The following is a 116,773-nucleotide window of genomic DNA, read 5'->3' on the forward strand; positions in this document are numbered from 1 at the left end:
AAAGGGCCTTCATCAATCTGTTGCAATAAAAGTTGGAAGCTTTTGTCCGAAATATCATTGCATGTTTACAGGAATAGTTTGGCATTGTGGGAGATGCACTCACTTTTGGCCAACTGCTGGCTAACTTAGCTTAGCACAGCAATTTGAAACCGGGGGAAGCAGATGGCCCGCTGATGGTCCAGAAAGCTCACATAACACATTATAGGTTATCTTGTTTATTTTGTACCAAACCAGACCGAACTGTAAGTATGACAATTCAACTTTTCACTGGGTTATGTTCCAAACTGTTTCATTCTTGGAGTCTCTGCTGGCTGCCTGCAAGCTGGTCCTGGTTGCGATATGAGCAGTGTGCAGTTTATCTCTTCATATGTTTTTTGTGTTACAGCTTGTGGCCTTGAGTCTCTATTATTCCAGTTGACTGTGATTTAACGTCATTGCCTTTGCTTTCATCTTAAAATCAGCTTAGCACATTTTATTGTATGTCACCAAATCACAATATTTTCTTTGAGGTCTTCACAATCTGTTCAGTAGACGACATCCATATTCAGACTCTGACTCGGATCAGGATGAATTCCACCAGAGTGTCTTGCATGACATTCAAAAAGCAATCATTTTTATTCTAGGCGACCCCCCAACTGCGTCTGAAATCTCGCCTTGGCACAGTGGAGCCAACATAGTTTGTTTCTGTGCATTGTGCGGTATTTAACACAGTGTAATGAATGTATTGAAGTTCTGAAAGTACAAGGTGCAGCCATTTCAGCGTGTATGTGCCAGCTTGAAGCTCAATTACAGTATGTGTCACTAGAGGAGTTGAAAAGGGGATTTCAAAACCTCTCCAAAGGCCATAACTCAGGTACGAATTTCCTGAATGGAACGGACAGAGCTCTGAGTCTGGGCTTCAGAAGTAAAAATTCTCATCGCTGCAAGATAAATTGGAGTGAATTAAAGTGTTGTAAAGGGGTCGAAAGATGCAGCCTGGGTTCTCAGCTTGCTACAGCTCATCCGCTCCCAACAGAGAGAGAGAGAGAGAGAGAGAGAGAGAGAGAGAGAGATTGTTTGTGTGCTGAACATAAGGATCATGTTTTCTGCTGAGATCCCATTGCCCACAGTCCTTTTATTAAAGCATTTATGTCATACTCCTTATTTTGGGTAATATGAGAACGTGTCATGAATAATAAAGAAAGAAAAAAATCCTCATTGGTTTTCTTTTAATTCCTCGGTAAAAGTTATGAGTCATGGGGAATATTATTTCCTGAAGTGTATGACCCTCCAGGAAATTACTTGCAATTTCAATTCCGTAGTGCCTGACGACTCTACTGTTATCAGACGGAAGGACGCGCCCACACGCGCACGCTCACAACTTCAGCCCTACAACTTGATGAAGTGTTCCTCTTAACTTTACATTCAGCGCGGACCAGCGCCACATGAACAATAGCATGACTCTCTCCAACAAGTGGTGGATTTTGTGCGCCCTTTCGCTCTCCTTTGTCGCCCGCTTTGGGTCTTGCAGAAGCCACATAGAAGGTAAGATGATTGAAGGAAACAGACGTGTGTGTAGATACACTATTTCAACTGTGTTCAACGTGTTTACAGTTCGTCTGAGCTGTTGCAAGACAGCGCAAGAGAACGTTGTAGTCACGAAAGTCGTGCGTAAAGTGGAGCTGAGTCTAAAGTGTGTTTACACGTTGTGTAGTATGTCCTGGCTTCGCTTCATTCTTGTTTGGGCTTTGCATTTAGTGTGTTTTCTTGTAGTACGTGTTGTCCTCGATATAATGTTGCTTTAATATGTATTGTTTATATGATGTTTGCCTTTCAAAATTGAAGCGCAATCTCGATTTCAAACGGAATATGTGTGCCTCAAAATGACTCGTTAAACTGGCTAACGCTTGTAAAATAACATCTGATCGACTGTGCCAGCGTTGTGGTCAACCTTACACACACACACACACACACACACACACACACACACACACACACACACACACGTTCCACAATCTCTGCTTTGACTGAAATCCTGCTGCGTATCGACACCGCCGTTGACGCACCCCTGCGTTTGTTTTGGTCTGTTGGAGGCCTTTCTAAGTCCTTACTAGCGAGGGGAGAGATGTGGCGTCAGGCTAGGCCAAAGTCCACACCGACAGCGGTTCTCACACCGGCCACGACCCACACCTGAACCACCTGGCACCTCCTCACGTCCTGTCATGTCGCAACAGCCTTCCAGGCGGTAATGAGGCTGTTGGGATTGGATGTCAGACACCCAACAAGCTGAGAAAGGTCTGAGCGGAGGCAGGTCTGATCCAAAGTGGAAGGGAAAGTGCACTCCTCCATCCCTGAGAGCAAATGTTGAGCTGGCCTGGCTTCACTAATTAATGCCATGCAGTTTACAGAAAAGTCCAGAAAGGTCATTCCAGCTGCGGTAGGTCAAACATGTCCGTCTGCAGTTAAGAGGTTTGGGGATGAACTTCACTGTATCGCCTTAATGTCAATGTCTGCCTTTCTTATCTTTCAGTGACATACTGTACAGGCGGTTCTATGAGTCATTTCCAACATTTACAGTCTATGAGCAGCATTTGCAGCAAAGCATGAAGCCTATGAACCTTCTTATGGAAAGAACATGTGACATGTTGTTCTATTTAGAAACATTTTACAAATTCAACAATTCTTGCTTGTGAAATACTCACACTCCCCAATGTACAAGCCTTTTCTTATATTTATGTCAAATCGCCTTAGTTGTTACAAATAATATTTTAGTGATAGCAAGTCCATTAACTTTTTGTTTTTTTAAGGTGCATAACAAACTAATAAAGATTGAATAGCCCTTCATGCTGTTACGTTGGGGGTCATTTTAGCCAGGGCTGGATTAACCCTCTAGTGGGCCTTGGGGCAAAATTGAGCAGTTGGCCCCCTTTCGCTCCCCTAGTTCTTTTCACTAACTTTGCATTTTGTATGTATCCTTTTTTTTGTATAAATATTAATGTCCGTTACATTCAAGCCCTTGCAAATCAAGTTCACACATTGCTGATTAAGCCTATCGCCGCCAGGGAAAGCTCTCCATAATTGGCTGTGTACGGAAGTTGTGGTGTCTGGCGACTGTGTCGACATTCCCCCACTGGCGCACGTTTGCTTGCAGGTGAGATCGCCATATCTCCCCCGCCCCAAAAGAGCTCTCTTTTAGTCTTCCTGTGCCTTTTTTAAAAACTTAAATCTAGTCTAGAAACTTAACTTCTGCCATACTCCTACCTGCTGCTCTGTCGCTATGGTCTCTCCCACAAGGTAATTACTTAAACTGCCAGAGGGGGGGAGACAAAAGATCCGTACCCAGGTATACACTTTGTCCAGAATCACAAAAACTAACCACTTCTTATGGAATATTGGAGTATCTAGTATAGTCATCAAAGCACCACAGAATGATTGCCACACAGTGATATACGCAGACAACACAAAGCCTTGTATGTGTTTGATAGTACTTTAAAGTGACATCTAAAAGAGATTGGAAGCCAGTGCAGTGAAGGCGAATTTGGTGGGATGTGTTAGAAACACGTTGTTCGTGTCAGTAGTTTGGCTGCTGGATTTTGAACAATTTGGAGCACTTCTGTAGTGTTCAACAAGGCACTGCTATAGTCGCGGTGGGAGGATATAAAAGCAAGTAATTTTCTCTGTTACTAAGTAAAAAATATGATCTAATGCTGAAGACATTCCTTAGCTGATAACAACATGACTGGACTTTGTATTTTGCTTAAGGCTCAAAGCAAAAAAAGTAACACTCAGAGTTTTGGGTGTTGTTAATGTTAGGCCCAAAGGGGGCAAAGATTGACTATATTTAGTTGGAAATGTGTTGAGGGCCAATAACATGGACCTCTGTTGATTCAAAATGACTTGCCTTCATAAAGAACAACAATATATGTTGGGCTTTCTTCCTGCTGGGGGACATTATTTTGTCGATGTTGTGTTGGTGACAAATGATGTATTATGCTTGTACGCCATACCATAATAACATAGTCAGGAGTCAGTAAATTCTAAATCTTAATAAAGAGTAACAACAAATATATCTATGCTGGACTTTTTTTTAGCCCGATACTAATATATTTAAGTAAGTGTATGTGCAGAACCGGTTTGGGCCACAAAACTACTCGGTATGGTTAAAGAAAAGATCTGGGTTTGGGTTAAATTAACTACGTAAGTGGCGCTACTCAAGTACAAAACCTCTGTAACAAATAAGTTAGCAAAGAGCAGTCTCCTGGGTGAAAGTCTAGTGCATCCACCCTGACCTCCTCCCTATGCAGGATTTGTTGTTTTTTATAGTACACCACGAATTATAGTGCATTACTGAGGACAGCCTTATTGGCCAAACAATTAACATAAACAGCTGCGTTTTTGATAGTTGTGCCCAGTGGTCGACTTCAAAATCTGATCATGACAAGAATAGCAACAAATTGATTGTTGTTATTGATTGTTTTGTCCATTAGTCCCTTAAGCATCAGTTGATTTTCCATTATAAAAGACAACTGGATGGGGTGTGCTTATCCTATATGGAACAGCAAATTAATGGTTTTGCAGATATAATTTTTACTGCACTGTTATAAGAGCAAGCATCACATGTTTTGCATAATATGTATCTTATATGCGTATATTTTAATTTAAATGTATTTGAGCTATATTCATAACAGGATTTAATAATCTCATAGCCTTTGACCAAGCATTTCATATACAGCTGACATTTATTGATAGTTGACATTTGCAAACAACTCATGTTTACTGTTTTAAACATTAAAGCACAAAAGGACAAATATGTGTTTAAATATTCCAAAATAAAAATTGGGCCTCCAGGAAGTACAACACAAATGCATTACCATTTGGCAATCATCATCAGAGATACGACAATACAAGCCCTAGGTAAATACAGAGAGGCAATCTGAGCTACTTACATTACAGGGGCCTTCAACAAGGTTTTGTCCATCGGGGAACATTAGCTTTTACTATTTGCATATCATTTAGTTGCTCTTGAGAGGTGGAACAATAAGGGACTCACCGAGCCCCTTTGAAACTAAACATCAGTATCATGAGCGCACAGTCTTAGTAGCTTCACTAATCGTCTCACGGAGGAGTAAACATTGTGTCTCATTAATTCGTGGATAAATTTAATTAGATGCTCACTTGCTGTTTGAAGTGGCCCTTTTATTAGGACGCCTCAGGCCATAGGATGAGAGGAAACTGTGTTGCATGTGCCATCTTAATTAACATCGCAGTAAGGAGTAGACTTCAGAAAAGTGCTCGCCTAAACTGTCACTAAAAACTATTTTGAGTCCATTAGATGAATACACCTATAACTGGAAAGTGAAGACACTTCTCCGCTTAGCCAATTAGGCGTTAGCTAATGTGTTCTGCACTTACTAGTACACAGGCCTTTAGTTGTTGTTTTTTTAATGAGAAAAAGTCTGTTTTGTCTCAACATGAATCTCACCTTTAAACTATTTTACTGCAGCGAAAGCAGCAGCTCTTTCAGAGGGTGACACCAGCATTATAATGCGGACTATTAATAAACCAAACGGTATAAAATCTTCTCTGAATCATGCGGTTCATTACTCTCTGTCTGTTTTCTGGTTCTACACGAACGCACCCACTTCCACTTTCTATTTAAGTTCAATCTTGAGCTTCAGTGAGCGATATTTGTTCAGTCTTTTTTCCATTTTTTATTTATATTTATGTATTGTTTTATATTTATATATTTTTTGTCATGGCAACTTATTCAATAATTTCTTAGTTGGAAATGACTTGGACTTGCTCTTTCAAGACCTGAGACTTGACTTGGACTTGCACCATGAATACTAAAAGACATGACTTAGACTTGCTCTCTAAAGACTCGAAACTTGACCTGGACCTGTCCTCTAAAGACTCTAGACATGATTCAGACTTGCCTTCTTTAGACCTTGTGACTTGGACTTGATCCAAAAAACAGCCCAGCATTCAATCTCTTAAAGGACCTCTTGTAGACTTCTGTATTTTCTTCATACACTAAATAGTCAGAGCACGTCTGTTTTGTCAGAATAATTTTAAGGATCCCTGCTTTTTGTGGTGCTTTTAGTTGGCTGCGTGGATTAAGTAATGATGGCCAATAGTGGAAATGAGTAGTGCAAGTCATAATAACAGTAAGAAACATGTCATCTTTGCTTCACCAAAGCACATCCTGTGACCATTAATGACAGTCTTTTCAAATGTTTCGTCTGCTTCCTGACCATTACTGCCCACGTCTAAGTAGACTATCAAGTTTGTGACATTGAAATGGAAAAACAGACTTTATTATATTCCATTTTGCATGTGGCCCAGCATTGACATTTCCAGTTTGTCCCTACACAGCGTCGCTGTAGGTTACCATACTTCTCAGTGACGAAGGGTTGAATTCCTCTCGCTTTTACGCCTCCAGCTACACTGCTTGTCTGGTTATTTCTTGTTTTTGTTGTCTCTGTCTTTGCCTCTCACTGTCTCAGTAAATTGCAGTGAATATATAGCGTATATTCCCATGTAGTTGATGCAGAATATATGCACTGATACTGTATATGAGTACCCACCTCAATAAGGATGCCCCACAGCTGAGTGGTGCAATTATGGAATCTAATTGACAGGGAACACCTAGTTCATTTTAAACAACAAGAGACACACAGAGTGTAGAGTTCAAAAGTATTTACTGAGTCATTTTGGACACCTTGTTGACATGACAACAGGAATGCTAGTTTAGAGCGCTAGTTGACTGTGTTTTCTGGCTGTAAGTGGATGTAATGTAACCTGACGCGCCACTTGGTTTGTTACGAAAGAACCATCTGAGAATTGTCATTGAAAACCGTTCGGAAATGGGCAGGCACTTTTGAAAAATACTTGACTGGTGATTGGTTGAACACCAGCCGCACACACCTAAACCACTCCCCTAGCTGCCGGTAGCTCCTCACAGGTCCGCTGATTGGTCAGAATCATTGTGGTTTCGGAGACAAACGCATTACTTGAAGCCTGACAAGATGGACGTTCGTGTAATCTCGTGACCCGGCGATTCTCGCGTAATCTTGTGATGTTGGGAGAATCCTGCCGTAATGCAACAAAGACAAGAATACAAATGCTGAGTTAGTGTACTGTCAGCAACTTTTTGACGACTACGAAGTAAAAAAAATAGACGATAACACAACACACAGTATTCGCACATGTGATTTATCAGATGCTCGACCAAAAGACTTTGCTCCAGCAAAATTAGTTTTGAGTGTCTAACCTATGAATCATTAGTATCGTACTTCCATATAAATGGCTGACTTCATTGCAATATGGTGAAGATGTGTATTCCTGTGTGAGAAAATGCCTGTCCTCTCGAGGTTGACGCCACAGTTTCGATAACAAATACACTCGAAGGAGCATGGGCCGCACTTTAATCTGTGTGTCCCGTGCACTGTCGCCTGTATAAATTGCCAAAGGATACTTCCTTGGCTCTATATTTAGAGAGAAGATACTGTCTACTTGGTCATTTCTCCACTAACTTGACAGGATGGTTAAGTTAGCTTTGCCTTTGGCAGCTACAGCAGGGCAGCCTCAGAACTGAGGGCAGATTCATTTCCAAAACCAACAACCGAGAAATCTCTCCGTCATCTTATTTGCTTCACCGGCAGAAGAAGATAGGACAGCTCACAGGCAATCCGCTGATCATGATATACTGGACCAATATGGATAAAAAATAGTTTTATCATGTAATGTTTGTGTTGGAATCAAACCAAACCGATGGTTGTTATTTATCTGGGAAGTGTCAGGTGGGATCATTCAGCATTTCCATAACTATCTTCCATTATTTGTAGTACACGGGATGTCCTCTGTATTGGAATGTGAGTTGTGTGTTTGCTTTAGTGTGCTGAGGCGTAATTTACTAGCCTGACATGGTCACACCAAATCTCAGAGGAAAATTGGTCTGGAGCCTCGGTTTCCAATTTCCAAGGGGCTTTACCAACGAGTCATCAAAAATGGGACGTAGCACTGAGCGACCAGTGACCTCGTCTGCCTTGGACATGGTCAATCACGGCACCTAAAGGGGGGACCGGGCGAAAAGCAGGTGGGGAAAGTCTGAGTGACGGAAAAATGTAAACAGACTGCACCGTGTAGAGATGAGCTGGTAGTTTATCAGTTGGTATGTTGGAAGTACGACAAACACATCTTTCTTCTAAAGAAAAGCTTTAAAGCGGAACACCACCTACATAAAGAATTACAATATGTTATTTCCATGTCCTTGGAAAGTTCAACCAATAAGTGAACATGAGCTACTTTCTCTCAAAGCCAGAATTCCAGAGAAGTAAGATATAAACTTGGGATGTCATCAAGGATAAAGTCTGGAGCTGCTCCAAAGAACGGGAGTCTGATTTCGTTGACCCACAGAATGCTTCCTTTCTTTTTTGAACCCACGTGAGCTTTATTCTGTTGTCGTGTTCTCAGTTCTAAAACCATATACTCAACATTCCCCCGGACGCTCTTAGCAACATCTGTAAGATCGTTCCCAATGCCTTGTCTACGGAGCGGTTCCACACTTTATACTTGATGACATCACAGATTTCAGTTTTAACACTTTAGATTTTGGATTTGGGAGAGAGTTCTTCATGTTTACTCATATTTTTGGACAATCCTAGACCATTGGAATAACATGTATGAAATTAAGGGCTTAGTTTGCCTTTAAGTGCATGTAATTGAACTTCTTGCAAGAAAATATATCGTCCAGTTTGTTCAGCTCTGTTCCATACCAGCTGGAGCCATCTTGGTTGTTTTCGAAATTGCCTCAACAGCTCCTGTCTTTACGGTCTTAATCTCAAACGCGCCCGATGTTAGGTAATTGGTTGTGATTGACCCGGCCTGTCTCAGGTCAATGGAAACTTGTCCAAAGCAGAGAGACACATCTGCCAGAGCAAACAAGCTCCCTCGCAGATTCATCTGGTTCCCAGGCAAGTCATTTTCAGCTTCAAATTGAAAGTTTCCCATGACAGGTATTTAAACAGACTCCTGCAATGTCTCTGAAACTCCTTTCTTGCTCACTCAATGGATATTCCCGACATAAAGACACTAGAAATTTGGGCCAACTATGAACACTCTCTGGTCTCAGCTTCTCCAATGTGAGAATGTGCTGTTTTTTTTCTGTTTTATATCATTGTGATTTTAATATCTTTTGGCTTTTTGATTTTGTTTTGGTCAAAACAAGACATTTCAAAACCACCTTATGGTTGTGGTAGTTGTTTAAAAATCAGCTCGTGGTGTTCAACTTCCATACTTTCTGGTTTTGGTGATGCAGAATATCTGTGTAAATGTCCCTTGATCTGTCTTGATCAGTGTTTTGTCTGTCAGGGCAGTGTGTGGAGAAAGGAGTCTACAGCTGGGGACACATTATTAGTGTCTCTCTGTAGCTCACAGGAAGGTTTAATCTGTTGAATGTCGACACATAATTGGATACATATTTCGCATATTGGGCGGGGGGTGAATGACACCTACACTGACCCTTATTAAGGATGCAGTCTTGTCCTATTCATGCCCTCATGACTCATTTTGGTTTGTCTACAAAGAAAGTGATATCTTTTCTGAGCCTGGAAAAATGTTTTGCAACTGGCCATCTGCAGACTGATAAGGCTATACTAACATTTCCTGTATGAGTCGTACTGATGATAATTGCAAGCTTTATTTAAGGTAGAGAGTTCCAGAAAGTGATGCATCGCACAGGATACTGAACTTGTCCGAGATAGCAATAGTTCTACACTAAATCACTTGGAAATGATGTGCGGATGCCATAAATGCAAACGGAATATTTAATATGTGACATTTAATGGTGTGCGATTGCTTGTGTTATTGTGTCATTTTATTTAAAATATGTTTTGCAAGGCATAAAACAAATGGCAAAGCAATGTTTCTAGTCAATAGTTCGAACCAGTCAAGTCTAAGTCAGAAATTCAGCCCAATATTTCTTGATATTCCAACAAAGAAAGAGCCTACCGCTCTTCATGAGAAGGTGTGGAGACTAATTGCAAGCTTTGCACTCAACCATAGCAACTGGTGTCAGTGGCGTGAACAAAAGGTTTAGAGAATAAAAGAAAGAGGTTAAGTCTGAACTTGTTAAGGTAGCACTCAGATAGACTACACGATGAAAGAGTGATCACTTCGCCTTCGCTCTGTGCCAGTTCAGACAAGGTGGGCGTCTTTTTTCTTTATTGCAGTTGAGATGACTTTTGCATTCCAAAGCTGCTCAGCAAAAGTGTAGTTGAAGTTGAATCAATATCAACTTGCAAAGTGAAGATCGAGATGTCTGCTGTCAGAGCTGTGTGTAGTTGCATCATGTGTTTGGATCTGCCTCTGTTTACTTTCAGCCCCAAGTTTTTCTAACTTTGAGAATGTGCAGGTGCAGAGCAGTGTGTCAGGTTCAATGCAAATCCTTCGAAATTAAAACAGGTTGCGCAACTCCAGCACACCATGTCTTATTCACTAAATGTTTTTCAGCTGTCTTGCCTTTGTCATGGTGATCAGCCGCACAACGAGACCTTTAAACAGATGAACACAAACAGGGTTCAACAAAGCAAAAGATAGGAGGACAAATGAAAACCATGTCAACAAGTTCTTTCTTGTACAGTTTTCCACCATTTACAGAAAAAGATAGTTATGAGTCTAAAATTGTGTGACTCAACTGTTATAGTGGTAATATATTCTGTGTGAATACTAATAAGAGCAGGATATGGCCATATCTGTGTGTCTCAGCAAGTGGAATATTTAGTATCCCAGATAATAGCAGAAGTCCAATGTTTGCATTACATCTGGACCATATTACAGAATGTGCTAAATAAAGTCCCCAAATATGGTGACGTTTAGAACTGGAGGAGAAGGGATTTGTGTACACAGAAGATCAGTGCAGATCAAATTTTTTTTTTATATGGTCCGCTTTAATTTGTGCAACGTGAAAATGTACCAGACTAAATAGAAAACAAACCGAAACTATTACTTTGCAGTCGTGCTGCAGTGTGTTCTGCTTATATTTTGTTGTTGAGACAAGACGGGGACAAAGTGGCCACATCAGACAGAACAGAATAAAGGTGCTGTTGATTTGTACACAATGCAGGCTTAATCCCTCTCAGGAAAGCATGCATTGAAACTAAAGTTTCAGTTTCACTAAAGCTCACCAATTACCAACACAGAAACATCCCCTTTTTTCTCATTTGTACTGTTTGAACGATTACCTGCATTGCAGAAAAGGACCGCTGAATCGATCCTCTCATCTAATCAAAGAGTGAATCTACGGTACAATCAGTCGAGGATGACATTTGCATAGAAGGGGAATGAGCCACTTGCTCTTGCCTTCTGTCCGCCCTATTGATTCATCTGCGTAATCGCATCCGCATCAAAGGAGAGTTGAGTTAGACACAAATGTTCATTGCTGCAGCCTGTAGAGTCCTCAAAGGTCAATTCAATACCCGACGAATAACAGCTTCATTGTGTGTGGGGGTATTGAAGATGCGTTTCGAAAAATGGGTTTTAGCTTGTCTACTCAGGCTGGACTAAATAGTAAATTGCTGACTTGTGATGTCCAATACAAGAAGTTATTATTCCCATGTGTCAAACGATCTCAGTGGTTGTTCAGAAACCTGCGGTGTGGTGTTCTGCTGTGGGAATTATTCACTCGCTAAAGTGTTTACTTCTCTTTTAAAATTTTCTGACAGCAAATAACTCAGATTGCAAGGGTGGCATACAGCAGATAGGGAGTAGTTTGTATTCATGATATTGCAATGGGATAACACAATATCACAATATTGCAAAGACAGCAATATGGATGTTAAAATTCATGTTTTGATGATCGAATGAAACCTCGAAGAAAGCAATGAGATTTTCTGGCGGACGTGCCTCTTTCGAAGGCCAAAAACAATTACATTGCACCTTCCTTGTACATTATGTCTTTTGTGGGTCAATCCTACTATAGCCAATTTGAATGAGAGATAAAAAGGTGGATTGTGTAGGTAATGATAAAGATTACAGCCACACAAACCACAGACCAATATTCATATATACAGTAGCTATGGTAGTCAAGCTACATTAAACCAAAATATAATGTGCTTTTGGCCTCAGGGGTTGTGCAGTATGTCTTTACTGCCACTTGAGAATGTACTTGAGGGTGTCTTTATAGGCTCATATACTTATTCATTGTGTAAATGTTGTATATTTACTTGCAGGGCTTCTAATTAGAGCTCATCTTGAGTCGCATGGTGCCCAATGTAAGTTTTCCCCGAGGGGACAATAAATAACATCAGAATCAGAACGGAACGGAGCACACGTTTACAGTGTGTACAACGTACCAACAATTTAGCCTTTAAAGACAATTACTTTCTGTTTCACACAAGCTTCACTGTCTAATAGGCTCTTGCAGCAGCTGAGATATATAAACAAAAAAACAATAAGGAGCCATTCACATTCATTTACATTAAATACTCAGGAGATGTGACTGGTTGCCAGTTACATTTGTTATGTGGCTGCCTGTTTTGCAAACAAACCTGTGTGTTCCCACCTCATCTTATGTCTGATCTCTTGAATCAGAGTGCGTGACCGTTCTGGTAGCTCCTGATGGCACGACAGGGAGCTACCTGCAATGCTTGGCTGGTCCCCCATTTTGGGAGCCTGCATGTTCCTTCACTTTATGCTCTGATTACATGCAGGAAATCGGCACGTGAGATCGTCTGCGCATCTCTGGTTGTTCTAAACTGAGCTATTTCAATTCACAAGGAACTTAAATTAAGGCTCACATATTTAAAGGTCTGAAAGAAGTAAATTATCTGGTACAGTTTGTGAGCACGGCACAGAAACCTGAGCAGCTGCCGGTACATCATTAAATACCCCAATATATTCACCAGCAGAAGCTTCATAGACGAGAAAACACAAAAGACACATTTCAGAAACCATCATAGATTTTATTGTCGATGTGTTTAAAGAAATGGTTAAAAATTCTGCCCCCCTTTACTGTGCAACCTCCCCGGTCAGGGACTGAATCCCATTGTGGCTTTTCTCTCTGCTCTTTCTTCTCTCCTTTGTGTCATTTCAAATGGATCTGGCTTTCGTGGGACCGGCATTATGATAGAACGTTCTACTGGCCTACTTTGCAAAATGTGTCCCCTATTAGTTTTACCAACAAAATGTACATTTCCTATTTAAAAATGATACTACGCTGACAGAACATGTATCTGGTGTGTTGAAGTTTAACTTAAATCCTAATATCAAATTTGGGAAATGTATCAACTTTACAGCGATTCCCTTACAAATAAGCAGCTCACACATTGCTACTTTCACCATTTTTAAATATGTAGGGAGATTTGATGTTATATTACAATCCTCTTAAACAAAGTCACAGTTGTTCTTGGTCTCTGTTTCACTTCAGGCAGTTACATACATGCTAATGTATTCACATTTGAATATGTCTTTGCTCTTTGTATTGAAAACCTTTGATTGTTTCCTGTCTTGAACATTTTCTATCACTGGTTTGAACACCTCCATTCTCATGAATCTTGTGTTTTTTGGTGTGCAAGCGATGTGATAAATAATTCACTGAGTGTTTTGTAATTGGGACTGCCTCAATTTGGCAGATGGTGCCTTGGTAGTATCTACCCTACAGGCTTGTGCAACGTATGGCAAACTTATGCCCACATCATTGTTTGCCATATGCTCCTTCTGGACTGAGAAGTGGCCACACACCATTTTCTCCTAGGCATGCTTGATTTTTTTTTTTTTTACCAAGGGCATGACCTGGTGAAGGATATATGTCACCAACCTGCAGTTCATCTAATTATACACCCCCCCACTAGAGTGCTGCCCAGGTAACACACTTTGTCGCATTGATTGGCTGAGAACCAGACGAGACAAACTCTAATTGGCATTGAGTGGGATTGTTCAGTTCGCCGGCGCTCAGACTTTGCAAATGTCAGAGCGTGGATTTGGCGGAATCACCGAAGGGAGACGGATTTCTGGTTCCCATTATTGTTGCGTTATCGAGACCAACGGCAGGTAGGGGCTCAACTTGGATTTTGCCAGGAAAAGATAATGCCATTGCTGAGGGAGAGCGTGGAGATTCCGCCACTGAGCTGACATCGGAGAAAAGTCGCTTGATTAAAACAGCTGCTATATAGAGGGAAGGGAGTTAAAGCCTTGAAAAGGCAGACAGAAAGTTTGATTTTTGTTTTGTTTATCCGTCCGGAGTCTCCCGTTTGAAAGAGCGAGACAAAAGAAAATCTGAGACTGAGGGTGGAAAAGCTGAGATGAATGTTAAATCTGGCTTGGCAGGAACAAATGGGCCTACAAAAGCTATCGAATTACGGAGCGACAATTAACTTGCTCATTGCATCCCTCCTCCCTCAACACCTGCCATACCAACACAGGCTCTGATTAAAAATGCAGGGCTCTCACAAGCCTTTTAGATTATTCAGCAGGTTTCCTTGCTGTGCTACTAGTTAGAACAAGAGGGTTGGTTTCAATCTTTTCAGCAACACCACATTAAATTTGTATAGTAAGGCTCGCACATGGATCTGTGGACTAAAAGACATCGCATTGACATTGATCTTAACGCCCAAGTGCAAAGATTTTTCCAACTGGGCGTCTCCGGCAACAATCAAACCTGGCAGAGTTCGTGCTATGCTCTGTGTACTGAGCTATACAGGACCAGGCCTGTTGCTGCCCAAACACAAATAGGTTCAGTACTCACTCAGCCTTCAGGGTAGCCCCCAGTCTTATTTCCCAACCACACAACGTGAGCTCTCACAGATGTTGCTGTTTGTCGAAATGGCAACCGATTTCTCCTGGAGGCACATACGTGTCCGTGTTTCAGTGGGATTCCTTTGATCTGCAAGAGAAAGTGCTTTAGAAGGTGCTTGAAGCCCACTTTGATCTCTCAACATGAAACACTGTAGGAAGTGCTCTGCCTGTTTGCAAGATTGCTGCTGGAATGGGGTCATCTCTCTATGGCTGCTGAAAGGCCAAAGTATATTGCCTTAATGAGCTGCATTTGAGATGATCTGCAGAATCATTGCGATTGTTTCTTTTTCGATTTCCTGCCCACCATCTTTTTCAGGTTGGCTGTTATCGAGCTGATCCACCCCTTTTTTTTGCTGATGGTAGCCTTGGAGGCATTTCCATTAAATATATATCTTCTCACTTGATTCAAGTGTTGTGAAGGAGCACCGGTCTTCTTGCGTTTCATACTGTTTGACAGAGCCTCTTATTATAATAGCAATACGTCGTCAAGTAGGCCGTCACAATGATTACTATATCAACCTATCGTACTAATATATATGTGTGTGACCTCAATCATTTTTATGTTAAATTATTGTACAGTATATGGACATGACCTCAATCATTTTTAAGTGGAATTATCGTACAATATAGGGACATGCCCTTGATATTGCCTTTTCTGTTTACATGTTTTTTTGTTTACATGGGAATGTCACAAACACACCAACATGATGGCAGAATAAACAGTAGTTTCCCACCCATTATAGCACTACAGACATTGTGCATTTTTGTTGACAGTGCCTAAGCGTCAATTTTGTGGTTTTATTTGATTTGCGTTTAATTTATATAGGACATATATTTTTTTAATATTCTAATTCTAATCTCGGAATATCTTTAAGAATTAAAAGTGTATTGCTCTTTTCAATGGTGTTTTCGCATCCTAATGCTATTTTATTATCATTATATCAGCGGCATAAAATGGTCATAAAATAATAATAACATTGTTTATTGCAATTATTTCTGGGACAAAATAGCATCCAACAAGATTAGTTATTGTGACAGGGTTATGGTCCAGACTCCACATGGAGAGTTAATGTGACTCTTTAAAATGACAAAGAAATGTAAGTTTCAATTTTAAAATTTAAATACATATTTTGTGCAGGAAGCCAATAAAAAATAACCAAACAAATTATAATAATATTGATCCTTCTTTACTCACCAACTCTTATAAATTCTGCATTAGTAGTGCTGAAATCACAATTTCAAAGAGTGCAATTTCCTACATTTTCAAGAGCCACAACCTTGATTAGAAGTTACGACTGTAATGAGTGTTAACAAGCTGTAAGAAATGAGAAGATTTCACTTTGATGACAACTGTTGCTAGGAAATTTACTCAGCTGTATCTGATTAGCTTTAATTATGTGAGCGTGAAAAAGCACCACAGAAGAATGTATTGGTTCCTGCCTGGTTTACCTGCTATCTAACAGATAGAGCTGCCAACATTAAGGCTTTTAAAATGATAAGCCCACTCTAGACTCTATGGCATTGTATTTTCTCAATTCAAAGAGAGCATCTGCGGTTTTAAACATACAGATATCTAGTCCTTGAATTTACTAAAAGCCCCCTGCTTTTTTCACATTTTCCATGAAGAACCAAGCAAAAATGTTGTGTTCTCAGGCCCATTATGAGAGAAACACACATAAATTTAATGAGGGTAGCCTCATTTGTTCAGGGTTCAACTGTAAAATCTTGGGACGGGCTGTGACTCACCCTCAGCCCTTTGTCCACTGGCCTCAGGGCACGGCTCCGATAAACACTGACTGCATTTCTTACATTGCAGGCCTATCTACTCCACAGTTGATGCGCCCTTTTGGTTCTTTCACCAAAGCACACGCATACTGCACTGACCAAAGTGTTGCAACCCAACATCACTTCTGTTTAATTAATGGAATTTGTAACCCATCGCTTCATGACCCATTCAGCCAAGTGAGTCACTAAAGACAATACCTTCAACAGTGGTGACTAACTTGGAATAAGGAATAAGTGAGTTCACTCTAGGTACAGTATGTGCCTGTGTATGTGGAATTCTAGTTAAGTCATTCCCAGCCAAGTAACAACAATAAAACAAAATGATTAACAGTTCCAGTTCCTTATTACCTTCATTGTTGAGGTTATGCTTTCACTTTGAAGCAAGTTAGTTTCTCTTGGATTTGCTTGGTCCTACACATATTTATACATATAGGCCCCACCCCATTAACACCTCCACAATATTTACGTACAAATTTGGAGCATAACAAAATGCATCTATTTGTTTTCCATAACCATTGATAGATTCATGATGTCAAGTCAGTTATATATATATATACAGTATATACAAATATGCCTCAGAGGGCTTTACAATCTGTGTAACATTCCTTTGTCATTTTACCTTTGATTGTAGACAATTATTCAACAAATTTAGATTAGGATTTGAGGTGGCACCTGGTGGACATGACCATTTTAAAAGCCTTAATTTAATGTTTGCATTTATACGTTGTTATTGTACAGAAATATTTCCAAAATCACCATCATCATCATCATGTGGATTGGGACTCAGCTGCACATGAAAAATGTCTAAAAGAGTTGGTTTTTTTTAAATCAAAGTCACAGATTTGTTAGTGCTGTTGTCTGCCTTTTGTGGTTTAGAAATTGCACTATTTCCACAATTATTTTAAGAGAAATTAAAAATATTTTTCTGTAATTATCGCGCTGTGTATAAGCACCTAATCAGACACAATGAATACCTATAAATACTATAGGTAGCATTCTGTGAATTACTGAATTGTATCCCAGAAATTATGTTTTGTACTTTAATAATGAGTACATGTTTGAATGTATTCTTGTCACATGCACTATTTTCTTCTCACTTCCCACCACTGTTGTCATTATTTTTATTTTATTTGTTTATTTATATTAAAGTATCTGAGCAAAGTTTGATATTGTTTCAACTCTTGAGTTTTATGCATACCTTTTTACTTTTTCGACTATTTCCTTCTCAATTACACAGCATGGGGAAATGATGAGAAGCATTCCCCTTTGAAAGCATACTTAACAATTGTCTCTGATGGAGTGTTATGTCATATAGTTAAAGCTGCAGATGCCAGAACCAGTGGGAGCTGTCAACACTGTGCCATTCTCTGTGTCTCTGTCTACATCTGTCTGACTTTCTCCAGCTGTTTCATTAGTACATCGTACCTTACTGTCATCCTGGTAACAGCAAGTGTGCTTTCTGGTGTTTTTGTTTTTCGCTGAGTCATCGCTGCGTTTTGTTGTTCTGCTCCATGGCTGCTGTACAGTTTGTACTTTAGTCCACTTTGCCTAAAGACCTAGAAATGGAGGTGCAGGATAATCATCTGGTAGATTAAACAAGCTCGGACTGGGCTTCAAACCGACTCAACCTGCCCATCTCTGGCATTACAGAGGTGCTTGGCACAGTGCATGTTGAGCAACTCAGATCTTTATCCAAACGTGTGAGTATGTGTGCAAATCTTGGCCGCACTGAGCCCGTCAGCGATACTCGGGAGACTAGCTGCCAATGGAAATGTGATGCATCTAAAATCTGCCTTCCTTTTCAGCGTGGTCTCTATTTACGGAGATGGCTGATTTGTTGGTTGAGTTCCAAGGGTTTTGTTGAAGCATTGTGTTAGGAGGACTATATTTATTTACCTTTTGTTCAGCAACATTAAGGATTCCTGATGACAGATTTGGAGCTTTGCACGGATTTGTGGATTGCTCAGAAAAGTTTGCATTCAGAGCCGTTGTAACGCGTGTGAAAATCTATTGTTTTGTTTTTGTAACCCAGTTTGATATCAATCTCTAGTCTGCAAAATCCATTATAAACTATATGCCTCATATGAACAAAACAGTTATACAATTCATTATTTAAAGTCAAGCGTGATTGGGATGTATTGGGAACAAAAAAGACTCAGATTGTGCTGTTCATTCCTTTTTGTTTTAATGTTTAATCACCTTGTAGCCCATAGCTCTTCTGTGTTAGTATGATACTGTAACTTAAACTAAGAGTAGAGCTGCGTGTTATTAAGCCTATAATAGCTGTGGTGGGGCCCACACAAACAAGTAAAAGTTGTCACTCATCAAGGCCAGGTGAAACATATTGAAATGACTTGCAGTTTACTCAAGCAGCTCACATGGTACATTTAGTATAAAACTGCAATTTCTCTCTTTTAACAGATTCTTTTTGCAAACTCAATAACTACAAATTAATTTCAGACACTTCTTCTTTGACGTAGCCCTGATCGATATTCCTGCTGTTCATTTCTTGGTGTTTTTCACATTAATAGCCTTCCTTTAAATGCCTGAATGAGAGACCTTTAATGCAATTTGATAGAAGTCTCTGAGAAAATGACCCGACTTCTCACTTGATTGATTACCTCAGTAATAAACATTGCAAAAATGAGTTTATGGTCTCAATTGCTATTTTCAAGTCTTCTTCAATACCGCATGCTGTTTATTTACCAAATTATGGTCTCATTTAGAGTAAATTAGAAGATAAAGCAGGTGGCGGTTAGAGGAATAAATGCAAAATGGTTTTCATTGTACCCTCTAGGCTACAGAAAACATCAAAAAACACACATTTAGGAAAAGTTGTGGGCTGAAAGGCATGTAGTTTTTAGTTAAACAGTGTAATTTGCATTATAAAAACCCAAACAGTCTGTGAGACCGTCTTGGTGGTGTTAGTGTTAAGCACAGACACTCTTATGCAGCTACCAATAAGGGTCACTGATTGCAGGTGTCGACTGACTGGTGGTGCTGGTGACTGATCACTGCGAGTCTTAACATATTTAATTAAAACACATTTCATTCTAAAGCTCTGGTCGTCAATGGACACAATGCGATTCATTTTGTAAGTTATTGTGCACTTTTTTGTGTTCATTATCGGCTGCAGTTCAAAACGTAATACAAAATAAAGTACTGTATCAAAAGCTCAAAGTTAGAACTCTTAACATGTTGTTTATTGCTCCATTTATCTTCAATGGACAATGTTACAATTCACGGCATGGTTCTCCCATGGGTGCTTACGATTGCCCATGGGTGCCTGAACTCCCGATCGTCCACGCAATTGGTACCAATGTGTTGTGCTGTGGTTCATGCGATGGCTTCATTTGAATGTGTACGTTACAGTCAAAGAAGTGTTTTGGGCCCATTGTATGTTTATCTATCATAAGCTGCGGTCTGCATTCTCTCATAAAAATGAACTTAACAATATTGTGTCTATGTGGGTGTGTACGTTTGCTGCGTGTTTCCTTTCAGAGAAAAAGTTTAAGTTGGCTCTCAACATTTTGTTTGGATGGGTTTCTTTTCCTCTGTCTGGATATTGGACATGAGTGATTGAAGATCACACTGCGTATTGTACTTTGGTCTGTCTCAGACAAGGGAACCACCACTCAATAGGAGGAAGCTGTTTTCTTCCCTCTCCTTGGGCGGCCACAGTCTGGCATAATGAACATTCTTAGTTACTAGATTTACAAAACAGCAGTCTGCACCATGTTTGTACTTTTTTTTCTTCTCCCAAAAGAACAAATCTGATAGCTTGAGGCATCCAATGACAAAGAAGAAAGCAAAAAATATCAATTTCTCTGTAAAGTTTGTGGAATGAGGTTTAGCAGTGCAGTGCTATGCTTACATAGCCTAAATGGGGTTGGGTACAAGACGGAGACCCAGATTGTGTGGCACTGTGTAATTTCTCCCCTGCTAGATGGCCTTATCTTCTACTGCTTATCAGAAACAACAACAAGAACGCAAATAAAAAACACCACAAGTCTCTGCAGGGAAGACAACCTCCCACATGCAATAGCATTACCACAGGTCAGGAGGAGGGAGGGAGTATTTGATCAGTGTCCCAAATAAATTAAATTTGGACAGGGTTTTATGGAGGGCAGGTTGTAGTGCTGAGCTGCTGCCCTCATTACCTCGCCTGGCAGAGGGACTGTTTGTTTACTGCTGTGCTGATAGGACAGGCAGGGTGGTTCCCATCACATGGTGTGTTTTGATAGAACTTTGTACCTTACTGGAAAGAGAATTTTATATAATTTCCAGTCACACCAGAGAACAAATATATATAATTGGATGAAAATTAAACTACCTACAAAACCAAACTAAACATGTGTTATCAGCTTTGCGTTTAAAAAAAGCAAAAAACTTAAATCCAAATACACCAAGAGTCTTCAGCCATGCTAGCAGGTCTGTGGGGCTGTACTTAGGCAAAGAGGTGCTTTGAGCTAAATGCTAATGCCAACATGCTAACAATGACTATTTTCATCATGTTCACCATCCTGGTTAAGCGTCTTACCATGCTAACTTAATATGCCATCAAATATGGCCACTGGAGTGTTTTTAACAGCAAATGGCATTACAGCTTATGCTAACATTAGTGCTAGCTTGGTTGGTAGTAAGTCAAGTAAAGACTACATATTTTCAGAACTTTTTTCAGAACTACGTAGTCCTATTTCTTCGCTCACTTTTCTCCAATCCCTCTACTTGTCTCTGTACTGCACTGACGTGGAGTCGCAGGGCTATGTCCTCCATTTCTGATCCTCTGTGACATCAGGAGGAAGTTAATGCTAATAGGCTTTCGCAACACAACGTTGCACGAATTTTCCTCTCAAGTTTAAACACTTCAACTCGTGCAGACGAGTCGCCTGGTGCAAATTTGCATCTTTGCAATAACCCTGCATGTAATCTTGCAGCAAAAAAATATTGTGTTTGGCCTGAACACACCTTTACGGTTCATCTTGTGGGGGACATGAACATCTGTACCAAATTTCATTGCAATCCATCCAATAGTTGTTGAAACATTTATCTCAAAACCACAAATGTCAACCTCATAACAGTGCCAGAGGAAACATTTAATCCAAAAGTCAATAGGATTCATCCTCCGGGGAACATGCATATATGCATAAATTCTATGACAATCCATGCAGTGGTTGTTGAGAGATTTCAGTCTGAGCAGAATTGGTGTATCTATTGACTGACAGAGCACTACTACAATCCATAGAGCCACTCCACAGGCCTGGCTAGAAACCTCACCACATTGATTTTTCAACTTATTTCATAATTTCCGACCTTTCCCTTTTCGTCCCTTTTATGTCGCTCTCCACTCTGTGCTTGTATCGTGAACAATTCAGTCCCCCAGCCTTAGCCAGCTGCAAATCCCTTTGGACAGAGATTCCTCTTTTCTCTGTGGGTTCTGAAGTAACTGCAACTCTACAGGCAGGCATAACAGAGACCTGTTTTAAAATCAGCAGGGATGAAGGTCGAGAAAGACATTTCTCAACAGCACACAGAGAGATAGTGATTTGACATCGGCAACGGTGGTTAGTAGAGCTCTAATGTCACCTCTTTCCCGGATCGGACCAGGCTAGCTTTTATGAACAATAATGACAGTAGAGAAGTCGATTCAGAGCTAATTCAGTTTGCAACTGTATTTGTTATTGACAATTATGGACAATGGTGCCCATGTCTTTGTCCAGCAGAATATTCACCATACAGCTCTGCAACACACTGCCCGATCTACTGCAGTGCAAACTGTTGCTGTGTGCTGCATCCTGTGAAATTTCTGCTGCTTTCACTCACTGTTCTCCCACCAGCTGCCACCTGCCTGGATCTGCCTTTATGTACTGGGGATTTAGATTCACCCTGGTGGTTCCTTAGTCTCAGTTCAAAAAAACTAAAAAAAACACCCACCTGTAAGCTTGTGTCTACACCATAAGTTGTATTTTGAGTTTTCTAAAAAATAAAAAAGTGTTAAGTGGCTCTCCTGGCTTTACAATATTAATTATTAATTTGTCAGTCTAAATGTTAGGTGAGGTCACATAGCTCACGATTTGCCGTTAACAAATCCCTCACACAGCTTCCATCTGCCACAGAGTATCTAAAAACAGTAAGCTGTTAAACCACACACTGGAGTCTTTTAGAAATTATACAGTCATGCAACTTTACCTTATCTCGAAGCCCGAGGTTAGAGTTTGATGTTGTGACCTAATTTCTTCCCACACACACACACACACACACAAATCCTTTTCACAAAGCGCCACAGGAAGCAGAGTACTAAGTGTTGTCTTTCTATCCCACCTCCACAGATGGAGCTCAACCCGAGCTCTTCATCTTCAATGAGCTGTGCGCCCTGAAGGACGAGCCAGGGCCTTGCAAGGCCATTAAGGAACGTTTCTTCTTCAACGTCGACACGGGCCGCTGCGAGCTGTTTGAATATGGAGGCTGCGGGGGAAACGCCAATAATTTCGTGACCTTGGAGGCATGTGAGGAAACGTGCGTCGTCTCAGGTGGGTATGACCCTTTAGCTGACAATTTCAACTACTTTATTAATCGATTTCTGACATGTTTCCAATGATTCGCCTTGATGTTAACAGTGTTGAACAGTGAATACAGACCCTGACATCATTGATACAAAGTATTTTGTACTATCACAGTACATGGGATGAATATGTATTATAGCTTTGCATTGTTATGTTGTTAGCAAATGAAGAGTTTTGTTTTTCTGGAACTGTTGTTCCTCATTAGATTTTATTGCCACCTTGGGCATAAAATCCTATTACAAAGTCATTTTTTTGGTATGTGGCTAAAATGGAACATTGCCAGCACATTAATTCTGAACAGTTTTCCTCGAGCCATCTGGTTAATGAAAAATATGGGTAGCCAGTTTTGTATTATTTATAACACTTATGAAGAATTTGAAGTTAAATTAATTGATAAGATGCCCTGATCAAGTTATTTATTTTTTGCCTGTGTTTGTGATCCAACTCATTTAATATTGAATATACCGAGTTCTGATCCAATACTTACATTTTCCTACATAATACAGCTGCAGAGTGCACACTTTAAGTACATTAAAGTTATTACATCAATCCAATGTATATGTTTGACAATTGACTAGCTCTGCATTGCATTGAGAAAAATGCCTGCATCCAAGTTGTTCCTTAATGTTATTTATTCGTATTCTTTAAAATAAAACTTCCCTGTAATCTTATTGGCCTCGTCGCCGTGTCGAGGGAATCTCTGTTTTTCCTTTAAAGGTGGCCTCCAGTGTTTGCTGCTTCGGTGCAGCCTTTTGCATGAGTTACCAGAAGGAACTGTATTCCGTTAAGTGTTTAATTCCGTCATCTCTACACATTTTGCGAGGAATACATTAATAAATGACTTGCGCAAATGAATATCCGCCTTCAGCGGACTATCTTACGTTATTACACATAACAAGCATAAACACACAGGACACAAACAGCGGCCTCTGGGTGAAAGTTCTGTTTGTTTGATGCCAAACACAGGCGCTTGGTGTAATCGTTATACCATGTAACTTTCAATAACGGCAATAACTTTATATAATACGTCACTTGCTCTGTGCGTTGCTTGTTTTAATATCATTGCTGACATCGCATTTTCATTGCTCCGTCAGAATGCAAATAGCAACATTGACATTCAACGCATCCATGGTCTGCAGGAATGTACAGTGCAACCTTTTCCCTGGAGACTTCATAATTCCTATAGTGTTACATTGCTTTGCTTCACCTTCATGCAGATGCATGCCACAGTTCGGTTCAAGCACGCTATGTGCCAGCTGTTAAACCTTTTCTGTGGTGTTAAGTGACTCAGGTAAATGGATACACGCACACAAAAGCTGAATCCTGGATTGCACACAATATTGAATTTAGACGTTTTATAACTATGCGAGAGAGCCTGACGATGACTGAAAGTAGAGGGTTGAAGGTCACTGCCAGTGCGTCTGAATATGACTAATAAGTGGACTAAAAGTTGCCGTGACAGAATGCACTCGTTAGTCTTTGCTGCACCTTCACTAATCAATCGCTGGTTGGGCGATACCTGCTAAGTGCAGTCTTCACAGTGCAGGGATAAATTGTGTCACTCCTCACGCCGCACTTAGCTTTTGTGAGATGTCAGTAATGACACTGCTGCTCTTGAAAAGCAATCGATAGAGACACAATTAGACCTTTCACCCGTGGGAGTTGAATTCATCCACAGCAAGACGAGCTGGTTTGGTTTCAAAAGCACTTCAGGTTGATGGGTTATTATTGTAAAACGCTACGTCCACAACAGGAAACACCTTTCTCTCTTATTTAGCTATGTGCAGTAAGCAATGATAACTGTCAGGAAAACAATACACCTTTTAAAACTCAAGCTTGACTGCTCAACATGAAATATGCCCTTGCGTGAAAGCAATGGCACATATATCGGATTATTTAGATGGCATGTTATTCTGTGGTGTGACAAAGTGCTTTCTCCCACTGGCAAAGAATAACCTTCACCTTCGTGATGCGTGCCATGACATACTTCAGACAAGAGGACCGTAAATTAATTAGCGTCTTGCAGGCATTGTCATAATGCAGTAGGTTCCTGGGTTTTGTGTTCCATCATCAGTCTCCACCCAAACAAATCTGGGCTGTAAAGACTAATGTGGAGGTGTGGAGTTTCTGGCTCCAGCTGAGGTGATATTGAATAAAACTGCTCAGACGGAAATATGAAGGTGACTGTCAGATATTAAAAGCTGGTCTGGAGTGTACAGTTTTATCATAAAGAAAATTACATTGCATTAAACAGAGCTATAAAACTTGCATTTGTTCCATGGCATTTAAAGGGCAGTTGCAGGAAAGCATAACACCTAGGAGTGGTCGCTTTTATCTAAATTGACCCCGCTTCCATGTGTGCATCCACTTATACTGGGCTCGGTGGTGACTTTGTCTCAACGACCAAAGTCAAAACTAGAACGGAAAGATAAACACTGTCCGATTCAGTCATTCTGAGCAAGGTTTGGCTCCAGTGAGTTCACACTGAAAAAGTGCTTTTTATGAGTCTGTCCCTTTGTTTGTATATCTCACACACACACACACACACACACACACACACACACACACACACACACACACACACACACACACACACACACACACACGTGAAAACACAGGAGCATGCGGGCGACGCCCACGCACATTCCTGCAACAGGTTTCTTGTGATTCTGCTGATGACAATCAGTAGTAATACGCAAAAGACAGAGACGAGAAGACTGCGAGCCTTCAAACACAGATGTATACAACGCAGGACGCCGTTATCAGCTGCAGTCAGGCACACACACATGCATTGAAGTGATTTTGGCCTATAGCGTCCACACATGTATTTGCAACTTCTTGGATCATCATGTGATGCAGACTAGCCGAAAAAAAAACTTCTTCCCATCCACAATAATTGAAAAGGAGCAGCTGATATATTTTTCTGAGCGTAACAAATCCCCCCCAATTTGTTTTAATCGCATACGCCCGGTCAGCTTTCAAAGGAATGAATGTGGTGCCATCTCTGTGCACCGTATCCACTTCTCCTAAATGCATCCATGGTGATTTAGCTACAGAAAGATCTGGGAAAACCAAAAAGTCATAAATCTTTATAAATACACTTAGCTTCCTTTTTGTTAAGTTTGATTGACATGTCTTTCCAAAGTCACATATTTTATCATTGCCTATCGGTACCCAAGTACATGTTTCTTGGGCAAAAGCAGTCGCCTATACTACAAAGATTGGCATGTGGCACATAGCAAACACAATCAGTATGCGGTGTGGACACAGCTGTATTTAACAAACAACAGACATGATGGAGCTCGCTGCAAACAAGCCATTAGTGAGAATATTAGTTAGCCTTGAGCTCCATTGCAGTGAAATTAATGTCTCACTGATCTTGTCTGGCCTTTTAGATCTGATTAATTTGTAAGTTGATTAAAAATTGAACTAAATCTTTGTAAAACCTTTCCCATACAATATGATGTTGAATGTTTCTTTATAAATGGTAAATTTATGCAATAGATTCTTACCTCTAGGAATACTTCATTACCTGCATTCTGGTGATTTATTGTATGCACCAAAGTATGTTGGAAATGTCTATATTTATGTAAAGGAAAACACAAAGTTCAGGCGCCAGGTGACAAATCAAAACATGAAAATATAATGGAATAAAATGCAGTAAGGCTCTCAGGCCTACGGATATCGCTTTCAAACATTTATTCTCCTCTCATTTAATGATATCTCTGCTGAGTCAAACCTCATGTCGGCATGATTCATACTTTTCTCCTCTTTCATGTCTTTTGTTTGGGGAAAACAACTCTTAAAAGTGCATGTGCCTCTTGTTAAGATCAATGATGCATTAATCAATTCATTTATTAACCCCTGGACTTAAATGACTCGGATCAGGGGAAACCTGAGCGCAGCATAACAATGAGTCTCCCTCTCAATAATGACCAGCGCTGCTGCCACAGCGCCACACTGTACAGTCCACAATATGTAACAGTTCGCAGCAGCAGTAAGCGTCAGGGTGAGCCTGGCCCAAAACAATAAACAAATCTATCTTTATGACTATTATAATTTACCTATTCCCAAAATAAACAAAAGAAAATGCAGGCAGCTTACCTACCTCCCCAACAGATAAACAGGAGGAAACAAGATTGAAAAAAGGGCTTCTCACCTTTACAACTACCCAGACTACATTTTACGCAAAGCCAATCTGATCGGTACCCACCCCACCCTAAGGACCAGCGACCCCCTCGGCAGTGCAGCTGGGCCTGGTTGGGAGCTGGAGAGAAAAGATAGAGATCAACAGCCTCCACAGGTTCCTTCTTAAATCAGTCCTAATCAGTCCCTCAGTCCAATCACCTGCAACGCAACAGGTCAACAACGCAGACACAATGTAAACAGCACCGCCCTCAGGCAGGGAGGTAAACAGCATTCCTGTTCATTATCTTATCTTATGACGCTCTAAGTCATGAACAGATGTATTTCAGAAAGAATGCATCAAATGTAATGTTATTCTAATATTTCATATACACAAAAAAAAAATGTGGACAGGCAATACTGCCCCCACCACCTCGTGCCGCCAGCGCCTCACATGATGACACGGCCACTTAACAAGAACACTCCTCTAAAGGTCACACACCTATGTGAGCGACATTCTCTGGTACTGTGGGAAACCTTTTCCTCCTATCTCTGCAAAGGTTTTTGCTCTCCAGCCCTGATGCTTCACTGAAACCCCAATGAGTCACAGCCATTGTGTCCCACATTCTCCCTTTGGTCCTCTGTCCCTTTTACAGCTCTGCTTGAAGAGGTCAGAGACAGGAACACAGTGTTTCTCTGTGACAGTTGCACATTTTTTATTTTTTTTTGTCCTTAGCTCAGGGCTTATGCTCAGTCTGTGAGCCCAGATATTGTTTAAAAAAAAGAATAATAATAGAAAAAGAAAGGTTAGGGAAGGAAAAAAGGGAATAAAAACACAAACAACCAAATGTTGCTGGAGGTGACAGGACTTGGCAGATTGTTAAGTATAAAATGTGAGTCTGCTTTGTAGAGCTGAAACATCTAGTTGATTAACGGATTAGTCAATTGACAGAAAATGAATCAAATTAATTATTAATCGTTAAAGTCGAACAAAAATACCAAAGTTTTGCTTTTATGGTTCCAGCTTCTTAATGTTTTTCATTACCAAAGGCCGTGGTTCTCAACCGTTGCAAAGACATTTATAGCTCATAACCTGTCATCATGTCAAAATCTCCCACAGATATGCTCTGATGAATAAATGTGAATAAATAAGGCTTTTTTCATGGTGACAGTTTAGTTTCAATGTGCTCCAGACTCTGGATTTTAGATGTGTTCCGTGACCTTTTTCTCTTCCCCCTGACGTGCTGGAAATTCCCCGTCAGAAATAATGTTATTTTATCCTGTTGTTTTATTTTTTTCTCCGCAACCACCTGGAGAACCACTGGCCTAATGTAAAGTATAGCGACAATTTAGGGGCTTTGGGATCTGAAAAAAGAAGCTTTTCGAAGAGTAACTCTCACTCTCCTTAGAGCTAACCCTGCAAGCATGGACCTTTAACACTCTGCTACAGTGGTGCTTTGTGCGATATCCAAACAATAGCACTGTGATGAAGTAATCAGGAATAGATTTTGTAAATCTGGATAGGCTGATTTTGCTGCTGAGGACAGTGTCTTCCTATGTGATTGGATTACGTCTGTCTCCATCCAGTGGCGACTGTTATTTTTACGCCCGGTTATATTTATTTTGCTTAAATATCTATTCCATTGGAGATTTTCTTCTTCTTATTTTCACAGGAGGCCTGGTAAAGATTGTGTCAGTGAAAACATTTCAAAATATGAAGGAATAAATCAAGCATTGATAAATCAATTGGGCGAGTGAAGAGATAAGAAAGGGATGGGGTGACAAAAAGTGCAGTCTAAACATTGTTAGTTTGCAATAGATCCGTGGTGCATTGTCGTGAAATAGCATCTTTCTCATCTCAAAGGGGCCAAAATAGGAGGACAAACATGAACATATGCGATTTCATTTCATATGCTCACAATCATCTGAGCCTGAAAAAAAAAAGGTTTTCCCTGAAGAGAGGCCAAAACTCTCTGGAACGATGGCCCGTCTATTTTACACCCAGCATTTGAAAAAAGAACTGACCGATAATTCTCCTCAAAACACAAATCACCTTCACAACTCTCATAGAGAATTGTGTTTCTGAATTATTCATTACTGCATTCCTCCACGGAGAGCGCCAGAATACTCTTTGACACGTCTCTTTGCACACGCTTTTAAGTCAAAGTCACCTCGTAAAATGCATTTAGATGTTACAATGATAGTCTTTTTAACCACCCCTCAGTAGTGTGTTTTTCATTGACTTAAAGGATAAACCAGATAGTGAGCGTTTAGCATGGTGTAACACATCCTCTGGCAGCTGTTGGGACACGTTGCGTTTAGTCAGAAGTCTCAGTAGAATTTTAATTTGGCTACTAACAAAGGTGATTGATTTTGTTGTCAGCTTGTTAGCCAATATATCATGAACATCTGGTCAGTGGAAGTTCTTGTTGCAAACTGCATGTCTTAAAGAAGTTATGAGAGCCGTTATCAATGCTGTCTTCAAAGCCACAGGTCTCCTTTGACAAAAACAGTAAGGAGCTGTTGGAATACACTGACTATGGAGCCTACCTTATACAACCCCACTTAAAAAAACAAAAAACTGTTGCTTTAAAGCTGAAATTTTATAATGTAAATGCTACGTAAATAGAAGATTATAGTGGCATTATAGCGGTGTTGAAGACAGATATTATGTAAACAATCTACAGTGTGGCAGTCCCCTCAAATCTCAGAATTATTCATTTGTTTTGTATATTGTATTTGAAAATGTAGTGTAATCTATTCATATTTTAATTCCTTAAAATACCTGCCTCTTTATGTCCCTTCAACTCTTGGGCCTCACTTTAAAAAAGTTGCTCTGATGACATTAGAGGACAAAAAGTCTGTATAAAAAAACGTCCTTGATATTATTATATATTGATAATATTTTCCACATTCACAGAGTTACATATTTTAATCAACTTCGGCAGTGATCAAAACTACCAAATATGCATTCATTTTCAGAATTTTAACCTCTCAAACGCCACCGCCATCCATTTCACGGTCGGTTGTCCGGTCTGGGAGTTGTCTGTGTTTTTGTCTTAGAACTTTAACACTTTCAAAGTGTTTTTGCAGTTCATGGAAAATATTGCAACATTTTCGCTTGTCTTATTCAGCTTTCGGTTGTATTTAGATCCACCCTCTCCTGTCAGTTCTGGTTGCAAAAAAACAAGACAGTGAAAGTCAAAAACCAAGATGGCAACGGCCAAAATGCCTAACCCGAGGCTTCAAAACCGAAATCCAAAACCCAATGGATGACGTCACAAGGACTACGTCCACTTCTTGAATACAGTCTATGATTCAAACCCCAAATTCTACTGCTCTATATGCACTCATTTTAGACACATCCCTCCAAAATACAGCCTGGCATATTTGGTACTTTTGGTGGATTTGATCAAAGTTTGGGTTCACAGCATGAGGTTGTAGAGGTTTACTTATTTATTTGATCGCCTCAACAACCTTTGGATTACACACGTATAGAAGAAAATGCCTCATCGTTGTCATTTTACATGTGATGTAATCATTAAGCACTACATTCACAAACCTTCCACATCACTGACATGTAAATAATCGTGTAAGTATCAGGAGATAGAACTGCGCTATTTTTTGATAAATAAATCATTATCCATCTCTGCGGGTGGACGCCAGTACACATGCCATGGTGGGATGCACACTCTGCTGCTCAGCTAGTCACACCTTGTCAGGTTGCACCTGTCTTGGCTGATAATGACATGAATAAAGTCAGTTTGAAACAATAAACTGGAAGTGATGCGCTTTACACTGTGGTTGCCATCATGTTACAGACTCAAATCAAGCATCAGCCTGTCACTAGCTTGAACAAGTTTTTTTTTTTAGGTTCCGTGACGGCTTATTCAAAGAAGAGGGCCTGACAACCCTCCACAACAACTCTGCTGTCGAGTGCTCCACGCTGCTACAGGTGGTGATAACATTTAAAGCTCCAGATTTCAGATTGAAGAGAATCTGACAGCAGTTTGAGTGACGGATTCGAAGTACGAATAATCTCTAACTTTTACATTTCCCTTCCAAACGTAAAAAGGTTGGCAAGTAATAATAATTGCTATCAAGGAAACAAACATGCACTATTACAGCAACCTTACGTCAACTCTGCACGATGCAAGAGGCAGGATTTAGATGCTCAGAGCTGCAATACTCCAAGACCCGAGGGTTATAATGTATGCAACGAGCGCTAACAAATGAACATGGGGAGTTAGAGCTGAGGTAAGAAGTAGAAGAGATATGCCAGAAAAGAAAGCAGAGAAAAAAGACAGAGGAGGTGATGTGGTTCACTGGGGAACACAAGGAAGTTCTTGCTGTGAGTGTTTAAAGATTGTGAGTGGGTCTGAAAACTGAAGAAAATGTTACAGCTGTGGGGACAGGAAGTGGGCCAGCTGTGACCCCAGAGGTCAGTGATTGCAAACTGTTGATTTCAGATTTCAGTCATCGGAGCTTTATGTTCAGAACAAAAATGACACTGGTCCATGCCGAGGCACTTGAAGCATGCCTTGTGAATTTCCACACCCCGCAATGAGGCCAGGACATGTCGAGCACTGATGTGGTTCTTGAAGCGGCGACTCCAAGCGGGGAGTCCGGTAGGCAGTCAGCGGGGTTCGCCGAAGAGGAAAAGGATGGCACTTGATTAGCTGGCTACACTTCTGCAGATTGTCAGTGGGCGATGGCGTGCTTGTGATTGGAGGAGTCCAGTAGAGGGGCGGGGCCTGTGGGAGTAAGAACTGTGGACTGCTGGGGAATTTGACGTGTGAAGAAAAACAAATACATTTAACACATTTGCTCTTAATTTATTGAGCAGCAGACTCAATAATTGATGGAATATTTTTTGGTTTCTAACAATTGTTCTCTCTCTCTCTCTTTCCTAGATGACAAGAACCCGTGTCACCTAGCCGAAGCTCCTGGTCTCTGTCGAGGGCTGGTGACTCGCTACTTCTTTGACAGCAAAAGTCAGCATTGCAAACATTTCTTTTACGGCGGCTGCTTTGGCAATGCCAACAATTTCAGGAGCATGTCCGAGTGCCAGGCGAAATGTCAGAGCCCAGGTAGGCCAGCTTGAACAATTGTTTGCTGTCGTCATTTGATGGGAAATTAACTGTATCTTTTTTTTTTTTTTTTAAAAGAAACGTGTTCTCAGGTCATACACCTCAGCCTTACAAGTCAGTTGTTACAGAAGTAATTACTTTTTCTGCCTCTACCTCAGAGTGTACTGCTCTGGGTTCACGGACAGCCAAGGCACAGCAGATCACAGCTGCTGCACAACAAATGCAAACTCATTTCAGAGCGGTTACATAACCAAAATAGTTCTACCTCAGAAAATTAACTTTTGGATGAATTATTTAGCTGACCATGAAATCACATTTCACCTTGATTTTGCATTTAAATCCTTTGAAAGTGACCAAAGCACACCCAATTATGCTAGACTTAGGCCCGACTTAAAAGTCATTTAGAGATTGAAATTATCAAAGAATATAACGAGAGAGTCGCTCGACTGTGACCAATTCCGTAGACAGACCCTTTTATTTTTTTTATGGATAACAATTTCAGATAGAGGCTCTGTCTGGTTTCATTAGTTTTTCTAGACCAACACCCTTTCTGGTCTGATACTAATGAAATTAAACTTATTTGAATTATGATTGATCGCTGGGATTTAATGCAATCTGTTCTAAATATAGGCATTAATTCATTGGATTTACGTTGGCCATGGAGACACACCGTCTCAGTTGGTACTTTTTTTTCTTTTGTCAATATAGCAAAGCCCACCAAGGCACCAGAACTGCACACACTGTCTGCCAGAAGAGCCAGTGTTGTGCAGCCAACCATGTTAACTGGTAAGATTAATACATCACACTTGAAGTAAAATGTGTTGAAGTTTCGTTGCTTGTTGTCATTTTCCAATCACGATCGTCTTGGGCAGCGCTAAGCCCAGGAGGCAGAAATGTTGTATTTGCAAAATAGCAAGAAGGGGAGAATGGCAGACTTATACACACAGTCAATTAGTTAACAAGACTCAAGCTCAAAGCACAAATTATCATTTCATTATTACCGTTTGTGTATTGATCAAACAAATCAGGTAAAACATGTTGATTAGCGAGCCTCAGAGGCGCTGTTTGGCAGATTTTTGAGCTTCAGAGAGAGCCTGACTAGCTTCTTTCCCCTTCTTCCAGTCTTTAAGCTAAGATAAGCTAGTCAACCCCCGGTTCTACTTCTGTCCTGAAGACATGAGAGTCGTAGCGATCCCAAAATCAAATGACTGATCTCTCGATGTGTGTTTTTAATTTCTCAGGGGAATTGAGTGAACCTCAGGTGCAAGCAAATGACACTAATCAAGAGCCAAAAGGTAAGAAAGTATGACTCCAAATGTCAATATAATGTTAATGGAACCAACCCCTAACACGGTTGGTGCATGCGTTACAAGCTAGTTTACAGCTAATGGCGGTACAATTGCTACATTGCTAATTGTGAAATTGCGCTAATTAAGCGCAAACTGTTCTGCGTCAGGGCGTGAGGCAAACGTTTAATTTTCTTTTTCTGAACACACGTTAAGGAGGAACTTTTTTCAGAGATTAGCCGATTGTGTTGTTGATTACAGTTTTTAGTCCAGTGACCTTTTTAGTGCAGACACCGAGGCCCAAAGCCACAGTGCAGTGTTTATTTATTACAGAAATCCCAGTGCACCAGACATTTAGGATAGATTAACTTTTGTTAGTTAGAAACACATCAATCATCCTGTCTTGAGAGTAGCAACCAGTCCATGCTGAATTCTGAGTTATGCTTAAACCTCAATGTAAGCAAATCTATTTCATTCATTAAACCCTTGTGGGATGCCAATAACTTCACTGTCGTAAAATGAAATAAAAACTCAAGGTGCAGCGATGCATAGATGCTAGACAGCTTGCAAAATTGCTTCTGCTGTGCAAGGCAAAGGGCAGAAACAGAGTGCATCGTTGTCTCCCTCCCACAGCCCATTTGTCATGTATTCCCACTTACTAATTTTCTGTGTATTAGGATTGAGGGAGCATACATCACGGTTGTCGTGTTCCAATGCTCTTTTGTGCCACAGCAGGAGACCCTGGCCTGCTTCCCTCAGCTCATTCAAAGAGTTATCATTATAAGAATCCAATTTCCCTCTTGTCAGAAAATGTTGAGAGGGAAAGATTCAGGTTGACTTAGCCTCAATAGCATCGCCTCCTTATCAATCAATTTTCGTTATTCCTGCGATGAGATCACAAAACGATCACTCAGAAACAATGCTGGCATGAAAGTAAATCCCCTTAAAGTAACAATGAATTATTCAGATCTTAAATCAGACAGATTTAGAGGATAATCTTTGCTAATGATTCATGTCAGAGTGACGTTTGTGCTTTTACTACATTGAAATGGAGCCTTTGAATTTCATAAAAGTCATAAAGGTTGCACAATTAGCATTATGAAATTGGCATACATCTTGAGTATGGTGTCATTCTGCCAAGCATATACTGCGATGTTGAAACCACAGACTGACATCTTGTGGTTGTAAAGTGATGTACACCTTAAGTGTCATTGGGAGAAGTGGTGTTGTAGACTTTTGTGTCTGAATAAAATAAAATAAAAATGGATTGATTCAACCATGCAATGTGGGCAAAAGAGGGACGTACGAGTTGGCTGCTTTAAGCTTGCAGCTCTCTGTCTCTCTCTTACAGAATTCCAAAAATAGTATATCAGACTCCAAAGGTTAACCGGGTCACGGCCCCTCTGGGCCCCGCTTCCACGGTGCTACGACTGAACCAAATAACGGGGCTATCTTTTGCAGTTTGTCAATGTGTGTATATTTTTTCTTTTAGTTCAAGATTTTAGTTTTCTTATTTAATAACTCTTAAACTGAATAAAAGAGCAATATAAGGAGATTTCTTCTTATATTGCATATGTCATAATGTCTCATGCTTTGCTACTATTGATGATAATAATATAAAAAATGTTGGACAACTTGGTCACGTTTTTCCAGTCCTCAAAAGCTCTAATTTTTCCAATTGACCCCAGTTGAACCCCGACAAATGAAGTCATAATGATTAGATAGTTGGACTTTTGAAGTTGTAGTGTTTGCCTATGGAAACCGGTGTCCTTTCAGTTGAGGTAAAGACCTCTCATGGTTGCTGGAAGAACATTCCTGTGTTTCTCACCATGAAGAAAGCTGGAGAAGAGATCAGAGAATAGCTTACACAGCACTGTGGAGTCAATATATTCAAACGTTTTCAAATCTGTCCATTTAAGGATGAGAACTTGCAGACACTGGACACAATGATTAAGTCAAACTGAAGTGGATGAGGATTTGAACACATTTGGACTTTGGAGTGGAGTTAAATAAATGTTAACATTGTACCTTTCTCCAAACCCAAGAATACATTGACTTTCGACGTTTTTGAACCCAAAATACTTTTCATAATGTTTGTTGCGTTACAACAGCTGTAAACTCAATGTTTGCTTTTGGTTTCACACGGGACACCAACAGCTGTCTCCTGGGTGAAAGTCCTGCGTTTGTACAATGCCAATTAAGAGCAGTTAAAAGCTACGAGAAGGAGCTCCACCCTCCTTACCTGAGCCTGTACTACTACTGGGATGGATCCAAGAGATCCAAATACACCATGATATAACACTTAATGGACAATATACAGGATAATATGTATAATTTGAAAAATGAAAATAATAGTTCGTTATAGCCCCAATGTACTCTCTGGCTCTCACTTGTGATCCACAGCCTTGAACCCCTCCGAGCCGTGCTTCAGTCCCGTGGACAGGGGGACGTGTCACGGTGCAGAGAAGAGGTTTGCGTTCAACCCCAAGACCAAGAGATGCCAGATGTTTCACTACAGCGGCTGCGGGGGAAACGAGAACAACTTCACACAGCGGAAGGACTGCATCAACAAGTGCAAGCGTAGGATTATTTTATTTCTTTTCATTTTAAAAATGCCTCAAAATACTTTGAATTCATTACTTTATTGTTTCATTGTAGAAAGTACATGTACTGGCTGTAAGCATTTTAAGTGTAGGCTTTTCATTGTGAGATATTCACAATACTTAACGATGAAATTAATATTGTATAATGTCGCCATGTTTTGTTGCAGCTCATGGGAAGAGGATGATCCGAATAAGGAAGAAAAACATAAACAACATTGCCAACCGCTCGGTCTAAACATCCTGCATCACATCCTGCACTACTGTGGAGCCACCTTTATTTATGTCCATATGTTATGTTCAGCTATATACTCATATCTATTGTTTTGTAGTGCTGCGATACTTGTATAAATGGGATTTAGTGTACGTGATTTACTTTTGTAGTGACTGGATGCAATTATCATCCTTATCCACATTATTATTCAATAGCTCATTGACAAAAAAACACATTTGTTTTGCTGATAGTAGCAGCTCTCCACACACCAGTGTCGATGTTTTTGTATAAACAATATATTATGCTTTTTGTTTTTTTACAGTTTCAGGGCTCTGTTATCATCACACTGATATAAACATTTCACTGTAACTTTTATGGGGAAACACCAAAGCAATATTCTTTTTTAATAACACAATGAATGCTTCTAGTGCTATACAGCAACTGATGCTTTTCCCCAAGAGTTTTGGTATAGCTCCACTTTTGTTAATCAATGTGAACAACAGCATTAGCAGATTGAACTGGTGGCAATCCTGATCAACTACAACAGTACACAGAATGATCTTGAGAAACCACATTAATCAAGATGACCATGTCACAGCCATAAATCAATGTGAACAAGGTAATGACACCTTTTGTTTTATATTCTTTTTAATCAATGTTATGCAGTTCAGTAAATCACTGTTGCAGTCCTGCTGCCGTTGTTGGTAAGGAGAACCACAGAGGGGCAGTGTTGTGTAAAGTACGTTTTCAAAGAGGTCGTTGGATGCATAGCGTTCTCTTTACTGTATCCTTTTATAACCGTGGTTGTAAAGAATTGGACTGTACGAGTTTGAATAATAAACTTTGACGATCTTCTCTTTCCTCTGGTTCTTTGTCTGATTTATTGCCCATCTGTCTGTTTATATGTAAGTACAGAATGTTTAACATTACAAACAAAAAGCTAAACTAAACATTAAAATAGTATGCTAATATAGATCCCATAGCTTTTTTCACATGAGAAAAAATAGTGTATGAAAATGCAACAACTCTATACTCTTCCGATTTGGAGGAAAATAATGTGTTTGATTTTTTTTGATAATTGAAAAAAAGATTCTGCAATAATTTTTTTATCAGTTTCAAACAATACCTTGAAAGTAAATGTAAAGTCATGAAATGAAACCTGATCTTTAAACTTAACTTTGTTGGCCTCCCTTCTGGGCTGTAGTTACCACTGAGGTCACATCCTGTGTATTTTTTGTCAGGGAATCTGAGAGGTTAAACTCATACAATCAACACTTCTTCATTTTAAAAGCTGATTCTAGTTGGTTTTTTTTGTTTTTTTTAACTATTGCCATCAGTCCTTCCAAACAATTCTTTACGTCTCAGTCTATTGCACATTGTCCTTTTTTATATAAATTAAATGAATGAATGAAAAAATACTTCAAACCTAACCAAACTCCAAAAAAGTTAGCAGTGAGGACATTGAGGTCTTATGTATTTGTTTCCAGTGAATTTGAGCGGTTAAACACATTAACACGTAAGTCTTTTATTTTATGGACTGATTCCATTATTTTTGATCCTCAATGTATTGAATTACTTCTGTCCAACACATACATGTAAAAAGTAATCGATTCAGTGATTCGCCATCATTCAATTCCAATGCCCTTCAGTTTGTAATGTTCGGAAATAACATTCACAACTGACACACAATATTATTGGAACGGTGAAGTTAAAGCTGCACACTCCACTCGCAGGTCTGCGATAGCTCCTGCACTGCGCTCCTCTCGCCACAGCTCCCAGGTCCTCGGCTGCAGGCTCCGGTGTGATGTAACAGGAAGTGGTGGGTTAGCCTTCCAACGTCAACCTGACAGCCGCCTCGGCTGCGCTCATTGAGCGCCGGAGATCCGCAGCGTCTGGTGCTCTGCGCCCAAGACAGAAGACCCAAGCCTTGAGAGAGTCTATTCCAGCTCGAACACCCCACAACCACCACCACCACCACCTTTGCGCTGCTGTTGGATTTTTAATTCTCCGGTAGGACTCGCCGAAATGGGAACTGTGAATTGTGTGCGATGCGCTGTGTTAACTTCCATGTTTACTGGGCAATTTGAGCTCGGCGGTAACGTCGGAGCGGATTTAACGCAGAGTTGACAGTGCAATTTGTTAATCGCTGTGTGTGTGTGTGTGTGTGTGTGTGTGTGTGTGTGTGTGTGTGTGTGTGTGTGTGTGTGTGTGTGTACGGAGGTCATTTAACTGTATATCTGCATGGATTAGGCTCGGGGCATGTGCATTAACAGGAATATTGCTGCGGTGTCCTCAATCCATTAGAAACGTCGGGACAGCAGCGCGAGCGTCAGTAACCGGGTCCAGTTAAGCTTCGTTGCCCTTTTGTCAAGAGCTGCGCGTGAGAACCGTAGATGTGATGGGAGAATATAGTGAAACAGCGGTCATTTCTTTTATAGGGGTTGTGGACGCCATCCAAGCGCGTCGTGCGTGATCACGCGTATATGAAATATATAATGCATAGTGCCATTAAGATAAAATCAGATATTCCAAGCTACCCTTACCTGCATTATGGAGCTTTTTTATGCACAACGTGTCTGATTGTACGTCGAGTGATGTATAGGGGGTTTACGCACGCGGACACTGTAGCCTACAGTAGTTTATATGGAAACGCGTAAAAGCTGTTTAAAGTCTAACCGCTCTGATTCTATTGGCACATAAACTCAAAGGATCAGTTTGAATATCGGCTTGCATGCATGCATGCATGCCTGGCTCGGCCATATACAGCCACGGATTGCTCCTGTACAATATACTCGAATTATCCATTCAGTAGATTAAGTAATCAATATCAAGGGATGACACACACATATACACACACACACACACACACACACACACACACACACACACACACACACACACACACACACACACACACACACACACGCACGCAGGCCTTTTCAGATTGTTTGAACAGGAATGCAACGGTGATTCAGCTCCATTCATCAACGGGGAGCTTTGATGTCAGCGGTGGCCACTGGTTGCTATATCATCTGCATGGTTACATAAGCAGCAGATTTGGACATGCTGGAAGTTTGTGGGCTGGACAGTAAAAAAAAAAAAAAAAAAAAAGAAGATGTGTAGGAAGAGGAGGATATGATGACGGTGGTCACCACTGCGCTGATGAAAGATGCACTGGAGTCACTACAAGGGAGGTGGCAGAGCATGCAGGGGCAGCGCTCAGAGCAGAAGCAGATTGGTTGTTCACAGCCAAGTTTGTGGAGCCAGTGAACTTTTTTCTTTTTTTTCTTTCTGTCAACAGGTCAAATGTGATACTGCTGCAAGCTGACCTGCAGACTTCTCATGGGTTTTGCAATGACATATGGGCAGTGTTCCCAAATGGTGTCGTTTGATTAAGCGCTTCTGTTTTGATGAATGGGAGAACGGCAATTATCAAAAATCTGATTATTCCAGTCAACATGTGCTGCTTTTATACGCTGCTTTGCCTTTTTAAAAGTTTAAAGTTTTCAAAATGTTAACCCAACAATAAGTAACCTCAAAGTCCTGGGAGCACTAACATAAGCAAAGATTGTGTTCATTGTAAAATATTGAGAAAGAAAACTGTTGGGCTCTTGAAACTTAGGTTTTCATTGGAAATATTTATAAAATAAACAACCATCAAAGTAAAAGTCACTGTCAATTTTTAAGAGTATAACTCTTAAAAACCTCCAGTGTGCTCGTCTGCTTCATCGAGATTGTGTGGGTGTGGGTCGGATTTGATTGACAGGAGCCTGGCTTCAAAGCAGGCGGCCACACAAATGTCATTGCATCTTGATTCAATTTTGATCTTCAAACTAGTGAGAAGAAAACAACAGAGACACAAGTTCAGAAGTCTCCCACGTGACTTTGGCAGATTTATTTTGCGCTCGTGTGGTAAACCGTCACTCATAGTGAGAAGCTGGTTGAGAAAATAGGTTTCAAGGACCTTTTTAAAGCGAAGCAGCGTCTAACTGTTTCCTCCATCACTAGTTAAATATGTGAACGAGCTGTGAGCCGTTTAACCAGAGGCTTGAAGAAATACAATTATCCAGCCATTCACAAGAAAAAAATACTGATGTTACAAGAAAGTCTGATAAAAATGATCTAAATTTTGTGCAGCAAAAATATATATTTTTTTCTGCTTTCCCAGTCTGGTGAAGCATTGCATGCCCCCTCCTCACAGTATGAACACATGTTAGGGACCACTACTACACAGCTTTACTTCTCTCAATGCAAAATGAATGTGGTGCCGCTTCACTGACACAAAATGTTGCCAGTGAATAGATGTAAAACATTTCACATGAATTATTACGCTTGATTGTAATTTATAAGTTGTTAAAGGACACACTAAGAAAAACTTAGCTTAGATTATTTTTTTTTAATTCACTGTCCATGCATGTCAGCCGGTCAGGACACTTTGGACAGCGGACGCGTCAAAGCTGCCAGTTGGCAGCGTCGTCAGATGAGTCCGAGAGGCCCCTTTGCTCTGGAGTCCTCCAATCGCCCTGGCCTACACTAAATACACGAGCTGATTGTGCAGTGAGAATGTCATGCAACCCAGCAGACTCAACCCCCAAACCGTCATGCCGTGTATTTACTGCCCGAGTCCAGAAAACAGCTATTAAATGTAAAGGTCTCGGCCACATAGCTCCCAAAGCCCTTTGCCATCTCCATGGTACGGTGGCTCTCTTCCCTAAAGCGATGGCATTTGGGAGGTTGTGCCAGTGGAATCTCATTCACACTGTAGCTGACACTGTCATAGTAGCTGGGTGGGGCATCGGGGGTTGAATTTAGGATTCCTTTTTGCAGTCAATCAGCAAAGGGGTTGGTTTTCTTTCCTCCTTCCATTTAGGAGAAGTTGTTGTGATAATAGAATGGCTGGGAGTTTGCAGTGATTGCGTATGCTGCGCATGTTTAACTGATGCTATTATGAGGGGTATAAAAACACTACTGGCAGCCAAGTCCGATGAGTGCAAAGGCCCCTCGATTCACAGTCGCAAGAGTAATGACGGTTCTCCTAAAACTTAACCCCTCATAAATCACCATGGCACACTGGACTTCTGCAGTCTGCATCGTATTGATTTACCTCCCATGCTCCCTGGGGACACTGTAAGAGCTCTCACATGTGAATGCCAACTCCATATCCTTCCAGCGTCTTTTATTGTCCTTTTTAAACTTCTTCAAGTTTCAAGTCTTCATTGTGTTTTTTTTTCAGCCCGGATCAAATCAGCGGCCCGAGTATACATATGTTTGTTTTTTTTCCTGTCTGCTTTCCCCAGGCCGAAGATATCGCATTACACAAAAGCACCATGATGCACATATGCACCAGTCTCAGAGCGCTCTCCTCGGGTTCTGGATTCAGTTTCGGGGATGTGAAACCTTTTGAGGTAATTCTTCCGCTCATACATTATGGAGGGTCTTTTTTTTTTTTTTTTTTTCCCTCTCCAATTTAATTTCAGCACACAAAGTGCCCGATGAGAACCGTCATGGGCTAATGTCTTCGGAAGCAGCATCGGGGGAGCTTTGTCTGTGTGCAGTGGCTGGCAGTGTGAGCCGCAGTTCTTTGAGGATGGTGGAAAGAGGCTGTGTGGTTTCTAAGCGTGTATCGTGTTGGTGTGAGGTAAACAGTCAGTGACACAGGCTTACTGATATATTGGCTGACAGGGGGCTTCTGGCATGTACAGAATAGAGGAAACAGTCCCTGGGAAGCTCTGTGTGTCTCTCTGTTTGCCTTCCAAAAGTGAACCTGCTGCACTGTATTGCTGTCGCGTTATGTGCACATGTTGCTGTTTGAATGCTTCCTGCCAGAAAGGTACTGAGGAGTATTGGCAAACTAGCGAAGCTCCTCTTTTTAGTTCTTGTAACCCAAATACCTTTTTGTTACCAGCCAGTAACTCTCTTGCTCTCTTTCTCCTCTTATTTTCTGCTGCTGTGAGCAAATGTCTGCAGCAGACATTTCTGTCGGATCCCCGATTAGCTAACTTACTCTACTGTGAAAATGTGACTATTATTATTGTCAAAGTCGGGCTGCCGTAAGCTGTGCCAAAAAACTCAGCAGTTAATTGGTTTCCAAGGTTTATAAAAGTCCCAAATTAGTTTGTTCCTCTTTAAAACCACAGTGTATTACTGTCCATGCTCTTTATACTGGTCGTTATCCCAACTCATAGAGTGAGCTGGATTAATACTCAATTGTGACTGCCTTGTGGGCTATTTTAGGGTTAAGGTTATTTTTGGAAATTCCCAAGCTTGTAATACAATATATCAAATTTGTTTTTGAATGCATTGTCATTGCACTCATTTGAACAGGGGGTAAGGGGCATATATTAGCTGTTTAAAGTCTGCTAAAACTTACCCCTCTTCTCTGTAAATCAAATCTCTCCTGGGGAAAAACTCAGTTTTGGAGTCCTATCATTGGTACACAGTAGACCAACGGTGTTCCGACACAGGAGAATAGTCAGTTGTTTTTGTCAGTTGTCTGCCTCACGCCCGCCTAATGGAAAGATACGCTCTTATCTTCAGTTCAGCTGTCTACCCGGGCTTTGTAACGGTCTCTGTCACCCTTTACGCGGCCCAAAGCTGCTGGCCACTAATGCCACTTTCCAGGCTAGTTGGCTAATTAGCAAGTGTGCCGCAGTATGTTAAACAGATCAAAGCCATCCCTGTAAATGTTATTTTTGGTCAGTTTACAGTCCTCACCAGAACCATTAATGAAACAGTGTCTTTATGTGGCCTGTTAGCTGCAGTGTCAGTTGGTTTGCTTTATGTTTGCATCACCTTGCCGGAGCTCAGTCTGCCAGTTGTTGTCAATCAAATACAGACACAGACACTCCCCTTTAGTAACTGACAAGAAAAGAAAAATAAATAAATATTTAAAAAAAGGGAATGACTGATTATGATTTCAGTTGGACTTTACTTACTCATACATCTAAGCTTTTCTAGCTATTCAATAATTATGATGCTGTTTCATATTCTTACCTAACAAGCCCACCTGCAAAATGTCTGTTTCACAATCGTCCTTGTTTCATTGGCTAAGAAGAAGCCCGCTGTGAGTGGTGGCACTTGTGTTATGGCTGCTACTGTATTTTGACATAGGTGGTTATTATCAACAGATTTCCCAATTCAGATTTTTCCAATAACCCACATACAATATTCCAGGCTATTTTCACAGTATCTCACTCATGGAAGCAGTTAAATGTTTCTGTAACACAAACCCACGGCATACAGAGCAACTTGAGCCTGTTAGGAATGACGTGAGTAGCTCCCCTGGAGGTCAAGTCTAGGGCCCGCAGCAAGCACATGGAGGATATTCCTCTGGGCCGTCTTAAAACACTGTGAAGCTGACCGAGGTCCTGAGTTATTTTTGTCGTGGGAATACCAGAAGGAAACCACACACACACACACAGCCTCTCACTGTTTGAGTTGAGACTCCAATAAATGCTAAAAGAGGTGCGATCATACTTTGACCTAAACCTTTTCAAAGCATAAAGTGTTCTTGTTTGTGTCTGTGTGTTAACAAAGCATTTCACATATCTTGCCATGGGAATTTGAGAATTCCTTTCACTAACACAGAATGCAAGTGCAGTATGGAGCTATGGGAATGTTCAGATGGATAGAATGACCCTTAACATTGGTGAGTGGTGCTTCATTAGCTTGCGTAAAGATCCCAAAGGGCACATTTCTGGGTTTAGAATGTTTCCATGACTTGCCCATGCAATTATCTACAGTAGACTGGACTACTGTAACGGTGTGTTCACATGTCTCTGTAAAAAGTCAACCAGAAAGCTGCAGCTGATTCAGAACGCTGCAGCATGAGTCCTCACTAAGACCAAGAAAGTGGATCACATCACTCCAGTTCTGAGGTCTTTGCACTGGCTTCCTGTCCAACAAAAAATTGACTTTAAAATCCTGCTGTTGGTTTATAAAGCACTGAATGGTTTAAGGCCAAAATACATCTCTGATCTGCTGCTATCCTATGAACCATCCCGACCCCTTAGGTTGTCTGGGACCGATCTACTTTCTGTTCCCAGAGTCAGAACTAAACATGGAGACGCAGCGTTCAGTTCTTCTGCTCCACATATCTGGAACAAAGTCCCAGAAAGCTGCAGGTCTGCTGAGACCCTCAGCTCCTTTAAATCCAGACTGAAGACGTTTCTGTTTGCTGCTGCCTTTGATTGAACCACATTCAAGGATATTACTCAATTTCTGCATTTTACTACTGTATTTTATTTCTTAAACTGCACTGCAACTATTATTCTGTTTTTAGCTTTTTAGTGTTTTAATGACTGTTTTTAATGTTTCAATGAATGTTTTTAATTGTTTTTAAATCTCATTTTCTTTTGCATTATGTTTTGATGCTTTTAATGGTTTTATGTGAAGCACTTTGAATTGCCTTGTTGTTGAAATGTGCTATACAAATAAACTTGCCTTGACTTGCCTTCCACGGAAAGAAGGAAAAAAACATTAAGCTGAAACAATGTTGATGAAACCCACTGATAGAAGGAACCATTTCCCTTCCCCTAATTAAATCTGAAAGAACATGCACACACCCATTTAAAGGATTGGGAGCATTTCTACTGCCTCTTATTGGCTCTCAATGTTGCGACGGTTGAGCCGATGTTTTGTCAGCTAATGGTGCTAACAGCGACAACAGCGCAAACAACGGCAAAAGTGCCGGCAGAGCTAACGGTGTTTACCTGAGGGCGAATTTGAGGGTGGGGGTTCTATGCCTCCACGGAGAACAACGCCATTATCAGCTGTAACAGCTGTGTGAGCACAGTGCAGAGCGGCGGCCATGAGTTAGCCATTGGGGCGCGCTCACATGCACTAAAAGCACGAGCGGCCAGCTCGGATTACAACGATCACTGAAGGAGAGGGACTTCACTCTCTGCTCAGGTAGACATTACTCAACTATATCCTTTCACAGCAAATAGTTGTGTGCTGCCGAATACTCTGAATATCAAATTCATCACCCTTTAAACTCTCAGGGCAGTGTTTTGCCTGATAATCCCTTTCGGATGTATGCCAGTTCAATGACCACTAATTGCTGCAACGAACTCAGCCATGAAACTAAAATCTGTCAACAGCAATAACCAGTTAGGATGCAGATATATCAAACAGGAAGGAACAAAAATCAGGACGGCATAAACTGTTGTGTAAAGCCGTCAGCCTGTCAGTGCACTTAAAGCACTCTACAAAGAAAATCTAGTGACCTGTGAAACTGTGGCTCCATGTAAGTGGAAAGAATTGGTGGAATTAGCCACACTTTCCCACCAGACTGTACTGTAAGCCTTTGGGGAAACAGTGAGCACATGCTCAGCAGGGTAGGCTATTTTAAACACAGCCTGGAAGCCCTATAGCTGCAGCAAAACATTTGCATTAAGACCAAGGAGAATTACTAGCAGCTATGCAGGTGAAGTGTACTATGGAGCCTGGGTTATTTTGAACCAGTGTATTTTAATCAAGGTATTTATAGTATTTTTTTCCTTTGCGTAGACTACAGGCCTGTGGAATAGGATCCCTTTTCAATGGTAAGAACTTAGTACTCTTAACCTCCGTTCACATAATGATGGCGTGGTATTGAATGGTATTCAGATTCAGAGGGGAAATGTAATGTTTTCTTTTCAGCAACTAATGGGATGCCTGTTGACAGGCAGTTAAGCGTGTTCAGCGATTGGATTTGGAAATACGCTTTCTTGCTGAAAGCTAGATGACAAGTGTTAGTGAGCTTTATTTCAGTACACATGCCACAATGAAAACAAAGTTAAAGTCCTGCATTTAATAAGTTACTTAAGTAAAAGTACAGAAATATTATTATCAACATGTACTTACAGAAGTAGTCCATGTTTTGGTGAATTCATGCCTGAGAGTGGTATCAATTCTCTCATTTCACTCTCAGCAAGAAAGCAATGTGTTTATTTCCCAGGAAGAGAGTTTTTAAAAGTTATTTGCATGGAAGCAGAATGAAGAAAAACAGGGCTTGAGCCAATAGTTTGGCTTTACCGGGACTCCTTTTGATTAGTTTGGATGATGGAACAATCATGCGGCAACAGGACTGGCAGCAGGTGTTATGTTAATACGTCTTCAGTTTTGAGGACATTGTGATGGTAAGCAGTCATCCTGACACAATAACGCATCTATCTGCTGTTTGCTCTTTGATAATGCTGCTGTGTTTGGCAGGTTTCCACACTCTTCCCCATACTGTATTTCTTGTGACTCATGTACCGACTGAAGAGCCCAGGCACTGAGTATTTGGCATCATTGGGACTTTGTTAGTTTTCAAAACTGGCATTAAAATACCTCTTTTAAAGCTCACACATACTCGACATCCAGCACAGTATGACTCACCTGTGTTACTGCCTATTTCTGATGTTTGAAAGAGCAGCTTTGTGATATTTTTGCCCATCTTAATCATACTCTATGTGGTAATAAGGATGGTAAACCATAGCCTATAGGACGTACATGACACTTTGTACTCTGTTTAATAGGAGTACTACTTACAGCAGCCATTTTCCCCTCTTATTTTTTCTCATTCAGTGTTGCCCTATATTCTACCAAACTTGGCAAGAACTCTTCATAGACTAAGCTCTCACTGTTAAATGTTGCCAAAATATTTATTTATTGGCTGATATAAATCGTTGACATGCAAGAGACTATATAACAGCCTGGCAGTAAGATATTCAGATTAATTTGGTCAAAATGTGACCAGTCAACGATAGTTTTAAAGCTGCACTAATAATACGTATACTGACCATGACTTAAATGAGGTGTCACGTGAAAGGAGTCACTGGTAGTGATGAATAATGATAAACTCTGCAGTTCTTCTCAGTTTTGCGGAAAGTTTCCGGCTTGAAAATTCTGCTCTCCCCGTTGGCTTTGTGAAACGGTGGCAGTTAACATTGCAACAGGTGGTTAAGGTTGGCAGTTAGGTTTAGGCAACAGAACAATTTTTGCCATAATGGTTTGGTTTAAAAATACATCCGCTTGTAATGCAGCGTAAGCCACGGTCATAAAGTCACGTGACTAAGTGGCGCAGCGTCACCTGACGTAACGTTAAAAGCCTGTTCCCTGAGTAAAAGTCATGTGTTTGACCCATTCACCGCGACTCCCGTCCACCATTTAGCAGACATCTCACTGTGAATACTACTCCCGTTACTCCGAGCATCTAATGATGGCGCGGATGGGTTCATATTAGAGGTAGTTGAAAGTCTGGTGTGTCTCATACAGAGGCTAAAGTTTGCCTTCTGCGTCGGTGTCAAGATGCCAAGGGCCACTGCCCAGGCGTTGGTATTTGACGCCCTGTGAGTGCAGACCAGTGGTTTATAAAGGGACAAGAACTCCCACACATGGACTATCTGTCATTCTATAAAAAGAACACACTATGTTCTGCACTGAACATTGGCCCTGGGAGAAGATTGTGTGGGACATAATCTTTGAATATTCATAATTCCTTGGGATACTGTGCTGCATCAGCTGTCCTTTACTGTACCCATACTGCCACGAGGGCTTGGATGACCAAAGTGATTGGTTGCGTATCTAACATCTGACCTCATCCAACAATATTTAGCACCAGCAGTGAGCCCTCTCCTTTTCGTATTTCCCCCATGAAGTAGATATTACAAATGCAATCTTTTCCTCTTTTCAGCACCGTAGTTGTAAGTAGATCCATGTGCTTGCCTTGAGAACGCTGGCATGCTGGCAACAAGGGCGTGAAAGCAATGACAAGAATACTTCGGCATCCGGGTTGTTGTCTGAGCTAGAGCGCGACCTCCCTCTCGCCATGGTAATGCAAACAATATTGCGTGCATCAGTCAGGGCGGGTGGACTGAGAGTTAAGGAAGGCTTTTTATGAAACAAAGAGGTCTCCTCCCTCACATCTGTGTGGGATTGTTATTGTTTTCCCAGACATCTGGAGGTGCCTTCAGCAACATGGAGGTTTGCATGAGGTTTGCTCTCATGTCCTGGGTTTGGTAAGATCAGTGGCTTAAACATTAAATTCTAAATGCGACTTTTTTTTTCAGTCACATGAGAGAGATTATCTAAATGTTCAGCTGATCCCATGGGAATTCTCCACTATAGCAAGATTTGATTTATCACTTTTTTGTCATTTCAACATATTACAGATCATTTAATTTCTGGGAATAGTGAATTATGATACAGACACTGTTTAATTACGTGTGAAGTTAATAAACACATATCAATGGTCAATGTATTAGAGCGAAAGGTAGAAACTGAACAATTGGGAAAAAGCCTTTAGTATTTAAGTACACCAAAGCCGTGTCTAAATTTCAGGGGCTGAAATTAATGTTACATAAAAAAAAAAAAAAAGTTTCTTTATGGGAAGTTTCCCACAAATGCCCAAGAAAGTGTACTATGTGAACACTCACTTGTGACCAAAATATGTGTCACTTCACAATACATAGCAGTTCTATTCTTGAATCTTGAATTGAGTTATTAAGTCTGTGACAAAGAAAGACAGAATGCGGTTTACTGTCCAACACAATTTTGTTTTTAGAAACTTTTTAAAACAAAATGTTGAAGACATCTGATTTGATGCAGAATGCACATGTAGACCTTCATGATAATAATAATAATACAAAAAAAAAGTTTCCGTTTCGATTTTATGTGTGTTCCCCACAGAAAACCTGGGGTCCCAAAAGACCAAAACTGCTTTGAGCCCTGCAAGGGCTTACCCACTGGGGACCTACATGGGATTAGAGTGGGTTTGGTCTTGTTGATTGAGACAGGAAGTTCTCAGAAGGGACCGTGTTTCCACGACTATCTTAAAAGCTTCTCCTGCTGTTCCTCGTAATTGCGTGCCCGGTATCTACTGAAGACAGCTATGGGGCCTTCTGAGAGCTTCCTGTTTCATGGACCTTCTTTGGTCCACTCTATTTAAGCATCAGCTCTCATTGTGCTCACAAAATGACAGAAAACAGCGGGAGACCAAACTGGCTGGACACTGAGCTCGTTCCTTCCTCCCTGTCCATGTCAAGACTTCCTTGTCAGGATCACGCACACATTTTTGGGTCATTTTTGTAAAACAAAAGAGGTTGATTACAGGTATAACATTTGATCACATAATCAGTGATAAATAACACATGGAATTTAATAAATATACATGCAAGGAAATCATAAGAGCATTGACAGAGTGGAGTTTAGCTGTCCATTATCTGCATCTGATTTAGAAAAAGCAAACATATGGAAGCACAAGCTGTTTCCCAGCGCGTGTTTGATGCTGAGGTAACGTAAGCCGAGCTGATAAAGACACAGACTCGGGACACGTGTTGCATGTAGCGAAACTGGAGACGTCAGTAAACACGTCATGATGGAACACTTTCTTTTTGCTTCCAACATCAGTTTGGCCCATACAGAGAATGTTGAAGTATCTTATATTATAATACTGCCAAAGTTATCAGTACAGTTGAGCGGGTTTTTTTTTTTTTACATCCTTCAGCATGAATTCAAAGATATATGTCGTGGCTGTCATGCTTGGTCTTGGTTAGAACGTGACCTTCAACATCAACAAATGCTCCAGATGAACTTGCCAAGATATTATTCCCCTTCCATTCATTCACCAGCTGTAGACCTCAGGTACTGGATAGTTTCCCATCTGCTGAACGACTGTGTGAGGGCTCTCCCTTTTTCTTTTTCTTTTTTTTGAGGCAGCTACTGGTATTGACATTTGGGAGTTTTACAGATTTTGAACATGAACGCATAACCTCAACAAACAATCTTGATAAGGATATTGACAGATTCAATATTAATATTATTTCTGAGGCAGCGTTATTGAGAATAAAATGAAACAACCTCAATACCATGTAGTTTAGGTTTACGGCTATGTGTCCAAATTAACCCCAAATTTAAAAACAATAATTGCAATTTTGCCCATAAAGGCCAAATATACAGATGATGATAACATGTTTGCATTTCTTACCAAAGGAATCAAGATATGAACTCTTTTTTTGAGGTGCAGTCTGATACAAATGCTATACGCTCTATTTATATGCTTATATAAATCTAACTGTGCTTGGAACATGACCCAGAACCAGAGGTTTCCTGACTCCCACTGTTTATCGAAATGATATAAGACTGCAGGTTATTTGAAATTAGATTCAGAGAGCAGAACTGCCCCATGCTGGGTATTTTCTTCTTCATACAGCACAAGATAGTTACCCCAGTCACCAGTTTTGTGTTTGGCTTTCATAGATTGATAACAGTTTCAAGCCAGCATTGCAGTGCAACAGGGCAGTGTTTATTTTTGCCTTCTCACCAGATGCTGCTCGGTGCATCGGAAAGCCGGCTGGATCAGTTGGGATTGTCTCGGCTTTTGGTGAAAGGGAAAATATCTCTTTATAGTGTCATTCTTTTTTTTTTGGTAATTAAATTGCGAGAGGCGGCCTACACAAATACTATTACTGGATTATGGACCATTAAGCCTGTTTAATACCACCCTAGAAGAAGAATTACCACACAATCTATATTTACTTCACAAACTCCTTCAAGAATCCGGGTCACGTCATTTGCCACATGCAACAAATGAACAGGAATATGTCTTGGTGCAGGATTGGTAACACCTACGAAAAAATGAATGCACTGTGTTTCATAGATATCCCACAAAATCAATTTGAATGTAATAATTGTATGTAGTCCACATAACCATGAACTGGGAAGTGTAAAGACAGAAAAGACCCACTCATGGTGGGTGGTGGAGGAGGAGGTGGATGGGTCAAACAAAAAAAAACGTCTTTTCAACGTTTCATTTTTTGTCACGTAACATCCGTACTTAAGTAATGTAACTTATGTAGTTATTTAAACCCAAACCACAATCTTTTCCTAAACCTAACTAAGTAGTTTTGTTGCATAAACCTAACTAAGTTCATTCCTGTAAAGACGGAAGTTCATTTTCAAAAGACTGTATGCATGTAATGAGTGGAAATTGTTGCTAAACATTCCTAGGACTAACTTTTTTCGTAAGATGTCATACTAATCGTTGTATGAGAATACAATTGCTTGGTGGGAAGTAAAACTGACAACGTGAACAAAAATTACAGAGACATAGGACAAAAAAACAAAAACAGCACACTATTCTCATATTAAGTGCCTCTGCATGAAAGGTCTTCATCAGTTCTCATGGTTACTCCCCTCTCTAGTTAAGCCCGTTTCCAGCTATAGAATAGGGCAGCAGTAACGATGTTGTTGCCCCTCACCAGCCTAATGGACAATCCGAATGCCACTGAACTTGGAGTACGAGGCGCCAAACATCCTGTGAGGGCAGAAGGATGTTTACAGCACAGCACAACGTCCCCGCGGGGACAGTGGGAGTTGATAAGTACAGGCTGAGCTCTGGCACTGGGCGAGAAGACAGCAGCTGTTATGCATGGGTTGTTTTTCCAGGTATCTTTCTGCGTGCTGGCAGATGTAGGTGATGTCAGCTCTTGTGCAAAGAGTACATGACTAACCACTTCTGCGAACCACTCTTGACGTACTAGAGATAATAGTGGACCACCCACAGTTGTCACCGGTTTGCGGTTGGATGAAGTTGACCCAAACAGATCAATAATCAAGTGTTGTGCCTCTGTAGAGGTTTGCTCTCTTAGCTTTGAGTTGAAATTAGTAAGGTTTTCATGAAGTATATGGGGTTTTTTTAGGAGATATTTTCGGGTTTTTTTGGTTTTGTGGACCATCATTCATTTATCTGTTCACTCTTTTCTTCATATTTACTCCAAAACATTGCTACTGATGGGTGTCTACTGTACATCTGCATCGTGGTAGAAAACAGTTCCGGGTGACATTTTGATTACCATTAGCTTGTGTGTGACTAGCTATTACACAATTGATGAGTTTTTTTGTGATATACAACTTCAGATATTAAAATAGTATTTGACTTCAGACTACCGTAGAAAATAATTGTCAATCGTAGAATAGAAGATAAGTCTTTTTCCCTCGAAATAATCCTATCCTAACAAACCTCTACATAACAAGACAGATGTTCGTCTTACCATTTGTTAAGATGCATGCATCAAGAACATATTGTATGTTCAGACCAATCTAAGACCAACATATTTTTCTCAGTAGTTCATGGAGAACAAACTAGAGCTAAAAGTTCAGTAGCTGGTCTAGTCCGGTAGCCAGGAGCAGAGGTTAATTGGGATGTCAATGTTACTATAAGCAATAACAGTTTTATCATGAAATGATATGTCTGTCGGCTGGTTTTGGAGTTCCGCTGCCCCCTACTGGGCAGACATTTTAATACAGCATTATGGTGTAAGAAAACATTATGGTCATGTTAGATTACAGCTTGTTATGGCTGGGCTGGGACATTCCACTGCTTCCTGTACTGGAACTGAATGTTGCTAGTGAACATGTTGATTATAAATTAGGTGCATACTTTATGACAGTGGGAGAAAAGGTTTCGGACACGTAGAATTAAAACCATATTTCTGTTATAACCAGAGTAATTTGGTTTGAAGAAAAGTGGTTTCTGAAAGATTTGAGAAAAAAATAATAATAATTTAAGACTTGAAATTATTTACCCAAGGTTTTATTGTTCATTTACACGAATAGAGTTCATCTTGATCGTCTATATTGGCTGTTCAATACCTACTGTAGTCTTTTTTTCCATCATAAACAAGGCCTTTTATGAAGTGTACAAAATGTTATGCTGGAAATTTTCCACCATGACAAATGGGAGGGGCCAGGTTAGTTTTCTACTACTATCGTCTTTAGTATTAGATGTATATGACCAAAAAACAAAACAAGTAATTGCCAAAAGAAAATTTTTAAACTGATCACAACTAGCTATAAGTAACATTTAAGCAACTATTGGAAAAGTTTTCTGCAACGTGTGTTCAGTGCTGCCATCTGACAAGATATATCCTCTGTATCAGTCTGCTAATGTAAGAAAAACAGCCTTTGCCAAGAAACAGCTGGGGAACTTGGCAAAGCACAGCACAGCGCTGTGTGTGTGTGTGTGTGTGTGTGTGTGTGTGTGTGTGTGTGTGTGTGTGTGTGTGTGTGTGTGTGTGTGTGTGTGTGTGTGTGTGTGTGTTCGCGTGCATGTGTGACAGAGCAGCTGATCTTTTCCTGGCTGTTTCTAATTTGCACATCAGCATAATGTTTTACAATCCCACTTTCAGTAAGCCCCTCCTCTTCTCCTCTCCCCGGGGTAATGCCGTTTTAACTCTGAGCAGACTTGAGGAGGCACTGGGCCAGTCCCTCTGGTGACAGAGCTGCAGGGAGACTTGTAAGAATCAACTGGGTCAAATCTCTCAGTGATGTGCTGCCCGACAGCCCCCTGCTTTGCCTCCTTCGTCAGTGTGTTGCAAGACTAACTAAATGTGTTCTGGCAACCAAACAATAAATATCCAAGCTCCAAGCAAAGTTGAAGCTGTATTATTATTGCATAATTTGTACCATTAAAAGTATTTAGTTCAACTACTTATAGATAAAAAGTAAGTTTTTTATAAACATTTTGAACCCAGTCAATCGGACACTTTTTTTTGGCATGGTACGTTTCTGCAAACCTCTGGATTTGTCGAATGTTGACGTTTCTGAACCAAAAGTGTGTTTCATGAATACGCTCAGCCTCGTATTCGCTTGCAGAAACACACAATGCCACATGGTTAACACTGTGAAACGTAGTTAGGATTAGGCAACCAAACTACCTGGTAAAGTGATAGGTCGGGTGTTTTGAAGTGGGGTTGTACGAGGTACTTACCCGTAGTGAGGGCAATAGACGGAGGTCGACATGCCCCCAGTTTGAAGAAGCGGACAGGAGTATCAACAAGGGTGCAAAGTAATGTGATGCTGTGGATGGGGGGGGGGGGAGCACAAAATGTATTTTAAGCACCTAAAGGAAAAGCCCTCCTAATGAAATCAATATCAGTTTAAGTGTTCTTTATATTTACAATATTTTGCCAACCGCCGTCTACTGTAACGCTGACTATGGATAAGTACCTCAGACAACCCCACTTCAAAACACCTTTTAAGGTGACAGAAAAGATCATGGGTTATGTTGAAATAATAACCTTTGATAAATAACAACAAGCCTTAATTGCCTTTCTTACCTTACTTTCGAGGTGTGAACTCAACGTTTACTATTGGTTCACATTGGACACAAACGGCGGTGTCCTGGGGGAAAGTCCTGTGTTTGTTTGACCCATCCACCACCATTCCCACCCGCCCTAAGTGGACTTTTTCCTCTCTTTGTCCTCAATATTATACCACGCAACTTTCAATAACGGTCGCTCCATATACTACGTCACTTGTTCACCTTCAGTGAATGGGTGGTTTGCAGAACCCAATAAGATGCAAACATTACTTTTTGCTCGCAACTGGGCTGACATTTTAGTCTTGGCTTTTATTTTAACTGTAAAAAAGCTCCAAACAATACCGATCTACACATTTGATATACATGTTTCCAGGTTTCCAAACAATCTGGGATAGGCGCATATCAGCTGGGTAGAAAGCACATATTTACAATGTCGTACTGTAACTTATATATGCACAGTTTCAGTATTAAGGATTCAGTAGAGAAATGGCAGTGAGTAGCAGTTAGAAATTAAGTTAAGTTAAGTTAGCTCTTCCAATGTGTGAGAAATATCTTGTCACGGACCATCAACGGACAGAACAGGTTAAAGAGCACAGAGGCCTAGTTGTGTTGGCCTTAATTCCCTGCTGTTTGCCTACATGTGTTATTCTGGATATAAGTTAGCGTGTATAGAAATTAATACATCATATCAAATATACCACACTAGACAAGGTTGTTGTCTTCTAACAGTAAAGATTCATTAGATGCCGGCAGTTCATGGAGGTGAAACTTCACTCATAACAACTTAATACAATACAGGGTTTTCATAAATTGAAGTTATTGGTCACACAGGATTATAACAATGCAGTTTATGGCACAAAAACTATTTCTCATCGGTTATAGAAAACAAATGTTTGTATGCTTAGGCCCTGCATCTTGTGAATGTTTTCCTCTTCAATGCATTTTACTAATTTCCTGTTGCAGAGTTTGTCTAGCTGTTCCATTCCACCAGATTTAATTAGACTTGAGATGTTCCAAATACAAGTCATGACCTAGTTCCTTTGGGGTATGAAAGACTTTATTAAATTTCACTTCTGAAAGCGATGTAATCGACTCCTGAAGGCCATGTATGTCATCCCGGGTTCAGGTTCTCTCTCTGTCTCTCCATCCCTCCTTGTCTCTTTTTTCTGTCTCTCTGTTTCTGCTAAAAGCAATGAACCTGTGATTTGAATGAGGTATTCTAACAATGCTTACTGCCTGTTTCTGGACGCCTTCGTTGCCATTATGGAACTCTTGGCTTGTGCTGTGATACATGTATGGCAAAAAATAACATCTAAAAAAAACATGCTTCACTATAAGTGACACACAGGTCTTTGTGCCACCATTTTGCTAAGCAGATTTGTATGACCGGGGGGGGGGGGGGGGTATGTTTCCATTTGAATTTTGTCTCATCTGCTATGCAGCAGCTGTGACATTAAATCCCAGCGGCCTGCGGCTTTGCCCCAAACTACTTTCTGGGATTCTGCTTTGATGAGACACCAGCGTCCCCTTTTACAAAAAACGAAATGTGTAATACACCCCCTAACCAATGCTGAAACATTTAAGAACTGATGATAGGGTCCAAAGGAGACATGGCTCGCCAAACACACACAGCTGCAGTGAGAGTACAGGGTTTTGAGGTCTCAGCTGTGCTCAACACCTTAGACATTCTCCTTCACTCCCCTCTTTCATAACTGCACTCAAAACCCACCTATTTAAACATGCTTTTAATCTGTGATCCATTAGCCCCCACCTTCTTCCTCTTTTCATTATTGTAGTTGCTTTTACACTGTTAATTGTCTTCACTTTTTCTGTTACTCTTTTTATTTCCATGCAAAGTGCCTTTGAGTATCCTTTTAAAGCTCTGTACAAATACAATGTATTATTCTAAAATGTTAACTTGCTGACCCGCTTGCTGCTTGTCGTTCCCACTAAGATTATTTTGAACGTTATGTTTACAACTTCAATCTGGACTGTTTTAAAAATAAAAATAAAAGAACTGCCCAAAAACAGCAACCAGAAAAATCTGTGTATGTTGTAAGTAAGTTGCGTGTGGGCTGTGATCTTATGTTCTCTGTTGTATGGGCTTTGCCCTCTAAGAGCTGTCCTAATGGGTTCCGGATTAATTGTCTGCGAAGGCAAATACAGACGTAACATTTCATTGGATTAGAACCGGTGGGTGAGACACTTATCAACAGTGGGAGAGATAAGGAGTGTTATGAAGTGGCCTTTTTTTTTTTTTGCTTTAATGACAGTGCTTCATATTTTATTCTTCGTTCCAGATCTGCAGCTGTTAAATCATCAACCAGCTTTGACATGGCCAAAAGGAAGATGGATAACATTGTGCGGAGTGGGATGGTGGCACTCATGCTGCTGTGTAATCTAACAAAGGTAGGACAGTCTGCACGCAATCAGGAAAACACGCATGCACAAATTATACTGCATTTAATCAATTTACCTTTGTCAATAAATCAAATGTGTCTATGCTTGGTTGAGTTGCATTGGTATACCAGTATTACAGTATACCATGTTAATCATTACTGATATTTCGTAATACCGTCATATTTTTGGAGACGTTTATCGTAACGTGAATCTCATTCGGTTGCAACACAAATACTTGGTAGTAGAAACTTTGTAGATTATATAGTTGAAGTCAATCGTATGTTGTATGAAATAAGAAGGGGTTACTATTCGACTCTGACTTAATTTGACTTATTTAGACTTCTTTATGTCAGTTTCAGTTTATGTTGGGGATTTTGTGAAGGATTAAAAAGCTGCTTCAGGTTAGTATCTGCCGTGTGATAAATAAGCTGGACATTTTCTGTTTGGCAATAATCCTGCAAAGATGTCATATTTTCCATGAAGCAAAAATGAATTTAATGGAAGTTTGTGTATGTTGGACTCCCTTTCCTGGCATCCTAAGTAGGATATAATGGACTGTCCCATAGAGTCAGAATACAGAGCCGAAATTGGCTCCAGACATGTGCTCGCACGCAAACACTTTTTTCTGGAATGAAGCTCGGTGGTCATAGACTTTGAACTAACATTTTTCTCTGCTGAATGCGGCAGCTCCGTGGTGCTCATGCATGTGTCTTCAGTGAGACACCAGCCAGGACCTATTTGGGCAAACGTCCTTTGTTTGAAATCCGAACCGAAAAGATTTATTCACCATGTCTCCCCTTCCTTGCAGATTTTTGTGACGGCAAGCCTGGAGGTGAATGAAACCCACCAGCAGCAGCACCCAACCCACGTCTACCATGACATAGGACTTACCAGGAACAAGATAGTTACAGCGCAGTTTGAGTGCTACCAAAAGATAATGAAGGACGATACCCAAGGCAGAGAAGGTAGCTCGTTATGTTTCATGTGTCTGAACTTCACAGCTGTCAAGAGTAGAATACACTGTTCTGCACTAGTATTTTTTGGACTTAGTGTAGTAGGACAACGTCCATTAGTCTGGATAATGGTAATATGATTTCTGTGCTAAATAATTATAAAAAATATTTTATACTTATATTTATTGATAATATGTATCTGAAAAAGGTCCTTTCCTGTGGTTTTAGAGCCCATGTGTAATCGCACTTGGGATGGCTGGCTGTGTTGGGACGACACCAAGGCGGGTGTGAACTCAGAGCAGCACTGCCCCGACTACTTCCAGGATTTTGATCCTTCAGGTAAACATCTGTGGCTTACAGTAGCCACAAGGATGTTTGGTTTTTAATTTAAAGTGTTACTCCAGCAATTTAGTTATGCACTTCCATAAAGTTGGGGGACCTTACATAGACAGATCAATGAAATAATAGTCAAAATAGAAGCAACAGAGACGGAGATATTCTGACTTTTCCTTTGGCTCAAGGTACAAAAATGCTTGATCCTACACTTCCCATGATGTTACTTAATTCGATAATAAACAGCTGAAAAAAAATGACCATGAAATATAAGTCTTCATGGGTACAAGTAAATACAGACGACAACATTCCTCAACCTAATCGCCAGAGAAAATGTTGGCATCGAACGTTTCAGCAAACCACGGGATACGGTGAATGTGGACGTTTCCGAAACCAAAAATATGTTTCCTCAATACGTTTCATATCAGCCTCGTATCACGCTTGCAGAAAGGCACAGTGATACGCGGTTAACGTTGTGAAACCATTGGTTAGGTTTACGCAAAATCAATGAAAAAAAAAAGAAAAATCATGGTTTATGTTATTGTAATATAACGTAACGTAACAATGTAGCTACAGTAATCACAACTTAGCAGACTTTCTTAAGTAATGTTACGTAACGCGTGTAACAATGTATGTTTGTGTTTGTTATACCCTTCCGCCCTTAAACGTTCTGAAACGTCATACTCAATATTATACGAGATAACGTTCAACGGTCACTCCATACATGTGACTTGCTATGAACTTTGCTCGTTGTAATACATCACTTGCTCTGACTGAATACAAAAACATCCACATATTTAAAAACAAAAAAAAGCATTTATAAAGATTGATTAATTGCGTTTCCATGTGTGAAGTGTATATGCATGATTGTGTTTATAAAAGTAAAGATCCTGAGCTAAAAACTTCAGTACTGCACATCCTTCAACAGAATATGCAGATGTATAATTAGATTCAGTCCCGGTAATCACTGCTCTCTGTAGTCCCATGTGTATTAATGTTTGGTTGTGTGCCCAAAGGGGACCTTCTTCTTGACTTAGCTCTAGGTTTTCCACCTGCTTAGCCGCAAATAATAGATACCAAGAAATATCCTCTCAGAAGGTGGTTTGTCTTCATCTTTGCATCATTATTGACCTGCAGAGATGGTTACAAAGATCTGCACCGACAGTGGTCTTTGGTTCCTGCATCCAGAGAGCAACAGGACATGGACCAACTACACCCGCTGCAATGAACACACCAATGAAGGCAGAGTGGTAGGTCACTTTATGAAACGGCACTAAATGCATATAAAATAAAAGCAAGTGAGTCATGGTTAGCACTGACCTCTTAATAGATCTGTGGGCAGTTACTGTAGGTAATGTCCACATCACATGCATCATTTGTGGTGGCAGTAGACACTCATTTGTCACACATACATTTAACCTTATTACGCAATTATACACAAGTGTCATGCTCATGTTGGCTGAAATGTACTGGAATGATTGTTTAAATGTGCAGTTTGGGAGGGAGAACAAAAACACAAAACGTGGTCATTGAAGCAATGAGACAAAATCAAAGAGTTTGTCCTCTGGGTTCTCCGCAATCTTTAATGGCGATCTATACTCATTATAACATATAACTTCTAGATGGAATTTTTGGCCTCACGGCGCTGCTTGCAGAAAGGTCAGGGAATTAAAACATTCATCATCTGGAGACCACAATCATTGACGTATATATCGTACCTCGGTGTGGAACAAAGTGTTGAACAGTGGGACATGTTGGTCAATGGGATGGCACTTGATGAAAGGATGAGGTGTCCCCATGATAATTATATTATTCTCTGGTGACCATGAATATCCATAACAAAATCTGTCAGTAACTAATGGCGTTTAATGAACTTAAATGATATTTTAACATGATTGTAATGTCATCCTTACATACATTTCTGTAGGAGTAAAGGATATGAGTCCTCTTTAAGAGCACATTAGTATCATCTCACAACATGACGGTCATTAGGAGATCCAGATAATCTAATCTTGGTCTATTTCTTTTTCCATCCAGACTGCAATGAATCTTTTCTACTTAGCTCTCATAGGACATGGCCTGTCACTGACCTCCCTCTTCGTCTCCCTCGGGATATTCTTCCATTTCAAGTGAGTCAACAAACCTCATCCTCGGCTCGCTCTACGGACCGATGTGTCCTATATCGCCTGCATAAATGAATAGCGCTGTGATTTAATGTCGCCTTTTGTCTCCTTGCAGGAGTTTAAGTTGCCAAAGGATCACGCTTCACAAAAACCTCTTCTTCTCCTTTGTTTTGAACTCTGTGATCACTATCATTTGGTTGACAGCAGTGGCAAACAATCAGGAGCTGGTGCAGAGGAATCCAGTGAGTTTACCTATTTAGTTGTAGTTTTTTATTATGAAGAATTTTTTATTATAATTTTTGCATTCATATAATATATTTCTACTTATCTACTTTGATCTGTTCCTTTTTATGATCCTATGTTTAATATTTAATCATAAATCAGGGTGAAAGGTGCATTTCCATTTATTTTAATGTATTTATTTCACATCACTGTGAAAGTACTGCACAAGGAAAATAGCAGAAGCAGAGTTAAGCAGCCACATGGATTACGTGTGCGTTTTTTTTCCTCCTCAGACGAGCTGTAAAGTGTCCCAGTTCATTCATCTGTACCTGTTTGGCTGCAATTACTTCTGGATGCTGTGTGAGGGAATCTACCTGCACACTCTCATCGTGGTGGCTGTGTTTGCCGAGAAGCAGCACCTGATGTGGTACTATCTTTTAGGCTGGGGTAAGTCAGGATAACGTGTTGTGTCAATGGCAGTCGCTCTCTCTTCTGTGAAAAGTCCATCACATTCTATCGAGTGACGTCGAAGCCAGTCTCTTAATTCTAGTTCTAGTCGCAGAGAAAACAAGGTTTGGTATACCTTTTCATGGCTGAATACAGTACAGTATTTCAAACCACATGTGTACTTTGAAGAAAGTGTTACTGCAATGCTCAAAGGGCACAGTGTGTTGAATTTTGTGGGATCTATTAGCAAAAATGGTATATTCTTTGTATTTATAACTCTGTATTTGTTAATGTTTAATCACCTGAAGGCTTTTATTTTTATTTATTTTGCAGGCTTTCCTCTAATTCCGGCTTCCATACATGCCGTTGCTCGAAGTTACTACTACAACGACAAGTAAGCATTCAAGTGCATTATCTATTATGGTTAATATTATAGCTTATAATAAAATAAATAGTAACATAGACTAAATGAATGCCAAACAAATGTAATAAAATATATATGACTTTAATAAAAAATACAAGAAAACAAATCCTTTCTAGAAATGAGGGATTCGGCTGATTTGGGCAACATAATTTCACAGTAATAATAATAATAATAATATATTCTTTAAATATGATAAAGATTGTTTGATGTTTATCTGTACCTTGCAAAGGTCAACAAATCATTCAACCTCGCTGAAAGCTTCTTTAATCAATCCCCCCCATTAAGCTGTTGATGCTAATTCATTTCTCATTAAACCCATTGATCTGCATCATGGGTCAGCTGTCATGTGATGCACTGATACTGTTGTGTAAACGTATCTCTGTTGTCCCTCTCTTCTCGACTGAAGCTGCTGGATTAGCTCCAAAACATCGCTACTCTACATCATCCATGGTCCCATCTGTGCTGCTCTTTTGGTAAGGCTCTTTCCTGACAGCAAAGTCAATCACAATAATAACGTATTTGTTCCGTATTTCTCTTGGTTAACTGTTATTATTGCGCAATGGAAAAAAAAAAAAAAAAAAGAGTCTGTGTTTCCCTCTTTTTGAGTGTACACTGTGGGGGATCTGAAACCAGGAGATGTTTTCGTAGCATGCATAATTCCGTTTATCTTGTGAAATCAATGTGTCTGCTCCTGTGAGGATCCACCCACTGGTCCCCAGGTCTATGTTGCATTCTAGGAATTCACCTAATCAGCACAGCCGGGCATGCTTCAGAGAAAGCGGGTCCCTTGGCATTCACGCAGGACTAAATGTTCAGTTCTGGTCGTGTTTCAGGCCCAAAAAAGGTCTTGGTGTTGTTTTGCTCAGAATGGATTTTTATTTTATGTTTCATTTCAAAATAGTAAGAGTCAGTGTCTGCCAGGTGTACCAAAATCTATTATATATTTATTATTATTTATAAAATGCCGTCATGTTTTTTTCTGCCTTTTTAACTGGCTGCACAAGGCTTATTTCTACTATTTATTGGTACATATTTTAAGACCTGTCTAGGGTGAATTTACACTCTATCTTGGGTAAGTCTTTACCCTGCCGACACCAGCTAATGGCCATAATATAATGCCGATTTACTGATGTCCTCTTTGCTGCTACTACCCTTAGGTCAATTTGTTCTTTCTACTAAACATTGTGCGAGTGCTCATCACCAAGCTGAAGGTGACCCACCAAGCGGAGTCTAGTCTGTACATGAAAGCCGTGAGGGCCACCCTCATCCTGGTGCCTCTTCTGGGAATCCAGTACGTCCTGCTCCCCTACAAGCCAGAGGGACGGGTGTCCTCCGAGATATACGACTACATCATGCACATACTAATGCATTACCAGGTGAGACGGTGGTCAGCGTGAAGGTTTGAGTTGTCCATACAAAACAGCCGGCTAGACTGTGGGATGTGTTTTAATTGTGGCTGAGCGATTGTCGCCAGCTTCCTCGAACATTTCCATTTTATAAGCACATAAACAGCTGTACATTATGTCATGCTCTTTAAATGCATGCCCAGAGAATATTTTTAGAATGCTATTCAAAGTTTACAGTCTGCTGTACGGCAGGGTCCCTCTATGAAGTCCTGTTGTCCTTGTGACATGTGTACCATTTGTTATGAAATGTGGTGACATGTGTACCATTTGTTATGAAATGTGGTTACATGTCAATGGCTCCTTGCTCGAATGCCAGAGAAATGTATCTTCCTAATATGAACTGTTGCCCGGACATAAACCCCATCTAAACTTCCATTAAGAGCCGAGCATTCCCGTTGGCCTCTGACCGGGCTTTGTTTATGTTGTAGCGCAGGGAAGAACAGCAGGAAGGAAGGCATGAATTATCTGAGGGGGATGAAATCAGTTGGATGTTTGTTGAGGCGTTATCTGATCATCCCGAGCTGTCCCAGCACGGGCAGTGCTTGGAGAACGTCTTGAGCAACAATCAGCTCTCAAAATTAATTCAGTTTAATCTCTTAAATTCACAGCCGCTTAGGCTTTAAAATATCACCTACAAACAAGTGACTGTTGATGCTTAAGACCAGTTATTTCAGTGTGTATCATCTCTCTTCTTCATGCGTTTCGTTTTATGAATTTCAGGGTCTGCTGGTGGCCACCATCTTCTGCTTTTTCAACGGAGAAGTAAGATAGGGTTATGCCCTTTCACTATGTGTATAATTTTATTTTTTTTAGACCTGCATGCACACATCCACACGCTCATCGACACTTCCCCTTTGTGATGAAGAATAGACGAGTCAGCTTCCTCTGCATGACCCTCCGAGCAGGATGGTGAATAAGCGGAATGTCTTGATAAACTCAGTCCTCCAAGGCTTTGGTCTGGACTAACGATTGTTTACTGTTGGAAAACAGCCAGGGATGGTACACTGATTGCTATCAATTATTCAGGTGATTGGTCTGCCTAAAAAATAACTTGTCTTCGCCGGAAGTGAATCTCTTGCAAGAGCCACTGAATCATGTTAATAAGGGTTAACACATAGTGGAGCTTTACGGCTATCTCATATAATTTGTATATATACATGGGCTAATTATACAAGGATAAATATCAGTCTCATGTCTGTGCAATAAGTACGGAGCTTGTATTTAGTCAAGCTTAGCATGAATGCTGAAAGCATGGGGAGACAGCTAGCCTGCTTGCTCTGTCCAAGTATGGTGGTTACCAAACCTGGCTAGCTTACTATGACACCAACAATTTTCTTTTTACATTTCTGTTTGTGGACTATTAAACTGAAGAGATGTAGCTTGTTAATTAATCAGCAATTCTTTTCCCACTTGGACCAAGCCAAGCAAGCTGTTAACTCTTGCTTCCAGTTTTTATGCTAGGCTAACCCTGTCTCAGCTCTAGCCCCATATGTAAGCACAGAGGTTGATGACCTGAGGTTAATTTAAACTTACTTCTTCTGAGAAACAAACATGTGGCGAGGGATTCATCATTTAAAGGAAAAGTATAACTTTTTGAGAAAAATACTTTGTTTGAGATTGAGTGGATAATATTGTCCATGACATGCTAAGCTATGAGCCTAGCTTAACACAAAAATTGGTTGCAGGGGAAACTGTTAACCTAGTTCTCTCCAAAGTCCACATGGCAGTTATTCGCCAGTGACTACGCAATTTAAATCCACACTAAGTGGATGAAGACATGTTTAATTCTTTTTGTGCATGGATTAACCATCCAAAGCCTATAGACAAAGAAACTCCTAGATGTTTTATGTTTTTGCCAATTCTGCGCTTATTCAGGCAGTCTTATACGTCATTTGATTCAGGGGAACCTACTCTGCTGTGTAAAGTCACCATCACCACCACATGTGTGAGCTTACCATATTTAACACGAAAAAAAACATTGAGAGAAACGTGCTTTGTTGATTAACTCCAGTGAACCATACAACATACATAAATGAAACTCATATTGATCTTTTCTAATTCTTGAAGAAAATGCAAATACGTGTATTAAGTGTATTTCCCTAAATGTTGCACTTTTACTTTAAATGCATAAAGCGTGTGTTAGCTAATGGTTCATTAGCAGTCCCATTAATATATGATATGTGATTTCTCTGGTTAGGTCCAAGCGGTTTTGAGGAGGCACTGGAACCAGTATCATATCCAGTTTGGAAGCAGCGTAGGAAACCACTCAGATGCCATGCGTTCAGCCTCCTATACGGCTTCCTCCATCACAGAGGTACAGGGTTGCTACAGCATCGACAGCCACACAGAACACATGAACGGCAAGGGCTGCCACGACGCCGACGCCTCTATTTTAAAGTCAGACAGCCCTTTCGCCTGACCACAACGCTCCTCCCAAGCCCTGCCCCCCCCCCCCCCCCCCCCCCCCCCCCCATTCCCTATTTGGAGCGCAGTTTCAACCGGGGATACTCACCTCTTCCTTTACATACAATATCGGAAGCAATGAGTGAGGAAATGGATTGTATACCCAGGCTCTCAGCCACCTGAAGGAAATCGTCACCTCTCTGTCACACAGTACTGTACGGTTGTACTGCTTGATACAACTATTCCTGCGCTGTGTTTTGTCTCCAATTTGACACTGAACTGCTTCACTTGACCTAAGATGCACTCTGATAATCACAATATTGTTGCGACTTTTCTGCCTGACAAAATTGTTTTTAAATGGATTAATATTAACTGCTTGACTGTCCTTTTGGGGTCATGTTGTGCACAAAAAAGCCTTTGGTTACACTGTACATTTTTTTGACATGGTTAGTGCCAAACCAAGAAATCTTGCTTGCCTCATTTATTTTAAAATAGAATTAGAACGAAGATAGGACGTCTAACAGGTGCATAACAATATATTACAGCTATATTATATCTTTCACATGTTAAACTTAATTTATCTGAACGTTTTATTGTTTATTGAATGAAAAAGTAATAAATACCATACAGTATTTATTGAAGTTGACATGCTACATGTTTTCAAAATGAGTAAAATATGACTTGTTGCCAGCTTCATGTAAATGTTCTATGTATTTCTTGTTTGTTTCAGTGTTTGCTTCTATGTGTGCAGTTAATGCAGATGATTTACGGAATCATACCGTTAGCTTGCAAGCTTCATTTTTAGAATTTTGTATCATGCTAATGTTTGAGTGTGTTTAAGTGATGCTTAGTGACCTGTGCATCCTGTAAACCACATGATAGGTTGTGATGTAACTTGTAAACACATTATTATCACGAGAAGCCATCTTTAAATCACATGTACTCCAATATACACTCATTACACCTGAATGTAACAGTGAAGTTAGAAGACTTGGCTTTCAACAAATAGGTATCACATTCCCCTTCACTGCTCTCTTTAGCCTTACTCCTCTGAGATTCTTTAGATATAACCACTATATAAGCATTACCGGGTGTTCGGACTTAAAACAGCACTGTAATCAAATATGATCCAGCAATGCCAGTTTGAGTGATACATCCATGACTTTTAAAGACAAGGTTTGGATTTTCCAGGTCCATTTTAATACAATACTTGCATACTATTTAAAGGGTTATTGGTTGCTGAAGTATTTCCCTCTGTTCGTATTGGCCGCAAATCAATCCCGTCATAGTGCAACTACATTACTGGGACGAAATCCACAGTCCCTGGTGCAAAAACTTAGAGAAAAAGGTCACCTGATGCTAATGTTGTTAACCAAATCAAGTGAGTTTGTACCTGCTAGCTACTTGCTAACCGACAACTCTTTAAGCATTAATGTGCAACATATCCTAGCATACAATGGTTCGTATGATATTTTATGAGAGGGGTTTTTTTTGTGTGTTTTTCTACGAATATACAGCCAAACAAGAAATCAGTGCACAATCCCCTATGGTGTTTAGGCGACAAAACTACTTGGTCAGGTTTAGGAAAAGATCGGGGTTTGGATTGAAATAACTACAGAAGTGGGGTTACTTAAGTATGAAAGTCACGTGACAAATAAGTCAACGTTTGGGTTCAAATAACTACAGAAGTGCGGTTACTTAAGTATGAAAGTCACGTGACAAATAAGTCAACGTTTGGATTGAAATAACTACAGAAGTGGGGTTACTTAAGTATGAAAGTCACGAGACAAATAAGTCAACGTTTGGGTTCAAATAACTACAGAAGTGGGGTTACTTAAGTATGAAAGTCACGAGACAAATAAGTCAACGTTTGGATTGAAATAACTACAGAAGTGGGGTTACTTAAGTATGAAAGTCACGTGACAAATAAGTCAACGTTTGGGTTCAAATAACTACAGAAGTGGGGTTACTTAAGTATGAAAGTCACGTGACAAATGAGTCAACGTTTGGGTTCAAATAACTACAGAAGTGAGGTTACTTAAGTATGAAAGTCACGAGACAAATAAGCCAACACTGACTTGAGGTTTCAGATGGGGCACCAACAGCAGTCTCTTGGAAAATATAATGTACCCCACCCCCCCCCCCCCCCCCCCCGATCACCTACCTACAGAAACTTTACATTACATCATCTGTCCTGGCTCACAATACGAATTGATTACGTGGGTTATACAAATTATAATGCATTACTTTTCGTAGATATAGCTACAAAACAGTGTATGAGAACAGCATTACATGGCATGTGAGTTTTGTGTTGAAATAGATTGCCGAAAATCCAAACCCGTTCTCCAAGGCTTATCAGACACTAGGGAATTATAACACCATGAGGAAATATTGTACAACTCTGAGTTGTAGACCGTGGTGGAAATATTGTACAACTCTGAGTTGTAGACCATGGTGGAAATATTGTACAACTCTGAGTTGTAGACCATGGTGGAAATATTGTACAACTCTGAGTTGTAGACCATGGTGGAATTATTGTATCCTCTGTCTCCTCTGATTTTGAGGTGTGCAGTAGACATTCCTGAAATACACTTGCACCTATTTCATTGGCCAATGTCTCCAGATGTTGCTGGATTTTATTACATTAGGTTTGACTTTTTTGGCAGGGCGAGTTGACCTCATTGAAATAAACGAGGGAGATGCGTTTTTGTAGTGCTAATGTCAGTCTGAACACACGCCTTAGAGGTAATGATATTATCAGGTCTCTCAAGAAACTGTGCAAAAAAATAAATAGTACTGCAACAAACCTTTGTAAAGCATTTAGCTAAAGCAGGCTCTGTGTAATCCGATGTAATATTTTTTTGTGAATCTAGCGTGTCTGAGAAGAGGGGAAGTTGAACATATGAGAGTGTGTGTATGCATGATTTATATATACAGTATTTATGAGTACCTTATACTCTGACGCATATTCAACCACGAAGCGACCGTCTTTATGTGACAGTGCGTGGGATGTTGATACAGAAGTTGTTTTGTTCTACTTGTTTGTTTTAAAAAAGGGAGGGTGTGAAATAGCTTGCAACAAGCTACTCTATCTGTCTGCCCATATTATTTGTCATCATCCTCGGTGGAGTCTGTCACCTTTCTATTTTGCCTGTATTTGAAAGTGAAGAAGGAAAAGTATCACTGCCTTTTGTGTAAGTTGTTCATGCCATATTTACCAGAACAGACATAAATGTTTCCTGAAACATTCACCGTTCTAAAGGGCGTGTTTTCTTTACTATTTCAATGAGTATTTAAAACAAAAAATTCACAATCCTGTGTCAGTTACTTTTGTCTTTGATGGGTGAGTCATTTTCTTTTAGAATAATTTTGAATGTTTCAATATTCTCGTCATTAATAAGACTGTGATGACTTACAGCATTTGAGTCCACACACAACCGGTAAAGAGACATGTATAGAAAAAAATAATCTTGGCTGCCAATGTTTGAGGCAAAGGGTTCATTTCAGACACAGGAATATATTCTCAGTATTCTTAGCAACAGGTGTCATAATCACGCATACAGTTTGTACTTTTTTATTTCAGATCTGCAGGACAGTTATTCCATTGAATCATAAACCATACAGATAACATTTCTGGCTGTCACAGTTCTGATTTGCAGCAAGCAATTCATGTACAATGAAGTCTTCATAAACCAAGTAATTTATTGTGAAGTGGATGCATCATCTTTTATGAAGCTACAGCAATTTAATCACAAATGTGGAAAAGCTAGAGGCTTCTGTCAAATGTATTAACTGATATAAGTATTATTTCGGTTGTGTACAGTATTTTATGTATGATATATTTTCATATGGCTCTCCAAAGGGTTTGTGAAGTCCCCTGTGACACTTAGGTGATATGTTGTACACGTGCAACGAAAGCATCAAGGGCAATGTGTGTACTGTACTGTACTGTATTTAACTTTGGTAGTCCTGACACATTGACTCCTCACTGTTTGATTGTAACTGGTTGTTCTATATATATATATATATATATATATATATATATATATACAGTATATGCATATGTATACATGCAATGTGTCTTTTTTATTATTTCACTGAATTAAACAATTAGATTACAATCGTGTGTGTATCTGCATACTAATACAGTATAACACAGCACTAGTCGTCAACTCCAGTATTTCATTTTTGGGGTTTTTGGTCAGTCTTAATTGTGAGACTTTACTGCACAATATTGCTGTACACACTCTGTCATATGTTTTTCCTTTGGGTTTAGTGTGAAGGTTGAAACCCTGTCTCCTCCTACAACGTTTGCTTTCTGCATTCTCAATTACATGTTGAGGGAAAATGTGAAACAAAACAAAAACGCAACAAAACCACTGTGTGATGTTTTACAACAAAACTACTTGGTTATGTTTAGAACAACATCATGGTTTGGCTAAGTAGATACATTTGCTATGTTACGTGACCGCAAGCTGCAATACACGTATGCAAACATATGGTAGGGGCAGCATATGGGTGGAAAGAAGCGGTTAAAAAAGTATCTCCGGTTGAAATTAATGTTGACTTTTGGTTTCACAAGTGACATGAACAGCTTCCTCCTGGGTGACCTCCCCATCCAACCCATCCTCCTTCCTACCCAGACTATGAATTTAAACGCATTTGTGAAAGGCCTATGTTAAAAACAAACATAATGCCAGAGAAAAAAAACGTGTCCACTCGAATAAAGTAATTGATAATACGGTGTCATTGCGTGGGAACGTTGTTTTTAGCAGACCAGGCTGGAAGGTTGGTCCAGCCCCAGTGAGTTAAATTGCTAGCATTTAAAATCTGTTCGCATTAAAATCTTCACTTCATAAGTGACAATCAAGGGAGCACAGCTGCTTTATATCTCAGTACTACACCGTGCCAGTTAATCAACTGCTCACCTTATAATTTCACTACTCGTCATAATGCCACTACCAGCACCGGTCTTCTCAGGTTATTAAAGGTCTTGTCCTTCCTCAATCTTCAACCACCCGAGCAAATCCATTTAGCGGAGCATTCGAGACGTACAAACATTTAATATCCTTCGTGCCCGTCTCACTGACTGTATACAATATGAGTTTAGTATCTGCTGAATCTTAAGAACACGATGTAACTGAATTGACACCTCTGCGGCTCTGTGGTGGAGCCTTGTAATGAGAAACATCTGCCACACTGGCAAAGAATCCCGACAGTGACTGTCAAATCCCCAATCCCTTTGGTAGTGAGGAGTTTGAGGAAAGACTGTTAAAAAAAATGATGTGATAAAAGGGGATTATGATTGGCATCTTAATAATACAAATTATCCAATTCAATCCCTCTTGTGAACAATACTGTGACTGTGAGGATAAATGTTCAGAACAACAGCGTCTTTTTACGTGTATAGTAAAGGGCTGGACCCCTAATCATTGAAATGTTGCAGAATAGAGAAAAAACCCTGAGATATAAGTACATATTTAAGCTTTACTTATAAGTTACATATATATTTATAAAGTATATATATTATCACTCACTACTGCAACGACCACACAGAGTTTCAGAAAGGTTACCATAGAAGTTGTTGAATATACTTTATAAGTTGAATATGGTGTGGTGTTATATTTAGTGGAAATGTGTCTCTGATGCTCATTTTTGGCCATGGTGTAGATGGGTGACAATTCAATACGAGTTATCATGTCTGCTTATTTGTATCTCATATTGCAATATTGTGGTTTAAATGAATAAATGAAAGTTAGACTTAACAAATATCCTACTGTCACAGCATGGGATTCATTTTATTTTCTAACACAGGCAAAACATTTTTTTGTTTGACTCATGGGGTGGCCAGCCGTTGTGATTTTTGAATACTTTGTTTTATATTGAATGCCACTCTTAAACGCCTGTTGAGTACCACATCTCATTGCATTTCCTCTCACTGATTTGGACATAATATAATACATTCAAAAGCAAGACAGTGTGGGATTTTTTAATGGCTCATTAAAATACACCATTGAGGCTGTTGATGTAATAAATGAAATGCTGTTCTGAGCGGATGCATTATTAATTTACAAAGTGCGGCCCCCATGGAATATGTATGGTGTTATATTATTCATTAAATTATAAGATGTGTAAAAGCAGGGCTGTTAGATTATGCAAAAGTGGCATATTTTGTCATTGCACAATATTACCATTGCATTCCATCCCCATGCTCCAGAAACTGTTCACAAATAGACCCTTATGATTTGTTGTCATTGTCTTTTCTTTTTTTCCAGTACCTGCTTTAAAACAAAGAAGTCCACTAGAGCAGTGGACAGTTCCTGTTTAAAGCCGAGGCGTCGCTCCACTAGAATATGTTCGCACTGTCATTTCATATGCTCTGAGTTCATCAAAAGTTCATCTACAACGCTCTAACTGTAGTGTGTAGTCTGTAGAACAACACATGGCCGAAGACACGGTTCCACCACCAGCCCCCTCTGTATCCCATTTTGTCCAATTATAACACCCTGTACCACTCACTTTCTTCTGCTCCACTGCCTCCCACCGGCCTGAGCTGAAATACCAAATTTCTTATGACCCTTACCTAACTTTTCAGCATGTGGCAGCTTGGAACCAAACCACAACAAGTCACCTGAGCAAAAAATGTTTGAGGCACACATTTTCCTGTAATTCAATGTGAACAAACATTTCATGTCTTTTCCCCTGCTGGCTGCTGGCTTGTCTCCCCCTTCCGTGACCTGAATATGTAAGGCTGCACACCACTGGCTGGTAACTGGTAAAGGAGAGGCTGCTCTAGGGCGCTGTCGCCTGCACTTAGCCTCAAATGCAGTGATACATTTGTACACAGCGCAACATGGGGGCTATTACATTGTTCTCTCATTTGCACTTTTTGACTGGAGCAGGAGAGTATTTCCTTTACGCACGGATATGAATTCATTCTTGAGGAGGATTAGAGCATCAGGATTGAATGCCATAAAACATTCCAACATGTGCTACTTCGAACTGAACAACAACAGTTGCCCTAAAATTTAGTTGAATGCCTTTGAGAATAAGAATGTGTATATTTATCTAAAAACGCTGCTCTCTGACATACTACTGTCACAGTACTGTATGGAACATGTCTGTTCACATGCAGCATTTTTTTTTTTCTGCCCTCAAATCCATTTCTGGCTTCCTATAAAGCGACAGCAATGCTGTCGTAGTGCACAAGTGCTCCCAAGTGCCTATTTTGGGTTGCACCCCAAGATAGTAGTAATAGATAAACTCTGAACTCTGCAGCAGACATCGCATGTCATGTGGCAAGGAACAACCAATCACAGCTGGCAGATATCTCTTCTTTCTTTCGAATATATCAGTCTATAATACTTCTATTGAAGAGATGTTAATCATTCTAGTGCAGGGCTACCCAGAGCTTTACCATCTGTCTTACTAGTGTCTGGTAAATGGCATCTTAGCTAAAAAGATGAAAGAGGCTGGCGTTTTCTACTCGTTTTTAGATGCAACATGTGAACCTTAAGGCTGTTTATGACCAAGATATATGTGCTTTAAAGAAGCTTCAATGTATCATCCTAAAACTCAAACTGATTTTCAATTTGAAGTCTCAGCAGTATGTTTATCTGCCACAAACAGACTTTATAGACTGATTACTGGCTCCTTAGTATATACCTGTTCTTGTTACATTAAACCTTCTGGCGTCTTTCATTTGATCTTCCATCAGTGAGTCAAGGGGAGATACAGCAAAGATAAGCAGACTCCCTCAACCCATTTTCTTCACTCCCACAGGTACAATATTGATGCATAAAATATACAGTGTAAGCATGAAACTAGTGGACATTTTCTCTGGGTAATGGATGCTTATTGGCCTGAACTGAAGTCCAACTTAAATTATCAATGAGTCGAGCACATCAAGAGAGATATAAATTCAGTGACTGGCTCTGGGAAATGAGTGGGAATTCCAATGCAGACAAGGGAAAAGATATTTGAAAATTGTGCCAGTACCTCCTAACCAAAGAGATGTTGCATTCCTCACAGTGCTCGGTTGCAGCATTAGTGCATGAGCTTCTCATTGATGACTCATAGCTCTCCCCGTACTTAGGAGTGCAGTGGTTAGACAGGTTTAATTCATTTCAACACAACAGTGTAGTCTCAAGCCGTCACTGCACCACACTGAAAAAGCTCCACAGGATGAGTGGGCACCAATGTGAGTGCTTGTCGCTATCTAATCAACCCCCATCCCGCACACTTCTTGACAGCAGAGGAAACGGGGACGAAGGGAGGCCTTTAGCTTAATGAAAACGTTTACCCTATCTTGTGCAGATAGCTGAAGTTGTGTTTATGTAGGAGAAAGGCCAACTTCACTGGAAAGATGCTGAGCATGATTGTTTACCTTTGGGGAATCTCAGAAATGACTGTTAACAGGTCATACAAGAGGGTTTTTTAAAGAATGTTACGCAACCCAGGGCAGAACTTTTTTCTAAAGAACATCTTGTCCTGCAAATGTTAAGGTGAATACTCAGAGGGGAGTATTCATTTTATATTGAGATAACACAGCCCTCATTAATGACGCATTTGTACACTCAGATTTGGTTTTGGCTTGTGTATACGTACAAATTAAGAACTTTTATTCAAAATCATTTAGTAGGCTAGTAAGTCAATGAGCTCATTAACTGTTCTTAAACATTGTTTAATGAGCGCAAATTCGCAATAGCCGCAACCAGGTTGGTGGTTATAGTGTTTTTATTACTGATGTCAGCAGTCACTTTATGTGGCCTGGGCCAGCCTGGCCCTCCCATCGGCAGACAGAGCCACATCACTCGACTGCCCCCTAGGTTATTATTATCAACCATACATCTATCTTACCATCCTTCTGTTCATCTGTTCAGATTTTAGAGTCACTTATCCTGGTCAGGGTCATGGTGGCAACAGACAAGTAGAGCAACTCAAGGACCTTTTCCCCCAGTACAGCTTCCTCCAGCTCCTTGGAAAACATAGAGGACTCACACCACGGAAGATAACTGCACCCTAATTTAATGCACATTTGGTAAAGACACAGACCAACCACTGAGCTCTCAGATGGTGTAAACGCAGGCTGTAATACACATGAATGTTTCTTGTTGCTATGGGAACATGGACTTATCCTCTGTGTACTGGCCATTTTAGGTCATCTTCAGAAACAGCCTATCAGACCCACTCTATGTTACATCAGCGTTTGTATTTTGTCAGCCTAAACTGTTGTTTGGGCTTGTGCTTTTAATATTTATAATCTTAACATGCTATCATGATGATTACCAGATGTGACAGCGACTGTAATGGAACTACAACAGAAGAGTTCTTGAGTATATGTCTGTCTGTCTGTCTGTCTGTGGACACTCAGAAAGCTTAACAGGTGTGTACTTGAGATCAAAATGAAGGCAGAGTTCGTAGCGGGTAGGGTTGGCCCCCCACTTTACACCCTTGTCCGATTTGGCAACTTGTTTGATGGTCTCTAGTTTTATCTTGTTGCTAATTTAAGAAAAGATCTTATCTTTAGCTTGGTTTTTGCCACACTAGGGATGAGGCATAAGGGATGGCAGTGTTGATTCACCATTTGAATCCAGGCTACAATATCTTGACGGTTGTATTTTCGTAAAACTTGGAATGGACAGCGCAATCTGGTTCAGCTACGGTGGTTCATTCTTGTCTGTCAGCGCCATTGGTTAACTGAGAGATTTACAGTTTGTGATACACTATCCATATATCAGAATCAGACTTTATTGATCATTTTGGTAGAAAAACAAGCAAGAGGACCTACAACAGGCTGCATACTCAGGCTGTTGCAAACATCCAAACTATCTGTGTTCTTGTTAATTTCTTCATGTTGTGTACACTTCATTTTTATGTTGATAATTCTTCCTGTTGTGAAATATCAAATGTTTATCCCATCGTACTTAATATAGGGGTAAATTCAGAGCGAGTGGGGAGGCTATCTGTGTTTTAAGTTATTACTTGAGCAACAAGATGTACCAGGAAATTGAGCCTGACTCTATCTGACCTCTTCCAGGCATTCTTCCTCTCTTCACTGTCTATCTCTCCATCTCTTTCTGAACCTTCACAAACTTCTTTTTATACTCCGTAGTTTCCCAGCAGGGGCCTCCTTGGGTTCACAGCATGGACAGGTGCAGATATCTGAGAGTCTTGCTGTTGCTTCTCGCCCTCTGACTGTAAGTGGGGTGAGGGGTTCACCAAGCCTTCCCATTTCTTGGGAAACACCCAGGGGGCTTTGACTTACAGGATGTATAATGGTGAGGCAGCACAATGTTGTTGTTTTTTCAATTGAAGGGAATTTATTTAAGTCAATGATGATTAAAATACTATACTGAGTAATACACATTTTGAACATGAGGGGAAATAATGTTTTCATGTTTGGTTAATTGTCTCATAAGTTCCAGAGAGATGCAGGTGGAGTTTAAAAAGCACTACAGATCTGATGCCTGGTCCTTGCAGGAAGTTGGAGCCACCATATTCTCACTCCAAACTCGTCAAATGCCGGTGCTTTGTCAGTGGCCCTAAGCTTCAAACTATGAGTCTCTATAGGTACCCCTCTAGGGTCGGTTTTGGACGTGTCAGGGATGGTGTGTCTGTTTACGTAGCATAACTATGCTGCGTTCCAGACAAATCGGAGGTCGTAATTTCCAACCTCTGACCTCCAAGCATTCCAGGTGCACTATGCCATATGTAAACACAGCCCGTGACAGACTGATGTTTCTTTGTCAAGTGTACACAGGATTGAAATCTCAGCAGTACAGCCTCTGCACTATTTTTGATATTTTCACATTCATTTTCATGCAGAGCAAGTTTTATTATATGATAATACTGTATGTTTTAATTTAATTAAATTCAGTCAAATATACTTTATATTGCCTCATAGTTGATGACTTCTTTCTGAAGTTGGGGTAGATGGATTTGCCCCAAGATTAGAAGTAGGATCACCGAATTTAAATAGCATTCCATTGTAATTTTTGCAGAGTTGTCTAGAACGCAGCATGAGAATAGAGTTTGGGTTGGGATGCTGTGGTTGTTGTTCACATACTAATAAACCTGCTGATACATTTAGTGATTGCAGTGCAATCTGCCAGAGGTGCAAACAAAGTCATTGCCTTTGCATGCATCTGGCTGTGACACGTTTCAATTTCATAAACAGTTATAGTTATGCTTTGATTTGTGATATCAACTTTTATTTGTCTCAAAATAAGGCGGGCTGTGGCTCAGGGCGTAGAGGGGGTCATCCATGTCGAAGTATCCTTGGGAAAGATAATGACCCCCAAATTGCTCCCTAAGGCTGTACCATCGGTGCATGAGGAGAGGAGCATTTCAATTAGATCCTGATGAGCACCTTGGATGGCAGCCTGTGCAATCAGTGGATGAATGTGTGTGTTAACGGGGTAAATGTACGCATAAAGGGAATTGGAAGACTAGAAAGGCACTATGTCAATGCAAATCCATTCACCATTTCCTAAAATATGGAAAGATTGTCTTAAATATCTATAAATAAGTGGGATCAACTCAAAATATCCACCGTGCTCAGTAGTATTGCACATCAGCGGTAAAAAGCTATTTGGCAGCTGACATTGGGGAGTGTGATGACAGGTGTATCGTAACAGTGGCACGGACGCTGCAGAAAGTGAGAATAGAAGGGTAAGCCTTGACATAGTTTTTGCGTGTGTGTAATGAGAGCCGTGTGTGTCTTCATATGTGTATATGTGCATATGTGCATGTTTCTGTCTTTGCATGTGTGTGAATAGTGTGCATGTTGCATGTCTGTGCAGTGCAAATAAACATCCCTATTGAGAAGTAGTTATGCCATATATTTAAATCTATTAAATGTTGCATATTGTGGGATTTTGCAACCCATTCATGTTGTGCATTTGTGTCCACGGCAACGAATATACACTCACTGTGTGCTGTAACGGCCATACTTCCTGTGCCCTTGGATTTGACACCAGAGGTTTAGAGATTTAATTCCTTGCTAAATCTGTCGCCTGGAACTCGGAAGAGATCAGCAGTTCAAATAACACCACAACAGCAGCAGCAATACTTCCAATTCTGATTGGAGAGCAAGATCAACTCAAAATTGTGCCTAATCATGAGTCATTTCAATTAGTTCAAGTTCCTGTCTGCATGAATTGAAAAGAAGAATTGTGAACAAACTAAATAATTCATCTCCACCTTCATTCACCTTGTTATTTCTCCCGTATAGACACTTGTATTTCCACGTACAGTAACCTTGTCTAATTCATGCAAAGGTTTTGACAATACTTGCATTTCCTGTTCCATCCACTCAGCGGGAGTTGTTACGTTTCCTGGGGATGGTTGGCTATTACTGTGGGTTTTGAGCCTACTTTGCTATTGTATGGGCCCCACTGACTGAGTTGTTGAAGGCTGACATTAAATATGTTTGGTCTCCAATTTGTCAACAGACATTTGGCCAAGTATAGAGCCTTGTATTATGATCACTCTGCTGCAAAAAGCTTTACAGTGGAGTTGACTGATCGAGGCAATGTTCCCCATATGTATTGTGTATTTTACAGGTTTTTCACACATTAAACTGAATGGATGTTGTCTTTGAGTCTGGCTTCATTGACTGTTTAACAATGAGTTCCTCTTGCTTCATGCAGACAAAACAAGTTTTCGTAAAGAAAAATCTGTCATTCAGCAATGCATGCTGGAATGTTCAACAATTTACACACATCCTTCCAGTTAAGTAGAGAAAAGGGGAAGAAGTGGCTTGTTTATGGAGCCGAATATCCAGGACGTCTGCTAACAAGACAAACTGCAGCTCTGCTATCACACGAGGAAATGTCTGTCCAGGTTGCTCCTTAGTGAAAGGGCCACGAGCACTAAAGATTCTTCCTGCAATTGTGGGAAACTACTGCCTCGAAGTGTGGATACCCTCTTTGCTTGTTATTTTTCTCCACCCAAATGTAAGCCATGCTCGTGCGCAGTCGGGTAGCAATTTGGAAATGTTCTGTTCCCAAACAAAAACAATTCTACAGTCCATTTTCCTGAGAGCAAGGAAGTCAGTAATATTCCAATTCAAATAAATATATTGAAATATATTTGATTTAAAAAAGTGAACAGGATTATATAGGACATGGGATGCTATTGTGGTGAAAAGACACAATATATTTGTTTACAGCATTTTCCACATTGGAAATCCTGATTAACCTTGTTAACTCATTATAGTTTGTAAGTCTGTGTTGCCATCTTGGCCTGCTCCAATATACCTACTGGTCAACAGTACTACAGTGTATCAGAGTCGTGTATCAGAGTCGCCTCTTTAGCGCACAAGACTCAATTGACCGGATAGATTTCTAACAAATAATAATAATACAGTTGCTTGACTGTTTTGTAGGCTCTCCCGGCCAACATGGGAGGCTCACCTGAGCATTTCAGCTATAAATGCTGGTCCATGTGTTCACTCTGGCTCTCCCGTCCTAGCAGTCCCCCTGCATCATTGTCTTTTGCACTGCAACGCCTCCACAGCACACAGAACACCCATCCATGCACTGCTTTCATTGTTGACAATGAATGACACGATCCATTGTTTGTTTTTTGTTAACCTTAGTCTAATAAATGATGTTTGCTCTGAGTATAACCTTGCGTGGGCTTCCACCTGGTCACACACACAGAACCACACAGTGTAGAGCCATATGGCAAACATAAATGGAGGAGATGGCTCTCTATTTAATAACGAGCTGATCAGTAAGATCCATGTGTCCCAACCAGCTTGTTGTGAACCTCAATTTACTCTAGTTGCGAGCAAGTATGCACCCTGTTTTTTACAATAACGGAATGCCTCCGTAGTTTTTCGACACGCTTGGTGGGGGATGGTTGAGCTGGTATTCAGTTGGTTGCAATGTGCAACCTAACTGCTAGTTGCCACTTAATCTTACACACTAAATAAGTGCAGTGGCCCCACAAAACATGCCTGTTCGGAATGTGACAAATGCTTTGACTGTGCTATTGCTGCTTGCAGCTTTGTATGAGAACTGCTCATACAAACAGCTTCACACTCGACATTGCGCTACCATGACATAGTTGCATCACACACCCAGGTCACAGGTACACAGACACACAGGTGAAATACAGTCTAGTTCATAGGGGAAAAAAAACAGAAAACAAGTCCGGCTATTCACGGTCAGAAACACTGGTGTAATTCACTTAGCGGATGTATTAATTTGGCAAAAATGTGAGTCTAGTCTATCTGCTCATGGTTGTTAAATCCAGATAAGAAAAGAGTTCAGTTAGTTTATCCAGCATCCCTTTAATGTTAATATGTCCAACAGCCATCAGCATAAGTAAACTTAATTAAGGTCATGGTCAACTCAGTCCGCAGAGCCGGCTGCTGCACAGAGCTCCGTTCGCTTGTTTATTCAAAGTTTATTGATACTGAATGTGTCCCATGTCCATGTCAGTGGCAGCGGCACATTGCACACGGTAGAAATAAGCAGCATACCAGTGTAAGTGTTATCACCTTTAACCAAGCAGCAGGCTGTGTGCTGCAGGTCTTGCACCTTGAAAAATGTACCAGACATAAATGCGAACACAAACTGTGATGATCTAGCGGTGTTCTTACTAAATAGCATAATGTAGTTTTTCCTTATACTGCATTAAGCACACTCTCCTTTAGTCTTGAGCCTGGAGCGAGGAACAACCAGCAAACCATGATCAGAGCACTTTAAAGACATGCATTCTTGTAGCCCCTCATCACAGGTGGTCTATGAGCTGCAGGAACAACAACCAGATAGTGATCTTGTCTTCACATAGAATATATGTGTAGCGGCGATGTTTTGTCTTCTTCTTTCTCATCTCATTAATCATCTTGCGACCCCGTCAGATTTATCTCACAACCACCCGAGGATCTACGTCTTTTGCTCACATTATTATGAGTAACAGACCAATGAGCAAATCCTAAATGTAACACCTCGCTTTTATGTTTAAAATACATTTTAGGTTGAAATAATGATAATACAATATAAACATTTATAGAAATGTAGAAACAAAATGTTCACTCCTGCTGAACTGATGTCATGGTTTAATTGTTTTTAAAAACATGGTTTGAATTCATGGTGATAGATTTTATCTACTGGTTTAGTGAGTTGCAATGCTTTGTCCTTTTCAAGTTGGAAAAACAAACTAAGTCCTCCCTTGTTGAATCTTCTGCACATCCCCCAATAAGAGATTTTTGTAAACAGAGGATGTGTTGCTTACAAAATCTCTGCTCTATTTTTTGCCCTTTGCTCGCAATTGAATGCAATTAAGGAAATGATATTGAATTAATGTTGACTTCATTGTGGGAGTGCTGCAGAGCTTGGCATCAGAGGACAGGAAAAGTAAAAAAATTATCATTGCTTTAAAACCTCATAAAAGAAGTTGATTTGGCTTGATTTGCAATGCATAGCATATACTCACAATCTGTGTTCACAAATAAGTATCCTTATATAATCTGTTTGGAGTCTAAAGATTGTAGATAATGTCAGGTGATCTCTAACATAATTATTGGCAAAATCAGTTTTTTTAGTAGATCTTTTTATTTAAGCAAATAGAGAAAACAGAAACGAGAACCTATTAACCTAGACAACTAAATATAACATTCTATATCACTGCTTTGATTTCTCAAGTACTTTATGGAGCTTTTTAGCTTAGTAAAGCACTAAGTCACTACTTACTGCCAAAGCAGCTTTCATCCTAAGTGGTCTTCCTTTCTAGGGACAGCACTTTAAAACATCTTATTTACATCAGGAAGACACATGCTTATACAACACATCCTACAATGTATGAGTTTGGGGTTTTTCAAGTTCAGGTTTATGACTCAGAGATATAAATGCAGACATGACTGGTTATGAGGTAGAATTCCATTTTAAAAATGGAATGATTAATAAAGCAAGTGTGCGTTTGACTGTCTTTTCGTTTTCGTCTTTTTCGACTGGAAGTGGTGTGCCAAAACAAGCTGATGTGGAAAACTGTGAAAACCTTCCCTTAGATAAATAAAAGACTAACTTTGATGAGCCTCAGTTGACCTTACTTGAATACATAAGTTGAAACAAACCATATCTTGGTACGGCTCGTATGCAGACTTACTAATAACATATTATATTCACTCAGCTTTATGCAGTCTACCCTACGTCATACAGAATCACGTATAATCACACCAACAATACAATGTTGTGTAACCCTCGGTCGAGACTCGGGAACATCTACAAGGTCTTCATCTTATCTTAATAATATTTTTATACCCGAGGCCTATTTGCAGGCCTCAGCTAGAATAAAGATAAGAAATACCTAATTAAGTGTATAATTAAATAAAAAAAAAAAAAAAATACAATTTTTTTTTTTTTTTTTTTAATATATTTTTGAGATGAGAAAAATGATGGAACTATCAGAATACATGTTACAGGTTCACATAAGATAAGGATGGAACACAGCACAACTTGGAAAACTCAAAAGCTCGATCTGGAAAAACAGCACTTTTAGGGTATTGTTTTTTGGAAAGTATGGATATCCAAGACTTTAAATATGCTGAGCTCTTAGAACAACTGATATAGGCTCTATATACACAGCTATACATAGATACAGTGAAACATTTATAAAATATAGAGCATATAAAATTAGAAAACTGATCAAATATTCCAATATTTGAATAAAAAAGTATTTTTTAAATTCAAAAACACTCTATATCACTTCTATGTATCACTCCTGATGTTCAATGAATCAATAGACAGAATATTGGACCTTTTTTGAGTGTTTTAAGCTCTTTCTAAGCCCTTTTTAGTTGTTTAGTTTAAGGTCAAATACTGCTTCAGATTCAGCCATTCTCTCTGTTCAGGGCTGTATCTCAGCCCCCCCTTCTCCGATTTTCACCATTGAGACATCCTTCGAACCGTAGGAGCCAATAGAATTGCCTGGAATTGAAAGCAAGATGATTGACAGCACTATTAGCCAATAAAGCTCAAAAACGTCCCATCTCTGAAATCTGATTTGCTGAGCTTCCAACCCTCCCAAGAATCCGAGGAGTGCCGGAGAGACACGAATCGAACGGATTCACACGGAGCACCAGCAGCTGGACATACATGCAGTGGAAGTACGGAGATATTCAATTTTTTCGCTGAGATTCGACCAAAAGTAAGTACAATATTCGATGAAAGCTGTGTGACTTTTTGTGTTCGAAGCTGAATATCTCTGCGATGGTTTACCGGGGAGAGAAATGGAAACTATGTCCGTAATCTCCGTCAGGCGGACATGCTTTTTCATGCTGCATGTTCGTAGGTAGCACGTTGCTAACGGAGTGTAGCAGCTGTTTTCTCCGGTCTGTCCCAGTCATATCGAGTATGATTTATGATATTTTGTTATTTGTTTGCTTGGCTGATGGGAGATGTGTTTGTCTCATGTAGAAGTGACCTAGTTCATGTTGTTCCCAGGACGCTGAGGTTTCTGCAGAACTATAACATCATTATATTCGTTCTTCGTGGGTTCTCTGCCAGTTACTTTTAACACAAAACTCTCTAAGTTTTGATGTACTCTGCGTCCAAATGGGGGACCTACGGGTGTATAAGGTTCTACAGACATCCAGAGCCTCCTCACAAAAGGCATGCCAAGTGTGAAGGACTCCGAGGCCTCTCCAAATACCAGACCATGACAGTGCACAAATCAAACATTTCTTCATGTGTAATAAACTTTTATCTCGACATACGCCCAACCGAAGTTACGCTGCTCCTGGAGCTTTCAACTGTATCCCAGTGGATGGAGCTGAGTCAGTTGCCATGGAGATCTGTTGATAAACAATGACTTCATCCACTAGATAAGTCCTAAAATCTCTATGAAACCATAACAGGTGCTTGTATGTAAACACATCCATCTCCACTACAACTGATAAAACTCTGTCTACTGATGAAAACCATATGAAGCGATTGAAAGCTCCAGAAAAACAGTAAGTTAGTGGAGTTAGTTGTTGAGTCTTAGCAGTAGTTTGTTACAATTTTTGTATTATGTTAAGGTTTGTCACATTTGTCATGAAAATTAAACAATCATGCTAACTGGATGCTTTATATTTTAGGAACCTTGAATATTAAACTTATAGATTATATTATAAAAATAGATATTTAATTTAGTGTTTTGTAGAAAATAAACTCTGTATCTGACGCAGAGTTAGTTTCAGCACTGCAGCATGAATGACTCATCATAACAATGACTAACATGACCTGTGAACCCACTTAAAGTGACAGTCAACTCACGGAAAATAGAATTTGCTCTCACACTGTTAGATTATGGAGGGAAAAAAAGGCAACAGAGGCCACCCACGATTTCAAGTGCTCAACACACAGGTTTTGATGGGTTTCAGGAATAGTCCAGCCACCCCCACTCAATGATCATGCACAAAATATGAAATTAAGTCTTTAATTGATTTTGGTGTTCAGTGGATGTGCATTATTAATTCTGTATTGTACAAGTGATGTGAGTTGGATAAAAAAATCCTCAAAAAAGGCCTTTCAAAGATTGCTCCATGTTCAGGAAAACATCAAGTCTCGATATGAGAGGGTTCCTGAAATGACACACTGCAGCGCAGTGATACCCCAACATGAGGAATAATAATAGTGGTCACTACGCTCAACTGTTTCCACGCCTCTCCCTGATAAATTATTGGCTTACCAATAGCTTCCTATTGCTAATATTAATAATAATACATTTTAATTGTATAAAGCTTTAAAAGGTACTCAAAGGCACTTTACATGGTGAAAACAGAAACAATTAAACCAATAACAATTGAAACAAGGCAGAGAGATGACATTATAACAGTAATAAACAAAACAAAAACAAACATAGCTGGCATCACAGGTTGAAAGCAGATTTAAATAGGTGAGTTTTAAGTTCAGTTTTGAAAGTGGCGAGTGACGGAGAATGTGTGTGTGTGTGTGTGTGTGTGTGGGGGGGGGGGGCAGCAAAGAGAAGGCCCTGCTTGGACAGAGTAGGGGGGGTAAGAAGGTTGGCGTCGGCAGAGCTGAGGTTGCTGGTTGAAGTGTGTCGGTGCAGGAGGTCTGAAGGGTATGAAGGGGCGAGGTTATGGAGGGCTTTGTATGTAATGATGAGAATAGTGAACTGTATTTTTTGAGAGGGGCAAGCTGATCAAGGCAGGAGGATAGTGTGTTATTGTAGAGGTTGACAAGGTCTGAGGGGGAGGGGCTAAAAGAGGGGGTGAAGGTGGAGAATTTTTCAGTGAGACAGGCTCACAGGGATGAGGAGCAGACGGACTTGATATTACGGAGAGTGATGGAGCGTGTTTGTTTGGGTTCTGGGATGGGGATGTCCATGTCCATGATGATGGCTAGGTGGTTGGAGATGGTGAGGTCAGAGCCAAAGAGGTGGTTGATGGTGATTCCAGTGGAACAGACCAGGTCTAATAGGAAATCTATTTTATGTAAAATTGTAAAAAGAAAACTTGATGAAGTCTATAAAAATGACATCTTACAAGTAAAAGATAACACATTTAGTCTGACTGAGCATCATGCAAGTTGTTTTAAAGTTGACAAGGCCTAATGGCAAAGGCCAAATCATTTGTCTTTAATCTGCAGCCAGAAAAACTGCTTATAAAAAAAAAAGGCTGGAGGACCTGAGGCTACAGTCGGGCTCATCTGGAGTTTAACCGGCTGTCTCATTAGATTACACTGCCTCTTAACTATAAAAGGAAGTGCTTTCTATCCAGAGCTACCACAGGGCATTGGCGAATTGAGCATCTTCTGTGCGTCATTCCATCCAATAGTTGGTGAGACGTATCACTAAAAACTACAAATACCAACCACATGGAAGCATTAAAGGTTAAGTCAGGGTATAATCAAAGCCATTACGATTTATCATATGCAACAACATGGATATGTGTAGCACATTTTATGGCAATATTTCCAATATTCGTTGAGATATTTCCATTTGGACCACAGCAGTGGATCAACAGACCATCCTTAAAATCATGCTGCTAGTGTAACTAAAAAACATATACACATTGTGATAGTGCTTGCAAATCAAATAAAACAAACTCAAAGTGCTCCCAGTTTATGTTTTTTGGGGGCATTGTTGGGTGCTGTGTCACATTATAGGATAATGTTTTAGCACAGCACATCTTTTAACAAATTGTGGGCATGCTACAGCTAAATCTGGATTTGGGGAACTACAACAAAATCAGAGCGTGTATATTTCTGCTATGATATCTCATGTTTGATTACATCTTCCTGATAAGTGACCTTTTGCAATTGTCCAAATAATGTCTGTCCTCTCTCAGCTTCAAATGTGAAAGTGAAACATGTGACTTTAACACCAGGGAGAGCGGGTCATGTCACCATCTCCTGCCAACACTCGATGCTAATTTATTGATGGCAAATTTCCCGTAAATGTAACATTTTATATCAAGTCTTTCCCTCAACTCGCTTTATGCTGGGTAGGTACTGTAGCGTGTAGTAACATAAACAGAGTTGCATTCTGAAAACAGCTGTCTGGTACGTCTGGGAATTCCAGTGAAGTTGCTTGAACAATAAGCTGAAAGACACCAGAATTGCTGATGGGGACTGCAGAGCAGAGTGATACTCATCATGCTTTTCAAATAGTTATTTAATCCATTGTTAATATAAAAATATTGGAAGTAGTAGCTTGAACTATAGGAGTGGCAGATCAGAAAATGGCCATGGGAATGAGCCAAATGGGTCGCTTTGATGGACAAAAGCCCTCCTTTGTCATTAAAGTCTGGGGCTTTGTTGAGGTTATTTTAAACAGTGTCAGACGACATTGTATGACATTTGGTTTGTCATCGAGCAGCTCAAATCTACAGGGCAAAGCATTCCTTCTCGTCCCAGTCTGATTATATCTACTGTGTCGTTGGCAGCAGAGCAGTCCGTGTTCATCTAAACTCCGTCGTATACAAAAGACAATGACTCTATTCAGGCCTTTTTCTGTCTCAAATGATTGTTACAATATGATTTACAGTAAGCATCATTGTTTTCGTCACAATCTGTTTCCTGCCTGTGCGATTTGCCGATACTGTGACAATCTGTATCGGACAACTACAGTGACTATGTTAGATTTGAGAAATAATGTGCTCTGTGTGGGTCTGATACTTGTATTTTCTAGCACACCACAATGATTGCTTGCTGTAGATATTCAGTAATCATTTTTAGAATAATTTAAAATGCTAAAATGGCAAGTTGAATGTATTTTCTCATGTTATAACAAATCATGTTATTTAAAACAGGATTTGTTATCCAAGGTTAAGCCATGTATCACCTATATCCAAAAGTTATCAACATTTTTATTATGTCTCAGCATATTTGTTCACTTCTCATATAATATATCTTTAAGATTGTGGCATCACTAAACCATTTACAGTATTGCATGTATTTCCATCTGTTCAGTTTAATTACAACCTGCTGCACTGCCTATTTAAACTATATGTCACAGCTAGTTTTCTAAGTTAAAAATACACTACAAAGTGTTTCATATTGAGCTCTTTAAATAGCAGAGCAGGATAAAATACATCAAGGACAATCGTCTTTTGAATGGTAGCCCATTATGAAAAAAGGCCTTCATGGATTCCCTATGCCATTCTCATTCCTGTCTCATTTATACTGTAGATTATGCATAAAATATCATAAGTTTGACATTGCATTTTCTAGTTCTCACATGTATTTCCCAGCTGTTTTGCTGGCATCCTTTCAAGAGCACAAACCTGGAGGAAGTCAAGGATGAACTGGATGACTTCAAAATGATGATATGTGTGAGCCTGAAATGGAAACAAAAAATTAATACACTTTGGCTGTGAGATGTAGGTGTGGTGAGTGAAGATGAGAACGCTTTGTGTCCTCAAGGCAATTGGTAGGATGGGCAGGAAGGATAAGGTGGAGCTAAGACAAACTAAGAGACACTGATACAGACAGAAGTGTCTCTTTGGTCAAATCTGTGGAACCAAAACCCTTTTTAACCCAGCCCTTTCGATCATACAGTTTTGGTTGTGCAGTGCTTTATATGTTGCTCAGATAGAAACAGGGCATCATGGCTGAAAGCGATGTAAAATACTGTAAATCCTCCTATAAGTGTTTAAGCATTAAAGCACTCATTGCGTTGTCCAAAAAAAAAAGTGTTGCCAGTACAATAATCTGGACCACCCAGATCCCCTCTCACATTCAACATTGAAACCAAACGTTCTGATATCTTTCATTCAGCCGGTCTCTAGGACTTTGCGCAACATCTACCTCAGGGATTAGCTGCATCCCAAAGTGCTCTTCGAGTGGTAGTGAAGTGTCATGTGAAACAAGATACAGCGAGCCAGCCCAACCTCTTAAACAAACTCACAGCAACTGTTGAAAGGAAATGGGAGTTGGTGGTGGTATTAAATGAAATTAACAGCCTAAGTGGTGTGCCTGCACTGGGGATGGCCTGTGGAAACTTCCTGTCTGTGTGGAAAAGAAAGTTTCCGTGCACTTTATTTGGACCTGGAGCATGCTGGACACCCTGCTTTCTTATTTTCGTATAGGAACAGTGGCTTCTCTTTGGCTTTCCTGAACTTCTGTTTTGGAAGCCTGCTTTGTTTAATTGCAATGAAGTGACCATGTCTGTAAAAAGTCTGTGGTATGTATTTTTTGTTTTTCTCTCTCCGCCCCGTGACAAAAACGTAGATATTGGAAGATTATGCAAAACCCCAGATTACACTCAGTCACAACGTTTTGGTCGCTTTCTACACGTTTTTTTAATGTTAGGAATGATTATGGGTATGGCATATTGGATAACGGGCAGCCTCTCATGTCAATTATACCTCCGTATTCTAAATTGTGTTCAGACTGAATGTGGAGGTTTAAAGGTGGCGCAATAAATAAAGTCAATGCATAGACACCTTTTTGTTCCGGGCGGCACTATTCATTCATCCATCCATCCATCTGTTAAATATCTTTCGCTTATCTGGGGCTGAGTTGCAGGGACAGCAGGCTTATCCGGGAATTCTAGACGTCCCTCTCCCCAACAATGTTTTCCAGCTCTTCCTGGGGGACCCTGAGGCGTTCCCAAGCCAGACGAGATATATAATCTCTCCAGCATGTTCTGGATTTACCCCAGGGCTTCATACCCATGGACATGCCTGGAAAACCTCCTGGTAGGGATCCAGGAGGTTCCTGATCAGATGCCAAAATCACCTAATCTGGCCCCTTTTGACATGAAGGAGCAGCGGCTCTACTCCGAGCTGCCTCCGGATGTCTGCGTTCCTCACCCTATATCTCTAAGGCTGAGCCTATACCCTACGAAGGAAGCTCACTTTGGTCGCTTGTATCCGTGATCTCATTTTTTCAGTCACTACCCAAAGCTCATGACCATAGGTGATGATTGGAGCGTAGATGGAGTGATAAATAGAGAGTTAAGCTCCCTTGTCAACACAACAGTCTTGTGCAAAGCTTGCCCTCAACTTCCTCTCCATCTCACTTTCCGTTTTACCCTCACTGAGTATCTAGAGATACTAGAACTCCCTCGCTTAGGGAAGTGACTCACTGTGCCACTAATGAAGATTGAGCTACTTTTCCTTTAATTGGTGGGAAATAACTGAGTTGTTTTCCAATGAATCGGGCCCTCTTCTCCTCTGAGAAGGCAATCCTGCAATGCTGCGTGGAGGTCTGCAACTGAAGAATTTGCACTTATCCCAAGAATTCAATGGTTCTCTTTGTGCACAAAGTGGGCAAATAAACACAGACTACAAAAACAATTCACCTCTTATTCAATCTAAACGCACATTTAATAAAAAAGCTAATGTTTAATAATAGATTGGAATGTTACATGTGTTGCTGTCATTCATCTGGCTGACAAAAATAAATATTCAGAAGTGTTTTTTTTTTTTACTATTTTTACTATGTGCTCCAGACCAAGAATGAACCATGGATCACTACACCAGTGCTAAATCCTAAATGGGCCTCCAGTGGTTGAATGTTAGTAAGTACATTTACTCAAGTACTGTATGTAGTTAAAATTTTTGAGGTAATTTTACTTAATAGTAATAATACTTATTTTATATGAACTCGACTACTTTTAAAGAGTAAATATTGTAGTTTTTATTCCACTACATTTTTTAACAGCTAAAATTAAATATTTTACATACAAAGCATGATGAGCTTATGCAATATAATGCATCTTTATAAATGAAACTACCCACCTGAATGGCTATAAGATCCTGTAACTTCTCCTTAAAGAGGCTAAATACACAATTAGCTTTTTTTTTTTTAAGATAAATGACTCTCTCACTAAACAGTCACCCCTAAATGCAATTTAAATAGCAATATTATTTTTTCATTTATTTAACAAATGAGCAAGATTATAGCAAACAGATCCAGCTTCACACACTGTGGCGTTTCAAAATGGATGTAAAATGATGCATACATTGCAGAAAACATAGCTCTGTGTGCTACAATAGATGTAAGGATGTGATACAAACTTCCTTCCACTTTTGATGAGGTGCAACTTAAATCAGTAGACATCCAGGACTTGAGGCAAGATAAGCCAATCTCATAGTTCAATGGACAGAATGTAAATGTTCTTTCTAACCCTGAAGACAGATTCCTCTCTGATACAGTGTTCATGGGAGCTTCTACATTGTCAGTTCATTTTCCTGAGTGCTGTGTTGATTGAGTGTGGAAATCAAGGATACATATTGCTTTACTTGAGGGAAAGTGGGTCAGTTTCAATCCAGTTAATGAGGTGTATATGAGTAACAGCGCACAGATGTGGGGAATTCATTTGTGTCACTGCTGTGATGGGCAAGTACAATCTGTTTACGTGAAAACAAGAGAAGATAGGGTTAAACCATTCTGACAAGTGATACCACGCCATTCGTCGAGTCGTCTTTCTTGTGCAGGAATTCCCACAATCCACAAGACGTGAAGCAACTTCCTGAGAGAGATATTGCATAACGTGCAGTCGGTGTTTCCAGACCAGATCTGAGCTGAGCACTGTCTATGTGCTCACTGGCCAGCTTAATTGATAGTTTTTTTACCCTTGAAGCCATGAGTCCAAAAAAAATAAACCACCAGTTAAAAATGTAGACATTATAGGTACTTGATCCTCACATTTCTCCCTTAATGTGTCACGGTTCTCATTTTTAGTGTTTTAGCAATGGATATGGATCCACTGTCAGGGGACTAATTAGTATTTGGATTCCCCTCAGCTGTTACTGTGACCTCGCCATCAATGCTCATTACGTGTCTGAATGAAAACTGATGCTTTAAGTATAAGGTACAAATTTGTGTTGTTCTCACAGCTAGAGACTGGTTCAGCTATATACTGTCTTTTGAGACCCACTGCTTATCCGCCTCTTGTCTACAGCTTGTGCAAAATAATTCTCGCATTCTATTGAACTATGAAAGACTTGATCATGCTACAGCGATCCTTGCAGCCCTTTATGGTGGTCTAAGTTTAAGAATGTAATATTTTATTTTAGATTTTTAATGGTTTGGTTTGGCTCCTACACATGTCACAAGCCAAGTTTCCAACCGCTTTTTTGTAAATATTAAGAGATGAAGAGTTGGAGGCGCTTATTCTCCAGTCGGTTGCCATTAAACCATTGACAACATGTCAACTTTCTGTTGTTTTTGTTTGTTTAATGTTATAGAATTTTCTTTGTGTACTTGAGAAAGCCTTGTATCCCTCGCTTTTAGCTGGGCTGTATACATTCTGTGATCTCTGACCTGAGAGCTGCGAATCCTGCAGATGTCTGCACATGGCTCATCTCATGCAGCAGTGACCTCTCACTGACACTTGTCAAAACTGTATTAAGAACAATTCCAACTAGTCTAGCCATCACAGCTTATTACACATGGCTATCTCAAATAATGAATGGATTCTGGTCAAGCATTGTTGCAGCACAATTTAGATTAACTTTAAATGATGGATGTATCTTTAAATCATCACTGAAATTGCGCAACTAAATACACAGGAATTCTTTTGAACTCTTAATGAACAGAACTCTGTTAGATGTCTTTTCTGTCTCTAAACATGACCCAACACGTGGCTAGCAAGTTTTGTGGGCTGTTTGTTCAGGCTGAAGAAAATTAAAGTACTTCTCCACAGTCACTCACTCTCCAGGACGGCGAGTGTTACTTGAGAACATTGAAAACATTAATTGGACCAAATTAGCGCCGTTAGCAGAGTACTTCAACATGTGGGGGCGCTCCAGAGAGGAAGGAGTGAGGCAGAGCCCCGCGCTACCGCTGGCCACCAGACCGCTGTTGGGCTCATTCTCTGTAACCAGTATAGTATGAAAGCCTTGTGGAATTAACAAGGTAGCTAGCTAACTAGCCAGCCGCTAAATGAGTTCAATTTAACAACTTAATGCTTCAGCCACACACGTTGTCCCAGTGTAGGAAAGCACATTGCAATCGCCACAAAAGTAACAACTTTGTTTGGATAATTTTCTGGCGTAATTAGAAAGCTAGCAAAGCAGCTAGCCATACACTACTTAGTTTGCTAATTCCACTGTGCTTTGATGCTACACTGGTTAAAGAAAATAAGCCCAACAGCAGCCCATCTCTTAATCGTTCTCATAGTTTAGCCCATTAGCAACATTTCTCTCAATTTCTCTATAATTTAGGCTGCTTTGGTGCAGCAGCCATGACGGCTGGGGAGGTTAGCAGAAAGATAAGCTAAACTATTGCCAACATTTTCTTTCCATCTCTGAAAGGCACGCTAATATACTCGCTAGATTATCTTATTATTAGCGTGTTATTATCTTAAATGTATAAGATATATATTCTTGCACCAAACAACATAGTTAAGTTCAGGAGCAAAGTGGTAATGTTTCATACCAGATTTCTCATTCTAGGAAAACAATTGTGTTCAGGCTTAAAATTAATAAATTAAATTATCCATAATGGCTGCATGCATCTGCATTTGTCTTACAAGGCCACACTGACTTCTCTCATTCTGCCAGTTCAGATATCATTTTGTTTTGATGACAGAAATTGTTTAAAATAGAGATAATTCTTCCCAGAGGAAGAGTGTACCAAAGATTTAGGAAATATTATAGGGGAAACCGCTGTCTTTCACATTATAAAAATATTGTTGCTCTAACTTCCTAGTCCTTGTCCAAGCTAGACACCAACAGGTGCATCCACTCTCACTCAAAACACAGATGTCAATGGGATTATTTTGGAACAGAAAACGGAAGTCCTAAAATATAATGTTTTAGTCCTAAAGGGAAACAGACTGATACTGTATGTGGTTGGTTTGATTAAGGAAGCAGGTTTTCACTGCTCTACTGTGCATGCTGAATCTCAAAGCAAAACACTATTCTGAATACATTTCTCAAATTAATTTCACAAATAGACAGCAGAGAAAATGGATCTCCTGTGGGACCTGACTCATCACATATCAGCCTGCTACTGCCTTAAATCCTCAGAACTCTTTACAAGATTGAGCACAGGCAGCGCTGCATTGCAAAATGTAACTGTTTGTCAGTTACAGAATTTTTCCACCAGTCTGAATTTCTACGTTTTTGGTTGATGTGATCCCTGATTCCACATTTAGACTGATTGTCTTTGTGTTAGTGAGTGAAGTTTTCTAATATTGTGCCCTCGCTCCTTGAGAAAATACCAGAAGGTTGGACACTCACTCCCAGTGATGTTGAGTTAATTAATCAAAACAGCATTTTAATAAATTAAAGTTGACATAAAATATACTTTAAATTCATCAGCATCACTTAATTGTCAAGGTCCCAGAAGCTTTTCAATTAAAATGTCTCCAGATATCCATGGCATCGATTGCAACCACAGTCCTTCCTAATTCTTGCTAACTCATGAACATTAAGATATTCTGCTGGGTGTGCTCCCTCTCAAAAAGAAGGCAGTGTGAGCGCTCAGGGTGATGTTTGTATTATAAATGACCAGGCTTGTCCCCGACCAGCCAAAAAGAAAAACAGGACAGCACAATAGAAATAGAAAAGTATGGAAGTTAACGTTCCTGCTGTTCTTCTTTTGTCCCCTCCTCGAGTGACAGAGTGTGTTTGAGATAGACTCTGGGTGTGTCTGTTTTTTTTTTTTCTAAAGTGGGAAATGGGGTTGGGGGGGTTGAAGACCCACGCTCTGTCCTCAGGAAACTGAGGGAAAAAGAAGGAAATGGTCCTACATATTTTTGTAGGGATGCTAGGAAGACACTGTCAGCTCACCAGACTAAGCTTCAGCACATTTTCCACTTTAAAGATGGGTAAACAAAATGGCATTGTTAACGTATGTTGCAGCCAACCGCCAACCGGGAGACTGAAAAGAGGGAAGGAGTCAATAGAGGAAGGAAGTGGTCGTGGTGCCGACTGTCTGCTAACTGGCTGACAAGAGATACTCTGTCAAAAAGGGAGGAGAAATGATTTCCAGGATTTTTTTTTTGTTCTAGTACATTAAATACTCAAATAGGCCTTACACCTTATCATCACTCATCATTTAAAAGAAGTTACAATATTTCCAGCCATTGTGCTAAGTGATTAAATGTATTTCCCAAAATGTCGACCTGTTCCTTTAAGCGCTGCACCTGTAATCGCACAATGATGATAAATGTTCGACAAAATGCCATACATACATTATGGCTTAATCCCAAACCACTACGCCACAAAAATAAATAGTTTCCATCTTTTCAGAGATTTAATCTTTCATCAGAGAATATGCACTCATCTCCATTTCGACAGAAAGGGGCAGCAGGTCCTTTCTTCAAAGCCAAGCTCCGTGAAATGCAATCCAGATGTTACCCCAGAAAGATTCTCACAGAAGAACAAAAAGAAAAAAGAAACGTGCATCACAAGGGGGAAAAAAACTAAACCATATAGGGACATGCCAGTAAACAAAATTATTTTTCTTTTACCTTTTTTTTGGAGAGAAAAATGTCCCAGCATTTCATTAAGTGAAGCAAGTCTCATTTTGTTGTAGAGCAAGGATAACACGGTTGCACAACAGCATAATAATCACTATTAGAAGTGTCGTTTTCTAAAAATGGAGAGTGGATAAACAGAATGAAAGTAAATGTCAGCACCTGAAACCTTGTCAGCCAAAAGCACAGCGAGGGGGCTCTGCCTCACAGCAAAGTTACCAGGACAACAGATGACCGGCTCGCATATGTTGGTTGAACCTTTGTCATTCTCCTTCCTGTGAGGCCTTTTGGGTTGGGGAGGGAACATAGTACACACTGCAGGCTCTGAGTGGCCTGCAAAGTATCAAGAAGGAAAAGGTCCTGGCTAACAGAATTTGAGGAGGGTTACAGATTGTTGGCCAGAGAGGAGATATACGTCATATTCCATGATGATCATGAAAAATCTAATTTGTTTTGATATGTGGAAATTGTTACATGTGGAGCGAAATGCGTGACAGTTATCTCGCAATGAAGGATTTTTTTGCAGTTAAGTATATGCAAACCACATAAACACAACAATTTATAACAGATCATAATGACAATCTGTCATTGTGACATTCCCTGAAGGGGGTGGATTTATTTGTCAGTTGCTAATTAGTAATGCTGCAATGATGTGGTATTCCACTATAACGTTGAACATTGGTGTACTAGAGAAGTTTAGTCTTTTAGGGCACCAACACATATTAGAAGTGAAAAAGCAAAGTACAAAATACAGAAATAACTGCAATGCTTACCAGGGACATAATAAAACAGAGTGTCTCTCTTACTCTAAAAAGCTGATTCTTTTTCCGACTTTTACACTTGTTGGCAAACTAATGTTTATCATGTCTGCAGGTTGAGATGTATGACCTGTATGTATAGTGTTCCATGATGGTTCATAAAGACACTCACAAGCTCAAGTAATTCTAGTATTCAAAAGATTATTTGTCACAAAACCAAGCATTATTTAAGTGAGGCAAAGTGTGGTGTGCCATGGGCTGTGCTAAAATACTGGTTCGAAAAAATAAGAATTGGATAAAATAGATAAGAGAAATGATGCAAAATCTGCATGCATAATTGTATGTGTTTGTCAAACTGTCTGACTTACCAGAAATCAAACTCCCTTTGTTTTCAGAAATCCATTAGCTTACAGACATGTACTGCTACCATGACTGACATAATATATTGGACCTCATGCATGAACATTCTTATATTCGGATCTCAAATCTATCAAATTAACATTTCTTCCTGGCATTACTTTTTTTCTTTTCGTTTTTGCTCTACAATGGCAAGAGCTGCAATCAATATTTGACTCAATGCTCCATCCTGCAAAAAATCAGACACAAAGAAATAGTTGCACACACTTAACTGCTAATAGAAATAACAGTGCGTAACAATAAAAGGAACATTTGTGTTCATTATGTCTGAAAACTGCAATGTAAGTGAATTTGATGAATTAGGTTTTACTCAAAGTGTATTTAGATACTCGATACAGTTAAAATCACAGGTTTGTGTTTCCTTGAGATGGTACGTAATCATTTGGAAATAACACTTGTGAGATATTATTGTCATGTTGATTTAAGTGACAAAGATGTTAATCCATAAATTAAACTCAATTCTGGTAAACACTGAGCGTGTCCCTCAAGAGCAGTCATGGGAAAGGATATATGCTGCAATGTCTGCAACCTTGGATTCCGCTCTGCTGATGTTATTAACAAAAAAAACATATTGCAGGGTGAATGCTCTTTGCATGAAGAGATGCAAACACAGGCATCTTTATAGATCAATGGATCATTGGCATCATTAGGAGCAGGCAGGATAACAAGCTACCTTGTTAAGTGCAGCTGCACGATCAATCGTCTAGGATCAAACAGGTAAACGCCACAACAGATCAATAAACATAATAGCCTTCAGCTACAGGCATAATCAGCTGTATACATCAAACCCTCACATACATGGATGCCCTATAGCAGGTTTCACACAGGAGCCCATAAAGATCACACCTTACTTCCATTTTTTGGAACAGGGACTACAAAAACACAGCAGGTGTTGCATTAGTGCAAATCAGTGTTTGTGTGTTCAAGACAAATAATTGCCCTCTATACCGTTGTCAAGAGAAACAAAAAAGTAGATATGCTCAGTATAATAAAAGATTGGCTAATCCTTCTGCAAGATCATGGTCCACTCTTATTTTCAAATGTCACACTGAGGAAGGATCAGAACTTGGGCAGGAGAGTTAATGTGTAGGTTAAAGCTTCATCAGAACTGCAGCTCTGAACCGTAGTTGCAGACCTGTGGTTTTAGGCTAATTTTTCCTGGCTAGGTAACGCAACGTTCACGGATGCTGGAGTACGGACGTTGTATAAGTTTCTCCTCTGTGGCCGTAAGGACAACCCATGGGCCCACAAAAAACTGTGCTATATTTAGCTTCACTAGATATTCAGACCTGACAAGCAGCAATGTGAACTATATATGACTATGTAGAGAAACTATCTTGAATGGGAATAAATATGCTTCCAGTGACTGTCAAAAGTCAACAGTATCTCCAGCAGAGCCCAACAGTAGCTGACTACTGCTGCCGTAGATCTTATCTTTGCAACAAGCGGTTGTCAGCTAGTGTCCCACACACACTACAAAGACGCTAGGTCACACCTCACTCCAATTTTGATCCCCTACTTATCTGTCGCATTTTTCTGGTCTCACCATGGCGTCAATTCATTTTGCATGACAACACTATTTTTGCTTTTGCCGTGTCATTTCACGCGATGTAGTCTGTGGGTCAAACAAACGCAGGACTTTCACCCAGGAGACTGTCCCGTGTAAAACCAAAAGTCTTGATGACTCATTTTGATTTTCATTGGTTAATTTGTGACATGTTTTCATTCATTATGTTACATGGTTTACTTACGTCTTTTACTTACGTTTATGTACTTATTACTTTATTAAGCCCAACCATGACGTCTTTCCCGAACCATAACTAATTAGCTTTTTTTTTTTGCCCAAACCTTCTTGCAACCATTTCACGTTAACGACGTGGTGTTAAATGACATGCGGAAAGCTTAAAATGTGTATAGGAGTGCCGTGCTACTTATATGCCTTCCTGTGAGATCACGTTGTTGCACAATTTGATGGTGTATATATATATATATATTCAAAGGCTTCAGCTCTGGTATTCTAGCTCATTTCCCCTTTGTTACATTCAGAAAGCCTTTTGTGAAAACGCTAAATATCTCTTCATTGCTGCATTATGTCCCAAATCCACAGGGGCTCCTGCGAGACAGCTGTGGCTATTCCAAAATAAAATTGGCTTTGGTATGGAAACAAAAAGAGCCAAAGGGCAGTGAAAATGCTCAACTTGCAGTTTGCTTAGACTCAGATTGTATTTTCCTTTTTTTCTTTTACCCCCAGGCAACCCCCTATTGTGTAGAGATAACAGTGGTACAGTTCAGTCTGGGAGATGGCAGTGTCATGGGGAGAGGGGATGTGAGAGAGACAGAGAGGCTAGAGAAAAATCCAGGGTTGCAAAATATCGTACAGTACAGTCAGTTTTTTTCTGGATAGATATTGTATTCATATTTGCTGACCTGTATATTTCCCATATGAAATTGTTTGTAATTTCACCCCAAGTTGTTCTTTTGCAACACAGACCAGGTTCTGATGGACTGCATTAATGCTGCATTTAGGGAACAGCTGATAGGACTGAATGAGATCATTGGGAGGCTGACATGCTTTACGACCATGGACCATTGGCTCACATTGGAGTTACATAAGGACAACAATATCTACACCAAGTGTTTCAGTGATGATACCAGACATGAGAGGGGAGTCAGATTGTGAAAAGAGCAGCGTAGCCAGCCCAATAACTCACATCACCTCTTGTCTTTGGGGAACTACATGTTTGGGAGGGGGAGTTTTACAAATACAAGTAAACACTTTTTTTTCTTTTTACTTTATTCCACCACATTCAGCTCCTTAGGGATCATGATACGTGCTGTCAATGTATCCATCTTTGCAACTTAAATGGGCATAACTTGCTCACTCTCTTGTTTCAAGAAGAGGACTTGGCTTCTGCCTTAGACAGCCACGTCCTTTTCAAGCAATCTCACTTTGAATGGGATATCACATTTGATACTGAGAGTAGAGGGTGAAGACAAAAAGCCCACAAGACAACAAGGTGGAGGTACTAATTTATTGAAGTAACGTAAAACCAATAGTAGTTCTATTTGGCATTTCTCTCAGAAGTCATCAAATACAGCAGCTTTGTCAGTGGCCCTATGTGTCAAACTATGACGTTCTACATGGTTGTACTTATGGCAAGAGTAGGAAAAAGGAAGTCAGGCAACATTGTAAAAAGAGCAAATAAGTCAATGTAAGGAGGAGGTTGAGGCGGATGGATGGGACAAAAAACATAGGACTTCCCACGGTTGTTATGACAAGCAATTTAAGCTTTTCGCAGGTCATTTTACGACAAGGAGGTTAATGTTGTGAAATGGCTTTTCGCATATGTGAAACGGTCGCGTTTATGTTTGTGCAACAAAACTACTTAGTTTGGGTTAGGAAAAACATCATGGTTTGACATAAAATGGATACATAAATTATGTCAAATATGTAAGTAAACAACAGCTCATAAGTTCAGAAAACATGTCTCAAACGTCACTAACATGACTTCAGATAACTAAACAAGACTTTTGGTTTCACATGTGACACAAACACCAGTCTCTTGGGTAAAAGGCCTGTTTGTTTGACTTCTCCGCCCATCATAAATTTTCTTTATGGGCTTTTATATTACGTAAATGCCTCACTTGCTCCGAGCGTATCTCGTTATTCTACGTCACTAGCTGTAAGAGCAGCATATTCAAGCGGATGGGTTTACATTGCAGTCAGTACGTGGAGCGTCAAGAGTGGGGCCACTGACAAAGCTGACGTATTTGATGAGTTGGGAGTTGGAGCATGCATCTCATGATGAGAAAACCTTGTACATTCCCTCCCCTTCAGACAAGGCCAGAGGCCCTTTATCAACCCTATAGTGAGGGATTTTTGGTTACACATGGCCAGAACTGCTTCTATATTAACACACTCTCACACGCAAGAAGAAATTGATGAATCTGATTATGTGGGTGGAAATATGAGCTGTTGATAAGGCTCCAGATCTGCCAGCTGTCAAAGACTCCTCATTAAGCTCTCTAAAATCACAACAAAAACTTCTTGATGCACAGTGCTGCAAACAAGTAACAACCACAAAGTGGCACGGAGTGAAAGAAGCAGCAAGTAGGTTCAACGACAGCAAGCATCAGCGAGCGATGCAAGAAAAGCTTGGAAAACCAAACAAAACAAAAAGCAGTCTTGCAGGTGAACCCCATCTCTGAAATGGTTGTAAAAATTTGATTTGAACTCAATTATTTTGTTCCTACTAATGATTAAACAATGTTGTTTAAATATCTTCAAGCCTTCCTGCCGCAACAGAATTCCTGAAAATATTGATCTCTCCATAGAAAATACTATAGGAAGGTAGGCCACAGCCATTACAACACGGAGATGCAGGGTTTCATTCATCTTCTTTTTATACAATATAGCAAAGTAATATAGCAGTCAAATTAGTTTGGATTGGGTTCACAAATTCCAATGTTGACCTAATTCTGCACTGTACTGATGTATTATGGAAACTTCTAGCTAAAACAACAAATACCTATTCGTAGCTATTTGAATAATCCTGCTTTCGCAGACATATACCTATGCAAGCTGTTCTCATACACTGTTTGTAGCTACAACAAGTAATGCAGTGTAATTCATAGATATCCTACTCAATATATTCGTATGTAACCTACATAATTGTGAACCAGGAAGTATAACTTGTTTATCATGTAACTTCCATACATAAGTACACTTCAGGAGTTATTTGAACCCAAATTAAACCTAACCAAGAGATTACACGAAAAATGAAAACAATAGCTTTTCGGAAGATGTCATACGAGGCAATGTATAAGGAAACGTTAACCTACACGTGCTTATTTTGCTTTCCTGCCACTGCACTTACAAAGAAAAAAGGAAAAATGCCTTCAAGGACACATGACCAATCATGAGGTGCACAAGCTTGGATCATTAGTCCGTCTCCAGTGCCTGAAGACCCTCATGACTGCATGACTCACCAGAGAACCTACATGCTCCATGGTTTATCAGAGTGCAATCCTAATGAGGAGAAACAGACCGTGCACCTGTTACACAGATTGAAATGATAGCTTTAGCAGATAAAACACATGCATGCCTATGGCCCCTGCAATACATCAAAAGGTCACTATATTACTGTACAAAGGGGTAAAGTGATGCTACCAGAGGATTTCCTCTTATCATATCTTCCACATGGCCATACTGCTATAGATAGCCTCATCTCCCGGAACCCTCAGTGCAACCCCTAACAACATTATTTGGCTCAATTAAACTGACAGTTGAAACTTTGCCCCAGTCTCATATAATCCTATTTCGAGGCACGGCTGCACGTACACACAATCGTCTGTGTGCAGCCACCAATTTGCAATTTAGCTTTGTCTCTGTAGCTAGGAGGAATGATTTATGTTCAAAGCCAAATGCTTCCTCTCTGCTTCGTGTTTATTTTGCAGATAAACCCCGGCTGGCTTGCCCTCAAAAGACTGCTTGATGTTTGAACCATTTTATTTAAGCTTTCATCATCGGTGCTATATCATTTCCCTCCATCGTTAAAAAAAAAAAAGATTTGTAAAGCAGATGTGTCAGATCAGACCCTGAGCGCTCCTTTTCTGACCCTTATCTCACTCCATACAGGTGTCAGACCACAAACATGGCAACCCAAACATGTTATCCCAGCATGGATCCTGCTTCTTTTTGTTTGTACAGCTGAAGCACCGTGGCCGCCTCGATTGAAAGGCATTGATGATGCTCTTGCAATACGAAGCAGACGAGGGATGGACGACCATGAGAAAGTGATGGATGACCATGAGAAAGTCATGTAAAACAAACACACGTGTCCTTGGTTTGACCCATTATGATCATTCACTGTCATTTCTTTTACAAAGTGCCTTTGGGCTGTTTGATTTTCAGAACTCAGTTTATAATGGCAACACTTACAGCAACATTTCCCATGACTCAGAACTCAATTTTTTTTTTTTTCATTCAACCAAGCAAGGAATAAGTTCCTGTTAAACAGGCATATTAGCTAACAAAAAAATCATTTTGGGCAAAGGAAAGACAAAATTATGCCTGAAAGCCTACAATCTGAGACAGGGCGACACATAAAACATGGAGTAACTGGTCCGTTGACCACTTCGAGGCAACAGAAACAAGCTGTAAACACAACACTGACATATTATCACATTTTAAGTTGTCATGGTTTCTAGCAACCTGGCAAATATAATTCCAATATTTACACTTCTTTTAGCTCTTTTTTGGTCTGCACCAACTCCTGAGTGAAATATCTGGCTTATTAGCTGTTAAATTCTCCACTATGTCCACATTCAAATTCCAGACTGCAAAAGAAAAACAATTAGCTGAAAGATGCTAAAACATTATGTAGAGCTGGGAGAAACAGCCAAGTTTGTTTGTCATTTTTATGGTTTCATTACCACAGGCGACACCTTTAACACACAGGTAGCTGAGTGATCCATTGTTACTATGATATTGATTACAGATTATTTAATGGCATGTTCAAACAAGTATTCAAAGAAACTCAAATTTAATTTCCACCTTCCCTTCAAATGCACACATTTTACATTGAGAATAGATTTGATTTAGAATGAAATGGTGGAATCTGACTCTCACTTTCAAGTAGAAACACAAGATAAGCACGCATGGAATCAGCAGCATCTGTCAAATGTGTCCAAAAAAACAGCATCCAATGTCAAGAAACATCGCCATCATCAAAGCTAATCTCACATAACAGAAAGTCTGGTTGGCATTTAACCACAACAGACCACAGACTGAGAGAAACCCAGGACCCTTACCAAGAGGTCCTTGTGACATACATTGAACCCAGAACAGCAGGAGAAACAGCTGCTCTGCATTTGCACCCCAAGCCAAATAAATATCAATGCATGTCCCAGCTCAACTCTAAAAGCAACATTGCTGTTCAATCTACACAAGGGCGAATGTTTATATGTAATTCAGTCAGCTGTAAAAGGCTGAAACAGCAAGTCTGCCATCATAAATCAAGTTGGTGTTTTTTGAGAATTTCAGGCTATTAGCTGCTCTCTTTGATCCACCCTGTCTGCAGAGCACATGTCCCATTTTCTATTGTTCACAGTAAAACGTTGAAATCAGCAATAATGGAAGCGGCAGTTTGTGCAATTTTGTGAGTTTTTTATTCTAACAGAGGTTCTGTCATATTGTATACGTTTTTAGCCACGCTAGGATTGGGTGTCTTGGATGGCAATGTCGGTTGATCGGTGAGTCCACCACTTTGGTTCAGACTGAAAAATATCAACCAACCTTTGCCAAAACGTTTTGTACAGACATTCATGGTCCCCAGAGGATGAATCCTAATGTCTTTTTTTAATCCTGTTCCTCCAGTGCCACCATGAGATTAAAATGTTTTGGTTTTGTGAGTATATCTCCACAACTATCAGTTGAATCTACCATTGCATTTGGTAGAGATGGCTTAACAGGGGATGACTTGTAATACGTTTCAAGATCCCTTCAAACATACTTATTCAAAGCCAAACTATTATCTTTTCTAAATCCAACCAAGTAGTTTTGTTTGTTGTTTAAGGTTTGTTGCAAGTTTATTTTTAAAAGAGACTGCATGTAAGAAGCGGGAAGTTGACACACCGTCCGTGAGTCCTAAATGACACGAGAGGTGTCCCTAAAGCATCAAAGACGTGAGCGACACTGACCGAGCTGTATTTGACAAGGGAGAGTTTCCTTTTGTTACAAGTTTCCTTTTTGCTTTCTACTGGATTTTTCTTTGTCAGTTACTGTAAGTTTGTCAGGTTGCCTCCTATATTTGTGGCAGGCCAATAGAGGCTCCACATTTCCTGTCCTACATTGTAGAGTAGACAAACAGACTATCTTGGAGAGAGCGACCTTAAATTCCAGCATCTTGAACTCAAACTGTTATCATATGTTGAACTAAGCCAACTGTGGCCTTAAGTATCTAATGAATGAGTTTATCAATTCCCTAATTACCTTTATCTACATCATGCAATTTGGTTTCTTTGTTTCCTTCTTTATGTTTTTTTTCTGAGAATATGCTGTAAATAAAAAGAATATGCATAGTTTAATACAACACATGAATTCTGTTTTGATAACAAGATGCTGCTGATGACAAAAGGTGGGGACAGGTAGAGACACAGGTGATACAGATGAAGGACTGATTAATGAATGCAGCAATTAACCTATGGGGTGACCGGCATGTTTTGCACAAATATAAAGTGGTTTCTAACCCATCAGTTCTGTTTGTCCCTCAGGAGGAAATTTGCTAAAACTTTGTCCTTTGAGTCTGTGCAGAAATGAATTGTGTGTGATCCCCCTCTACAAACACATAGAACAGAGGCGATGCATTTTAGTAGCATCTGATACTTTGTTTGTAGAAGGACATCATTTTTAGGCATACTATCCTATAGAGGTTGAGAATGAGAACCTATATGCTTGGTAATTCCATAGGGACGTATGTCAGTGTGACATAAACAAAATGAAGGAAGTGAGATGACACTTGAGACCCGACAATCTCTCAGGGTATCCATGTCTCCACCTTTTCAACTCCAAGCTATTTTTGAACCCATTTACGCCAAGTGCTGCTATTTTGGGGCAACTGGGGCACTGGCGTGCTTTGTGTACGTGTGCAAAGGGAAAATGGGGATGAGTTACAGTTATTTAAAAATAATGGACCAAATGTGATAATGTGACGTAGATTGTGTGTTCTGACAATGGAACTTGTCAGTCCAATTTTCCTGCTTCACCCTCAGCCACAAGCCTTCCATTATCTTTGCTGAGTAAACTCAAGGAAACCTTCACCGGTGACCAGGACCACCAGGATGTAGCTTTGTATCGATGTTATCATCGACCGAGACTTGACGACTGAAAAACAGTGTTGAATTTATCTTTCATTTAGCATAAAATAGTATTAAAGGAAACTGTTAATTGAAATATATTCATTAACACATCTGTAATGTGTCTGGCAAATTATTGAAGATTAATGATTCAAGCTACAGACTACCTCTAAGTTATTAACCTAAATTTCCTGACATGCTGTGACAACAGCAGGTTTTCACAACAATAAACTAACTCATATGTACCATTAACCGTGTGTTGATTTGTGGAGGTGAACTTGTTGACCTAACTGTGGGAACACGTCTTCTACTCTGCCAAACAAACACAGGACTTTCATCCAGGAGGTCGCTGTTCATGTCCCAATGGAAAGTAAACGTAAAAGACTATAAATTAGGTTACAGTAGCTAAGGCTATACAACAGTTTACCTCAGACAGACATGCTGGGTGTTTAAAGTTGGTCCTCTGACTGCGCAAATCTCTTCAAATCTGTTATTGAACAGGTTTTGGAACTGTTTCAAATTCACATCGCCACTAGTATCCATAGAGTATTTCACATTTTCATTTTGTTTACAGATCCAGCAGACAGAGCAGCATTAGCATTCATTTGGAGTTTGTTGCCATTTGATACATGTAAGTACAATATTCTCTCTTTTTAGCTCTGTTTTGGTCTCCACCTACTCCTGAGGGGAAATCTCCAGTTAGCTAGTCCCTGTCTTATGTTTAGTGCTGGCTAGTGTAGGGTTATCGGAAAACAGCTGCATCTGTCGACAAGGTTGATGAGAGCGGTGGGAGTCAATCAGCAAATGAGTTAGTGATAAAACTATTAAATGTCAGAATAATTACAAGGGGAGAGAGCTGCAGGTGCTAAGTGAAATTAAAAGTTGGCGTGTCTTTTTGTGAGGTAGAGATGGTATATAAACACGCACAAACACACATTTTAAATTAACATAAGACACGTTTTTATTTAACAATGGACTACTGCATGTGAAAGCAGTCGCTCTAAATAATGAACCTATACAGAGAATTATAGTCCGACTCAGCAGGTCCCCACAGCACTACTAAGCACATTACTGTAGCATCTGTTAATTCATTATTTCATTAACAAAAAGGGCTTGTGATCCTATTGATCTCTCCCTTAACCCACCACAAAATATGATGAGACATTTAGTGTAGAGGACTACTATTTTCATCATATATATATTTATATATACACGTGTGTGTGTGTGTGTGTGTGTGTGTGTGTGTGTGTGTACATTTGCATGTTACTTTTAGTAACAAAGCCTTGTGATATCCAGCCTCAGTCTTGATACCCGACAGCCTGAATAGATTCCAACCCTTTATCTTTACTGCTGAGGAGGGTTTTTGACATGATTGGAAACCTGTGTAAATACACAAGACAAGCATGCCTGCTAATGGCCCGTTGTTAAAACAAATACTGTTGAGCTGGCCTCTTGCCTGCGTAACAGATATCCCTTTTTCACCGTCGGGTTGCATTCGCTGTCGGGCCTGGCGGGGGTTCACGTTTCGAAAGCTTGGCGGTGCAGTGGCATGTGAAAAATGTCCCCCGTGTTGAGACGGCAGGGGAAAAGTAGAACAATAGGGCATGCTAATGTATTCTGATGTTTGGTGCTGCAATAATACATCAGGCCATGGTCGATAACAAATGACAGTATGACAGATTGTTTTAATAATGTGTAGAATGATGGTGTTACTAGAACTTTCATTTTAAATTATGTTATTTGACAAGGATTTGCTTATCGAGGAAAACCACATGCAGTACGTAACACTGTCATCTGAAATCATAATTCCAGCTGATCGAGAGTAGCTCCACTTACTACTACTGAAGAGGAACCCCAAAGATTTCACATATCAAAGTGTGCTTACAGGTGTTGGACTAACTAACTCCGTATGTGAATGAAGTTGTGTAAAGCTTTTTTGTGGCTGCCGAGGAAGCTGCACTAGGTCATATAAATTGCCTTGTCTTTTAGGTTTGAAAATGAATGCAATCTTGGGTTTTAAGTTAAAAAGAAGAGACCTTACCAGACCTCTGTAGCCCTCTCCTCATCTCTGCTTGAGGCGCGAGGCCACTACTGGCATAACACACCCGAATCTGAACTGAACTGTGGGCTGCTCAGTTGCGTTGTGGTTAATGTCAGCACAATTATCAGGCAACATATCAGCAAACTAAAAAAATCTTTTGTCACTTGATTCAAACACCCCAAACAAAATTCTGCACAGTGCTTTTGCCTCAAAAGAAAAATGCTAGAGAAATACAGTATACTGCAGTGAGGCCAGCTCACAGTTCACATGAAGTGTAAGAGTGTGTTTGTCATTCGCCGTCCCCAATAGGGCCAGCGCTAATCCTGCTGCCGTTTTATGATCTACCAAGTGCGTCAAACTGTTTCCATTACAAACAGATCCTCCGGCTACCTTTCCTCTGAACTCTTACTCCACACATCCAGAGCACCTTGGTCTAAAGCCAGATACCCAAGGCCTCTGTCCAAGACAGAGACGCAGGGGTGTTACTGCGAGGAAGTCAAAATATTCACATTCACCTGTCAGTAATTCCAGAACAGAGGCAGATGGATGTGATTCAACAACGAATGCCCTTTCATTGAAAATGAAATGGGGTCTGGATGCTACCCTGATCTGAGATTAATTCAAGATTAAGACAGTTTATGTCCTAATTAAATCCAATATGTCCATTTTTCCCAACAGTTGATACTTTACCAGTTGATACTGTTTTGGGAACTGTTTCTTAGATTCTTAATTAAAACCTTTTGAGTTATGTAGTATTGACATGTTTCTGTCCCCATAGCATTCAAAAGCTTGTCAATTAAAACATTTCATTAAAATGAAATTGCAGATTTCATTAACATGGCAAACCCAAAAGTTCAAAAACAGAACCTTTACAATTGTGACCTCTAGTGGTTTGGTAGGTTATGTACAGCAGCCTGCTTCCAACCACATAATGGTCCATTTGTGTGGGAGAATCCAGTCAGAATGAATCAACATTTACAAATGTCTCCTAATGACAGATAATAGATGAGACATTCAGCCTGGAACTTTTGCTCATTCAGATTTATTTTCACAAGATAACATTTCCAGAAGTACAAAATGAAGTACAGGATAAAACCGTATCACTCATTTTGTTTGTTCAAATTTAGCTTACAATTGTCTATTTCTATGACATCAAACTTTCAATAACCTGAGAACAGTAGGCTCTTTGAGATATACAAGAAAAAGAGAGCAGGATTCTCGACCATTAACAATCACTTGAACATTCGGGTTAGTAACAGTTTTTCTGAATGTGAGGTATGTTTGAAATTCTGCGGCAATGTTTTTTTTTCATCCGTATTGCTCAACTCTACAAGTGTGGGCCTGCCCATGGCAGAGCCTGCAACAATATATCAACAAAATCTCACAATTCCCACGATGGTTTGTTGTGTTATTTTTATCAGTCTGTGGGAGTCTTTTTTATGATGAGTGATACGTATTATTGTTTTTATTATAATATATGATTTTGTTATTATTGTTATGAGCATATGGACATTTTTGTTGCTTAATAAATATGTTTGATAGGATTTTGATTTTGTCATTCTTTCCGTAACATTGCAGTGACTATGATACAAATTGTTGTCCCTGTCCATTGAATTTTTACTCCACGATAGAATTTGTCCCAGAAACATCGGACAGGGGCCATGCTTGTTAAATAGAAAGTCATGAATACAAGGGAGGACTTGGACTGAATGTCCACTTTGCTCCGTGTAGAGATGGATCTGTATAAAGCACATGCAGTCATGGTCACATTAACCTGTTGAGGGAACCAGATAAAAAGTTTAGCCCATCTTCCTGCCATGTGTGCATCTTTATATACCTGCTACCTCCACGTTCCCATCAAAAACACAACACAAATATTTTGCATGGATTTTCCATTGGACTTATACAAGCTACAGACTAAAAGACTTTGTTACCATGTTATTTAATGTAACATGTTAATTAAGAGTGATGGTTAAATAGGAATAAAAAATATGTCAGCAAACTAAACCAATAGCTTGCACATAACATGTAATTCATATGAAGGAGAGTTCTGGCTGATTAGATTACAGAATGATTCATTATTATTATTGTAATAATTATTATATGATCATTCAGATGCATACATATAAAACAAGATATTCACATTTATATTCTACATAATTATTGCAGGGACATGCAGCAGAGCACCATTAATACAGCCATATCTAATAATATACAGACTGCGAACATTGTACAGCAGACAATGTGACTCAGGACGCAGTCAGATGTGTAGATTAATATCTAGATATGGACTCAACATAAACAACAACTCCAGCGGTCAAGAAAAGTATTTTCATCATGCAAGATGTGAAATTTGAACACTTTGAACAACTAGCTTAGCTACATTGTCTTTTGTGTGTTCTCCCTTCGAGACTTTCAGATCCCTCAAAGTGAAGTGATAATCGGCTCTGCCATGAACACTCCTCCACACAGGAAACATACAGATAATACACTGTTATGAATAATGTAGGACACGGTCCTTTTTACTGTAATGATTCACACTTTTATTAGGCTACTGGACTCAGCTACTGTACTGTACCAGCTCAATTCATCTATTTAGTTAAAAAAAAAACGCCAAAAATGCCCATGAATCAGTTTAAATCACTGCTTTACTGTACATTACTGTTTTCATTATAGGCTAGTATTATATTTTACATATACAAAATTATAATGATATTAAATCTTCATAATGTGCAGAAATAAAGCACAATATCAACTGTGGTGTTGGGTTAGGTGTAACACCGACACTTTTCATTTTGTGATTACATGTTGCATATTCCTGAACTCATGTTTTTAATAAGGCTACAACAGCAAATCTGTGGTCGGCTAATGTTTAAGCACAGAAATCCTGTCCACGCTGCGTACCTGTGTGAGGAACAGGTGTTCACAGGGGCCCAGCAGCTCAGCCCCCTGCAGACTTAATCTGGTCTCCATGAACTCTTTCACTGGTTCAATGGGCTGATAGACCCACTACGCTTGTGAAGATACATGTCATGTTTTAAGGAAAATATTAGTTGTTTTTTTTACAGGAAATAGAGAAATGAATACCAGAAGTTGCTGTGACTGTACTTGTAAAACCTCATTCTAACAAGAGTGTGTATTGTTGCAGTGTGATGTTCCCGTTCTCCTGACAGACAACCAGACAGGGAGGAGAATCTCTGCTCCACCTACAGACATCACCTTGCACCTCTGCCTCCACCTGAAGATCCTTGAAGACAGCTGCAGCCTCAACCTCCAGCTACAACCATCACCCTGCACCTCCAACTCCACCTGAAGAATCTGGCAGACAACTGTAGCTCCACCTAGAGCCTCCTCCATCAACCTGCACCGCTGCCTCCTGTTGCCATGTGGAGACCTAAGAGAGGAACAGCAGGGACCAGAGACACACTGGTAAACAGAACCGTTCAGATAACATGCAACAACATAGCTGTGTAAGAATCACATCTCTGGACTGATAAAGTAAAGCTGTCTTTCTCTTGACATTCTGACAGGTGTCTCACAAGTATTTCCATTCGCTGACTGACTGTGATGCTAAACTCCATCGACCAAAGAGAGCTCTTCTTCCTCCCACTAGTCTGAACTCAAGGTAGTGTTGATCAGGCTGATGTATAGCAGTAGGATGGACTAGTGTCTCAGTGTCTAGCCATGTATTTTCACTTCATGTGGTCTTTAGAAATGATCAATCCTGTAGAAGTCATGACGTTAAAAAAAGGATGTTGCATGTTTGAGTGATCATCTTGGAATCATAGCTGACGTGGAAACTCTTCATAAATGTAAACACTCCTTTAATTGACTTTAAGTGTAATGTGTTTTTTTAAAGGAGGTTTGGTGATGCATGGTCTTTTAATACAACACATTTTCTTTGTGGCTTTCTCCAGACGCTGTTGGACTTCACACGTCCACATCTACCAGGAGCTGATCGAGGGTCGCCAGGACAATTCCTTCTACGACAAGAGCCGTGTTCCAGAGATCCAGAGATGCTTATTCCTCCTTCACATTCACCACCAGACTCCTGCTCCTCCTCCACACTGAGAGCGCGCCTCCCTGTCTCTGTTCCCCAACACCAGTTTCTCCCCGAGCATGTTAATGGAGATCTAAAAGTAGAGACGCTCCAACCTAGCTCCCTAACAAATAATTTGCTCTGTTACTGTTTGCACTGATGTTCATTAAATTCCATCATTGTCTGCAGTCATCAGATCAGTCTTGTTTGTGTCCACAGCAATTCACATAAAACAGATACGTTCATATTAGAGATCCTAGTGAGTTTGTGTGATTTTGAATGACATTTCCTCATCACACTTATTATTATCATTTTTTATCTTTTTTATTTTAGTTTGCAAGCAGACACCTTTACTTACTCGTAATGTTTTGATAAGTCATCTCTTATGAATGGCTAAGATGAACTGTATAATTGCTTATAAATGCTTGTGTTTCTCTCATTATAAAAAAAATCATCCAGTCTGACGTTAGAAACTTTTTCAATTTCTAATATGCCATCAGCAAAATGTTTCAGTCAACTGCAATTATAAGTTGAAACACATCGTTAATAATACATTTTTATATTAATCAATCGAGTATGCAGACGCCCTGCAGCCCTTTACTTTCTTTGAAGTGAAAAAAAAACATCCAATATACACATATAGGTATTTATTTTACGACACTTTGTGCTTTTTTCTGTCGATTTCTCAGAAAATCTTTTTTTCTCTTTTTGAATAAAAATAATGCCAATCTCTTAGATATTATGCAGCCATTATGCAGCCTGAAAATAATCACCAATTTTGGACATACATGGACACAAACAGTATAAAAAATGTAACTATTCAGCTTGACAGCAGCTCCTCTCAAGAACAGCAGACAGCTTATTTATACTTTGTTAAATTTGTTGTATTTTCCACTTCTTCTTTGCTTCTTTTTCTCGTCATCTGAACACTTTCCACCAAATTTCCCTTCAAAATAAAACTTTGAATACCTTTAAGGCATATTTTGTCGAGGTTGCAGGTTGAGTTAACATAAGCTTCAATGATTCCAATCACAGCAGCTCCTCTCATAAACAGCAGGCAGTTTAATGAGCAAAGCGTTCAGGAGTTTCACTAAGAACTGAGCTTTTTACAGTTCTTCTGAGTCTGTTAGACCATGTTCTTTGAGGGATCTGAATCTCTTGTCCTTCGCTGCAAAAGCCAAATGTGACACAAGGTGGCAGAAACTCCATTCTTTTACAGTCCATCAGACACTCAGCAGTAACACAGGAAACAGCTATTGTGATTGGCTATCAACACTCAAGCGCTTGTGTTACAACCAACAAGAACAATCTAAATATGTATTTTGTTATGCTTTTCCCTGTCTTAATCAAAGTGCCCTTCAAAATAAAACTTGAAATGCCTTTTAGGCAGACTCTGTGCTCTGTACTGGGCAAAATTAAAGGCCGATTCTGTGGAAGAAAATCATCATGTAACTTAGGATTGAACTGAAGACATGTTTTATAACAGATATCTCAACACAGTTGAATAACAGACGTTTCTTAGAAAGTATGGGAGCCAGCATCCCTAGAGGGAAGGATGATGGCATCAGGAAACTCTCGAATGCGATAAACACTTCCCGTCTAACAAGCCGAATGTCCGACCAAAATGTTCTGTTATCGTGTCCCCCATAACAATAGAATAAAACATATAAAAACATACCATATTTGGTAACCAGAGGTGCTTTGTTTGTGGTTCAACCGACTGGTTTGATTGGTGGAAAGTGACTTAAGGGGGGTGAATTTAGACTATAAGTGTAAGCTGTAAGAAGTAATACTTTGTTTTTTGTTGAATTGCGCCTTGTGCTCATTAAAACACTTCCCGCTGGGTTGCAACTCCAAGTCAACGTCTCTTCTCGTCATTTTGCCACAACAATTCTCATGAATATATTTGTAGAGCGTTTAAAGTCCTTTCTTTTATTGAATACACACCTCAGTCATCACATTGTAACCGGTATGTGAAATGCAACTCTAATTTAGCCTGTAATAGAACTTGTAGCCTGCCGATGTAAATGTACACAACAAAACGTTCACACTGCATGCACTAACAGGAATCTCTCTGTCTCCTGAAACAGAAACTCTCATTTGGTCTGGAAAGCATATTTGGGATGCTGTATGATAAATGTGTGATGCTTTATATTCATATTTGTATTCATTCAGCTGCTGTGATAGGAATCTTTGAAGCTTCCATTAACTTCACCTGCAGTATTTGACTATTACTTTGAAATATCTGGTGTGATTCATTTCAACTGCATTAAAAGCTGCAATAGTGTCATTCAATCAGAAACAACGGTAAACCTTACAAAGTGTGAGTTTGAGAGGGCGAGCGTCACCTCCCTCGGCCGGGTGTTTGGTCAAGTTAGTCAGTGCAAAGGTTCAGGCCACTGAACAGTATCCAGTTCCTTCAACAGAAAAAGAGTTGATGTGTTTTCTTGGCCTTGTTGGCTGTTATATAGGAGTTTTTGAGTTTTTGTTTTCAAAAGTTGTGGCACCACTCACTGATTTGCTTAAGGGTAAGGCTAAATTTGTCTTGTCACCGGGCTGTCAAAAAGCATTCGAACAGGTGAAAACACTCCTCTGCTCTTCTCCAGTTCTGGCTGCCCCACGCTTGGACAGGCCGTTTCAAATATAGGTGGATGCCAGCTATGGAGGTGCAGGGTCCGTCCTCATGCAAGCAGATGGCCAGGGGATAGACAAGCCTGTTAGTTTCTTCTCAAAGAAATTGAACTCCTGTCAGTTAAATTATTCTGTTATTGAAAAAGAAGCGCTAGCGCTAATCCTGGCCTTAAAACATTTTGATGTGTATGTTGGTGGCAGTGGTACAACTGTAGTTGTTTACACTGATCACAACCCACTGACCTTCCTTAACTCGTTGCAGTGTTCCAACCAGAGGTTAATCAGGTGGTCACTCTTTTTGCAGTCTTACTGCTTGGATATTCATCATGTAAAGAGGACCGACAACGTGGATCGACTGGCTCCCCAGTAATGAGGGTTTACTATGTGTTTCTCTCCTTGGTTCTCCTCTAGTCTTTTCCTAACCTCCTAAACTGCTTCCTAGGTGCACTGGTTGATGGATCGGGAGCCTGGTGGAAGGGATGTTGGACTGCTGGAGAGAGTCACTGGTTCACCTAAGATGCTTTTCAGATCACAACAGAGTACTTGGTAAAGTATATGGACTCTGGGATTCAGACAATTCTTGTCTTGTTTTGGTGTTATACGAAAAATGAATTGTATTATAGTTATGATATTTTGGTACTGGGATTCCCTTCAGGACCCAGGAGGGGTGTGTCCCCTAGCTGTTTACTTATCCATGTATGTGTCTCTTTAATGTCTCTTTAACAGGTACATGGAGGTGTTGGTCGCTCTAGTTGAAGGTACTTGGGCCCGGTGCTCTCCGAGTATAAAGCTCCGAGATCCTGTCCGCTCCCATGCATTATTGTTTTGTTCCCATTTATGCAACATCTATTTCTCTCAACACTCATGCAGACAGCCTACACCACTGATTTTACTTATTGTCACATCCCATCATTTCCCTTATTGTTTTGGGATTTATTGCCATCCATTTCAGTTACATTGACTTACTTATTATTTGGCTTCAGTCTGCGTCTCACTCTCTTTTGTCATGGTTTCAGAGGCAGGTCATGACACGACGGAAGTAAATGGACTGGTTTTACATTGATGCACGGCAACGCTAAATAAAAGGACTCTCATTCTACAAAGAACATGTCTATAAATGATGTACTTATACCGCTACACACATCAATATTAACAAAAGGTAATATTAGGCTTACAACCAGTGCGCCAACCAGGTCACTCCTGGGAAAGACACCTCATTTACAGTAGTATACTGGTCTCCTTCAACAGTGCTTTTAAAGGAATACTCCACTGAAACTGATCAAATACTCATGCCACGCTCATTAACATCACCACAACTTACAGTAAATACTGGATGGACAAGTATGAGTATAAGTATTTTTCCCCGGTGTTATTTTGAAGTCTGTTCCCCCATTAAATAGTGTTCCCCTCCTGTTAGTGGTGTTTGATTACATTCATGTTATTGTGCTGTGCTTCAGGACAGGACCACACCCTCCAAACTGTGCTGCACGCTACTTGTGTGTGCTCCGTCTTGGGTGAGAGAAAAAGAGAGCGCACTGTCTGTTCTGCCCTCAGTGCTTAAAGCTGACACAGTGAGAAGACGTGGGAAGTAGCGAGCTTTTGGTTTCTGTTGACTCTTTTAAATAGTTTATTTCAACTTTCCTTTTAAAGAAACATTTTTAGTCCGATATGTCGAACTTCACAAAGGTAGGCGGCAGTATTTGTTCTATTTGTTGTGTCATAAAGAGACTCTCCGTTTGTGTGGGGTCTAGTTTAAGTGAATACGTGGTTGTCGTGTGAGTCTATGGTTTAACGGTGCTGCTTGTATGTGCGTGAAGACATTTCTTCATTTTACTCTACATACTCAGTACAGTACTGTTTAAACGTTTTCAGTCACAGAGAGAAGTTATTTATGCAAACAATAGTGTAGCTTAACTTGTTGATTACGCACGCACGCACGCACACACACACACACACACACACACACACACACACACACACACCCAACAAAACACCGATAGAATTAAAAGGTACAACAAAAGAAGTTTTTTTTGTACCTGCAGTATTTTTTTATATCATGCCATATGAAATATTTTCAGCCAGCTCTTAGCTTTAAGTGCAGAGGATATAGAGAATAACGAGTAAATAGGATGTGTTCAGTCTTCTTTTGACTTTGTGTACATTTCGTGGTTTCCTGTCCAGCAACTTTACACTTCTGTATTGTGCTGTGTATTTACATAAAGCCTATTCTTTTGATTCTGGGTGAAAGATTAGAAGTGAATTCCACAGGAGGGAACAAACAAATCAACTTTAAGCATATGTCACCAGTGGTGTAAAAAACGATTTAATAGTACTGAGTGAGTCCTATGATACTGAAATTAAGAAACATTGAGAAAAGAAGTTTGTCTTTTAAAGTGTATATATTCTCTGTGCAGAGAAGGTTCAATCGTCATACAGAATGCAATGCGGTCTGAGGGAGGAAGAACCCAGAGTGTTGGTTGTCTCAACCTGAGAGGACCCTCACACTGACCATGTCTGACATTCATTAACCTTACTAAAACAAAAAGGGCCAAAACACTGAGTGGTCAGACAATAAAAAAACATATTATAACATTATTATTATATCCACTAGTCATAGTGGACATTTGCAATCACACACCTCTCAGTCAAACTTCCTCTCTGTTCAGCACCTTGTTATCTTCCTTCTCATTGCAGAGCATGGACAAGCGGAATTCAGAGAAGGGACAACGCTGTAAGTGGCTTTCAAGTAACCCGGATTACTTCCTAAAGCAGTGCGGGAATATTCTACCTATGAATGAGTTTCTGATTTTTACAAAATCAAACCAGTGCATTAGACAAGATGAAGGTGCTTTTGAGAATAATAATTGAGAAAGGAGGAGGTACCTGTCAGCGCTGAAGTTAAAGATTAGCTGGTACCATTCCTGTATACGGCCTTACTCTGCACTGCACAGACTGTGAGCCAGCCTCAACTTTGTGTCTGGCTTCAATCAAGTCAGAGGTTCAAGTTTGTCTTTTCCATGAATTGTCGTTAAGTTTCTGAATTGTGATTGTTATTAATATTTACAGGGTCACCAACAGTGTGCGCAGATGGTAACAGTGTTGTCCTCGCCAGAGAAATCACAAATGTAACAGCAAAGTCCCTCTCCTATAATATTGAAAGAGCGAGTGATCCAGGAAGTAGTCAGCCTGGTAAGCTTTCATATTTCTTTAACTATTCCGTGCCGCATGAAATCCCAAAAATCTGTAAAACACATAACTGTGCTTCAGTTAAGCTCATTTACAACTCCATTTAGGTTTGAGCCGTTTGAACACTTAATGGCAACATTTGAACTGAGCATGTATTTTTTTCTTCCTTCAGGAAATGCTGTTGGACAAGCAGATTACACTGCACATGGGCCAGTGTGGTTTGCGTTGATAAAATAACTGGTGTCACTCTTGACGAAGATCTCAGTTTCTCAGTGTCCACAAAACCGTCCCAAGGTGGTGCAGGTAACATTTTACCAACTCATTACTATCGATCTGTTACATATGTGTTCTTTGCAGATATTTCAGAAAATCTTAACCCTGCTCTCCTTTCAGGAACAGCAGCTGGAACACAGCCCTCCTCTCAGGTACAGTGACACACACACAGTAGTGGTAGAAAACCCTCACACAGTTAAAATGCACATTGATGGGTTAGTTTGTTTTTTCTAATTAACCATAGTGGGACAAACCAGGAACGTTTCATAAATACTTTTTACCAGCCTTGTGTCACTCCTGCTGAATGCACATGACACATGTTTCGCTTTTTGAAAACATTGGTACATTCGTTTATTGCTGTGTTTCACTCATTTTTGAGCAAAGCTGCTACTGATCCAATGGACATCTGCTAAGTGAGCTGAGCTAAACAAAACTTATCCCATCCATCAAAGTTCTATGCTCACTT

At 40.0% G+C, this 116,773-nt stretch overlaps 3 protein-coding genes and 1 long non-coding RNA gene across 5 annotated transcripts in view; 3 read left to right on the top strand and 1 right to left on the bottom strand.

Annotated features, from left to right (window-relative positions):
* The first annotated feature begins 1,339 nt into the window (after positions 1 to 1,339).
* tfpia (tissue factor pathway inhibitor a) lies at positions 1,340 to 37,296 on the top strand. The gene is made up of 7 exons (XM_068705141.1): positions 1,340 to 1,524; positions 22,887 to 23,087; positions 32,159 to 32,335; positions 33,044 to 33,121; positions 33,577 to 33,630; positions 36,025 to 36,201; positions 36,392 to 37,296. The coding sequence occupies exons 1-7, from the start codon at positions 1,425 to 1,427 to the stop codon at positions 36,457 to 36,459; spliced, it is 855 nt and encodes a 284-aa protein (XP_068561242.1). The 5' UTR covers positions 1,340 to 1,424; the 3' UTR covers positions 36,460 to 37,296.
* Positions 37,297 to 38,308: 1,012 nt separating this feature from the next.
* On the top strand, positions 38,309 to 65,259 carry calcrla (calcitonin receptor-like a). 2 transcript variants are annotated; one of them, XM_068705143.1, is made up of 14 exons: positions 38,309 to 38,445; positions 41,733 to 41,840; positions 56,803 to 56,911; positions 57,711 to 57,867; positions 58,084 to 58,194; positions 59,326 to 59,438; positions 60,226 to 60,317; positions 60,427 to 60,553; positions 60,827 to 60,980; positions 61,314 to 61,374; positions 61,811 to 61,877; positions 62,562 to 62,780; positions 63,531 to 63,572; positions 65,008 to 65,259. In XM_068705143.1, the coding sequence occupies exons 3-14, from the start codon at positions 56,837 to 56,839 to the stop codon at positions 65,227 to 65,229; spliced, it is 1,440 nt and encodes a 479-aa protein (XP_068561244.1). In that variant the 5' UTR covers positions 38,309 to 38,445; positions 41,733 to 41,840; positions 56,803 to 56,836; the 3' UTR covers positions 65,230 to 65,259. The 2 variants fall into 2 exon arrangements, with proteins under 2 accessions (XP_068561244.1, XP_068561243.1); XM_068705142.1 differs by lacking the exon at positions 41,733 to 41,840.
* Positions 65,260 to 109,518: 44,259 nt separating this feature from the next.
* Positions 109,519 to 110,176, top strand: LOC137868381 (uncharacterized). Its single transcript, XR_011102215.1, has 3 exons — positions 109,519 to 109,607; positions 109,709 to 109,803; positions 110,096 to 110,176. It is a non-coding gene; the product is annotated as an uncharacterized lncRNA (long non-coding RNA).
* Positions 110,177 to 116,598: 6,422 nt separating this feature from the next.
* Positions 116,599 to 116,773, bottom strand: part of LOC137890036 (protein FAM171B-like) — a 10,838-nt gene continuing 10,663 nt past the window's right edge. Inside the window, 1 exon segment of the mRNA XM_068734125.1 lies at positions 116,599 to 116,607. Within this exon segment, the coding sequence (XP_068590226.1) occupies positions 116,599 to 116,607 (9 nt within the window).

The sequence above is a fragment of the Cebidichthys violaceus genome, unplaced genomic scaffold (assembly GCF_023349555.1).
Source record: "Cebidichthys violaceus isolate CVI_PGR_0920_01 unplaced genomic scaffold, fCebVio1.0.p SCAF_11, whole genome shotgun sequence".
Lineage (NCBI taxonomy): Eukaryota > Metazoa > Chordata > Actinopteri > Perciformes > Stichaeidae > Cebidichthys > Cebidichthys violaceus.

Coding starts and splice junctions, on each gene's coding strand:
- tfpia (XM_068705141.1), top strand. CDS start 1,425: ATGAACAATAGCATGACTCTCTCCAACAAGTGGTGGATTTTGTGCGCC. Junction 32,336..33,043: donor GGCGAAATGTCAGAGCCCAG/GTAGGCCAGCTT, acceptor TTGTCAATATAG/CAAAGCCCACCAAGGCACCA. Junction 36,202..36,391: donor CTGCATCAACAAGTGCAAGC/GTAGGATTATTT, acceptor GTTTTGTTGCAG/CTCATGGGAAGAGGATGATC.
- calcrla (XM_068705143.1), top strand. CDS start 56,837: ATGGCCAAAAGGAAGATGGATAACATTGTGCGGAGTGGGATGGTGGCA. Junction 60,981..61,313: donor GTACTATCTTTTAGGCTGGG/GTAAGTCAGGAT, acceptor TTTATTTTGCAG/GCTTTCCTCTAATTCCGGCT. Junction 61,878..62,561: donor CCATCTGTGCTGCTCTTTTG/GTAAGGCTCTTT, acceptor TACTACCCTTAG/GTCAATTTGTTCTTTCTACT.